This window comes from Sesamum indicum, linkage group LG3 (genome assembly GCF_000512975.1).
Source record: "Sesamum indicum cultivar Zhongzhi No. 13 linkage group LG3, S_indicum_v1.0, whole genome shotgun sequence".
Lineage (NCBI taxonomy): Eukaryota > Viridiplantae > Streptophyta > Magnoliopsida > Lamiales > Pedaliaceae > Sesamum > Sesamum indicum.
The window spans coordinates 18776312-18880381 of NC_026147.1; the positions used below are offsets into that span (position 1 = coordinate 18776312).

General features: G+C 34.3%; 13 protein-coding genes and 2 non-coding genes across 22 annotated transcripts in view; 5 read left to right on the forward strand and 10 right to left on the reverse strand.

Annotated features, from left to right (window-relative positions):
* LOC105158779 (pentatricopeptide repeat-containing protein At1g62350) overlaps nt 1-951 on the reverse strand; it is a 3893-nt gene extending 2942 nt beyond the window's left edge. For both annotated transcript variants that reach the window (XM_011075645.2, XM_011075644.2), the window contains exon 1: nt 434-951. In XM_011075645.2, the coding sequence (XP_011073947.1) occupies nt 434-745 (312 nt within the window). In that variant the 5' untranslated portion in view covers nt 746-951. The remainder of the gene's footprint in view (nt 1-433) is intronic.
* LOC105159004 (BURP domain-containing protein 16) lies at nt 1835-2839 on the reverse strand. The gene has a single exon (XM_011075936.1). The coding sequence runs from the start codon at nt 2837-2839 to the stop codon at nt 1835-1837; it is 1005 nt and encodes a 334-aa protein (XP_011074238.1).
* On the reverse strand, nt 6051-11469 carry LOC105158780 (G-type lectin S-receptor-like serine/threonine-protein kinase At4g27290). The gene is made up of 7 exons (XM_011075647.2): nt 9979-11469; nt 9751-9885; nt 9220-9347; nt 7962-8172; nt 7613-7850; nt 6698-6848; nt 6051-6613 (listed from the first exon to the last, which is right to left on the reverse strand). The coding sequence occupies exons 1-7, from the start codon at nt 11324-11326 to the stop codon at nt 6308-6310; spliced, it is 2517 nt and encodes an 838-aa protein (XP_011073949.2). The 5' UTR covers nt 11327-11469; the 3' UTR covers nt 6051-6307.
* Nucleotides 12344-13207, forward strand: LOC105158781. The gene has a single exon (XM_011075648.2). It carries the CDS (start codon nt 12646-12648, stop codon nt 13150-13152), a length of 507 nt encoding a protein of 168 aa, XP_011073950.1. The 5' UTR covers nt 12344-12645; the 3' UTR covers nt 13153-13207.
* Nucleotides 14949-20729, reverse strand: LOC105158783 (peptidyl-prolyl cis-trans isomerase FKBP16-3, chloroplastic). The gene is made up of 7 exons (XM_011075649.2): nt 20662-20729; nt 18893-19173; nt 17253-17336; nt 16896-16945; nt 16481-16529; nt 15918-15992; nt 14949-15232 (listed from the first exon to the last, which is right to left on the reverse strand). The coding sequence occupies exons 1-7, from the start codon at nt 20690-20692 to the stop codon at nt 15119-15121; spliced, it is 684 nt and encodes a 227-aa protein (XP_011073951.1). The 5' UTR covers nt 20693-20729; the 3' UTR covers nt 14949-15118.
* Nucleotides 28510-36088, reverse strand: LOC105158784 (probable leucine-rich repeat receptor-like protein kinase At1g35710). The gene is made up of 5 exons (XM_020692521.1): nt 34460-36088; nt 34183-34404; nt 33775-34064; nt 29133-31575; nt 28510-28957 (listed from the first exon to the last, which is right to left on the reverse strand). The coding sequence occupies exons 1-5, from the start codon at nt 36084-36086 to the stop codon at nt 28602-28604; spliced, it is 4938 nt and encodes a 1645-aa protein (XP_020548180.1). The 5' UTR covers nt 36087-36088; the 3' UTR covers nt 28510-28601.
* On the reverse strand, nt 32970-33042 carry TRNAA-AGC. The gene has a single exon. It is a non-coding gene; the product is annotated as a tRNA-Ala (tRNA).
* TRNAA-AGC lies at nt 38967-39039 on the reverse strand. The gene has a single exon. It is a non-coding gene; the product is annotated as a tRNA-Ala (tRNA).
* Nucleotides 42830-47650, reverse strand: LOC105158785 (putative UDP-glucuronate:xylan alpha-glucuronosyltransferase 3). Of its 3 annotated transcripts, none has more exons than XM_020692698.1 (5): nt 47502-47650; nt 47281-47400; nt 45187-45396; nt 44369-45006; nt 42830-44108 (listed from the first exon to the last, which is right to left on the reverse strand). In XM_020692698.1, the coding sequence occupies exons 2-5, from the start codon at nt 47334-47336 to the stop codon at nt 43078-43080; spliced, it is 1935 nt and encodes a 644-aa protein (XP_020548357.1). In that variant the 5' UTR covers nt 47337-47400; nt 47502-47650; the 3' UTR covers nt 42830-43077. The 3 variants fall into 3 exon arrangements, with proteins under 3 accessions (XP_020548357.1, XP_011073954.1, XP_011073953.1); XM_011075652.2 differs by having other exon boundaries at nt 47477-47644; XM_011075651.2 differs by having other exon boundaries at nt 47281-47644.
* Nucleotides 50411-51343, forward strand: LOC105158786 (40S ribosomal protein S27-2). Its single transcript, XM_011075655.2, has 4 exons — nt 50411-50560; nt 50655-50756; nt 50854-50882; nt 51006-51343. The coding sequence occupies exons 1-4, from the start codon at nt 50558-50560 to the stop codon at nt 51130-51132; spliced, it is 261 nt and encodes an 86-aa protein (XP_011073957.1). The 5' UTR covers nt 50411-50557; the 3' UTR covers nt 51133-51343.
* Nucleotides 53171-57903, reverse strand: LOC105158788 (trigger factor). 3 transcript variants are annotated; one of them, XM_011075657.2, is made up of 9 exons: nt 57848-57903; nt 57666-57727; nt 56786-56880; nt 56245-56318; nt 56072-56166; nt 54925-55033; nt 54717-54730; nt 54353-54454; nt 53171-53838 (listed from the first exon to the last, which is right to left on the reverse strand). In XM_011075657.2, exons 2-9 carry the CDS (start codon nt 57717-57719, stop codon nt 53716-53718), a joined length of 666 nt encoding a protein of 221 aa, XP_011073959.1. In that variant the 5' UTR covers nt 57720-57727; nt 57848-57903; the 3' UTR covers nt 53171-53715. The 3 variants fall into 3 exon arrangements, with proteins under 3 accessions (XP_011073959.1, XP_020548306.1, XP_020548305.1); XM_020692647.1 differs by lacking the exon at nt 57848-57903 and having other exon boundaries at nt 56072-56145; nt 57666-57808; XM_020692646.1 differs by lacking the exon at nt 57848-57903 and having other exon boundaries at nt 57666-57807.
* On the forward strand, nt 58034-67842 carry LOC105158787 (DNA-directed RNA polymerase II subunit 1-like). Its single transcript, XM_011075656.2, is given in 15 exon segments — nt 58034-58175; nt 58272-58343; nt 58392-58595; nt 59539-59838; nt 59961-60119; nt 60305-60466; nt 60555-60775; nt 60862-61003; nt 61088-61423; nt 61513-61799; nt 63083-63341; nt 63407-66468; nt 66885-66956; nt 67299-67349; nt 67445-67842. Coding segments are annotated over 15 exon segments (5532 nt in total). The 5' UTR covers nt 58034-58091; the 3' UTR covers nt 67566-67842.
* Nucleotides 68698-73627, forward strand: LOC105158789. Its single transcript, XM_011075659.2, has 8 exons — nt 68698-68895; nt 69469-69563; nt 70055-70128; nt 70211-70305; nt 70840-70948; nt 72086-72099; nt 73121-73222; nt 73300-73627. Exons 1-8 carry the CDS (start codon nt 68848-68850, stop codon nt 73435-73437), a joined length of 675 nt encoding a protein of 224 aa, XP_011073961.1. The 5' UTR covers nt 68698-68847; the 3' UTR covers nt 73438-73627.
* On the reverse strand, nt 76796-94911 carry LOC105158790 (5'-3' exonuclease). 2 transcript variants are annotated; one of them, XM_011075660.2, is made up of 16 exons: nt 94686-94910; nt 93826-94062; nt 93514-93745; nt 92922-93001; nt 92108-92146; nt 90452-90470; nt 88408-88461; nt 86394-86521; nt 86238-86306; nt 83824-83909; nt 82085-82194; nt 81145-81195; nt 79687-79745; nt 78536-78580; nt 78379-78453; nt 76796-77419 (listed from the first exon to the last, which is right to left on the reverse strand). In XM_011075660.2, exons 2-16 carry the CDS (start codon nt 93982-93984, stop codon nt 77300-77302), a joined length of 1326 nt encoding a protein of 441 aa, XP_011073962.1. In that variant the 5' UTR covers nt 93985-94062; nt 94686-94910; the 3' UTR covers nt 76796-77299. The 2 variants fall into 2 exon arrangements, with proteins under 2 accessions (XP_011073962.1, XP_011073963.1); XM_011075661.2 differs by lacking the exon at nt 88408-88461 and having other exon boundaries at nt 94686-94911.
* The window catches only part of LOC105158791 (something about silencing protein 10), an 11447-nt gene continuing 4852 nt past the window's right edge, over nt 97476-104070 (forward strand). Inside the window, exons 1-9 of one of the 2 annotated variants that reach the window (XM_020692986.1) lie at nt 97476-97736; nt 98677-98744; nt 98871-99003; nt 99127-99218; nt 99709-99793; nt 100463-100602; nt 102469-102615; nt 102710-102849; nt 103604-103691. In XM_020692986.1, coding sequence (XP_020548645.1) covers nt 98889-99003; nt 99127-99218; nt 99709-99793; nt 100463-100602; nt 102469-102615; nt 102710-102849; nt 103604-103691 — 807 coding nt within the window. In that variant the 5' untranslated portion in view covers nt 97476-97736; nt 98677-98744; nt 98871-98888. The remainder of the gene's footprint in view (nt 97737-98676; nt 98745-98870; nt 99004-99126; nt 99219-99708; nt 99794-100462; nt 100603-102468; nt 102616-102709; nt 102850-103603; nt 103692-104070) is intronic. The other variant, XM_011075662.2, reaches the window with a different exon arrangement.

The following is a 104070-nucleotide window of genomic DNA, read 5'->3' on the forward strand; positions in this document are numbered from 1 at the left end:
AACAAAGCCTCTTAACTAACAGATGCTATTAGGAAGGAAAAGCAATCTGAATCTATGGAGAAGCTATGGTTAAATCCAACAGGAAATTTACAAAAATCTCCTTAGCTACTCCCACTCATTCTATCATTGCTTTTTCATGCAGTCGCTCCTTGAAGAGATTCAATACCAAAACTTCTGATTGACTAACCTTACTCCCTTTCTTCATAGATATAAGAGGTGCTCTCAAGGAAAGGAAAAAAGGCAAGTAGCAAATTCTGGGAATGCATATGCGACTAGCGCTTGCGGCCCTTAACAAAAATTCTCTTCCTTCAGCCATTAAGACTACAGACAAAGAAATGATGCTCTAAATTTCTGCCGCAAGATGAATGGAGTCACCAAATTAAAAAATACTTAAAGGAAATGGGAGAAGAAGCCCGAAATTGTGAAACAATACCTTGAGAACTAAATCCAATTCGTTTTGCCTCTGTAACTCAGCCAATGTATCCAATAAATCAGCTTTCAAAAGCCTGCTGAGCTTATTGCTAAAAACTTGCTCCAACTTACAAGACGAGCTTTGGGCCAATTTCAAAGATTGGACTGCTTGAATGGCCTCTGTGGAGAGTACTCTGGTTCTCCACATAGGTTTCCTTGGCCCGTTTCTTAAACCGCAGGTGAATCTTAGTCTGTGTGGTGTGTAAAGAAAGGTGGAAATTTGAGGCTTCTGGTGCAGACGCATTTGCGAAAACTGAACTTCGAAGCTCGCCATTGGACCTGAAGAAAAAGATCGACCCCTGGGTTGGCAATCGCACAGAGTGAAGAGGCTGGCGAGGGAGGGGGCAGTGGGGGAAGAGAGGCGACGGGGGAGGCAGGAGAGGGGAGGGAGGGCAGTGAAGAGTGACGACGGAGCTGGTTGTCTGGAGGCGTCGGAGGGTGAGGGGGCTGTTTGGGGAAGGAAGGGAAAATATTAAAGATTTTTTCTTTTAAACTATAGATATTGTATTGTATAAAATGTATATAAATATATAGAAATTGAATGTTGACCGTAGATTTCAACAAAATAATTTTCCACCATTGATTTATGTGAGTAGATAAGGACGGTAGCTTTTAGTCATACCAAATTTTAATAGTAGATTTTAATAAGAAATATATGGACTACTGATCTCTATTGATCAACATCCAATTAGCTTATAAAAGAAGGGCATAAATGTTCTTTTTTTTAATGTAAAACACAATACATGTTGTATTATACCCAGTGAGCATATATAGAGGTCAATTGCATTCTTGTTAAAAGCTCAAGGTATTGTATTGACATTTCTTTTTTGTTAAGATCCCTTATTATTATCTATGTACCCAAGCAAGCGAGTCTTAAATTTGTTGATAAAGATAATTTTTTTCACATTCTCAACACAAAAAGGAAAAAAAAAAAAGGAGAACGACCATATGAAACAGCAAATTACTGTATATTTACCACTCTTGTTGCAGAACTTCACGACCATATGAGAGAGGTCATTAGTTATGTGAGACGTCCATGTATATTTTCGGCCAAAAAGGTGAATTCTGACGAAATAATTAAGGAGTTGAAATTATAAAAATTAAAAATAAATTAAATTAAAAAGATGAAAATGCCAAACCATCAAAAGATCAAATATACATTTAGCCAACATAAAAATATTAACCTTAGAAAGTTACTGAAACTAAATAAACATCCGTGATTTTATTTTATTGAGACAATAGGCAGATGCATCATGCCACACAACGAAAGCAAGGCCAAAATATCCAGAATGCCAAGTTGAAGATAATACTACTCTAGGCAAATATTCTGTTACGTAGAATTTCCTGTTCGATGAATCATTCATTACTCAGACTCGTTAGGAATCCATGCAAGATCAAGTTGCGTGAACCAGTGGCATGCCTCGCCTTCTCCAGGCCCAAACTTGAGTATCTCGAAAGCCACATGGTTCTTCGGCCATGCAGACGTATCCATATGACATATCGCCAGCAATGTATTAACCGCCGCTCCACCCTTCGGATCAACAACTTCCACTGCATACAAACCAGTCGAGGACAGGGAATGGCACACGTACGCCGCAAAGGGAAGAAACGCCTCGTGACAGGCCACGATTTTCGTTGCTCCATAGTGCTTCATTTTCCCTATAATCATCTCAGCGCCTGACCCTCTGCTGTTCTTGGAAGTCAAGGCCAGCAACTTCGTCCCGCCCAACGATGCCGTTGCGAACCCCACCATTTCCTCCAGGGATTTCGGGCAGCTCTTGGTTTCGCCCTCTATTGCTGCTGCATTGCAGTAAGCAAGCGTAGTTTGTATCGTCTCTTTTGTCGGGCCGACGCCCCATTCAGGGAATGCTTCAGTGATACCCTCATAAGTTAGAGGTATACTCGAAACGATTTGTGGGGGGAGAAACGTTCGATCGGGTAGGGTTTCTTGCAGGTTAGGGAGATGAACAAGGTTCCCGGTTTTGAGGGTTGAGACCCTGAAAAAGGAGAAGGGATCTTCACTCCTCTTGACCTGATCAACAGCAGCAGAATTAATCCCGTACGTGTTTTGTTGGGTGTATTTTGCAGTTGCAAAGGTGCACGACAGTTTAGCAAGTGAGCAGAAATGGGAATCGGCTGAGAACTTTCCGTTTTGGGGGAGCACGTTGCTGTAATACTCATAGTCATTTCTGCTCAATGGGGAGAGCTTTTTAAGGATGGGTTCGGGCATTTTGTTGTGCACATTTTGGGACCAGAATCTGAGTTGGTCTGAAGCAATAGCTGGTGATGAAGAAGCTGATGAGAAATGGAAGCCGGTGAGGTAGGAAAATAAGGTGAAGAGGAGTGTGAATGAATGTGAATTTGCCATATTCTTTCAAGCTTGCAAATTACAGTTTAGATTTCTTGTGCAGTTTGAAGGCTGATATTGGACCATATTTATACTTGAAAATGGAGGGGATGAAATTCATAAAATGTTTTTATCCAAGTTTAGCCCGCCCCAAATTTGAACTAATCGAATGACAATGAAATACAGCTGTGTGATTGGTGTAAAGTTTAGAAAAAGTGATGAATCACATAGCAAATGTATCATACTTGCACTGTGATTGATTAATCGAATCAAACTTGGTCCGAATAAAAATTTTAACACTTATAATGTGATTGGTTGGTTTTGTTTTTTTTCTATTTGTACATCAATCATGTTCAATTAAAAATTTTCTAATTCATTGGGAGTACGATCAAATCTTCATCGTGATATTATTTCATATTTTAAGTCGTTGGTGATACAAAAGAATACAATCAAGAAACAACTTGGATTTTATTATCTGCAGCTTAATTATAAACTTTGGATTGCGGGGAGATATTCATCAATTTTCTTTTTGTCTTTTTCTTCTTTTTTTTCTGATATTTAACTTTGTCACAATAATTAATGGATATAATAGTTTAAAAGGTAGGGAATCAAATATGCATTTTGGTTCGCTAATATAGGGTAGTTACGTACAATTTCGGTTTTATTTAATTTGAAAATTACAAATCAAATAGTGCATTTAGTCAAAATTTTACTGAAAAAAGCTAAATTGATAGGAAACTATTATATGTCGTGCATGTGACTTAGTTTATTTAAATTTTTTTAAAAAGAAATGTGTCAATCACTTATTGATATGGTATCATTATAAAAATGTGATAAAAGATCCACACCATACTTGGAACGCCTTTTATGAAAATTTTTTGCACTGACCATGTTTGGTCGAATCGCCCCAATTACATAATAAGTGCAGCTTACTTGCTATATGATTGATTATTTTTCTTGAACTGTACATCAATCACACGATAAATGTTGGGATAACAAATGAGCGGGTGGGTCAGCTGGATTGCGTCCAAAATGGGTTGGGTTCAGAATGGATCTAAGTGAACGGGTTCAAAATAGGTCGGGTTGTAAATGGGTTGGGTCTGGTTAGTATAAACCATTTTATTACTTTGAATCTAACGATTTCAAATTTTCACACAATGAAAAGAAAAAAGGTTAATATTTGAAACTTATAATGTAATACGACTAAACTTGTATCACATATCATTTCTGTCTAATGACCATGTATATTAAAATTCATTTGCTAAATCTTAAACTAAAAAATCTACTACCTAACAAAATACTACATTTTGTCAAAATAATTCATAATATTTTGAATGCTCATCTTGAATGAACACCAAACCGTGCAACAAAGTTTTTTATATTTGTTGAGCGACAATGTTCATGTGTGTGAGAGAGAAAGAGGGTAGTGTATGAGATAGAGATACGTGAGAGTCTGTGTATATGAAGAAGGAGGAGTTGTGAGAGTGATTTTTGTTGTGTGTGCGTATGTGTGTGTGTGAGAGAGAGAGAGAAAGAGATGTGAGAGTGGGTGTATATGAAGCAAGAGGGGTTGCAAGCATATTAGTGTGTGTGAGAGAGTGTTTATGTATATATAAGGTCGATGAAATAGTGGGTTCTTTTAGTTTCTTTTTTTATTTTAATTTATGGGTTAATTTTTTTATCAATCTATATCAAGCTCATACAAAATATAATTTTATTTAACTACAATTTATATCAATCCATTTTAAAATATAACTAACCCAACTCAACGCAAAACTATTTGAGTTGGGTTAAACCCATGGATTTTAACTCATTTTGCCATCTCTAAATAATATATTGCACTTGTCATACAAATTGTTTAAATTTGACCGAGTTAAATGTGCATTAAAATTTCCGCAACTTTTATTTATATTTTGAACTGCAACATCAGAATTAGTGTCAGTGTTCCTAAATAAGAATCAATTAGTAGTTCCTATATATATATATTATGAAGTTATTATAATCTTTTGTATAAATGGGTATATATAGTAATTTGCCTTATGCTCTAAAAGTTGTGAACAGGGAAAAACAAAACTTGGAAACTTATATGGTTACTTATACAACTAATCGAGTGTTAGTATACAGCAACAAATTAAATATAATTATTAATAATTATTAAAAATACATAGTAAAAGATTTTTATTAAAATATAATTCTGAAATCACTATTTTTAGAAGATCATTTATTATTTAATTAATTATAGAACGATGGGAATCAAAGATATATACTTGTGAAATGGGAAACCACCTCCACCTAATCCTTACAGGCTCAAAGGATAACCGCTGCAGGACTTTTAGATTATTGCACGGATGCTTCATAACAAGGACCAAAACAATAAAGTTTTAATAGAGAAGCATATTACACTCTCTGTTAGACAGTATAGTTTACTCGTCTATTTTGGTACTGTTTAATTATTTTAGTGATTATTTTTTCTCAGAATTACTAAATAAAATGCACATGTTTCAAGAACTACATAGAATCCATAGAAGAAAACCTTCAAAAGAAGAGAGAAGAGTGTTGCAATGTAAAGAAAGAGAAAGTGATAATATTTTTCAGCTTTTATATTTAGTGATAGGGATAATATGCTTCTTTATTTCAGGATGCAATAATTCAGTGGACCGAATGTACATGCCAGAAATTTTAATCCAAAACGGGTTTGATTGGACTTGAATCAATTATATAACAAGTAGAATACACTTGTTTTGTAATTGATGTACAGTTCAAGAAAAGAAACTGATATGACAAGTGTATCACACTTATTTTGTAATAGATTTGATTTGATCGAACCTTGTTTGAGTAAGAATTTTCCATAACATGTTCTACGTGCATGAAAATATATATAAATAGACAAAAGGCCCGGCCCTAAAAGAAAAAGACAGGATAACACAACCCCTAAACTTTTAAAAAAACGGCAATTGCAACCCCTTGATGGAGGAGAAAGTAAGTTCCTTCCAAAGTTCAGGAGAGTGTTGATTCTTTTTATTAGTTCTTTTCATGGAGGTTTTATGTTAATTAGTATTGTCAGAAGGGGTAAAATGCAATTAACCCCTAATTCAGCGGAAAATCAAGTAGTACAAAAGTAATGTAGAGAGCAAGACCATAACAGTAACAGTGAAAAACGGTTACTTCATTGTAATAGTGCATTCCTTAGAAAAGCATAGAAAAAATTAGTTCCATATTTTTTAAAATAGCCAACATTAGTTTCATACATTAGAAAGATGTTGGAAAGTTAGTTCCGCACTTTAAAAAAATATTGCAAAATTAGTCCTAAAAATTACAAAGTTAGTCCCAATACTTGCAATTTTTTTACGTTGGGACTAACTTTATAACGTTTTCCTAAAGTGTGGGATTAATATTGGTTATTTCAGATAATATAAGACTAATATAGCAAATCATTCTATACTTTGAGACCAAAACTGCAATTTTCTGGCTATATGTACGAATTGTTTCCTATCGAGGCTCTGGCATTGTAATGGTAACTTCATTCCGCGAATTTGCCGCGTCGGTGCTACTCGAATTCTGACTAGCAAGAACATCTCGTTCGGTGAAGAAACCAGGCTTCTTGGCTTGTGGAATTTCGCCCTCATTGCCTAACATGAGAACGACAGACGACATGGTTGGCCTGTCTTCTGGATTTTGCTGCACACACAACAGGCCGACTTGGATCGATCTCACCACCTCAGGCGAGTAAATTTTGTGATCTAGAGAAGCATCGACTAGTTCCAGTGACCTCCCTTCTTTGTAAAGTTTCCAGGCCTGGAAAAATGAGGTGCGAAAACATGTCATAAGTTTGTGACTAACTTGTATTTATCTCAATAGATCTAAAGTGATAATACTTACATGGCCAAGAAGGTTGAGACTGTGATCACTGTGAGAAAATCCTCTATTTCTCTTTCCACTCACAATTTCTAGCACTAGGACGCCGAAGCTAAACACGTCTGACTTTATTGAAAACAGACCTTCTACTGCATATTCGGGAGACATGTATCCGCTGCAATATAGTATTGACTGTTAGTGATATAAATATTAAATGATTCTCTATTTTCGCATTTTAAACTTCCATATTAGGTAGTCCTAGGCCACAACAGAGTGGTTTTCGGTTCAACTCTTGTCGACGCCAATTTATGGAAAAAAGAGTCTCAAGTATAAGTTTTGACACAAAACGTACAAATATTAAATATTAAATGATTCTCCCTCTCTAACAGATTAAAGAGCACGGCAAACAAGTGCCCCTAAGTTGGTATCTCATTTTACACCCATTTGTGAAGAAAGGAGTTTTAAGTGCAAGATTTTGATTAAAAAGAGTATATATATTGAATATTTAATGATTTTTTTATCTAACAATTTAAGTTTTAAATGAAGTGGTCATTCAACATTGACAATAACACAATAGCACAAGCAACAAAAGGCATGACGTCTTATATCACTAGGAAAAATAAAATGACTACTGACTATAATTTTAATAGCTAGGGACTAAATTAAATACCATAGTAAATAATTTTTATTGATCATGTTAAATAAAATCGATGCAAAAATATAAATTTTCCATTAAGAAAAAGTTATTTGTCATGTCTAAGAGCCATGGTAAAATGTTGGCTATGAGTGTTATGTTTTAGCCACCTCACAGATATCACGGCAAACAATCGTTGCATGGCCGTAGTAAATGACAATTTACTATGACTATTTTGTTGTCATGATTAAATGTTGCAGTTTTTGTAGTGTATGTACGAAGCTGCTTAGAGTTAAGAACCTTACTATGTTCCAACAACATGGAGTGTTTGAGCTTCCGTCTGGTTCCCTCCAAAACTCCTTGCCAGGCCGAAGTCTGATATCTTTGGATTCATTTCAGCATCGAGCAATATGTTGCCGGCTTTAAGGTCCCGATGGATAATTCTCAACCGGGAATCTTGGTGGAGATATAGGAGTCCCCTAGCGATCCCGTTGATGATATGGAAGCGTTTCGGCCAATCAAGTAACCTACTTTTTGTTTGATCTGTCCAATTTTTTGCTGTGTGAATCAGTACTTATAGGTATTTCCGGGGTGGAAAATCAGAAGCAAAATCCTGACAGGACCATATAATCAGATTCAAATATGCATGCTTACCAAATAAAATGACATCCAGGCTTTTGTTAGGCATATATTCATAGATCAACATACTTTCATCTCCCTGGATGCAGCAGCCTAGAATCTTAACAAGATTCCGATGCTGGAGTTTGGCGATGAAAATCAGTTCGGTCTTTAATTCGTCGAGGCCTTGCCTGGATTCCTTGGATAACCGTTTGACAGCAATTTCTTGTCCCTCCTCCAGCACTCCCTGGTGAGATAACAATATGGTTCACCTGATTTTGAAGTAATTCAAGATTTCACCATTCTTGAAGTTTTTTTTTTCACATTTTCATGTTCAAAGTATCGACCTATACGTATCCGGATGGGCCAATGCCGATCTCATAAAATGCGCGCTACCCTATATTATCAAAAATGATTTGGTATCGTCGATAATATCCGATATTATCAGTGTTATATAATAAATGAAATTATTGAAGTATGGTTGGGAGAGCAAGAAACTAAAGAAAAGAAGATAAGATAATTGCTTTTAGGCATTGTAGAGGGATATAACACTGTAGTTCTATCACTATCTTATTTTTCTCATTTCGGTGTAATCTCCATTGCTTAAAAGGAATTAAGCACAAGAAAAAGAGGGAAAGATGAAGTTTCATGGGTTTAAAGTTTGACCAATAAATGCAAGAGAAGAGAGCAAATGAGTGAGAAATTCTCTTTTCTTTGGCCTATGGTGAAAACTCATGTCCAGAGTGATGTTAACAAAGTGGCTTAAGATTTCTTTCCGTCTCTTCTTCACCATTTTCTTAATTAAATATTTCTTCTCAAACATTATATTCATTCAATATATTGTTAAATATAAAGAATTATTCATTAAAAACTCTATTAAAATTAATTTTTTAACTGAAATAAAAGAAAACATTATAGGAGGAATATTGATGACGATGATGGCGATCCACTTGTTTTTACTATGCATATATGTTTTAAGTATTTCTATAATTAATTTATCGCTATTTAATTTTATAGAACTTTTGGTTTGTAATATATTATAGTAATCTGTGATCTTTAATAAGTTTTATAATTTTACTATTTTGTTGAGAATTTTTTAAGTATTGTATAACACATTTGCTTCATAGCGTCAATTATATTCCGATACGCATCGACTGAAGTGAAACAATACTGGCCAATATTATCACCAATACCGCAACTTTGAACCATGATTTTCATGGTACGACACAAGTTTTTCAGTGGTGCGGACCAACAAAGTGTATGACAACTCAATATACTTGTGTAAAGATTTTACCTTGTAAACAGGACCAAATCCACCCTCCCCAAGCTTGTTGCTCTGAGAAAAGTGATTAGTAGCTTTCAGAATAACAGATAAGTTGAAGAACGGGAGATCCGGGTGTTTCTCATCACACTTGTATTTTCCTGCACCATGAAAAATGAAATGAGTTTGAGAGTTGGTAAGTTGAAGTCAAGACAACTCCTCGTCGCTGATTTTTTGCTTGAGCATTAAGGGGAAAAAAACTTCTTTCCCGGAACAAGTTTTTCAGATCAAACCAATCACCACGCAATGCCCTTACTATTTGATTTATTACTTTTTGTGAACAATACGCCTATCATATTATGGCAAATTTTAGTTTGGACTTGGTTCGGTCAAACTTGAACACTTACCTTGTGAGTGGTGTACAGTTCAGAAAAAATAACCAATCACATAGTAAGTGTATCATGTTACTATTACAAACGTATCATACTTTATCATGTGATTGGTTTAGATCTAGTTAAACCTGATTTTGGTTAGAATTTCCTGGAAGGGGCGCAGTTTTCTTACCTAGTTTACTCAGTTTTGAATCATTCTTCCTGATCTTCCAAAGACACAGAAACAAGCTAAGCCCTGAAAGAACAACTCCCATCACTGACACTAAACTGGCTATCAGTACTACTTCTCTTTTCTTTCCTCCTGAATCTGCAACAATTTCATTCCAAATTAGAGGCTAAGACTTCAATATGAAAACATTGCCAGAATACGGAACAATTTGTTGTTAGACATGACTCTCACCAGCCTCGGAAGCCGCCATTCTGATGTAAATGGCTTGTCCATCCTGAGTCATAGTTCTGATATCAATCAACTGATCTTCATACCAAATCAGGCATCCGTTTCCTTTGTTTATATCCAACTGCGTGTACGCCGTACAAGAGCAGTTCCTCAAACATTCTTGTCTACATTCATCGAGTGTCATTGTGGCTTTGTTCCAGGAACGTTGTGCATCTGGCAATTTAATCCCTGAATACTTCAAGAAAACATCCCCCTGGCAGCTCAAATTCGTCCTGCGGACGCACCCATTCGACCAATCTGCTCTAACCCATCCATCTGGATCTTTCGGGACGAACCTGTCGAGGCACTCGCACGACGGAGAGCTCCCAACATTGCAACTACCGAATGAACCACAGAGATTGTAAGTATCGCAAATATCAGCCGGCAAGCTGAAGTAGAGCACCCAACCACGAGTACGGTCAACCCACGTCCACCTTTGCGAAACGCCACTCTGATTGATCGTATACCTGGAAACGAAAGATCCATCTACAGAATCCGACCTGTAGTAAACCTTCTCGTCATCCATCATAAATGTTAGGCTGTAAGTAGGATCTTCCTTCGGGTTCGGTGGCCCTGGAAAGCGAATTCCATTCCAGGGCCCAATTCTACTCTGCACAGCTGAACCCTTTCGAATGAGCAGTTGCGGATATCCAGTGGGATCCAGGTGAAAACTAAACTCTCCTGTCCCTGGATCATCATTGCTCTTCCAGGATGACAGATAAGTCTCTTTACCAGTAACAAAGTTCCATCCTAAACTCATACCTGGTAAATACGTATCAGTCGGATGATCAAAGCTCTGCCAAAGCAAATTCTCCTGCCCGTCGTGATCATTTCCATCCCTCACTACGAGATTCCCAGATTCCAGCAACTGTGCAACAGGGTTCTCCACGGCCCTGGACGCATTGGAGGACCAAACGGTGCCATTTGTGACGTTGAGAAGGACAAGGATTCCAGGCTGAATGAGCTTCAACACGCCTAAATTATCTGTGAGAGGAAGGTCTCTGTTGGCCACCCAAACAACCGTCGTAACTGTTATATTCTTGAACCACATGCCCACGTACCGGTTCCTGGAATTTCCAGGGCTGAAGAATCCCAGCTCAAACTTCCCACCTGATGAAACGATTGTCTCACCATCTCTGATGCTTTTACCAGCTTCTATCGAATCGGTGGCGCCAGAAATCACCTGGAAAATCAGGGGAAAAATTAGAAGAAACCAGGAGAGGTCATTGGGGGCAGTTATCCGCATGCCTTTCTTGCTTTTAACCAAGTATACGAGCATCAGTACAACTTTTTTCAGCAAATATACTATCATATTCAAACTTGAATCATTCTTGAAAAGAGAGGCAGATTGATCTTTTAAGAACAAATTGTGATCTACCACTTGTTTGTACTGTTATTATTATTGTTGATTTTGGTTTCAGTGTTGAAGAATAGCAAGTGGGAGGAAAGTTACAAGAACAGTTGTGAAGTCGCAAACTGTGTTATATTTATATCATATGTATTATTCTACATATATTTTTATTATTAATTTTATAATAAAAAAATAATTAAACCAGGACCCGCTTATCCCCTGTGTTTGAATGTTAATTTGGAACAGCGCAGGAGTCAAAAGTTTCCAGCTGCCATTTAAATTAACAAATCTTCTTATTTAGGACTCTCTTCTCAGTTTTGCAATAATTGACAATTATTTTATTATGGAAAGCAGTGCTTTGTAAAAGAGGCATCACCCACAACAAGCTGAGTAAGGTTGTTTGAATTTCTACCTTACAAGTAGATTCACCAAATATGACTTTTAATTATAGTTAATTATTATAATTAAAATTAAAAAATTATGTTCATACTAATTAACTACATTTGTGTAATAATTATTAATCTTTGGTATTGCAAGCGAGGTCAAAACTTTGCTACGTTAAAGTTTATGAATAAATTTTTTGTCATAGGTACAACTATATCGACCGTTGATTAAACTATCATCAACACTTAAATTTTTACATCAATTTTATCAATTAACTAATAAATAGTATTGATTTAGTACGACTTTAAACCGTATTTATTTATCCTATAGGGAACAATTAAGTTTTTTTGCAGTGGTTCTTGTTGATCTCTTTTTAGTAGTAATTACATAATTATATCACTATGAATATTTTAATAAATTAAGCAATATTTGATTTAATTCATACATTATATACAATAATTATGAAATAAAACTCATTTAAAATAAGAAAAATATCCATGCGTCCTGTTGTTATGTCAACGATAAATATATCAAATTCAAACAAATCAAGATACGTGTTCACACAAAAATAATTACAAGATAAGAAAACTATGGACAAATGAATTCTATCAATCATTTTTCATTCCAAATATGGATCTATAAGCTTGAAACTTGTTGTTGAATGTGTAATGGTGGTTCCTCAAAAGATATTTTCAACTTTCCAAAATTCAAATCTATTTTTCTAAATCTTAGGAAACCTAAATAAAACAAACTCCAAAGAAAGCGTAAAAGTACAAAATTCACAATGCCGGAGAAAAGGCCAAAGAAAAATCACTTGGAAGGGTAAGATTGGAACGAAATTCTTCCTTTCTATACTTTTAAGGTATCATCACCTCAATTTGAGCACTGCGTTTTCAATGGGCCTCTCAGCGTCCAAGCGAGTTCAGAAGACCCTCCGCACCTCGCCGGAGTTCGACTCCGCCTGCGCCGCCGCCTACGCCCACTGCCTCTCCCTCACTCAACACGCCTTCCCCGGAGTCAAACCATACCAGCTCTTTTCCGCCGCGGAACACCTCCACCGCTCCTTATCCCACTCCCTCCGCCTCATCTCCAGGTGGGTCCCACTGCCTCCTGACCGGGCCCAAGTAGACCGCGCCCTGAAGACCGTACTCTCTCGCCGGGCGGCTCCCGAAGAGGAAATAACGCTGGGTGAGGCGGAGTTCAAGGAGTTCGCGGTGGAGGTGTTTACGTACGCCGTCCTTTCGAGCGCCGGGAGGGAGGTTCTGAAGCGGGTGCCGCTGGGTGCGGCGGGGATAGCGGGGTTTGGGGTGGTGGTGAAGCCTGGGAAGGAGGTTGTGGCGGCGGCGATTGGGGCGTACGCGCTTGGTGTGGCGACCTCCATTTTTCTCAGCCTGGATAGTTGATTAGTTGAGAACTCGAGGTAGCAATTGTATTATCAATGTAATTAAATTACTTATATTTAAAATATTGCATTTAAATTATAATTAATTATATACTTTACTTATAATAACTTAATGTAAATTACATTTTGACATTCAAATTATTATCATTATTACATTTTGCCATCAAAACTTTTTTTTTGTGTCAATTTACTATTTCAACTTTACGAAATTTTACGCTTCACCATATATAATCAATTTTTTGTTGATTTTTCAAGAAGAATATCTCTGTATATATAAAAAATATCACATTACATGACTTTTAAATATCACATGTGCACTATAGGTGATGTTTTTTTCACTAAAACACTTGGTTGAGAAATAGTTATAATTATTAATTTTCTACTTTCTCCACCTCCATGCATATAAGCTATATTATCCTACAGGACAAAAAATAAGACCGAATGTATTTGATTGTGATGAAAAGAAAAAAAAATAGTATGTGATTGGTTGTGAAATAAAAATATAATAATGATAGTTAGTGTTATATGTAAAAAAATATTAAATAAGAAAGAAAATATGATGATTATATTATTATATATAATATGATTTTTTTTTTGGAAATAATGAAATGTAATTAAGGTATTTTTTTGGGATGAGAAAATAATTTCTATAATCAAACACTTGTTGGAATGAATGCAGTGAGATGAAAATTCAATTGATAAGCACAATTAAGAAGTCAAAGTTTCTAATTTTTATAATTAATTTAATATTTTTTTTTCTCATACATTTATAAGTTTTGAAGGGTAGGTGGAATTCATTCATACAGCCAGTGTGTAAATTATTGAATGCAGCATATAATCCAGCATGTAATTTGGAGAAAATAGATTAAGAGGGTCCGTTGAGCTTATAACCTCTTTTATAAGATATTTGAGAGCATATAACATATTAAAAGATGCTTGGTAATTTTATTGAAAATATAAGGGTAAATTACAACGATTTTTCCTCAAGTTTGGCATAATTATGAATAGCCTTTCGTTGCTTGAAAAATACAGATATTTTCTGATATTTGATGAAATTATGTAATCTTTAGATGGATGTATAAAATTGTCAATTTTGCCCTACAGTATTTTTTTTATTCTTTTTAAAAAAATAAAATTTATAAAAAATCAGATGAAATGGATGGAAAATTTTCTTAAAAATGAATGAGAACCTAATGGATTGGGTTAATTGTTAGCCAATCGCTAAAATCAATGAGATATTGGTAATTTTTTAAACAATAAGAAGATATTCGTAATTATGTCAAAACTTGAGAGCTCGTTCTAATTTACCCACAAAATAATATATCAACTCTAAAAACAAGATGTTAGGCCTAAGATCTTAACAAATCCTTTAAATCAATTAAAAATTTATTATTACAAACACGTTATAAGCTTTATAATTTTATTTTATAAAACCACTTTATAAATGTATTTTAAAATAAAATCTAACATCTTATATTATAATATGTATGGACTTACGCAAATATGAAAAGAAAATAAATGCAAATTAGTGGTTTAACAGTTGCTCAAATTCAATTTTCATTAGGATAGTTTTCTGTAATTTTAATAAAAAGCCAACCCATCGACTATCAATAATAATAAGGTTATGGTAAAGTATTATAAAATTATAATTTGACCCTTGTCAATTTTTTTGTTTTTTCTTTCTATACGGCGTGAGAATGTAATGTTGGGGCATATTTCGCACATCAACATTGACACCTTTCTGTAACATATAAAGTTCTTTAAATAACATAATAATAACACACATTTTGGCCCTTGTTAGTTCAGTAAGTTGAGCAAAGTTGCTCCTTTTTGCTTTCAAAATTTTACAGCAACTCAACAGGGAGGCTCCAATATTTGCCAGTTTAACATGCAACATAATGTGATTTCAAAAGAATGAACCAATGGGGGTAGACAATGTCAAATGGCCGAGGATGAGAAATGAGTTACTACTCATCCTCCAGTCCTGGAATGTACTCCAAACTAACATCGAACACAACCGGACTATTGGCAGCCACTCGTGGCCTTCCTGGAGCTGATGTCAGACCTTTCGGAAACGCCAACTGATACCAAAGAAATGCAAATAGAAATGTTTCAGCATACAGCTACTAGCGAGATTGTTCATGCTAATATTTGGTTATTTCATATCGTTCTGCCTGGTTGCTTTTAGCTACTTTTAGGTTGTTCCTACAAAGTTTTGACAAGAACATCTACCTTCACTACTTCAGATAAATACACTGACATCTCTAAGATTTAAGCATATTGCAAAAGTATCTCAATTTAGAAAATTACACTGGACGCCTGTGGTCATGCTGTAACGTAAAGAATAACCACAAGAATATATCATTATAATTTTTCAAAATTGAGTAACTCTTTTTATCCTATATCTATACCTCAGATGCCGTATATCGAATCAGTTATTAACAAGAGCATAAGTTTTCGACAAGTTGAAAATGAAGGGCAACATGAAACAATATGGTAATTGTCGGTTTTTGATTTGATCTTGGGATGCAAAATAGTTTGGCTATTCATTGGCATCTGGCAGGTTTTGTCACAAGGATTCTTAAAAGCTCAAACATTGAAGTACACAGCATGTTATGACTCATGAGACAGCTTTATATTGAAGATCTCTGTTGATTATTGACTTTGAGCTTCTCATTATTTTTGTTTGTGTTCTAGACTTTAACCCTTTAACTTGCAAGTTCATCTAAATGCCAAAAGGAGAGAAAATACTCATATGAAACTTACTGGTCCTGGAATGTAGAGTCGGCGTTTCCCCCCAACTTTCATGGTCAAGATCCCTTCATCCAGTCCCTTTATGACCTATTCATAGCATTTGAACTTCTGACTGTCAGCGAGTAGAATATCATCCACGTTGATCAAAACTGAACATGATATATAGCACACAAAAGGAAATTAAAGCTGATTCTTATTATCAGAACAATTTGCTTCTCATCTGCTGGAAATTCCAATATGTAGAACGCAAACTGTGGACAACCTCCAGCGACAACTCTTTTCCAATTAGGACATGACCACTTTTGACATGAGTTTTTTGGTGGCAAGAACTGAAGGCTTAAAATTAGTAGTAGAATACCTCAGTTCAAATTTAAACAGATTCTCACCAAATTCAATCCTGGACACAGTTTTTATCAATTATCAATCATGATCCATAGATGGAATCCCATTGTTAATACAGTGAATGAATTTGTTTGTTTTTCCAACTTCTCGATACATGATTATAGAAAAGGTAAGTGGATGGTTGGATTGTCCCTAAGTTAGCTTAGAAGCAGAAACCCTTCTCAAGATCTCACCTGACCAGAGCCAACCCGGAAAATATAAGGCTGACCTTTCTCCAGTGAACTGTGAAATTGTAAAGAAACACAGATTTTAGTGGAATTTTATATAAGTGGATTTAGCCATATAAATTGCATGCATATCAGTTATAGACATGAAGGAGAATTATATCATGGTAATGGATGTGGTAGAGAGAACAAAAAGCTGATATAGTAGCAACATCCAAGCAGCCATAGTACAAATCTGCCAAGAGAGTTAGTCTCTCATCACAAGATCACTTCAACTTCATTTTTGTAAAGATGAAAGTCTTATTTAAAGATTTCATGTAACTTCTCTTCAAATAAAGAAAATGACACATATTTCCAGAATAGCTGTAGCACAATATATTAGTGAAAAGAAGAGATATGCTGTACCAGCATAACATTACTTTACCTGTCAAATATTTGGCCTGAAGGAACCATTGCAACATAATTTGCAGCTACCTGGTAAAATGGATATGTTATTGGAGAGGAAAGAACACTCTAATGCTTCAGTGATGCTGCATTTACTATGAAAAGGAAAACAAACAGAAACGGCTGTATTTGGTCTCCTGAGCTTTTGCCTTCTGGCTCATCAAAGTCAGAGCTGTTTCCCAATGTTATCCTTAACTCAATCCTTTAGCTTAATATTACCCTTAACACAATCATTTACAATGAAAATTTAGGTGAAAAAGAAGAGAATAAGAATGATTCGGCTCCATTGCAACTGCAGTATTGTTCTTAATTCGAGTTATCCTGACATAAAACATACCTGAAATCCAACAGGAGGACTAGGTCCGCCGCCAACTTTGATATCCTTGTATTGCAAGCCAGACTCGGTGGTTACCATAGGTACCTTCAGGAATAGAATTTTTTTACAGTTAATCCAACATATTTCTGTGAAGTCCATAAAGTACAACTTCTTTATAGACATCTCACTCTAAGGATATATATCTGATCAAGAACTCTTCAGTTATGGCACAACCAAAACCAGAGAATCATATGCAGTAGCAACAATTAAACATAAACATAGGGAACTTCAACTGCTAACTCATCCTCTAGTTTCATCACTGAATGCATTGGAGTGGTAAACAACTATTTGTGAGCCACTTTTAATAGTTGACATTAGCTCAATAAGTTAGGGCTTACTCTACTAATCAGTAAAATACGAATGATGATGAACCTGAATGTTGTGCTATGAAAAGAAGAGGAATCAATATCCATTAGGCAAACAGATGTACGTTATTTCTTCTATGCAGGTAAAAAGTGTCAGTATTCTGTTCTGTATGGTAGCTAGCAGGACAACATGTAAGTGACAATTTTGAATTACATTCGAGCTTTGTTTGGTTACACTTTCATTTCAGTTTTTGAAATTCATCCGAAGACGTGTTTATATGTATTCTCATTGGAAATGTTTTCCAATCATTCTCATCTCAATCATTACTTTATTATATGCATACATATATATGATACTTTTTCAATCATTAATCTTATAACATAATAATTTTTTTTTTCCTCATGAACAATTCTAAATCAAAAAAAAAGTTAACTATCAGTTTATTTGTATAAAAAATGTATTTGATTTGACACCACTAACAATAAAAAATTGAACTATCAACTTTATCAAATAAAAAATTTATTGATATGACACCACTAATCAATCTCATTAACTAATCCAACATATTTGCGTTTTCACACGAAAACCAATACAAAATTAAAAACACACATTTCTCACTGAAAACTGAAAACATGAACAAACTAGGGTATGGTGAAATTATGTTGATTTTCGAACATGTGCCTTGGATCCAACTGGTTCAAAAGCCAACAAATTGAAGTGTACCGATCACAAAGTTTCAACCATAGTTGTGTATAAATAATTATAAATCATGAAATATAAGGAAATGAAAAATAATGGTCACAATTCGGGAATGGAGAACTATACTGATTACAGAATGCACAAGATATCTGATACATAATAAAGAAGGTATAAGTAAATTCTATCATAAATTATAATGCGAAATTCTCCTCAATTTTCAGTTAATCAACTTATCTATTTCTGAAATTCAGTCCTATGTTATTCAGATTAAAATAAACAGAAATACTAACTTGCTTTTTTTTTTTAAACATAATACGACTTGTTAACATAATTTCTATCAACATTTTCATATATAAAAGCATTATATTCATAAATAACTAAGTAACTTATATTGTTATAACTTCGAATTTGTATAAGGAATTCTGTAAGTGAATAATATTTTGTCGATTATATTTACGAACTATGGCAAATAATACCTGAATTCAAACTTTAAGAGCAATCTGCATTGCAAATTTGTATTACACATGCAACTAACCACCATAGAACCAACATTGAAAGAATCTAAAAGTCCAGGGATATATGTAACCTCACCATACATTTTCAAGCTCTTTCTCACACGCATCATCACATAGCTTTGGTTTCTCCTCTGGTGGCAATCCAGCAGCTTCTGCAAAAGTAGAGCCACTCAGGAGGCCTAGAAGTCCAAATGCCAAGTTGATTAAATTTCTGCGCTTCATGAAAGCACACTCATCCTGATGCTCAATAGTCTTTATTGATTGTAATCTAGGTTCTGAAGCCAGGGATTGGATCCCAACACCGACATTGATTTTGTACTCTCTATGACGATTTGCACAATTATTTTTGCCAAATGTAGAACCTAAACACAAAAATAATTGTCAATTTGTTGGATGCAGATATGATATATCGGGTAGAAGAAAATAGCAGGTTCACCCTACTGACACGAAGGTACAAAATAATACTACTGCCATTAGGGAAATGATCTCAATTGAATAACTTAATGTGGTCAGTGATACGCCTATCCAAATAATTCTAATTATCATCAAATTTCCAACATATTGTCATGGCAGAAAATACGTAACTATATTTCATCATAACGTTTATTATCCAAACGAATATGCATACCCATATGCTTACAAAATTATTACAAGGAAATTTCCTGCAGAATGCATAAACTTGTTATACTATTGATAATTTCTTCAATGAATATATTCAAGCATACAAATAAAGAAACGGACAAACCATTGCATGTTTCTATTTTGAACTTTTAGGTAGAATATTAAGCCCTTTCCAGCACTTGAAACATAGAAAAAATAACCATATCCCTGTGGCTGCATTATTCTGTTTGCTCATCCTTGTGGCTCACATTTTACATTTCTTTGTCTGTACTTAAATTCATATTTGCATTTGACATGAAATGTCTGAAAACTGTGATGCTGTTTGTTTGTGTTTTCATTTCCAGTTTTAGTTTTTGAAAAAGATACAGTGAAAATATGTTTATTTTATTTGTATTCTAACTGAAAATATATTATTTGACACTGAAGTTCAATACAAAACACAAAGTAGTGATATCACATTTCATCAGCTATGCAGTCAAAACTAGTATTCTTCCGCTCGAAAGCTTTTAGACAGAGGACTTTGTAACTAGCTTCAGTTTCATAAATTGCCAAAAAAGATCAAGAAATTTCTAGTTACTTATTAATCTATAGTTAACCAAACACAAAAAGATCCAAATGCAGAAATATCAATCTGTAACATAACTACAACGCAACAAAACTTTTTATCTGATTTAAATTAATAATTAAATATAAGGGATAAGATAAACTTGGTCCAACTTAATGAAGCCTACATAAGTGAAGATAGTGAATGAGCGAATCCAAAGAGATTAATGATAATGAAATTCACCCCAACTCCCGCTACAAATACACTACAGTCAACACAAAATCATGCAAACTCCAAATCAGCGTTGAACCATTTTGGCTCCGAATAAAACACAACTCAACCATTAGCCATAAGCAGAATTTTTAGTAAACTTCACGTTCAGATAAATGATAATGTAATAAATTCTTCTTCTTCTCTAACTACATTGGAATTGCTTAAACTGTTGAGCCAATAATTATGTTTTCTATCATTTGATCACAGAGCAACCCACGAAACCCTCCATTGCTTCTTCATTTCAGTGTAATCAAGCATCAAATAAAGCAATTAATGGATGTAATTTCATTTGGCTAAGTGGAAAAAACATTGAACTAATCAAAAATCATATAGAAATAAATGATACTACAACGATCTGCCAAGAAGAAACAAGAAGAAAATTCAGAGAAGGATGTGTGGGGCGTGTTCTTACTGAGTGGAAGTAGCAAAGACGCTGATGCCATTTCGCTTTTTCCTGCCAAGGTGATGATGAGCAGTCCGTTATCCGTCGTTTGAATTTTTGTGGATAACGATATATAAATTTTTCATTGAAGGTCTTGCTCTCATTTACTAAACTACCCCCCACATTCCATTCAAATGCCATTTAGACCTCCAGGCCTTGCACAGTTTGGGAAAAATATGACTATTAACTAAAAATATTAAAGTTTTTTTAATTTTAATTAATAATTTAAAAAAATTGATAAATTCAGTAAAAATGGAATCAGGCTGAATTTTTTCGATTTTTGGTTCAGTAAAATCGAACGAACAACCCTACTATAACTTCCGATAAAATAGAATAGAGAAAAACAAAATCACTTTCAATTAAACGATTGTGAATTCAGTTTTCTATCTATACGTAGATTATGCTCATGAATAATCTGTAATAATTCTATATAAGCAACTTATGATTCTAAGAGTTGTGATGCTGACAGGAAACGGAACTATCCAAACTTTTGTAACCAACAAAAATAAAATCGATTAATAATAGTTTACAAGATACAATGAACTTTTGTTTTTAATAATGAAGGGTTCATTCAGGTTAATTACGTCTTTTTTATTTATTTATTTATTGAGGTTATGTGCCCATTAATATTTTCAGGGAGTAAAATGCAATTAACCCATAGATAACAGGTCAACTCATCCAACATAAGTAGGTCAAATTTCACAGCAAGAACCAAAAAAAAAAAAAAATAGGGTGGTCAAGTCAAAACTTCAAACCTTAGACTCATGAATTCTTCTCACCCCTTTCCCAAACTACCCTTTTCAAACACAAAGACCAAACATATATGACCTGCCTAGAGTCTAGACACATCTCTTGCAAAAGGTCAAATTTGAAATTTCACACACAGTTGACGCATTCAATTACATGTACCTGCATACGACCTCTTCCAACACACACTTGTTCCTATTCAACACCAAAAACGTATACTTGAATCAATTCAGACAGACTTTCACTATAAATACAAGGATTACATGCACATTTCTCCACACCAAACTCACTTGCACCGTAAACCCGATTTCCCTATTCTTTCACATGGCCATGAGTTACCGGAGATCGTGCGTTGTTCTCGTAGTTCTTGTAATTTACGTTGCATGTATGAACAATCTGCACGTCGAAGCAACTAGAGTATTATCGGAGGATTTCTCAACAAGGATATCACCCAAGGGTTTTTCTGACTCGAGCCATCTCGTTACGTTTCCAGCAGTGTATCAGAATGCAAGAGAGACGATGTCGTATTGGCTTCAACGGCTGGCGTCCGGACCTAGCCCTAGAGGGCCCGGCCATTGAGTCGGACGGACTCACGGTTCGGGGTTAAGCCATGAGTTGATCAAAGAGTAGAGCTACATGGCTGCCTTAGATAGTGATTAGTTCTCTGTGGAGGGACATTAAGCATGTTCATCTCTCGTTTTTATTTTTTATTTTTTATTTTTGATCTATTTCTTGATGATTTGATTAATTAATTGTTTCATTCTTTCTCCCATGACCAGAATGTAAGTACATATTATGGGAGTTGGTGAGATGTAAAGGGTGTTTGGTAAATTTTATTTAAAAGATATTGTAAGTTGGTATATTTTATGAAATATTTGTAACGTTTATAATATATTAATAACGATAATTTTATAATTAATATGATTTAAATTTTAAAAAATATAAGTGATCAAGAATTTATTTCATTCATTAATTAATTAAGATCCTAAAAATTTAACTTTTTCATTTTAGAAGCTTAATTTCCGAAAGACTTACAAATAATGTATCACGCATATATATATATATATACATACATCATTTTCCTGGATCGTGGCTTTGCTCAATTCTCTATGCGTCGCTAGAGCTCAACATAATTAAATCACAGCATCATAATTTTCAAGTTGATATAAAATGTTTACATTATAACAGTACTCTGTCAAAATATATTTACTGTATAAAACTAAATACTTTAGTCTGCCTAATTTTTCTTATCCATATGCTTCAACCTACCAACCCAAAATATACAAATTGAAAATGTCAAGCTTCTTCATCTCCTTCCTTGGCTTTCTTCTTACTTGTAACTATTCCATGACCAAAATAACCTACACCAAACCCTATAATTATACATATACTAACAATAACTACAAACCAAATGCTGCTGGTCTTTATATGCAGTCCAAATATATCTACCAAAAACATTTTCACGTCCAAGATTTGGAAATTGTAAGAAGGATAAATCTCTTGCTGATAATTCAAAGTTAATGTTATGAAAGCAAAAGGATGGCCTCCAACAATTTATATAGGAAAACAAGGGCAATCGCATGTCTTGATCAGTAATTAATGATTATTAATTATAATGATCCTATAATAACACATTGAATTGCTCGATATTTTCTTGTTTAAATTGATACCGTCTTTTTGTTATAAGTTTATTTGCCTTTTAATGCATATATTGTTGTAAATCTTCTTGCACTAATAAAGTGCTCACATGCCGTGTCTAAATGATTAATATTCTTGTAAACTTTTACACAATAAATATAATATGACCAACAACTCATATATACTTCTTAAAAGAAATTGACAAATATATATATATGCTTAACCAAAAGTTAAATATTTTTTAAAAATATTAATAAATATATTTTATCATATTTTTAAAGAATATATATTTAAATAAACCAATATTTAATTATTTATTTTTATCTAAAAGAACAAATAGTTAATAACTTAATTTTATCACTAAAAACAATAAAATTTTTCATGAAATTTTTTTGTGTATTTATTGTACTCATTTATTAGTTAACTTTCAGTTTGTAAAAGAATATTAAATTATCTAACTCACTAATTATATTTTAATTTATTATAAATATATGATATTTTTTCAATTAAGAAAATTTTAATTAAACTTAAAATAAAAAAATTGCTAAAAAAGATAAATTCTTTGAATTAATATATATATAATATAAGGACAATATTTTCTACAAATTTAATTGGTGGAGGTAAGTGTCACATTTGTTAGTTTAGAGGGTTTGTTACACGACGAATAGTTCAGAGAGCAAAGCGTATTTTACCCTTAAATATATGAACTAATAAGTAAATAATCTTTTCCCTTTTTGCATTATCTATAAAAATATGGTACAATTTGGTTTGGGTGAATAGTAATTTACCCTTTGTGATATTGTAAATAAACAAATTATGTTCTATAAGAAAAATAATTTATCTCTCTATACTTTTTAAAATGAAATAATTTAACGTAAATTGACTTTTGATGATAGTCATTATAAAGGAAGCTTTAGTGGTTATCGTCGTCTCTTATAGTAATATTTTTATTTCGTGGAGCGAATGTCTTTTTCCCAACATGGCTACCTGCTACTTCCAACAACGGTAGTTAACATTCTAGTAACATAAGCCTTGTGCGTTGCACAATGTTCTTCTTCGGGTGAAAATTCTCAATATTATAATACAAATATCTTGTTTTATGCTCACTCATGATAAGATATACATGAATATTTTTGTGTATATAAAAATTACCGAATATAAAAGGGATTGCCTATCAATTATCATCTTTTCACTTAGGCATATAATGTCATTTTAGGCGAGCATTGGCTAAAAAATATAAAATGAATGGATATATATAGACTAAAATTACTTTTGAAAAGCTGTGTAGGAATAAAATTATTCGAAATTGGGTCAAAGGGCTAAAATTAAGCAATTCTAAAGTTACCGAACTAAAACTAAAATAGATAAACTACAAACTTAAAGGATTAAACAAATATTTAAGAGCATAATTGAAAGTTTAAATTTGGTATTGCAGTGTCATAAATCATCCGTTGTGCCTTCTTTTAAATATTAGTGTAGATATAGTTAATATATATATATATATATATTGTTCAGGTGGTTGAAACTTAAGTCTTGAGATAATTTCATATACACTATAAGAAAATGACTCAACCCACTACTCCATGCATATTTTCTGCCCTCACAAACTTTTATAATTCTAATAAATCCTATTGCAATTAATTTTTTCTCTCTCACATTAATTCTCCATATTTATTTGTTCTTACAAGCTTTCATATTTTTAATAAACCCAAAATTATAATTTTTGTTTCTTTCTTACTTTACCCCAAATTTCGTTTTTTTCATATACTTCTTTCTTTTTCATCACCTCACTACGTTTTGTGTCCTTTTTATAATTTTTTTTTCTTCATCTCACACTATAATTTTTTATATACTCGCAGAAATCGCGTGCAACAACACCTGATTTCTTAAAAAATGAAGATTTTTGTGTGTGTGTATATATATATATATATATATATATATATCTTTTAGTTTTATTATATAATCACTGTGGGAAGCATCAAAATATCGAACTACGTACTTAATTCAAAATTTTAAATATATATATAGTTTTGAATGCACGGACAAAACTAATGAACATAATTTCAGGCTCCATTTTTGCACATATCATACACCTCTACATTTACTTGAACTCATTAATATTTCTTAACAACAAGAACTTCAATATATAATTAATTGATTCACTAATTATAGAAAAAAATTTAATTTGCATAAAATCAAATAATATAATTTCAGACTCTATTTTTGCACGTATCATTTATACATGCATTGCACAAAATTCCTGAATATATAGCTCTTAACATCGTCGCGTTCTTAATTTACATGATTTTTTCTTTGTTTATGAATGAAATTATAAATTTCAATAATCTACAAAGTCAATTTATTAATTTACCGTATGTCGCAAACGCCCAAATACAAAATTAATTAATTCACAAAAGAAAAAAAAAAGTTTCGAATACACGCACAAATTAAAGATTTCTTGCAATATAATGTACTTGAAGTTTTATAGTATTTTAACAATCACAAATTATATACAATGATTTTTCCTTTCTAAAATGAACTTAATTTGAATATATAATATATTTATACAAAATTAAATAAATAATCCATTACATGTTATGCTAAGTTGTGTGCGTAATTTTTTAAGGAAACTCACAGCATGATTAGGCTACGTTGAAGAAGAAGGTTTGGACTGAATGGACTGAGGAACTTCATCACAAGTTTATGAACGCAGTCATGCAACTTGGAGAAGGAAGTACAGTATGTCTCTCTTATATAGTGCTTTTACAATTTAATTATTATGAGGTTTTTTAGAGTAAATTACAAAGGGCTCTTCGAAGGCTTGTTATAATTATAAATACCTTCTCATTATTTAAAAAATTACAAATACTATTATGAAATTATAAATATCATCCTGAAATTACAAATACCTAGTAAATACTCCCTTTGTGACAGCTCGTGTAAGAAGGTAGTTGTTAGGATATTTGTAATTTTAAGAAGGGTATTTATAATTTTTTAAAAAATAAATACATCAGGGGAGCTCCTTGTAATTTACCCCTTTTTTCTATTACAAAATAGAAAAGTCAATTTATGGAAAAATCGCATTTCTAGTCCTATATGTTAGGATTTTTTTTTTTATTTTGTCCCATTTTTTACGATTTTTTTATATGCAATAAGTTAGTAATAAGTCAATTGAAGTAAAATATCAATTTCATTCAATTTTTTTTAATATCAAAATACTAACAAATTATATAGTGTATATATATAATATATATACATTATAGTGTATATATAATTATATATATAAATAAAATAAAATTCAAATTATTTAAGATCTGGACCATTTATTTTTGACAATTGAGATCAACCCTTGTCTAAGGAGGTAATTAAATTGCTTTATTTTAAAAAATAAATTGTTGCATTTTTTAAAAACAACAATTGCTATATTTTTTTTTTCACAGAAAGTTAATTTACTTATTTGTAATATAACACGAGGTTGCTTGCATTTTCCTACATATATTGTATGAAGTTCACTTTGAGTAATCTATTAATATTTGAATAAGATATATGAAGGTAATTTATATAACCACAGCCTGAAGCATCCAAATATCATGCCATGCACTTCATCAAAAATATATTTTTGGAAACAGTTAGTTAATATCATTGAGGCTCTATTTACTTGAATTTATTAGTACTTGGGAATAGAGATATTTTTATATTTATGATTGGTATATTTTAAGTTTAGGAATACTTATTCTTTTAAATAAGGGATTAACCATTTCCTTCCCCAACCCATCCCAACATATCGGGAATGGAATTTTTTTTTTTTTTTGGTCTGCATAGTAATCGGAAAGTGGCATTAATTTGATATTTAATTATTTTTATTATTTAAAATATTTCTTTCACTGAGTATTGAAGAAATAATGGTAGATGTATTATATTTAGAGTATGTTTTGTTGGGATGAATAGTGGGAGTATAAGCAAAGTGGAAGTAAAAATGAATGTGTAAGAGATAATTTGGTGTTTGGTTAGGGAAAAGAGGTGGAGTTGAAGTAAACTCGATGTGTATGAAATTCCCCCAGAGTCTAATTCTGTTTTCATCCAAAATTGGGCGGAAAAGTGAAAGTATAAGGCAAAAAAGATAAGAAAGTATAATTTTTTTTTATTTATTCTATTACCCGTATATATCTATATATATAATTTCCCTCCAAAATTATTTTGGTATCAATAAAGGAATTGATGTTTTAACTCGAATTTGTTAGTTGAAAATATTGTTATTAATTTTTATTCTATTTATACTAAACAATTTAAAATAAATGAACAATACACATTTTGATGTAAAATATTTTTATTAATGAGGTTTTTAAATTTTTTATATACTAAAAGTATATGAGCATAATATTAATTAATTTATTTATTTTTAATATAAAATAAGAGAAGGGTTATTCAGTAAATCACGAAAATTGGTCTTTCTTCTCAATCTATTTTCGTTGTATCAAATAAAGAAAAATATTTGAAATTTACTCCCCTTTCAATCATACCAAACAATTTAGAAAAAAAATTATTATTCCCCCCTCTTTCCAATTCTTTTTCCTCTCACTTGAACCAAACAAATCTTTAAATAGATTAGTCCATTTGGTTGTTCGGTTCATTTTTTTTTTTTCGGAAGAAAAATATTATCTCTATGTTTATTCAGTCAATAAATTATTTTTTATGTAAATAAATACATATTTAAGATATATATTTTCAATGACATATGAGATCGATGATTTTCTCATCCGCGCACAAAGATTTCTCGCACATCTAATCTACTTGAAGTTTTCTAGAATTTTACAACAACAAATTCTATATATAAAGATTCATTTTTTAAAAAAAAATGAATAAATATATTTATATAAAACTAAATAAATAATCAATCTTGTCATGGTTGGTCTGAAATCTCACTGTATATGCATATATTAACATAATTAGTATTTACAAAAATGAGTATAATATTTGAATTTATAATTTTATAATTATAAATTATATAAGTACATACTTTAATTAAATTTCAAAATCAACCTCATACTTAATGTAGATGAAGTTAAAAACTATACGCATGATGAATTAGGAAAGAATAATTACAATGGGAGTAAAAGCTACGAATTGTGACTTATATAAAAAATGACTATTAAAATTTAATTATTGAAAAATGAATCAAACATCACCAAAAAAAAAAAAAAAACCTCAAAATGTAGATTTGCACGTAAGGGAAAAATGCAAGCAACTTTCTTGTGATATTGCAACTGAACAAATTATTTTGCAATTTACCCTTCTATATTTTTTTTTAAAATGAATCAATTTCCTATTAATTTTTTATAGGAAGGTAATTTGCTCGTTTACAATATCACGAATAGGTAAATTCTTATTAATTTTTCATAGGAAGGTAATTTACCCATTTATAATATCACATTGAGGTAAATTGCTTTATTCTTGAAAAAAAAAAGAGATACAAATTGCTATTACAGTATTTTTTTTATTGAAAGATAATTTGTTCATTTATAATATCAATTCATTAACTCCAACATGGATATGGTATTGAGAGGGCGGGCGAATATTGGTGGCCTGCCAACGAGAAGCTCTTGAGACACTTGTTTCATCGACGGCCGAGACTTTGGGTTACGGTTCACGCAAGCGAGCGCGATGCGCACTATCCGAACCACATCGGAGGCAAGTATTTGTTCTGCTGGTGGAGGCAACCTCTTGTCTAGGAAATCTTGGAGACTTATGTCATTTTCACGAAGTTGTTGTGCCATGGAGTTGATGAATCCCCCCGGATGATTGCCGGAAATTGTCTCCAGAGCTACAACTCCGAAGCTATAAACATCACATTTTTCGTTGACAACCATGGTGTACGCTAACTCTGCAAATGAGAAATCGGCAGATCAAGAATGAGAAAAGCAATGGCATTAGGCATATATATATATATATATATATATATATATATCTTTGGGGAGGGACGAAAGGGTGTTTGCAATGACTTTGGTGGAAATAAGCTGTCGAAGAATGTTCGAAACTAAAATGATGTTAATATTTACCTGGTGCAATATAACCTTGTGTTCCTGCAATTTGTGTTAGATTGGATGAACTAGGATCCAACAGTCTAGCAATGCCAAAATCAGATAGACGAGCTTCGAGCTTTGAGTCCAGGAGTATATTGTTACTGGAAACGTCCCGGTGCAGGATCGTTGGATCGCAGTCGTGGTGCATGTACGACAACGCATGAGCGACGCCCTTCACCACATTCACTCTCTTCATCCAATCTAACTCCACAGCTTCCTGTTCGTCCCTCAGGACGCAAAACAGGCTCCCCCTCTCCATGTAATCGTAGATGAGAAACATGCAGCGCTTGTGCAGACAATAGCCGAATAGCCTGACAATGTTTTGGTGCCTTATTCCTTGTAGAATCTCAGCCTCGTTCCTGAAACACTTGTCGAACATCGGATTCTCGCCTTCCAAGCTGTGAAGCTTCTTCAGAGCGACAACTCTTCCATTAGGCAGTTTTGCTCTGTAGACACTGCCGTAGCCTCCAGTCCCAATACAGTAGCTTATGTCAAAGTCTTGTGTTGCCTCAATAATGTCCTCGTAAGCAATCTTCCCGTTGAAATTCCATATCTTGAATATGTCCCCTTCTTCAGTAACAAGAGGCTCCGGCTTTGATTTCTTGGCTTTGGTTTTGAACAAGTAGAAACCTCCACCAAGAACCAACAAGGCAAGGAATAGTGCAAGTGGAAGAAAAATGGCGAGGTAGTTTCTATGCCTTTCTTCAGTGTATTTCTCGTTGCAAGAGGGAAAGTTGTCGGAGTCGTTAAGTAACTTCTCGTTCGGGAACAAGACCTTCTTAGGGAATTTACACCAAATTTCAACTGGAATTGGACCCTCCAAAGCATTGTAAGACAAGTCGATAGTAAATAAATGGAACAGAGACTGAGGGATTAGGCCGGAGAGGTTATTATGTGAAAGATTGAGGCCAAGAAAGCCTGCACTCTCACCAACTCCAAACTCATAAGGTATCTGTCCTTGAATTGAATTTCCACTTAAATCAATCAGGCCAATGAAGGGGAGCTTTGTGATTTGGAGAGGAATGGTGCCACTCAAGTTGTTGTGTTGCAGTTGTAAAATGTACATATGGGACCATGTTGACTCGTTAGATGGGAAAGGGATGCCGCCTGACAACTTATTGTAGGAGAGGTTCAGAAAGGAGAGGCTTGATAGTTCTCCTATCTCAAGTGGTACTCGGCCTGCAAGTTGATTTGAAGAAAGATCGAGACGTCTAAGTTGAGGCAACTGCACAAGTGTATTTGGGATGACACCGTCTATCCGGTTGTCTGAAAGGTATAGATCCATTAGACTTTTCATTTGGCTAATTCCGTTCTCTATGTGGCCACTGATTTGGTTTGAAGATAGAGATAAGAAGCTCACACTGGTTAGTCGATATAAGGAGGAAGGGATCGTACCCGTGATTTCGTTAGAACTAAGGTCTAGATCAACTAATCTTGTAAGATTCCCTATGTTTGTTGGAATGGAACCATTGATTTTATTACCAGCCAAGGACAGAGTCTCCAAATTAGTTAAATGGAATAACGTGGAAGGAATCGGGCCAACGACATTGCTACCCATAAGGTTTAGCACCACCAGGTTGGACAACTTTCCTACCTCACCAAGAATTGAACCGCCATTAGTTTCGAAAAAACTACCCAAGGACAAAGATCTCAACGTGGTCAGCCGGCCCACAACCGGAACAAGAGAACCAATGAGGTTGTTTACACTCAAGTCCAAAACCGCCAACCTGGTGAAGTTTTCAATCCCAGGGAAAACAGGACCAGAAAGACGGTTATATGACAAGTCAAGTGTCTCTAACTTTGTAAGGTTTCCTATTGAAGGAGGCAACTCACCACTAATATCATTATTCGACAAGTCCACATAACTCAAACTCGACAATTCACCTAGCGAACGAGGGATCCCATTGAAGTAGTTAGCACTCAAATCCAAAACAACAAGACTCTTAAGATTTCCAACTTGAGGCGGAATAGGACCAGAGAGACCGTTCTCAGATAAGACTAGACTTTCTAGTTTAGTAAGTTTGGCGAGCGCGACAGGAAACTCACCCGTGAGATTATTGGTGGACAAATCGAGATGAGTCAGCTCCGTCAGTGCACCTATCTGAACAGGGATCGCACCATGCAGCCAAACACCGGATAGCTGAATTTTAACAAGGCGCGGAAGCGCAAGCCAATTTAGCACGTCCAATGACCCTAAGCCTCGATCGTATTTTTTCCAAGTTATCCCGACAACGTGGCCTGCATCGTCGCAAGTTATGAAATCCCACCTGCAGTGATCGGAGGTGTTGGCGGTGTGATCAGCAGTCCACCAGGAAGTGGACTTGAGGGCCGCAGCTTCTAAGTCATCAGCAGTTGTGGGGTGCGCAGGCATGAGGAGTATGGTGGTGATTGTGATGCAAAGAACAAATAATGAAGCCATCTAAGTCTTACCGACTACTGCATATGTTATCAAAGGATTTTGATTGGTCTTATTTGCTGTAGAATGGAAGCATAAGATGAATGGTTGACAAAGTATGTAAGTGAAGACATTATTGTACATTGAATAATTGGTAGCAAGTATTTGACTAAATTGGGTGGTGAGGGACCAACCATGATATCAACACTTTTGTTTTCAACTCTTCCTCTTTGTTACAACTGTTGGTTTTGTGAATTAAATGTAATGTATTCCTGTGAAACAAAAAAAGTGGTATTGAAAATGGGCGAATTATTATTTTATGAAGAAAAGTGTATTATTTTATTATTTTATCAACATTTGTGTCTGAAATATCCACATTCAGGATCACGTCCACCTTCTGGCAACACAGTAATAATTGACTTCCTCTGCCCCACAAAGCTGATTCAATTTCTATGATTTTTTTTAATAATATTATAATTTTGATATTTAATATATTAATTAAGTTTGATAAAAACAAATGAATTCTCATTAGGTTCCTCAATTTAAAACATTATCCTCCTACATAGGAAAACTAAACAAATTGAAAATACTAAATTTAGATAACAATACAACATAATATAATCTTCATTAGCCTTTCTTTTTCTTTTTCTTTTTTCTTTTTTTGGTTTTCATATTGATCCTTGGTAATTAACGTCTTCTTCTTATTTTTTTGTAATGATTTTGTTTTCCTAGTACTTTCTTTTTAAATTGATAAAAAATTTCTTCCTCATCGCTCGAAATTTATATCTCAAAGTGTGTACTTGTAATATTTTTGCATATTATAATGTTTTGTTCTTTATTCTATAGGCCTAGAATGTCATACTCCTGTATTCTGTCAGCACGAATTTTCAGGCATGATTGTATATGTAATATTTCTTTATTTTTGCTTAAACCTTCATGTGTTTAAAAAATTCACTAAGACTCCCCTTCTATTTTAAAAATAGGCAAAAAAACCTTCTCTATTTTCTTAAAAATGTAGCTCAATCGCTCATCTCCGTTAAATATAAGTAACAATATTAATTTTTTTTAATAAAATAACCGTTATACCCTTATTTATTAAAATTTATTTTTTCTTTTTAGCAACCATTAGATTATGTAAAAGTCGTCAAATCTAACCAATTGATCTTAATTTTTAAATTTTATAGCTTGAGTGAAGAATTAAGGAGGAAGCTAATTAATAAGAAACGAGACGAAGACGTATGAGTAAGACCAATGACTTAAGAAAAGCGGAGTTAGTGGGTTTCGGTTTCAAAGCATTGACAGAGACTTGATGACATTCCCACTCAACATATTTGGCGTATTTTTCTTGTAGTCAATGTAGGAGTGCTGGTTTTTTCAGCATTATCATTTTCTATTATTTGGAAATTTAATTTTCGGAATGGAGATGCGGGGTATCGATCCCCGTACCTCTCGCATGCTAAGCGAGCGCTCTACCATCTGAGCTACATCCCCTTATGCTTTTAAAAACATAATATTTATCTTGAATTATTCAATTTTGCTTCCTTACCCTGTTTTCATTTTTAAAATTTTTAAATAACAAATTTCCGTTTCCATTCTGCAAAGGTACGTAGGGGGCAATATTTTTTAGTTAAATTAAAAATAGTATTCAAAGAAAGCAGAGTATGTGCAAAGGAAAACGATTTCATTTCATTTGATCATTATTTAAAAAATATTAATAGAAATTAATGATAGAAGTTAAAATAATTGGTGATACGTATATGTTGACGAGAGAGTGGTGATAAATATTGTTTTATCATTATATATAGATATGTTTAATTATCTCTAGCTAGTGATAATTTTATCATTAATAATATTAAGTGAAAAAATAAAATGGAGTCACTTAATATATATTTTTAGTGATGATTATATTTTTTTTTATTTGATGTTTTGTTACTCGTTGTTTTATACTAAAAAGATTAGTGATAAAAAAAAATTAAATAAAATTTTTAATAAATTTAGTGATAAAAAAACTACTAATATAATTGAAATAGAGAATTCGGAATTGATCCACAAACAAAACAAGGGAAAAATAAAAAAAGGAATCCGCGAAACTATTTGGACACATAAATCACAACTTGGAGACCTCCTTAACTATTTTTTTTCTTTTTTCTTCTCCCCTCAATTCATTAACTCAAGCATGGATATGGAATTGAGAGGGCGGGTGAATTTCGGTGGCTTACGAACAAGAAGTTCTTGAGACACCTCTTTCATGGAGGGTCGAGATTTAGGGTTAGGATGCAAGCATGCTAGTGCAATGCTGACTGTCCGAATCACATCTGAGGCCACCATTATGTTTGCGGGTGGAGGCAGTCTCTTGTCTATGAAATCTTGGAGAATTATGTCGTTTTCACCAGACCGTTGCCCCATGGAGTTAATGAATTCACCTGGATGACTACCACACATTGTCTCCAAAGCCACCACACCGAAGCTATAAACATCACATTTTTCGTTAACAACCATGGTGTATGCTAACTCTGCATAATCAAAATTCATGCCGACAACAATAAGAAAACGAGGATGCATAAAACAAGATTTCTATATTAACCGAGCTAATTGTTTAAAATATGGTAAGTTATACCTGGGGCAATGTACCCCGAGTTCCCGCAAGTTGTGTCTGATTGGAGGAATGAGGATCCAACAATCTAGCAATGCCAAAATCAGCGAGGCGTGCTTGGAGCTTTGAATCCAAGAGTATATTGTTGGAGGAAACGTCCCTGTGTAGAATCGGTGGATTGCAGTCGTGGTGCATGTACGACAGCGCATGAGCGACTCCCTTCACCACATTCACTCTCTTCGCCCAATCCAACTCCACGGCTTCATTCTCGTATCTCAATATGCAAAACAGGCTGCCCCTCTCCACGTACTCATAGATGAGGAACATGCAGCGTTTGTGCAAACAGTAGCCGAATAGCCTGGACAATGTTTTGGTGCCTTATTCCTTGTAGAATCTCAGCCTCATTCCTGAAACACTTGTCGTATGCCGGATTCTGTCCTTCCAATCTATGAAGCATCTTCAAAGCAACTACTCTTCCATTAGGCAATTCGGCTCTATAGACGCTACCGTAGCCGCCCGTCCCAATACAGTAGCTTATCTCAAAGTCTTCTGTTGCCTTCACAATATCCTCATACGCAATCTTTCCGTTGAAATTCCATATCTTGAATATATCTCCTTCCTCCGTAACACGTTGTTCTACGTTGGATTTCTTCGCTTTGGTTTTGAACAAGTGCAAACCTCCAACAACAACTAACAAGGCAAAGAACACTGCAAGCGGGACAAACATTGAGGTGTAGTTTCTATGGCTTTCCTCTTTATTGAACAACTTTCCATTTGGAAATAAATCACATTTGGGCAATTCACAGCGAATGTCACTTGGAATAGGACCCTCCAAAGCATTGTAAGACAAGTTGATATATATTAGTTGTGATAGTGCATTTACTTGAGTAGGAACAGCACCCATGAGACTATTGGATGACAAATCGAGATATGTTAGTTGTAATAGTGCACCTATTTGAGTAGGAATAGTACCCATAAGACTATTGGATGACAAAAAGAGATATACTAGTTTTGATAGTGCACCTATTTGAGTAGGGATAGCACCCGTGAGAGTATTGAATGACAAACTGAGATATTTTAGTTTTGATAGTGCACCTATTTGAGTAGGGATAGCACCCGTGAGAGTATTGAATGACAAACTGAGATATTCTAGTTTTGATAGTGCACCTATTTGAGTAGGGATAGCACCCGTGAGAGTATTGAATGACAAACTGAGATATTTTAGTTTTGATAGTGCACCTATTTGAATAGGGATAATACCCGTAAGACTATTGTATGACAAATCGAGATATATTAGTTGCGATAGTGCACCTATTTGAGTAGGGATAACACCTGTAAGACTATTAAATGACAAATCGAGATATATTAATTGCGATAGTGCACATATTTGAATGGGGATAGCACCCGTGAGCCTATTATATGATAAATGGAGACGTACTAGTTTTGATAGTGCACCTATTTGAGTAGGGATAACTCCTGTGAGATTATTGGATAACAAAGCAAGATATGTTAATTTTGTTAGTGCACATATTTGAATAGGAATAGCACCCGTGAGATTATTAATTGATAAATCAAGATATACTAATTTTAATAGTGCGTTAATCTGAGTAGCAATAATTCCGGTGAGCCCGAGGGAGTGTAAATCAAGTGTATGCAGGTGTGGAAGTGCAAGAAAATTTAAATTGTTCAACGGACCCCCGAGCCAAACACCAAATGGAACTGTCGACGGCGGCGCTATTTTCACCACATGGCCTGCGCCGTCACAAGCTACGCCTGCCCACTGGCAATGATGGGAGATGTTTTCGGTGTAATGGGAACTCCACCACCCACTTGATTTGAGGGCCTCAGCTTCTGAATATGCAGTTGTGGTTTGAGAAGATGCAATAATTAGGAATACTACGGCTGTGCGTCCAGGAAAGCAAATAGCAAACAAAGAAGCCATCCTGTATCAGATTCTAAGTGACAAGTGTGCATATATATATATATATAGGGCTAAATGAAATTTATTTTCTATAATATGTGAAATTTATTTTTACGAAAGCATAAAGTCAAGAGGGGAAGGGGAGTTAGTTTTCAAATTTAAATTTTCTTCTTCGGAGAGTAATAGAATGACTTGTATTTGTGTTTACCTGGGTTTAAATACATTTTGACTCTGATATCATAAAAATGTCCTTCTTATTTATTCCCTATATGTTTTATTTTATTTCATAAAATATATTTTTTTTAAAAATTTCTTATAGTAATTTAAAATTTTACATAAATTTTATTTTAAAAATAATATTTAATAAAATAATTATTATTGTCCTTACTTTTTAGTAATCGTTGGATCTGTATCGATTATTGTCAAATCTAACTAATTAATTTTAATTTTTGGATTTTATATTTTGAGTGAAGAATTAAGGAGGAAGCTAATTAATAAGAAACGCGCGATGGAGGACGAAGACGTATGAGTAAGACCAATGACTTTAGAAACGCGTAGTTAGTAGGTTTCAGTTTCAAAGCATTGACTGAGGACGAAGACTGAGACTTAATCACATGCCCACTAATTAAGTTTGGCTTTCTAAATTACAATCAATATTACTAAACACACAATATTATTTTGCCATTTATAAAAAAAAAAATCTGTTTATTAATATTAATAAAAAATTGACAATAAGTATCTTAGGTGACTTACTCGAAGTAACGACACCAACTCATTTTTTAAAAAATTACTGTTATTATAATATATTTTTAATTAAAATTTTAATTTTAATTTAATATTATTATTAATATCGTATACAAAATATTACCTGGTGTAGTTATGTTGAGTAAAGTTACAATATGATTATTATCAATTTTTATGCACAATATATATAAATAAACACACATTTTGTTAATTTTTTTATACACAATATTGATACAAATATTAATTTATAATTTTTTTTATAAAAATACATTCTAATTAATTATTTAAAAAAGGGTAATTGGTGTGGTGCTGTAAATAAACTCACCCAATAAAGAGTTGAATCCTTAAAACGGGAATTTTTCATTTTGTATTTACTAATTATTATATTTGATTATCTTGTATTGGAATTCTATTTTAATAAACTTGATCGTGTTTTAGTTTTAGTTTTTTTTTTTTTTTTTTTGGACGATTTGCTATGTTTTTTAATGTTATTTATTTTTATTATATTATTTTTGTGTATCATCAGTTTTTTTCTTTTATCATCATATCTTGATGTCTTTTGTTTTTAAACTATTAATGTGAAATGTTTTATTTACTGATTAACCCCATAAGAAAAATAACAATTTTATCCCCTATAGTTTTTAATATGATGCAATTTACCTTCCTGAAAGGAAAGCACTACAAAAAAAATTGAATTTTCGCTACACTATAAATGACCAAGGCTAAAAAATTGTGGTTAACAATACTATTATTTAAATTTTTACCACGATTAATTAATATTCGCCATGATTTTTAGCCATAGCCAAAATATCTGCCATGGCTAATATTTTGGCTACACCTGCAGAAACAACTGCTAATGACCGTTGCGAAGACGTGGTTGATGCGCATTTGCCACGATTTGCTTCTTTTAGCTATACTAATTAATCGTAGCGAAAAATTATATTATTCCTAGTGGAGGTAAATTGCTTTATTTTGAAAATAAATTGCTGTATTTTAAAAAATACAAGATAAATTATTATTTCATTTTAGAAAAATAATTTACTCATTTGCAATATCACAAGTAGAGTGCTCGCGTGTTTTTCTTAATATAAAGTAGACAATCTGAGTTGATGAACAAGGAACAAAATAAGGGGATGAGTAAAAGAGAGTGAGAAAAACTATTTGGTACACATAAATGGCAATTTGGAGAACATCTTACTTAGCTTTTTTTGTTTCAACAAAGATACCCTCAAATCTCAATTCATTAACTCGGACATGGATACGGTACTCAGAGGCCCGGCAATTGAGACACCTTCCATGGATGGCCCAGATTTGGGGTTAGGGCTCAGACAGGGCAGTGCGATGCTGACTATTCGAACAACTCTTCCATTGGGCAATTCTGCCTGCTCTCTACACACTGCCGTAGCCTCCACTCCCAATACAGTAGCTTATATCAAACTCTTATGTTGCTTTCATAATGTCCTCATAACCAATCTTACCCTTTAAATACATTTTTAAATCATATAACACTATTTATTACAAAATATATAATTATAAATATAAAACTTGTTGTAAAATATATAATAATAAATTTAAGACACTGCCGTAGCCTCCACTGTCGTGTTGTGCAAGTTAGTATAAAATATAAATTTAAAACTTGTTTTTATGTAATTTGACATTTTATTTTTATATAAGTGCTTATGTAACAGAAAAAAAAATTCAGTCAGTATAAAACAGATAAAAAATCTTTCCCCCTTTTTCAAAAAAAAAACAGTCAGCAAAAACTAATAAAATTATATGGTGTTGCGAATGACATTGTTTATGCGGCAATGTCAACAATTGCTTCTGTGGCATTGCGAAAGCTAGTCCATGTAATATTCCGGAAAGTTTCGATAATGCAGTGGTCAATTTTGTTTTTCCTATAATTAGTATTTGTATTTTGCTACCATCTTTTATATACAGAGAAGTAAATGCAATTAAGCCTATTACTGCATGAAAATAGCTGAATAGCTACAATAAATTTAATGTTAAAATCAGCATCGAGATAATTAACAAATAAATATTTTTTTTCAATTACTATTGAATTATTTTTCTTGTAGTGTACTGGTTTTTTTCATCATTATCATTTTCTTTTATTTGGGAATTTAATTTTCGGAATGGAGAAAAAAAAGACATAAATGGAGATGCGGGGTATCGATCCCCGTACCTCTCGCATGCTAAGCGAGCGCTCTACCATCTGAGCTACATCCCCTTTGCTTCGAAAAGCTTAATTTTATCTTGCAGGTACTTTCTTCCTTACCCTATTTTCATTTTTAAAATTGTAAAGAACAAATTTCCGTTTCCATTCTGCAAAGGTAGGTGGAAGGCAATATTTTTTATTTAAACTAAAAATAGTATTCAAAGAAAAGCAGAGTATGTGCAAAGGAAAACAATTTCATTTCATTTTATTATTATTATAAAAATATTAATAGAAATTAATGATAAGAAGTTGCTTATAAAGTTAAAATAATTGGTGGACACGTATATATTGACGACAGAGTGATGATAAATATTGTATTATCATTATATATAGATATGTTAAATTATTTATAGCTAGTGATAATTTTATCATTAATAATTACAAGTGAAAAAATAAAATGGAGTCGCGTAATATATATTTTCAGTGGCGATTAAATTCGTTTTATTTGTTGTTTTGTTACTTGTTGCTCCACACTACAAAAAATAAAAGATTAGTGATAAATTAAATAAAAAAAATAAAAGATTAGTGATAAAAAAAATTAAATAAATTTTTTGATAAATTTAGTGATAAGAAATGTTTATTTGTAACAATAATGAATTTTATGATATTAAATTATTATTATTATTATTATTATTATTATTCAAAATTTGGTATTAGCAGTAAGTAGTGACAAAAGAACTGTTATTAATTATTTGGATAAATTACAACAACCTTAAAGGATCGCGTGGTACGGCCTGCGAACGTGCTAGCGAAAGCGGTAACGAAAAACGTATAATAATTAAAATTAAAGCGTAAAATGACTGTGACCACAGGTTCATAAAGCATGAACTCATCTCCAAGTGTACAGGAAATACCTCTGTCACATATTGATAGGGGACGGATCATCTTCTTGAAACTTACGGTCCTCGCTATATATTCCGACTGCACTGGACAAGGCTTATGAAGATCATGTCTGTGACACAATCACTTCTCATGCAGATCCAAAATACAATCATCGTATGCACGTAACTGTCCTGATTCCTCAAGTTTGAGGACTACTCTCACACTATCAGAACTGGGGATTCAAGTCCTACCAATCAAGCCTCCAACGCTTTCAAAATGACAATCCCCACGAGTCAGTTCAATTGATACGACACCTAGTCAATCAACCCACTAAGATTGCATAGACGTCTCGCGTCTATCACCGATGAAATACAGTACTCACTAATTGAATGCGACTCTTAGTGCAAGTCCCCATAGGACTCTCGATACCAAATATCGAGATCCTCAACTTGGAACATTTCAGGCTCAACCTTTTGGCAGTTGGTTTCATGACCGTCATCTAATGCGCGGCCCAACTCAAAGTGGTAGTTTTGATACCACTACACTAAATTTTTTTAATACCAAAAATATTCTTCAACTTCCCTATTCATGTTAAATTAACTACTCAAAAATTAAATTTACTCTCATTTTGCTTAATTAGTTTATTGTTGATTGAAATAACATATTAGTATTTATTTTGCATGTATATATAATTATTGTCATCAATATAACATTGTACAAAATGTTAATTTTGTTTTTAATTTTAGTAAAGTATGTATTAATAATTAATGAATTAAAAGAAGTTATCAGACATTTTTTGTATGGTAAGTTATAAGGCAATGACAAATTATAATATAAAAAAATAAATTATAAGCTTTAATAAAATAAAAATATTATTAAAAATTATGCTGCCAGATATTGCATATATATATATATATATGTTTTGATTCTAAGTGAAGCAAATTAATGGTATGAAACCAGCGCCTTATAATTATGTATTGTGTGGATTTGACTAATAAAGACTTTCATAATTACATTTAACTACTTTTATTACTTTTTTAATTGAATTGTAATTATTATAATTGACTGAGGACGAAGACAAAGACTTGATGACTTCCCCGCTCAAATAAATTAGACTGTCCAAAGCATAAATTAAAAATGGATTAAATGAAATTTTGGCCATATAATTTAAGTTATTTGGTATTTTTATTTTTTAATTTTTGGGAATAGCATTGTGGTTTTACATCTTTTTAATTCTTACGATTTCAGTTATCTTGTTCGCCGAAATTCAACTTCACTGTTACGGAATGGTGAACTCCAACGAAAAAATAACTGAAATCGTGAAAATTAAAAAGATGTAAGACTAAAACACTAGCCTATAAAATTAAAGGACAAAAATACTGTCAAAAATAGACCAATAGGAACAAAACCCTAATTTTAAAATGTCACGCAAGAGGCACATGAATTTTCTAGCAATATGGGTGAAATCGAATGAAAAAAAAAAAGTAAAATTATAAAATTAAAAAGATATAAAAATGATAAACAACTTAAGGTACGAGACCAAAATTAAATTAAAGTAACCAAAATAATCGCAGTAAAGACTTGTTTATTTTCGTGGCTTAAATTAAATCATTATTCCTATGAGAGGTCATCAGATTTAGCTCCTCTCACAATTAGTCCCAAAAAGTATGTTGATTTTATTCAGGGTTCATTACTAGAAATGTTTTACCTAAAGTTTGGTTTAAAGGGCATCTTCATTCCAAAAGTGGCAATTTTTCTCAATTTTTTTATGAAATGACTACCCTATTCTTCCCTAAGTGTAATTACTTTTGAATTTGCTTTTATTTAATAAATAAATCTTTCAATTATCAAAATTTGTTCTTATTAACAATTAGCAAAATTGAATAAATTTTATAATTATCTTTGATTAGTTAATTACTGACTTATTTTTTTAATTCTAATAACGGAAAGAAGGACAAGAAAAATGACGTGCCCCACATTTATGCAATTGTTTTCATACATTACTTTGTTGACGCCTAGGTTCGTGCTTTCATTTCTCGCATACACGATGGGTTAATTATTTAAATATTATTAAAAAAAGAAAAATTAAATAAATATAATTTGTATAAAAAGAGTAATAAATAGGTCCTTTATTAATTAAAATTCACTGATTTTTTAATATTAGTGAAAAAGACGAAATGAAAATTCATATTTATCCCCTGATTAATTTATGACTGATTTATCTGTAGATCAAACATCTTTCTCCTAACCAAACAACCCTGTACATCTTCACATGCGAATGCATGTGAGGAGTTATATCTTCACCCTCATAAGGTTAGTTTGACCGAAAAAGATTTGTTTCACCTACAATAATTCAATAATAAGTCATTCGGGATTAATGTTTTTACTAATATCGACAAATCTGGTAGATTTTGATTAATGAGATGATCTATTTGACATAAATTAATAAACATCAGGAATAATGTAATTTTCCAAATTATAAGAGGTTTACGTATAACTACACGAAACCTCAAAGGAAAACGATTTTATTAACCCATAACTATCTATACTAATATCACACTCACAAACGACGATTAATGACACCGCCGCACTAATTTTTTGTAAAGTCAAAAATATCATTCATGACAAATAATTAACTTATTTGACTTTTCAAAAATTAATAAATTATTTTCTTTTTTTCTTTTTATTAATGTAATGTACTGTTTTACTCTTATTTATAACATATTTTAAAGTGAAAAAAATTATTTATTATATGCACGTAGGAACGAAGTGCCACGACGACTAGCATTATTAATGAAACTTTTAGTGTTATCCATAGTTTCGTTCAACGATTTTTGGCGAACCAATATTCATCTGACGATATGTTGGTATTTTTTGGATTGAAACATAGCCTTAACAGTTAAGGGTTTCTACTGTCTTGAGGGAATACTCTTTTAACTGTTATCTGCCTCTGGGAGCAAGCAAAAAATACAATTTCATGGACTAAATGACTTATTTGGCATTATCATTGAGACAAACTTACCTATCTAAGAAGGTAATTCATCAACAGAAATGATCCAATAGATGTTCCAAGAACCAACAGATTTCTTTCTATATTGTATACATATATATTTTAGGAGACATCTACCACTAGAATATTAACCCAAAAAGTAATATTTGGTCTGAGGCTCCAGCTATCTATCTATCACACGGTAAATATCCGGATGTATGGAAAAAGGAAACGGAAGATTACAAAGAAGAGAGTGATACCGTTTCGATTGCAGGAGGTGGCTGCGTTGAAGTGCCGTTGTCTGTCCAGTTTGTTTCACCCCAGTGCCACAACATGCTTTCCCAGAAGCAAAACTCTTCAAAGCAAGTAGTTAGTCGCGTGTCTTGAATCTTGATTTTCCAGTGACCATCACTGTAGTTACTTTTCTCGGCTTGCCTACGATCCCACTCCAATGCCGCCTTCTGTTTGGACCTAAGCAAGCAATACTTTTGTAAGTTATCCGGCATTGCATCATGGACCTTCCACCAAGTTCTATGAGCAACATCACTGGCAAATTCCTGCAATATATCTACGTTCCAGTTGCAATCGTAGTCCCGGAAGCATAACCATGGCTTCAAGCCTAAATAGTGAAGCACGTAGAGGACCGGAGGATCAGCACCAAATAGACGAGTTTTCATTTCTTTCTTTTCTTCCTCGTCGCCAATCCAAAAATGTTTCAAAAAATTCATGTGCTTGGGGATTCGATGCCACCACGTGAAGATTTCGTTCAAATAACCTTGGTCTCCACCATTGTAGGACTCGATCTCATTGATGTGCTCCATCAACAACTGAAATGTGCAGTTTGATGGTTCGATGACCATGACACCCGAGTTAAAGAGGGTAGCATTGTTTCCTGTGGCAGAAATTTCTGGCATCTCAAACAGGAAATCAATATTTCTGAGGACTAACAAGTCTGCATCAATAAATATGATCTTGTCGTAATCTGTCAATTGCCAAAGACGGAATTTACTATAGTTCCACTCGTTGTAGGCATCTCGTTCAGCTTTTGGATTTCTGATTCTTTGAATTGTATGGATTTTCCATCCAGCTGCCTCAAGGCCTCCCCTGTGATAGTCACTGATAGTTTCATCTACAAGTATCACAAGATCCCGGGTCGAACCTGCCATGCGGATACTTTGTGCAGCTGCAATGGCTCCGCAGACATAGACGTGAGCTGAGTGCAGAATTGTTGCATATGCTTCTCGCCTTGCGTTACCTGAATGCCAGTTTTCTGCATAAAGAAATTGGTGTCAGCTATTACTTGTTAAAATGAAGTTGGAAGTCAGTATAAGAATTTTACGGGAAAATTTAGTGTCAGATTCCACCAAAGGCAACCAATTGCATGACACGTGCAGTATTTAGTAGTTAGTGTACGGTTGAAGGAAAATGACCGGTCACAATGCAAGTACAATAGAACTTGTCATATGATTTTGCTTATGAGCATCATATCAATTGAAATATATGTACATGAATCAAAAAATTAGCACCAACCTTTGGTCTTCAGAGGAACTGCAAGTTCACAGGACCCGACTGGAAGATGGAGCTTTTCTCTCAATTTATTTAAATCCGGATTATACAGCCATGCATTGCCTTCTCTTACAATAAGATCTTTGCAAGTAAACAGATTTGGGGTTGGGAAACACTCGGTAATGAGAAGAACATGGACAGGATGATACCCCTTGGCTGTTGCAGCAAGCCTTGCAGCTTCAAGTTGCAAGTGCAAACGAGCTACGTCCCTTGACCAGTTCCTCGATTTATCACAGGGAAGCTTCACCACTATAAGGTCCAGCCGTGGTTTACCTGGGAAGTGAATTTGGGGCAGAGTAGGACAAGTGGGAATTTCGAACTCTTCTTCCTCATCTAACCATTCAGGGTATAATGTTTCCCAAGTGACGTTGTGTGGGGCATAATCCATCATAAGGATAACATGCTCTGCATCTGGCAGTAACTCCTTCCACTGATCAAGTTCTTGCTCGTTGAAATTTACCAGCCCTATTCCCTTATACTCATCTCTGTCAGTTAATTTCTCAATAGCATCGGCAATTTCATCCCAGTTGATTTCTAAAGTTGATGCATAACTTTGATCTATGCCAAATCTATCCCTTATCCATTTATCTACCAAGCTTGACCTACAATCGAGTTTCACAAGTGAAAGAAAACAAGATATCATGCTTCTTTCTGTAAGATGAGCCACAAGTAATGGGATCAGAGTACAAATGACAAAGAAGTTTTTTCATGCCAAACCTCTATTTGAGGTGATAACACTACATGATATACAAATAAGTGAGAAACCAAAAGATAGAAGATACCTCGAATGAAAACCAGATATATGGTCTGTCTCATGAATTGATGGAGAGCGTAGGAGTGTGAAAAATGCTCCAATAACGATAATAACCATCACAAGCTTCAGTGCAGGGAATTTGCAGCTGAATATTCTGCCCAGACTGGAAAGATAAAGGGACCTATCCCCATCTTTCAGTGCTTTGTTTCTCAGAAACCTTCTTTTGTTTGTATCCTCACTGAACCACAAACATGCTAATAAGATCAAGTATTCAGCTAAAAATCGAATACCTAGGGTGAAGGGGTGAAAACAGTTAAACTAAAAAATCATTGATTTACTCCAATTTCAAAATTGCAAGCCATACTGGAAGCAAGAGATATTGTATAGCTCTCATAAAATTAGAGCAATGAGATTATCCATTCAATTCCATCCAACAACCAAAGAAAATCCTCTATGCTTCCAATACGATTTTGATGGACAACATGAACATTCTCAAGAATACCCAACACATTGGTTCTCTACTCGGTCCACTTGTTGCCTACAGATTTTAACTCATAATACTCAAATGAGAGGGAGCAGTTATGAAAGCCCTAACAGGGTAAAGGAGCTTAAAAAAAATCTGTTGAATTGGCAATGTCGAGCGAAGTGATGAATATAAATTGTAGCTGCTCATGTTCATTAATTTTTCTTTCTTCTTCTTTTTCTTATTAAGTATCAGCTTTGAATGGATTATTTCAATAAGGGTCAGAGTCCTTCTGTGTCTTTGAGTTGTAATCGACTTGAGAATGCTTCCTGCCCTTCAATATCTTCACACAAACTTAATGTGCCCTCTGCAAGTTATCATTAATAGTTCTTCATTTTCAGGCATCTTTTTTATGGTATACAGCATACAGAACTACCAATTTCTCTGGCCAAGTTGAATCAAATGCATCGGTTGGCCGAGTTTGATTGCTCCAACGCTCATTCAGTCATTTCTACTGATATAAAGTAAGTAGCTACATGGAGTAAAGAATCATGTTTTCTCCGGTATTCAGGGGCTGCCAATCAAACAAGTTAACACTTAACAATAAGTATAGGATGCAATTTCAAGAGGGCTATAGCAGACAGGCTAAAAGATGAAAACATTCACCTCCTCCAAAACATCGAGTGCTTGCATATACTAGCAAACACTATTCATTGATAGCAATCCAGAACATTTTATCCCCTTTACGTAACTAAGTTCGAACCGAAACATTACTATACTCCTCTATAATCATACAGGAATAAGAGGTTTAGCAGAACAACAAATGTTTCTATTACAGTCGAAATCTGCTCAAGTTGCTAAACAAAAAAGCCTACAAGATCACTTCTCTGCATCCCTGGCCTTCAAGAGAAAGCTGTTCGGGTCAAAATCAAAGGTTAACTTTATAGTAACATCTCATTCCTAATTACTTGAAAAATGAACCAAATAAGATAAGAGAAGCAACTTCCCGACCAACTATTGTTAATACCAACAAGCATGACAGTTTCTACGTGAAACTGAAAAATTCAACTCCTAACATCAATATTTAAAACAGGTCTGCGTTTTAAAATTTTGAACCTAAAGACTTAAAATTTCAAGAAAACAGGACACTTTTTCCATGCCTCCAACCACCAATTCGCCCACCCAATCGCTAACAAATCATTGCTAATCACATTTAAACTAATGATTAAAGAACTCTAAGAACGACGTGCTCCACACAACTTCCAAGAACGGCAACGAAGCTACAGAATGCGATAACAATCTAAAGCTCAAAAGCAGAAAAATCTATTAATCTAGCAGTACCACAACCCAAAAGGCTCCACATTCTACACCTACATAATGAAGAACAAACAACAAACTAGCCTACGAACCAGATTTTACAAACATCATGGCGGTCCATACTCTAATAAAGACCTAAAGAAAAACAAAAGGCATACACGCAAAACCCCAAAAACCCGCCGGAATTTTCTGCAGTAATGATGAATACCCACTTAGAAACGAGCTCATCAAGCCAACACCTACTGGCGCAGTTCAAGTGTCAAAAAAGACAATCAAACAAACAGATACTACCACAACAGAAAAATTGGAGAAAATAAAAAGCTTTTCATATATTATGCTTACTTGTTGAAGGAGAGCCTATGTCGGGGCTCCCCCGAAGTAGGCGATGAGCCTCTCATATTCGAACTTCAGTGCTAGCTTAGTGGCGGCAACATCCGATCTCAAAATACTCACAGTTTCAACCTTGAAACACAGCAAATCCAAGTAATACAATAATTAAAAACAAAAAACAGCAGCATTCCAGAGTTCAAGGCTGTACAGTTCGTCGAAAACAGCGCTCACACAGATTTAGAAGGGGGAAGTTTCTCTTGCGCGGCGTTCTTGGAGTAAGGATCTGAGGCGGAAGAAAATGCCAAAGAAGAAGAATCTGGTGTCAGCGAGTGAGATAAGAGGAGGTTGTGTGTTTTTATTGAATTGAACTCAGAATAAAGTAAGTAAAATTAAGGTGTTCTTTTTATACATTCTTTGGCTAAGTCTTTGAGCACTGCAATTGGCATGCTTCAAAGTTCAACATCATTATTTTAGAATTTTATATATAGAGAAGTAATTATTTATTTTTTGAAAAATTATGGGCTTATTTGAAGTATTTAAAGAAAATAATGAGGAAATAGAAAATAGTAAATAAGATATATGTAGAATTTAAATATTTTTTTGGGTCGATACGCATGATTGAAGATTGGATATACGTAAATAAATAAATTTGTGGGCTATTGTGAATGAGATTTTTTTTTGTATGAATTTATTTTTGTTTTTGTTTCGAAATATACTGCCACTTATCGCAGTATTTTTCTTACTGAAAGTAAAGTCCAGAACACAAAGTTTATTCGACTTTCACAAATTCTTTAATGTTGCGTTTGATAAAAAAGGGTTTGAATTCGAACGAAATAATTCCAATCGACTCTATATTAAAATTATTTAAATGTATTAAGCACTACAAAATACAATTCAAAATAGGAGGTGAAATATTTACACGTTCGTATTTTTCTTACTGGATTTCTTAGTACAAACTTTTTAGTTTTGACAAATTAAAAATATATATATATATATATAATATTTTTGGAGTATCTTAATTGAGAAATAAAGTATTTCTTTTAAATTTATATTTTTCTTAAACACTTGAAAAGAAAATACAAGGAATAACTTTTCATGTGGTACATTACATGTTGACACAAATTTTTAACATATAGAAGCAAGTAAATATTTTTAATTGGGATTTAATATTTAAATAATAGGAAATAAAAGAAAATAAATTTAGGCATGTGTATGTTGTCGGTGGGACGCACTATGTTCTAGGTGCCCTAATGAATACTTGTAGTAATTAAATAAGAAATAAAAAAGAAGTCTTGTAATAATGTTAGACCATGTTTGGCTCAAGTCCCAACTAGCATACCTGGCTCCTTCATGTCTTTTTCATTTTCATATTTATGGGAGATAAAAGGGTTTATTATATATGCTAGCATTGATGCCCCACTCTACCTATGGGAGATAAAAGGGTTTATATGAATGTGAAAAAAAAATGTTCCACAAGAATTATTGTTTTAAAAATTGTATTTGAGTAAACATTGAGATTCTTTTTTATTTTTTTATGATTATTAACATATTAGAATGTTAAAAGAAAAAAAAATAAAAATCTATAATGGTCTTTTTAGATTTAATCATATTTTGTAGTCTTTTCAACTGGATACAGATTATATTATCACATAAGATATCACACATCATAATATGTCAAACTAAATAACATATAATGGATAGTGGGATTAATTATCATTCTATTTTTCTTTCCACATCATAAATTCTATTACATAAACGAACGAGGCCTAGAGTTTGTGTAATTTCTTTGTCTCTAAAAGAGTGTTAATGTGAATTGCAATTACAATTTTAGGGGTGTACTAATTATAATATTACAAACGATATAAAGTATTTGTATAACTAAATCTAAATTCAGAGAGTGTTGATTTAATTTATCCTAAACCTCCAACCTTGTTGGCCGTTGTAGCACACTGTACCTAAATGCATATAATAAGTACTCTTTCACGTTTTAAAATATATTATAAATAAAAAATTAAATATATAAACCAATATATCACATATCAAAAATAAAAAAGCAACAACTTAAAAGTATTATCGATACAACGAAAGAATTAATGTTACGATGTTACATACCATTATTTGTGAATGAGAAAATTTTATTTTTTATATTAATATTTACAATTGAAATGGGCTTGCTATACAAATTGGAAATATGATTTGTAGTTGGTAATATAGGAAGGCCCCAAGTGAAGAACTCCTATAGCCCAAACCTTTTGTGGTGGCTTCAATTACAAAAAATTAAGTCTATGTTTTAGTTTCCTTTTTCATTATTAATTTTTAGTTTTGAATTGGAAGAATGTGTGTGTGTGTGTGTGTTTTTTTTTCAAATTTTGGGCAAAAATAAAAGTATATTAAGATTATATGATAAAAGTGTACTTTATATTATAAATCGTGCCAAATAAATATATTTTTTTTATCTAAATAAAATGATAGTTCTATATTTTATTATTAAAGGAATTAAATCATGTATTTCTCAACAAATATATTATTATTATTAAGTAAACAATTGAAAAAAATTATATATGTAGATATATATAAAAAAATATTGAGCGAAATGACGATAGCGATTAAAATATTTTCAATAAAAGTTTAAATAAATAGTCTTTTTATTATTTAAATATCAAAATTCTGTATATAGTGAGTTCTATGTATATAACTAATTGGATGATTGTTTCCATTTTGTTTTGCCATATAAGAAATCTTGTTTTTATTTAATTTAACTTATATAAGTATAGACGTATTTATCTTTATCTTCTTGATAAATTATCTTTATTTTATTTAAATTTAGATAAAAATATAATAATTTATCCTCTTTCGAAATACTTATTAATTTTGAGATAAATTAGTTAGTAAAATATTTTTTGATTTTATTTTTATATCTAATAATACTATTTATATAAATTATATTTATATTATAAAAATTGAACAATTTATAATTTTTCTTATTTTTTTAAAAAATATTATTATCTCATATTTTAATAGGAAATACTAATTAATTAAAAATAAAAAGAAACCCAAACATAGATTTCTCTGTAGAGTCCAAAGGCGAAAATTTACAAATGTTACGAGGCATTAAAATGGATGGTCGAGATTCAAACTCCTCATGCCATCCGACGGCGTACGTCTCTCAACTCGTAGTATATAATACTTGCAAAAACCTTTCTGTGCTAGGGTTCCATTCACTCGACGGCTTACACTTTCTCGCCTCTTTCTCTTCTCTGTTCTGAGCCTCTCCAGTTGTAAATCAAAGATGGTGAATTTATGATGCATTCTCAATTATTCTAGATTTTGCATTTGATTTTCAATCTTGTTTGGCGTTTGTTTGACAACTGATGCTTTGCTAATAGGTACTGTCTAACGATTATGATTTGCTCAACCCACCGGCGGAGCTCGAGAAGAGGAAGCACAAGCTCAAGCGGCTCGTGCAATCCCCGAATTCATTCTTCATGGTACTCTTTTTCGTTTCTTTTTTATATTGTATTAGTGATTTTTATTTCTTTTCGATTTTTTTGTTAGTTTGTATTTATTTGTTGTTTGTGATTGTAGGATGTGAAGTGCCAGGGGTGCTTTAACATGTAAGTTTTATTCTTTTCGTTTTTTTTCTGTAGTTGAATTTTCTGATTTGAAGAAAGTGAATGAAGTGATGTATGAGAAAACGATTTATGTGTTTGTTTATCTGTGGTTTTATGTTTGTGCAGAACCACTGTCTTTAGCCATTCGCAGACGGTGGTGGTGTGCGGCAACTGCCAGACGGTGTTGTGCCAACCCACTGGCGGCCGCGCCAGACTTACAGAAGGCTGCTCTTTCCGAAGAAAGGGTGACTAATGTACTTGATACTATATACCCCGTCTGCATCATTGAGAGGGTCGGTAGTCATGGCTGATTTGCTGCATGAGAATGTGAGGCGGTGGTTTTTTGGGTTGAATGTTGTCTCTTTTGGTTTCTAATCACTCTTAAGATATGTTGGACTAGCGAAACATGCTATTATGTTATTTTACCTAGTTTTATTTTGGAATATGAGAATGGATTTTCAGTACAATTTTTATTTTATTTTTTTGGTTAACTTGAAGCATTGCTTGTTAGGTAAAGTTTTGTACTATTCTTATGATTTGCTTTTGAATTGCATTGGATGCCTGTCCCTGGAATGTGCTTAAAATTGTGCTGCTGTTGCATCTTTCTCCTGTACCGAGTTCACATTACCAAGATGAACAACCTTGTATGATAATGTGGTATGAGGGTTTGCCCAAATTTTGAAATGCATGAGACATAGCCCTGTAGCTTGACTGGTGATTCTAGTGCCACAGAAAAACATTTTGTGTCACCATCTAAATTTGAGGTTTTGTAGTAGCATTTTCATGTAGTCTTTACATTTTCTTTCTTATTATTTAAAAAAAGGAAGTTTTTGGATAGGTTTGTCTATACCTTCACATTGGCGGCCTTGTACCGCAGGACTGATTTGCCTGATTTAGTTTTTCTGCCTTGGACTTCTTATAGAAGGATGCTACCCATGCTAAAATCAGGTGCTGGTGTATAGAAGGCCTGTAGCATGTCTTCACTGCCACTTTGTCTGAGTGATAATCATTAGGGGGGATGATAATATTTTAGTTTAACTACGGGTTCATAGATTTTTAGTTGAAAATGATTAAAGGGTGTCTTTTATACTGTCATAAATTATTGTTAATGGTTTGGTAACTTTTTATTTCTACAATTTACTTCTGCTGCTCCCTTCATTGTTATGATTTTGTTCCAACTCCTTGGAACTTTGTGCCGACATGTTTTTGCAACTAGGAATATGAAGGTGTTCTTGTGGTATTGTCTCAGTTCTTGCCTAATGCTGTCAAAGCCAGTCTGGCTATTTTTGTGTTAGTTGATTTGCAGTATAGAATTCAGGGTTGTGCATGAAGTGAGGTGGTCCTTTGTTTATCCCTGGGGAATGTTTTCTCATTGCAGGAAACTTCCTGGTCTTGTTCATAGCCAGTAACTTTAAATGTTAAGTTAAATATAAGTACTCTCTTATGATGGCTGCAAACAACCGGTGATTTCAAATTACCCATGTTGGTTATGTGTACTGTTAAAGTTCTAATACATTGATATTATAAGGTCAATTGCTAATGTTGGCATGTATCACTAGAGGGCGTGTTTGGTTTGTATGATTGTATTGTAGGCGATACAGAAGAAATGGACGTGTTGTCAAATATTATGGATCCATAATGTGTTGATCTATTGTTTGGTTGAAGTATTAGATGTTTGTTGTATTCTCTATCCTATTCCAATCGAATTGTTGGTTGGATTGTTTATAGAATCACAACGCTGAAGGATGGTTTTCACCGTTGTGTTTTATGAGAGAATATCATGATGTGTAAAATGGTTACCATTTCCATTATTCTGCTTTATGATGTTCTTTTGGTTTTTAACAGCAAAAATATTTAGTAAAATCTTTCTACAAGAATTCTCAAGAAAAGGCGAGAACCACCAAAATGCAATTATTCAAGCAAAATAAATATGGCCTAAAGACCAAAAACAAAAAAAGACGGAACAGTCTTTGAATTATTTATTTATATTTTGTTATTATGTGGGACCACTACTTTGGTATCTCACTATTTCTTGGTTTGCTATTTTGTGTATTTTTTTAATATTTAATTTAATTAATTAGTTTAAGATTCCACCCTTTTACAACTCGAACCACTCTTCTAAACTCCCAATAATCTACTCTTTTCAATTTTCACTAATTTTCTATAATTCTTTTGATTAAAATAAATTACTTTTTAAAGTTTTTATTTAATTACGAACACTAGTAACTAATTAATCTTTGAACCTCGTTGTATCAAATAGAACAAACCAAAGCTCAAAAATAAAAAAAGAATAGAACAGACCAGATCTGCTGTGCCATATATAATCAAATGAAAAATAGGATCGTATGCCCGTCCTCATCGATACTAAGAGGCGAGTAGTTCGTATAATCAAGAAAAGTAAACATGGCCTAAAAGTCTAAAAATGTGGCCACGCGGATAGCATTAAACATTCCATTATCCGTGCATAATCATTTGATGCCTTTTACAAGATTTTACCTTGGTATTTTTACGATGTTTGTGTAGACTTGCTCTCTTCAAGGTGTAACATGTCAGGCCTGGGCTCTGCGAAGCAAAGCGGTTGCACCTTGGCAGAATACAAGAACGATCACAGAACGGCCTCATATTGGCTACTTATCCTCAGCAAGGCCATAACCCATTCTTCCCAGGTGGTAGATAAGTCTATGTCCAAAGAAGAAATCAAAAGTGCATTTCACCAATCAACAGTATGGCTGAGAAAACATGATACCAACAAAGCCCCGGAAGTGGACACAGGCAGATCAGAGCATTATTCGGAAATTTCATTTTTCTGCCATGAGATAGAATAAGATAGTTGGTTTCAAGATCTGTTCAGGCATTGAACAGTTGCATCAAATTTGAAGTTTGAACCGGGTACAAAATTTGCTTCGAGATCTTCTAAGCTCTGCTCAATTTGTAAATCTTCACTAACTGTTAAGCCTTCCTGCAATTTTGTTAATCACATAAAAAAGTGGACGTTTTCGCTCAACTTGGTGTAGTCATAAAACACAAAGCCGACAAACAAATGAAGCTATTGAATATTTCGCAGTGAAAATAGTATTAAATCTGAAGAATGGCTTAAAAATAGTCTTAAATCTAAAGAATGAAATGACCGGAGATAAATATGTGATATGCAGTCTTTCAGAAAAGCCAACAGAACAAGATAGCCATTGATGATGGGCTAATTACAATGATAGTGAATTGTTTACATGTAAACCTATCAAAACATGAAAATTTGATCATCAGTCTTACATGATGCGAGTCAACATGCAGTATATATACAAATCTAGTTTGTTCAGCTTGAAGATATCTACTCGACCAAAATGTGTTTTGATTAAACTAAACGGATTGCAGGATGTTCCAAAGCCATGATACCAAGAATTCATGAGATGAGTAATAGATATCTAAACCTCCAGGCTCCAAGTAGTATAGGTTTTCAAACAAGCACAGAAGCATACCTTAGCTACATATTCAGCAATAGCACTATTGATTATTTTCCTAATAACCTGCTCGTACACTTTTGATGGTCCTAGAATTTCCAAAAGAATGTCTTTTGGTATCTGCAAGACATGATCAACTCAAATTAGCGTTAGAGTTCCTTTACAATGGCAGAAAAAGTCCCCTTACTAAATGATACAACAAAAAAACAAGCAGCATAATCATAAATTTACTGAATTCACTAGTTCATGTCTATGCCAAACTTGTAAGGCAATACACATTTTCACGTGCATCTATCATGTAATCTATGTCACTAAATTCATAACGTATATACAGGTGAAAAGATGATGCAAAAAGATTCAAGATGAAGCGTATATGACTTACATTAGGTGTCTTTCCTGAGAGTTTCCAGTTCGTAGCAAATGAGAGATACGCCAATGCAAACCATAGAATATGTTAAAATACGAACATGGAGCCAGTAAAAAACTAAAATTTGAAACAAAAACTCTGGCATAAAAAATAGCTGAATCCAGACACCAACATTTATGAGCATTGACTTTAGACAGCTTCGATAGCTTCAAGTGTGAATTACCTCCTTTTACTCTTCGAAATCCTGGAATTGGCTGGGCATCATCAACCATTTTGGAAAAAACTTCATCATATATCTCTTGAGTTTTGAATCCAGAAACCTCTACTGTGATCTGTATAGAAGAAATGAAATTGAGAAATCGAGAAGAAAGAAAGTAGTACTTTCTTCAGTAACATAGTCCACTCTGAACGATTTAAATATAAGCAAGGAATGCATTGCATCAACTAATTACATACATTATTCTTTCAGGATATGAGTATGAGGAAAATATATTTCGCACTGATCTTTCTGGTAATGCATAACTACCTTTACCAATTTGTATGTATAGATTTGGTAGATCCTTTCAGGCAAATTGGAGAGTCGTACAATGCTATGATCTTTGTAGTTCCTGAATTTTATTAGTTTAGGTGTCAAGATTGATGACCACAGCTTTATGCTTGTACATATAAAGAGAATACGATCTATTTGGGTACTTAATCAAGAATGATGAATAATTTTTCTTGACCAGGCATTGATTTAAACATGCCAAAAAAAAAAAACAAGGTATTTATTAAAGGGGATTGTCTCCAGTGTTGACAAAAGTGTTATAAAAGATTATTTAACTCTCATACATGCACACCAGTCACCGCATTATTTAAGGGGTTCATATCAAGGTAGGTTCACTTAATGGATTTGCAACCTGAATTTCTTGGATGAACATAGTAGAAGCCACTTTTCACAACCAATCAGACAAGCTACTTCACTGGTTCATCAAAGCTTAACATTCCGATCAATGAGCCAAGTTTCACCAGTTATCAAAGATTAGTAACCAAACCAAGTTTCAAGACAACAGGTTTGGGCCCTCCCCTTTGGAAGTCACAAAATCCTAGCTAGAGGATGCTAAAAAATAATCAAATAGTCGTGACTTCTTATTTCAAGAAAAAAGACTGAGAAGGTTGATTGCCTCACACTTACTGCTCCATATTTCAGAAAAGCTCAAAGAATGAAGTAGGACACAATAAAATCTTCTAAATTTATGCAATGCTAATATGGAAGTGACATGTATTCAGGAAAATATCTAAAACCTATTTCCTGAAAATAATAAGAGATACTACCACCAGACATGAAAAATTGAACTAAAGTGCTCAGAAGGTTGAACTGGGAAGCTCACTTGCATCTTATCGTCACCTTTAGACTCCACTACTATCTCAAAGTCTTTAATGCTAATAGCATTGTCTTTTTCATCTGTAATTGATGCCTCCAAACCTGCATACATGAGATTCTGTTCTTAAACCAGAAAAAAAGTGGAAGGTGCTTGTATTCCACATAAATTGTTGATATTACCAGAGCCAACAGCGGATATCGGCTTGAGTAAAAGTCTCGTGCCAGCCTTCAAGGAGCTACAGTAAATTAATGACCTGAAATTCTCTAGGTCAAGAATTGGTAAGCAACAAACGTACATGCACTTAGTGCAGAATACTCTACCAAAACAAAACAAATTAAGAGTGGGATTACAAAAAGGTGATACATTTCACAAGTTGTTTGAACGCTGGGATTCAAGTTCATTGCATTGGGTAGGTGAGGAAGACTTTGGGGTACGCTTTGGTCACACATAATAAAAAGAAATTACGTTTGAGACAAGAAACACATATCAACAGCATCAAACATAACAATCATACAACCATTCACAACCATTATATTCTTATAGCAACTGCCTATAACAAGCTAGTTTAATTGGAGGCTGACAAGCTAATAGGTCAACATACAACAATAGAGCAAATGAAAATCCAACTGGGAGACTTGTAACCTCATACCAAGCAACACTAATTCTTCAACAAATTTACAACAGTTCCATATCCTAAAAGCTGACATGGAGATTTACTACCTTGAGCATGTAAATTTTGTCCTGGAAGAATGGTTGATACATAATGCAGCAGTGTCCAATTTGACATCCTTTGGCAGGCTACAGAGGGCAACATCCTGTCCCATGGGAAAAGGCATGAATTGAACCAAACCAGCAAAAAGCACTAAAGTTAGCAATATAAGAAAAAGGAACACCAATCAGCCGGAACTAAGAATTAACACATGATTTGTTGCAAAGAACACCAAATCAATGTCTATTTCACAAAGTTAAGCCCCAAATAGCCAACACAGGGTATTGCCAGTCCAAAAGGAAATAAACGGCTTACAGTAGTACTGAACCACTTAACAGCCAAGCTGATGAAGGAGAAACAGTCAATAAAGATCTTATCTTAAATAAAACTTCAAAAGCAGAAAAGATGAAGATTTCCCAAAATCATGTCAGCAAGCCAGGAAAATCTTCATACCTTTTAAAAGCTTCTGCTTCCAAATTTGTTTACTTCAAAAAAATAAAAAAGAAAAAAAGAAGAAGAAGAATTAGTGCTTCTCCATTTGAGTTTTCGTAAATTCGGTCATTCCTTTAGCATAATTGAACGGATAATTGATGTTAATTCTTGAAGCTACTGCTTTTTCCATTCACCTGTTAACCTCGCCTTCGTATATGCTTGATAACCAAACTCCGAACAAAGAAGAAAACAAAACTAATTCAGAACCTTTTCAGCTCACTGCACATCAATTGCATCTGTAAACTCAGACATTGTACAACTACATTGAATTCAACTCCAGCATATTGTTACTCAACTGAAATTTAATATTTAGTAAGGATGCTGAATGAAAATTCTATATCTATTAGAATAGATTAAGCAAAAATGGCAAGTAAAGAAGGAGAAAACAAGGAATAGTACGTGAGAGTGTTGAAATAATCGACGAAATGGTGATGCCAGCGCCATCGTTGCCATAGTTTTCTCTGAGTGAAGAAGAAATGGAAGAGATGAGGGGATAACTCGTCTATAGTTGCACCTTTTTTTTTTTTTTTTAAATATTTTAATAAATAACTCGTCTATAAATATCCCTCCAAAGTCCAAACCTCAGTATTCCTCATTTTCTCCCCCAAGTCTGCTTTGGAAGGGGAATGAAACCTGAATATATTACAGATATCTGAAGAACCCTAGGGAATTAACCGTTAACAGAAACCGAAATCAATTCAGAAATGCAAAATATAAGGATAAATTGAAACCTAGGAGTATTAGTTTGGGCGATAAATCTTGCTGAAATCGAAGAACCCATAAATCCTATAAAAAAAGTCGCCGTACTTCATCTCCGGCGCCTCTATGGATTTGCGGTTTCCTTTTTCACCGGCAGAGGTTGCCAAAGTCCGGGTTGTACAGTTTGGGATTATCAGCCCGGATGAGATCGTAAGTGTTTACTGCTTGTTGTTCAGTTATGTATGAGTGAGTTTTGCCTGGATCCACTTGAGATCACTGGCTAATGCTGTGAGTTTGTTTTTGTAGAGGCAAATGTCGGTAGTGCATATAGAGCACGGCGAGACGATGGAGAGAGGTAAGCCGAAGATCGGAATGTAAGTAGTGCATATAGAGCACGACGAGACGATGGAGAAAGGTAAGTCGAAGATCTGCGGTCTGAGTGACCTGCGACTGGGAACGATTGGTAAGAAGATGAAATGCGAGACTTGTATGTCTAACATGGCTGAGTGTCCCGGTCACTTTGGTCATCTCGAGCTCGCTAAACCCATGTTTCACATTGGATTCATGAAGGTTGTGCTCAGTATTCTCCGCTCTGTTTGCTTCAATTGTTCGAAGATTTTGGCTGATGAGGTATATCTGATTCCCGAATTGTTAATTTTGGAGAGATCATGGATTCTCAAACGTTGCTCCTTTTAAGATTAATTGAACACCATTCATGCTTCACTTGTAGTGCTTGATTCACAGCATCTGATTATATTTACATATAACGGAAAGGGAAAAAACTACTACTATTAGATTAAACCCATGAGTTTTGTGAAACATAGATCAAAACCTTCTTAATTGCATAGTTCCTGAGCATCAATATTTCCACTTGGATGGTAACCTGTTGCCAAAATCACATGTGAAAAGTATGTAATTTTTATCTTATTCTAGTACTTCATGGAGAAGACATGGAAGTCATGTTAAGTCAAGTCAGTTTAGTAACTAGGGAGTAGATCCATTCAATTCAGCAGAGGAACCCATTTGAAAAGCAAGAAATAGACAAAAAACATTTTTGTTTTCTTTTCAAGAAAAGTACTGGTAGGCTATCCATCTAGTTTGAATTTTTATTACTGCTATAATCTAGTATCACAAGATCAATGTGAAGTAAGATTTCCTAGATCTTGAAAGGTTGTTCTCCTAATCATTGAGTAGTTTGATAACACATTTTGTAGAAGAGGTTTATATGATGCTTATTATAGATGACCATTCTGAGTGGAGCATACCTTATGAGGCTAATTGGAGTGTAGGACTTGTGAAGCTTATTTCAGTTATTATCCAATTTAGGAATCTTTAATGCTGTTTATATCTTTAAATTATGGATTCCTCATGATGGGAATAGTAATGTGACTCAGAAACCTTTGATCTGTTTTATGATCTGGATTCGTTTAGTGCTTATGTTAATAGTGATGTTTTAATAAAAGCCCTTAGTTTTCTCTAGTGCTTTATGGTTCTATTAAAGAAAACACATTATAGAATTTCACAGCCAATGATTCATGTTCTAAAACATTAACATGTGTGTAATCTTTCATAGGACGACCCAAAGTTCAAGCAAGCTATGAGAATACGAAACCCTAAAAATAGACTTAGAAAGATATTAGATGCCTGCAAAAACAAATCCAAATGTGATGGAGGTGATGAGATTGATGTGCGAGGTCAAGAACCTGATGAACCCGTGAAGAAGAGCAGGGGTGGATGTGGTGCTCAGCAACCGAAAATTTCTATTGATGGAATGAAGATGGTTGCTGAATACAAGATTCAAAAGAAAAAAAACGATGACCAGGACCAGATGCCTGAACCTGTTGAGCGAAAACAACTGCTCTCTGCAGAGAAGGTATCATATGCCACAAGTCAGAAGGGGAAAAAGGGGCATTTAGCTTCATATTCCAATCTGAATTATGTGTTGGGTTGATTCATGTTTTTAATTTTAGCAATTTCTAAAAGCTTTCCTTTCAGGTTCTTAGCATTCTGAAGAGAATAACAGATGAAGATTGTCAATTGTTGGGTTTGAACCCAAAATATGCTCGTCCTGACTGGATGATTCTTCAAGTTCTTCCAATTCCGCCTCCTCCTGTTAGACCTTCTGTAATGATGGATACTTCTTCAAGGAGTGAGGCATGCCTCTTCCTCTTGATCTTTACAATTTCCGTGTCCTGTGCCCAAAATTGTCGGATTACTTTTAGTATTCTGTAATGATCATGTTAGGTTTCTGTGCAATGAAAATTGATCAAGTTACTTCACCACGCTCTAGGTTGTTGCTTTTAAGTTGTGGGAAAATCTAATATTTGAATCTCATGCAGGATGATTTAACTCATCAACTGGCAATGATTATCCGGCACAATGAGAATTTGAAGTTGCAGGAGCGGAATGGGGCTCCTGCACACATCATCTCTGAGTTTGCGCAATTGTTGCAGTTCCATGTTGCCACATACTTTGACAATGAATTACCAGGACAACCAAGGGTATAGTTTTTCGTCCATTTATTAGAACTATGTGTGAATTTGTTAAGTACCACTTATTTTATCATTAAAGTATCCTGCTATGTTCTAGGCTACCCAAAGATCTGGGAGACCAATCAAATCAATATGCAGCAGGCTTAAGGCAAAAGAAGGTCGGATTAGAGGTAATTTGATGGGAAAGAGAGTAGATTTTTCAGCACGGACTGTGATTACACCTGATCCAACCATCAATATTGATCAACTGGGTGTTCCTTGGAGTATTGCCCTAAATCTCACATATCCAGAAACCGTAACTCCATATAATATCGAGAGGTTTGACCTTTATGTTATGTTCTTCAATTGTCACCCACTTTTACATTTTGTTTTTGCTATTTAGCAGAACATTACCTTCAAAACAGGTTGAAAGAACTTGTGGAACATGGACCTCATCCTCCTCCTGGCAAAACTGGTGCTAAATATATAATTAGGGATGACGGACAGAGGCTTGATCTTCGGTATTTGAAGAAAAGCAGTGACCAACATCTGGAACTAGGTTATAAGGTGAGAACTGATGCTTTATAAACGAGAGTTATTCAGTAATAGAGCGTTCCATTTTGTGGCTAATTTTTGTTATAAATCGTACAGGTGGAGCGTCACTTAAATGATGGAGACTTCGTCCTGTTTAACAGGCAACCAAGTCTCCATAAAATGTCTATAATGGGGCATAGGATCAAGATTATGCCTTACTCCACCTTCCGTTTGAATTTGTCTGTTACCTCGCCCTACAATGCTGACTTCGACGGGGATGAAATGAACATGCATGTTCCCCAGTCATTTGAAACTAGAGCTGAAGTTATGGAACTGATGTTGGTCCCGAAATGTATAGTGTCACCTCAATCAAATCGACCTGTAATGGGTATAGTGCAGGATACACTTTTAGGATGCCGCAAAATCACCAAAAGAGATACATTTATCGAAAAGGTAACATCTGGTGTTTTTCCTCTCCTTGAAGTATTTTTGTTGGTAAGTGTTTACTTCCATTTTGAAATTATTACCTCCCGTTTATGCAGGATGTTTTCATGAACATTCTGATGTGGTGGGAAGATTTTGATGGCAAAGTACCTGCTCCAACAATTCTGAAACCTAGGCCTCTTTGGACGGGAAAACAAGTTTTTAATTTAATTATACCGAAACAGATAAATCTGTTGAGGTATTCAGCTTGGCATCAAGAAACTGAAAAAGGATATATAACTCCTGGGGATACTCAAGTACGGATAGAAAAAGGGGATTTGCTTTCTGGCACTCTATGCAAGAAGGCACTTGGGACATCCACTGGAAGTCTCATACATGTTATATGGTTTGTTCATTCTGGATTTTTGCTTCTATGATTGCTGCATTTTATGGGTTTAACAAGAGTAACCAGAACTACATATTCTATTTTATAGGGTAAGAGTACTTCTATTTATCTTGTGTCCCAAAATTTATTGCTCTTAGTCTTAGTTCTAATGTGCAATGTCCCAAGATAAGGCTCAAAGTGCTAAGATGGAATTTTTCCCAGATAATGCAACAACAATAACTCCTAACCACTAATCTCAAAATCAAAAGTGTAATTTTCACCTTTTCAATTCGTCTAATACTCCATCTCCATTCCGAGTCAAGTTAGAACATATAAGTAGGATGGAGGGACTGGTACTCTTTGAGTGATGGAAAGAAAACATAAGTCGTTTTCTGATTTTTATCTTGCAATGTGCTGAGCTACAATAAAATTTTCTGTAAATATTTTTTGCATGTTTTCGTGTTATATAGAGGAATCCTTTTCTTTCTTTATTTCTTTTTCTTGATGGATAAGTATATTATGAATATGGCACCAAAAAGATGCTTCTTATTTACAGCGAAAAGGTCTATCATCATAGAAGTTTAGCAAAAGAAATTTCATTGTGAGGAGAATGTTCCCTTGTTCCAAAAGAAGAAGTAAGAAACTTCTTCTCCAAAAGTCTGGAGCTACATGAGGATCTTTTGTGGGAATTTTGCACCACTCATGTTCTCCTAATAACTTAGCATGCATAGAAGAGTACTTTCATGTTCCCCCATTCATGAAGTACCTTTGAATATGAATATCCTTGTATCCGTTGCAAAGTCAAACATACAATGTCCTTTACATAAGTATAATAATATGTCCATTGACCAAGTACACATGATGTGGATGTATATGACATGTTCTTGTTATAATGACCACGGTTCATGATTGTTATAACCAACACCAACTGTGCATGAGGCAATTTCTAGTTTGAGTTCGGGCTTCTAAAGGGTATCAGACGTGGTATGATTTTGATCCTTGGATCGCATGGGCATTTCTATGAAGTGTCTTTAGAAGTTGATTGTCAGCAATGATTAGCACAATGAAGATCCTTTTATGTATTTGAATTATTGAGAATGCAAACTTATATGCAGGTTCGTGTTCAATTTTGGTACATGTATTGTTGGGTGATATCTTAATCATATGACATCATAGAGCTGTATTAATCAATAAATCCAAACTTGAAACGAATAACCAAATATTATTGTTGAAACTTTTTGATGCTAACCCATGAAATATTCTTGATTGTTGTTTCTGTATTTAATTAAGGGTAATGATCTCAGGGAAGAGGTTGGTCCAGATGCAGCTCGCAAATTTTTGGGACATACACAATGGCTCGTAAATTATTGGCTTTTGCAGAATGCTTTTAGCATGGGAATTGGTGATACAATTGCTGATGCTGCAACAATGGAGAAGATTAATGAAACTATTTCAAATGCAAAGAATCAGGTGAAAGAACTTATTAGGGCTGCTCAAGAGAAACAATTGGAAGCTGAACCTGGTCGAACAATGATGGAATCGTTTGAGAACAGAGTGAATCAGGTATGTCAAATAGTTTACTTCTCTTCCAACAACTTGATGAAGCCTGATGTGTTTTGTCTCTATAGGTGTTGAATAAAGCGCGTGATGATGCTGGAAGCAGTGCACAGAAGAGTTTGTCAGAAAGCAACAACCTGAAGGCTATGGTTACTGCAGGATCTAAGGGAAGTTTTATCAATATCTCTCAGATGACTGCATGTGTGGGGCAACAGAATGTTGAAGGCAAACGAATTCCTTTTGGATTCGTAGATCGTACACTACCACACTTCACCAAGGATGATTTTGGTCCAGAGAGTCGTGGGTTTGTGGAGAACTCATATCTTCGGGGATTGACTCCTCAAGAGTTCTTCTTCCATGCCATGGGTGGGAGAGAAGGTCTTATAGATACTGCAGTGAAAACTTCTGAGACTGGATATATTCAGAGGCGACTAGTGAAGGCTATGGAGGATATCATGGTTAAATATGATGGAACTGTTAGGAATTCCTTAGGTGATGTAATTCAGTTTCTCTATGGGGAAGATGGAATGGATGCTGTTTGGATCGAATCACAACCTCTGGAATCACTGAAGCTAAAGAAATCGGATTTCAATGACATGTACAAGTACGAGATTGATAGTACAAACTGGAATCCTAGTTATATGTTGCCTGAAGCTGTAGAAGATCTAAAAACAATTCGCGAAATCCGCAGTGTGTTTGATGCAGAGGTTCAGAAACTTGAAGCTGACAGGTATCAACTTGGGACAGAGATTGCAACAACAGGTGACAACTCTTGGCCCCTTCCTGTTAATATTAAGAGGCTTGTATTGAACGCCCAAAAAACCTTTAAAGTTGATTTCCGAAGGCCTTCTGATATGCATCCAATGGAGATTGTGGAAGCTGTTGATAAGTTACAAGAACGGCTTAAGGTGGTCGTTGGTGATGATTATTTGAGTATGGAAGCCCAAAAAAATGCTACTCTTTTCTTCAATATATTGCTTCGCAGTGCCTTAGCAAGTAAGAGGGTTCTGAAGGAGTATAGACTTACTCGTGAAGCATTTGACTGGGTTATCGGAGAGATAGAATCCCGGTTTCTACAGTCACTTGTTGCAGCCGGGGAGATGATAGGATGCGTTGCTGCACAATCTATTGGTGAGCCTGCTACACAAATGACTCTTAATACATTCCACTACGCTGGTGTGAGTGCCAAGAATGTTACTTTAGGTGTACCAAGGTTAAGGGAGATTATTAATGTTGCTAAGAAAATTAAAACACCCTCTCTCTCTGTATATTTAAGGCCTGATGTGAGTAAAACCAAGGAGAGGGCTAAAAATGTTCAGTGCGCTTTAGAATATACAACTTTACGGAGTGTGACACAAGCCACAGAGGTATGGTATGATCCAGATCCCATGAGCACTATTATTGAAGAAGATGTTGAATTTGTGAAGTCATATTATGAGATGCCTGATGAAGAGATTGACCCCCACAAGATCTCTCCTTGGTTGCTTCGCGTAGAGTTAAATCGAGAAATGATGGTGGATAAGAAGCTTAGCATGGCAGATATTGCAGAGAAGATTAATCTTGAATTTGAGGATGATTTGACGTGCATATTTAATGATGATAATGCTGAGAAGTTGATCCTTCGTATACGTATCATGAACGATGAAGCCCCTAAAGGTGAATTGCAGGATGAATCGGCTGAGGATGATGTGTTCCTCAAAAAGGTTGAGAGTAACATGCTCACGGAAATGGCACTTCGAGGCATACCAGATATCAATAAGGTGTTCATAAAAAACGGTAAGGTGAATAAGTTTGATGAAAATGAGGGATTTAAGGCAGAGAATGAGTGGATGTTAGACACAGAAGGTGTTAATCTTTTAGCTGTCGCGTGCCATGAAGACGTGGATTCTAGGAGGACAACAAGCAATCACTTGATTGAAGTTATTGAAGTTCTGGGAATTGAGGCAGTTCGTAAAGCTTTGCTAGATGAGTTGCGTGTTGTTATATCTTTCGATGGGTCCTATGTGAACTATCGACATTTGGCAATATTGTGCGATACCATGACATATCGTGGTCACTTAATGGCCATCACTCGTCATGGCATTAATCGCAATGATACTGGCCCCATGATGAGATGCTCTTTTGAAGAAACAGTGGACATTCTGCTTGATGCTGCTGTCTTTGCAGAAATGGATTGCCTCAGGGGTGTCACCGAAAATATTATGTTAGGTCAACTTGCACCTATTGGCACAGGAGACTGTGGCTTGCTTTTGAATGAAGAGATGTTAAAGCAAGCTATTGAGATACCATTGCCTAGTTATATGGAAGGTGGACTTGAATTTGGCATGACTCCTGGCCGCTCACCTGTCACGGGAACTCCGTACCATGATGGCATGATGTCGCCAAGTTATTTGTTGAGCCCAAATCTTCGGTTATCTCCCGTTTCAGATGCTCAATTTTCTCCTTATGTTGGTGGAATGGCCTTTTCGCCTACATCATCTCCAGGGTACAGCCCATCGTCTCCTGGATACAGCCCGTCATCTCCAGGATATAGTCCTACCTCCCCAGGTTACAGCCCAACTTCCCCTGGTTATAGTCCAACATCCCCAACCTATAGTCCTAGTTCTCCTGGTTATAGCCCAACAAGCCCTGCATATTCTCCCACCAGTCCATCTTATTCGCCTACTTCCCCTACCTACAGCCCAACGTCTCCTAGCTATAGCCCAACATCTCCAAGTTACAGTCCTACATCCCCTAGCTATAGCCCTACCTCTCCTGCTTACAGCCCTACCTCTCCTGCTTATAGCCCAACATCTCCTGCTTACAGCCCAACTTCTCCCTCTTACAGCCCAACTTCACCCTCGTACAGTCCAACCTCTCCATCTTACAGCCCAACTTCACCATCCTATAGCCCTACCTCGCCATCTTACAGCCCAACTTCTCCTTCGTATAGCCCAACCTCTCCTGCCTATAGCCCCACTTCACCTGGTTATAGCCCCACCTCACCGAGTTACAGTCCTACCTCACCAAGTTACAGTCCTACATCTCCAAGTTACAACCCTTCAGCAAGGTACAGCCCTTCTCTAGCATATTCACCTACAAGTCCAAAGATCACACCGTCAAGTCCATACAGTCCCTCATCTCCAAGTTACAGGTAATTTTGGTAAAACACTTTCGTATTTTTTGCTCGTTGTGATTCCTGACTCTTTACTCATGATTATGTGAGAAAATAAAAATATGACCATGTGCAGTAGATATTTCTATGTCATGGGTGGCTCACCATAAGCAACCAGGCAACATTGATGCGGTTGGTTTGTGAATTGATTTGATCTTGGAATAGTATGTTTACTAAAAAGAGAATATCAAGCAAGAATAACTCATGGTCCTTCTAATGTTTGGTTGATCAAGTTGATCGTGCCTCTCTTGCTTCTATCATTTATTGTTCCATTTAGTTGACATATCAGGTTATCTTGAAAAGTGATGCACAATATTGCTCTGTATCAAAATACTACTTTTCTTTGTGCAATTTGACTTCAAACTGACATATTACTGTTGTACTGTGGTTTGTAGCCCAACTTCACCATCGTATTCTCCAACATCTCCGTCATATTCTCCGTCTAGTCCAAATTATAGCCCAACCAGGTATCTTCACTATGGTGCCCCATATTAAGCTTGTTATTATTCATTTTCTTTCAATTACTTTTTTTCATGAGAGGTTTCAATTTTGCTAAAGCTGCATTATGCTCACTGCCACTTTTTACTAGTACTCCGTTGATTCATTTTAAATGGATGGTTAATATGAACACGAGGAGAATCTGTTATTAGTATCAACTGTGACAGTTTTGTAGTTTAAAACTGAAATATTTATGCCACACCTGCCCTCGTTTTTCCTGACTTAAATTTCATATTTATTTGTATACATTGTCGAGTTTGTTTGCAGTAGTATTTGTCCTCCTGTCTAACTAGTAAAATACGAATTTTCAGTCCGTATAATTCTGGTGCTAGCCCAGATCCTCCTAGCTCTCCTCAGTACAGGTGAGTCTACACTACACTCCATTGCCACATGAATCTTGCAACGCAATTTAGTCAGAATTTTATGGTCTTGATTGTCTTATTTGTCTCATATGCAGCCCGAGTGTTGGATACTCTCCTAGTGCGCCAGGGTACTCCCCATCTTCGACTGGTCAATACAGTCCTGGAACGAACGAAAGAGATGATAAGAGTATTAAGGATGAGAAGAGCAACCGGTAATAATGGTCATCAAAAGCATTTTAGAAGAGAAACTGAATAAATGATACATGAAGAGCAAGATCAGTGCCATTCTGGTATTCATATTTAAGTTGGGATGAATGATCCACATTTGGTGTTGATGGATTTGAGGTTGTAGAGCACAAGGGCTAACTATTCTAAAATCTTGGATTGGATTATGATCCTATGTTAATGTATCTATAAATGATTGAAGTAACATATGTTCTGCTCGAAATTTAATGAATATCAATAGTATCTTTGAGTATGAAATGTTTGGGTATGCATATTATATTTTATATGTATATAATACTTTGGGCCGAAAATAATTCAATTTAGCAAATATTTGTAATATCCATTTACAATTACAACGACCTTTCATGCGTATGATTATGAATCCGTACATTCTTATTTTTTTGTATTGTTTGATTGGGCATTTTGAACAAAAGTTCATAATATATGAGACGAGATGCGTCGAGTAGATATTTAATAATATCATGCTTGATTATACATGGCCTTTTTCACATAGACACAGTGTGTTTTTGATTGCAAGTTGTACGTCCGTGAGTGGTACAAGTTGATCCGGTAGATGAAGGAAATAAGCTGGAAATTTGCATAAACAATGGAGGTAGCCAACTTGGCCCGTTGTTAGCAATTTGATGATTAAATTAGGGAAAAGGTTGAAAAGTTAAAATGTCGGAGCTAAATGATAATAACTGCTATCAGAAGAGAAACTTGTGGTCCCATAAAGGTTTCATACTTCTCCTCCAATGTGTGGACGCCATGTGTCGCCCATCCGATGACCTTGGTGGTGTTTACTTGTTTGTGGGCCAAGGCCAATTTGGGCCTGGCTTTGCTTGGCGCTGGGCCCAATTTTTTTAAAGATTAGGCCGAATATTCAAATCTTAATTTTATCAGATAAATTTTCAAGAATAGGCAAAGCCACACAACATTTTCAGGGGTAAAAATAGAAAAAAGAAAAGATGAAATTTCACATAATTAAGAAAAATAACGACTCCTTAGTTTTGCAACTCTAACCATTCTGAGTAGAGTTGCATTTTTATTTTTATAATATTTTGGGATAATTGGATTCTGACGTATATTTCCTCAATCTTGTTTGGTTTCACCTTTTTTAAGAAATAAGAAAAAGTGAAAGAAAATGTAATTGAAGTAACTCCACCACTATTCAATAGAAATGATATAGTTAGTGTTGAGTAGACGGAGGGGGTCGAGTAGTGTAGTTATCCCTTCATCTCTTCCATTTCTTCCTCACTCAGAAACTACGGCAATGATGGCGCTGGCATCACCATTTCCTCGATTATTTCAACACTCTCACGTACTATCTCCTTCTTTACTTGCCATTTTTGCTTAATTCATTCTCACATATATGGCATTGGAATACGGAAGCAGAAGCTTTTATAACGTATCAAGATTTTCCTGGCTTGCTGACATGATTTTGGAATTCTTCATCTTTTCTGCTTTTCAAGTTTTATTTAAGATAACATCTTTATTGACTTTGTCTACTTTACCAGCTCTGCTGTTAGGTGGTTCACTATTACTTTAAGCTGTTTATTTCCTTCCGGATTGGCAGTACCCTGTGTTGGTTGTTTGGGCTTAACTTTGTGAAATGGACATTTCGATTTGGTGTTCTTTGCAACGAATCATGTGTTAATTCTTAGTTCCGGCTGATTGGTGTTCCTTTTTCTTATATTGCTAACTTTAGTGCTTTTTGCTGGTTTGGTTCAATTCATGCCTTTTCCCATGGGACAGGATGTTGCCCTCTGTAGCCTGCCAAAGGATGTCAAATTGGACGCTGCTGCATTATGTTGGTGTTCTTTTCTCTCGTACTGCTATCCGTTTACTGTTTTTTGCTGGTTTGGTTCATTTCATGCCTTTTCTCATGGGACAGAATGTCGCCCTCTGTAGCCTGCCAAAGGATGTCAAATTGGACGCTGCTGCATTATGTATCAACCATTCTTCCAGGACGATATTTACATGCTCAAGGTAGTAAATCTCCATGTCAGCTTTTAGGATATGAAACTGCTGTAAACTTGTTGAAGATTAGTGTTGCTCAGTATCAGGTTACAAGTCTCCCAGTTGAATTTTCATATGCTTTATTGTTGTATGTTGACCTATTAGCTTGTCAGCCTCCAATTAAATTAGCCTGTTGAAGCCATCTACAGATAGTGGCGATTGCTGGAAGAATATCATGGTTGTGAATGGTTGTATGATTGATGCATTTGATGCTAGTGATATGTGCTTCTTGTTTCAAACGTAATTTCTTTTCATTATGTGTGAGTGTGTGACTAAATTGTACCCCAAAGCATTCCTTACCAACCCGATGCAAGTGATTTTGAATCCCAGCATTCAAACAACTTGTGAAATCTATCACCTTTTTGTAGTCCCACTCTTAAGTTGTTTTGTTTTGATTGGAATTTCTGCTCTAAGTGCATGTACTATTGTTGCTTACCAGTTCTTTACCTAGAGAATTTCAGGCCATTAATTTACTATAGCTCCTCAAAGGCTGTCACGAGACTTTTACTTAAGCCAATATCCGCTGTTGGTTCTGGTAATTTCAACAATTTACGTGGAATATAAGCACCTTCCACTTTTTCTCTGGTCTGAGAACAAAATCTCATGTATGAATACAGGTTTCGAGACATCAATTACAGATCCAAAGGACAATGCTATTAGCATTAAAAACGTTGAGATAGTAGTGGAGTCTAAAGGTGACGATAAGATGCAAGTGAGCTTCCCAGTTCAACCTTCTGACACTTCAGTTCAATTTTTCATGTCTGGTTGTGGTATCTCTATGTATTTTCAGGAAATAGGTTTTAGATATTTACTGAGTACATATCATTTATACATTAGCTTTGCATAAATTTAGAAGATTTCATTGTGACTGGAAAGTTGACAACTTAACCTCTATTGGCTGATAAACAACTAATTGATTCATGATATATAGATAACAAAGCCTAAGGCGTTGATAATGGGTAAGTTGTCAAAATATGTGCAATGAGGGAATGAGTAGTGGTCCTATACGTTTTTATTACTTAGCTATTTGTTTATGTAATTACTTGACAAACCCAGTTTACTCGGATATCTTGCATTTAGTTGAAATGAAGAGATGAACCTCAACCTGGATGGATTTGTATGTAGTTGAGGCCTCATTCACATAGGAATATGACCACAGATCTGAGCTTTTTTGGCTATGTGTAGCTCTATTCAAGATTCAAGGGTCAATCTTTGCCCTGATTCTTTGCAACTTGTTCCTGTTCAGGTAAGGGTGGATTTGACGGGGAAAGAAACAGAGATAGTGTTTGAGAAAATTCTGAGAAATTTAGCACGTACAGCTCCCCCAGTTCCTGGGTTTCGCAGAGAAAAAGGAGGTAATTACGTTTACATTGTTTTTCAATAACGAGACCTTTGTTTTTGTTAGCAAATAGAATTGCTCTTTATTTCATGTATAGAAACATATAATATCTTTTGATGCTATGTGAAGTTCATTTGAACTCGGCGCTGCCAGCTCATTTAGTTAGTCGTAGATGAATATTGTCAACAATCCCCTTATGGATGCACTCTCAAGCTTGCACCTCATATATCGATTGCGAAGTTATGATATTACCAAGACAATTACTCATAATTTGTCACTTTTTGGATGCTTATCTATGGCACTTGAGCAGGAGAGATTTCTATGGTGAAGAGAATGATTTATTTGATGTCACCTTTTAATGGGACCTGCTAGTTATGCATAAATATTTAGTCATTCGGCACGAGATTTGCTTTAAGATGATATATATTTATCAGGAAAGAACAAAATGAGAGGCTTTTTAGTTTTCTTGCCTCTACAATTTCTTAGTGATGAATCTGCTCTCTTTTTCTCTTGAAGCAGAGAATTTAAATGCCCATTATGAGATTTTTTGAGCTTGACCCTATCTTTTTTCTTTTGCACAATGGCATTTTCTGCATATGCATGAGTCTGGTCGGGAGGTGGAAGCGAAGTGGCTAAAATTATGAAAATGAAATCTGAGGGCTTCTGCGAATAATTTCTGGGCGATGTACTCTCAACTTTTGTTGGAAAACCAATTTTTCTTTTGTTTAACTAAAATTTAGGTACTTAAAGGGAAGGAATTGTAGGCAACTCCACACAATGTGATCTAGACCACAGGCAACATGTGCCGGAAAAAGTTGGGTGTATTGTTACTTCATATTCTTCATGTTCCATCAACTGCACAATTACAGGGGCTGATGTCTCTTTTGCTCGTGTTTTCTCATTTGAAAGTACTGAAAAGAATCCACTTGCAGTTCACTGTTGTTGTAAGTAAATGAATATTGCCATGGAGAGTTTCAGTGTACCAAAGCTAATTGATTGCATTTTTTTTTCTTTTTCCTGTATGTGATCTCAGTACCTTCGTTGTGCCTTACCATTCCTATCATGATAATACATCTGCTGTTTCTAGAAAACTAAGGAACCTGCCAATAACAATTTTCTGACTTCTCCCTTTGCATGTGCATGGCTTCTGCAGGGAAGACATCTAAGGTAAATTACTCTGTTTCTTTCAGTGACTTTTTTCTTTCATACTGGATATGTGTGCCTCTCGTGAGCTGTTGATGTTTCTAATATGCACTCAATTTCGTTAGAGATATTCAATAATCTTGATTTGTTTATGTAATACTAAGAGCTGTCTTTATAAATTTCATATTGTTTTAAAAGGGTGTTTGTAATATTCCTACTGATAGGGGTCTATTTTGGTACTTGGGCCTGGTCTTTCGACTCACTTCTCATTCTCTCTTAAATAAATAAAGCTCGCCCTCGAGCCCCGGGCCGGTCAGCCGGGTCTTTCCCTGTTGTTCTGTTCCCGCCATGATGTATATGTATATTTATAATTTTTTTAAAAATGTTTGTTTAAGATAACAATAACATATACTATTCTTCTCATATTTTTAATGATTGAGGCAATCAATAAATTAGTTCCTACTGTGATTATTATATAAGCACATCAATTTGAAAACAATCTTACAAGCATCAGCATGAAACTGATAATGTGTAGGCTTAGTATTAAAGTTAAGGTCCCATTAATAAGTTCGAAGCCATGGATCACCAAATGTATGGGCATTTCCTTATTATGTGAGTTTATTTTTAACTTATTTAAGTGCTCTTGTTATATTGATGCATCTATCGCATCAATGCATTGTTCAGTTTATGATGTATTGTTGAGTCTATTGAAATATTGATATAATTATATAATTACCATTTTAATAAAGAAAGCATTGGCTTGAAATTACTAATATTATTGTTGAAGGAATTTTGGATGGTAAAATATAAAGATCCTTAAATGGGAGATAGCAGTGAAGGTTTTTAATTTTTTTCCTGATGTTAGCATTTTACCTATAAAACCCTAGCAACAGTTGTGTGGTTATAAATGGAGCATTTTATGGAAATGTGTAGTTGTAATTTTTGAAGTATGAAGGAATAAAGTGTAATATGCTATTTCGGATGGAGTCCAGGTGTAATTAACCTATATTTCTTTGAAAAATCATGTATCACTTTCCAAATGCAGGTTCCAAGAGACTTCCTCCTACAAATTCTTGGTGAAGATCGTGTTACCAATTTCGTTATTCAAGAAATTGTCAGCTCAACATTGGCTGATTATGTGAAGAAGGCAAGTCCTCTTCATTACTTTTTGACAATTTCCTTGATGTAGCTTGTCTAACCGTTTTTAAGTAACTCACTCAACAGGAAAATCTGACTGTTAAGGACAACAAAATTAACACCATTCAGACTGCTGAAGAACTAAAGTTGGCATTTATCCCTGGAAATGATTTTGGATTTAATGCCACACTGGAGCTCGAGCAATCCACAGAAGAGTCCGCCTAACTGCAAATGAGTAGTCTGTTTGGGCTTGCTCAGACAGCAAAGTTGAGCACATAACAAGTACATATGAGGGTCAATTCTCTTTTATTCATTCAGCAGGTTAGCGGACAGAATCACTGTTTTTCGTTTTTGGTTTTTTTGTGTTGTGCACGGTATTTTCAATACTGGTTATTAATAACAGTTGAGTTTTGCATCTCTCAGTGCATATAATACATAGTAATTATCATTTTAGTATCTGAGTATTAATGATCAAGTTGATACATCTTAACCTCTGAATGTGCCATTCACCTCTCTCTTCTCGGTCATTACCTGCGTGATGATTATTGTTGAAATTAGCAGTCATTGACATGAGATCATGCCTCACAGTTCTTCCATTTATTTTTAGCTTTTTTGGAGCTCAGTCTCTATTGTTCCCTTAATACTTCCATGTCCTTGCTCGATTTAATAACTGTCATTCCTTCTGCCATTTAGGAGGTGTTTATTGTAACTTTTACTTTTGTGGTGGAAGTAATTTTCTATACCACAGAAGGTTTACATATAATTACACCAAACCTCAAGGGAGAGCGATGTAGTTATCCCAACAATATATTACTTTAATACATGAACTTGGAACAGAAAAAGTAGAAACGAAGGCAACAAAAAACCTTTGCCACTAGTTATAATATAATAAATGATAGAAACCGAAACAACTCTCATAAGAATTGGGTTAAAGAAAGACATATGCTACACATTTAAGCTAACTCTGTAGATTTTTGGAGGTGCTGATGCATAGATTCACCACCCCTTTGCATCAATGGGTGCAAACTCCTAGTTTCACCCCAAAAAATTCAAACCTTCTTCTTGAAAATGCTTTGGTAAAGATACTCAGATGTTTGTTTCTGTACAATTGTTGACGCTATCGGACAAGAAAAAGAAAAAGAACCTTCTTCTTGGAAATGCTTTGGTATGTCAAGATATTCTTTTAGGTTGATTTTCTTATTCGTTTTCACACAATTGTTGCTGCTATTGGCAAAAAAAATTCTTTATATCAATCACTTACCGTTGATAGCACAACATGATTATTAAGACCTACTTCAAATCTAACGTGTGTAGAATATATTTAAAGAAGAAATATATCAAATATAGTTAGTCATTAAAAAATATTAAGTTCATAATACTACTTCTGTTTTTATGATTGAAACATCAGTACGTGTAATTATATTTTCAAATAAATCGATGACAATGTTTTATTTGATAAGAAAACCATTTAATTCTAATATTTGTAATTCACTTTATGAATTGAATTGGTACTTTTAATTAAATAATAATAATGCTCCCCCAAAATTGAAATTTATACTTACTAATAAATATATTTCATGATCTCATATAAAACCAATTAATGCGAAACAAAAAATAATACTATTCAAATGTCAATATTATAAAACAAATTTAATTAGTCAAAAATCCTTGTTTTTGATTGTTTTTACAAGAAATTCCAACGTAATAAAATTGATCAATTTTTATTTGTAGGTTTTATTATGACTATTTGTTATTTTTTAAAATTTTGTTATATTATCTTTGTGTGTGTTATATTTTTTTCTTTTACTTTTAATTTATTGAAGGGTTTCAAATTAACTATTTATTTAATATTGTTAATAAAAAATAATCTAATTGATTATAGTATGAGTGTTTGTATTGCATGTCCTATAAAATAAGTTAATTAATATTTCAATATCAATTTTTAAGTATTCCAAATTATTGTTTACATGCTTTATTAACTTTAAAAAATATAAATATTATTCCATGAACTTTTATTTTTTGCCTTTATATTGCCATTTTTAATTTCGCATTTTTAGTTTGACTTCTTAATCTTATTGATATGCATCTCATTAATATAATCTATTTTTTATTCAATAATATATTATGTTGCAACATAATCTTCTATGTCATATTTATTATTGTAATACTTTTATGCTATTAATATAAAAAGTAACTAGATCTAAAATAATAATGCACATTTAAGATTTATCTAATGCAAAAATAATCAGAAAGAGACTCACTCAATAGTTGAATTTTCATAAGTATTTGCACATATCAATTTTATTCTTAGTACTCATTCCTTTTCTTTTTAAGCTTTTTTTATAAATTTATTCCTAAAAAAATATATGTATTATTTATTTATCATCATTTATTTCTAGTTTCAACATAATTATGTCATTCTATTTATTATTTTACTGTTACTAAGTTGATTCCCCGATTTTGTTAATTTACTTCATATGAACATATAATTATACAATTGGAATTTAGTTTATCACTAATGTGATAGTACATAATTATTCTAAAATTTTACTTTTAATTGTTAACGTTTTAATGTTTATTCACTATTTTAGGTGAATTTCTTTATTTTCATAATAAAAGCTACACATCATATAATTTTTTTCTTATGTTATTTTTTGTGAATATCTTTTTGTTTCTAAATATTTTTTAAATTGATTGATATACCAATTTGTTAGTTATATTTAAGAAAAGAAATAATTTAAATTGAATAAACCCTTTCTATAAAAACAATTATATTTTAAATCTGGAGGCCCAATTGTGATGTTAATATATTTCAGCAATTACTATATTTAGATTTTAATTTAACCTACCTTCAACCATTTCAATCATCTTTATTGTTATTTACTTCTATAATATTATTAAGAGACGAATAAAATTAATTTATACTTTTATCACAGAGAAACTACTTCAGGAACTTATGTTCTATCCTTTAGTTCTATTAGAAAAGGAAAGCTAAATCATATGTTGGATTTTATCTTGCTAATCAAGTTTATGGGTAAATTACAAGCAACATTATAAAATTTATCATAATTACGAATACCTCTTAATTATTACAAATACCTCCTGATGTTTGTGAAATTGTGTAAAAACAAATTTGAAGATACGACTTCAAATCCGAGTAGTTGCCATTTATTTATATTATCAATAGTCATATTCATATATTAATTGAATTCGAGTATTTTCAATATATTAAAATAAATTATTATAATTTATTTACCATTATTAGTAAAAAAAACAAAACAAAATACAAAACGTGTCAGTTTTCCCACTTAGACTCTGGATTTCAGGCCCCGTATTCAAAATTAAGAAATTATTTGACTCCAATCTAATTTAAATGTAATCGGAACTTTCATTTATCCATGCCCAAATTTGTAAAAATAAAGTATACTCATATTTGAGGAAATAAATTTAAAAGAGTATAGTAAGACTTCCACAATGTAATGGGAAAATTTGCTCAAAGTTGAAATCTTTTAGCTCCCAATTCCTTAATTCACACACAACCTAAGATTTATGCAGCAAGAATTGATCCATGATGAGGCTCTAGTTTTTTAACATATGCATCAGATATCCTATCGTTTATATTCTTGAGGCGCCAAAACCAGGGCAAGGGATATACACTGAAGAAACATTTGGTATCAAAAAACTACACAGCAGCTCACCAACGGTAGTAACGTACTAGGTGAGATTTAACACAGGAGAAGAAAGATATGAACACAAAAGCAGTAATTCTTGCGCTCTTTATCTGGACAAGACCACCTTTCAAATGAGCTGACGAATACCTGAATTGTTGGCTTTCAAGATTCTTCTACAACAGAGCATCCTCCGATGATAATAATGGTTGGAAAGATCAGTTTGCATGAGCACCGCAGTTGAATTGGCTGTGGATTCTGGTCCAAGTTCTGTCAGAACTCACATCATCGGAGGTAAAGCATTGGCTGTGTAACTCTGTATCTTCTGCTGTCAGAAGGGAATCTATGTATTCGATGGAGCTTTTCATCTGGTGGATAGCTTTTAGAAGGCTGAAGGTCAATGAAGATAGTTATTGGAGTCATTGGCTTCCAAGCTTCTTCCACAAATAAAAGGCCCTTCTAATTATAGAATCAGCAGAAAAACCTTCCGCATAAGCACTAATGGCGGTCAGGAGACTCGTGAATTTCTCCCCATTGTCCTGTATTAAACCATCCAGGAAGAAGACTTACAAAAGCGTGCATGGACATGGGCGGTTATATTAATGCTAGAAAAGTACACACTATTGTCATAAACTTGAATTGTCTCAAGAAATTCAGTGAAACAAAATAACTATACATTTTCACGAGTAACTTGTATCTATGTTTAGCATTGTGTTCTCTAGATACTTTATCTGACAGCAGATGGGTGCCAGGAAAGTGGGGCTTTTGTGGGAGCAATAAGAGCGTAATATTGGAAAAAACTAGTGATCAAATACTCATGCACAGTTCTAATTGTCATAAATTCATGAAATCATGGAGAAACCTTTCTAAGGGCGGAACAATGCACAGAATGGCCTAGTTGTCATGTGATAAAATTCTAGCAGCTCACATTAAATCACCACATTAACTCCCCATCTCCAAACCCATTGGCATTCCAAAATATAACTATCCATAACATAAATCAAGCACAAATCGTTATCATCTCACATTATTATTGTGAAACAGGTCAACTCCCAAATAAGCACTCTTCAGTATATCTATCACGCTAAGCAACCCCAAGTCCCCTCCTTTGGCACTACTTCTTTGTATGAATTTGAAGGACGTTGGCATCCAACCAGGAGATTTTCATTAGTGGTTCAAGTAGCTATCAACTGAGTTAAGGGTTCAGGTTTCATGATAGTCATTTTGTTGCTCTGTGTTATCAATCTTTCAGTAACAAAAGAAAATATGTGAACTGCATATCAGGAAAACTAATGCACATGTATTTCCTGAAGATAACAAAAGAACAGGGAGATTTCCTGTATTCTAGCAACCAGGCCAAGCCAGCACCTAGAGATCTGAAAGGAATTTTAGACACTCTCCAGTTTTTTGCGGATCATAATAATAGCTCCAGAAACAAGAGCATACAGGTCATGGTTCTTGGCTAAAATTGTTCTTTAGAGATGGAAGTATGACTAACCTCTGGTTTAGTAAAAGCCAGATCTTTGGTGGTAAAAGGAACCATGTAGAATGGAAGATCGGAACGTAACATAGCCTGCATTGAACGAAGCAAGGTGCTTAACTTATAAATATCACAGCTTTAAAAGTGATCGATCAACAAACATGCACAAGCTTACAAGATTCTTGCTTAGAATAGCCTGCTCAGCGTTTGAAATCAAAGCCTGCAAGTACAAAAACAGCATATAAATCCCAGAAGAAGAGAGATTGAAATATCCAAAAGAATATATATAGCAAACTCAAACTCAACAAGAACATAGCTAGGGCAGACTTCACCAGAAAAGAAGCACACAGTAGTTAATATTTCAATATGATTTGATGTTGTTCTGATGTTGGCAGTGAAAGAGTATTCACAGCAAAGCAGTTCCCTCAAAGAGAACCTTGAGTTAACTACAACTTGAACTACCTTTTCTCCCACAGGGTGACATGAGGAACGCATTTGCACTGCAGGGGACAAATTGATTTGCCAGATTTTTTTACATTCACCATCACAAGTTTCTCCAAATTGTTTCTACCTAAAGTTCACTCATCTACTTTGGCCTTTATATCACAAAATTCAGTATTTTGAAAATGTAAGATCAGACTTTACAAATGGCATAACTATAACAATTTTATCCAAAGCACACAAAACCAGAGAGCAAATTGCAGATTTTGTATCATTATTTACTTCATTTAGCACTTAATTTCCACAGTTAATAGGACTGAATAGATTCAGACACATCTTGCTGATTATGACACCATTCTCGCATTGATAAGACAACCAGAGCCTAATAACCCAGCTTCAGCAGAAAACAAATGGGGTGAGGAGCGGGAAGCAATAGGATCTACAAACCAGAAAAATACTGATAGGACCAAAAACTTTAGAGCTGCTAGGCAAAGAAAATAAATGTGGAACAAGGCCTAGTCAATCATCCATAGTGAAACAAAGATCAATAATGACATCAGATTTACTGCTTCTATTCTTGATCCTAAGATGGAACGTGTCATGGAACAAAAGGCAAGATCATGTTTTTGTGTGAAGTGATACAAGGCAATAAAAAATTAAGGTGCGAATTTAAGCATAAGGAACCTTCAAGTGAAACAGAGATCAAATTCAAGCCAAAAATTGATGCCATTGTATCAAATTTTAGTGGTTAATTCTTGATCCTACTATAGAAATATGCCAAGGAACACAAGGCAAGATCATGTTTTTGTGTCAAGTGATACAAGGTAATCAAACAAATTAAGGTGCAAATTAAAGCATAAGGAGCCGTCGCCATAACAATACAACCTTTTTTATTCGCTCCTCATCTACTTGCTCAACACACTGCAATAAGTTTTCCAACGTGCCTGTCGATATAGAAAACGACAAGTCAACTTGGTGAGTATGCAGTCAATTACATGAAAACTGAATTACAAAGCTTTAGAAAACAGAACTAAATCATATCATAACAACCAGAACAGAGAGGCAAAAGTCACATTCTCTAACAAAAGCATAGCAGACAATGAGGGAAAAGTTAAATGTTCAAATTAAAACTCAGTTGCATTGTTTGGTTGGCACTTTGACCAGAACCACGGTAGATAAAACCATCTCTTGTAGGGAACAGCTATCATCACCAGGTGACTTTGCTGCACTGGCATCACTAGCAACAAATCCTTACACTCTCGGCACAACTGAACGCTCAATTATAGAAGTTAACCAATAGCATAAGAAAGACCAACCTAGAGATCAATAGATTTTGGACACATCTGAACAAGGAATACTTAGTATTCCAAACTGTGACAGTTCTCCGAAGGTCAGCCGTTTAATTACTCCTTGGCCCATGACTGACTAACACAATTTCCCTTCTTCTATGAAAACGTGGTGAGCTTCTCGAAGCATACCCTTAATGCAGATCATGCGACTGAGTTATTAGTTACTGGATTTGAGGACGAAATAACATTTTTAACAAAAAATTATTAACTCTCACCTAAATCTCGCAGCAATTCAAATGGATCATCCTGTTCAAGAAAGTTTTCAGCTTAATAGCAAGAATTCAGTTTTTTATCAATGCATATTTTTAGGTCTCTCTTTCCAGATGACCAAATAATATCCTAATTTTGGTTAGTTATCAGCATTGAGCTAAAATATATATTAATATCTATCAACTATACCTAGGTTTCATGCCAGTTCAAGTCGAATCACAGTTGGGGATAGTTTTTAGCTTAACCATAAGAAAGAAGTTATTTGCTTCCATGCCTATGTTTCGGCATTCTCTCTACCTCCCTCCCTCTCCCCCTATCTCTCACTACGCCCACACGTCTTTGCATTCTCAACATGAAACGTTCACACTCCCTCCATTCTTAACATGAAAGGCCCAACCAGAGTAAGTGTAGGATAAGTAGTAGAAAGAACGAGCGGTACAGAATAATTTGTTCATGAGCTTCTAATTCCTACACAATAACAACTATACACTTATTTCAAGTCCAATTTTGTTTTTTGTTCACTTCAGATGGAACAGAGGTCCAGAGGACATGTTCAGTATCTTTACTTTTGTTCAGAGAAGACAGAGGAATATGCTCACAGATTATGACAAGTTTGTCATCAAATGTTCAAGAAAGTTGCTGCATAAGTAGCACTTCAATCCCATTCTTCAATCATCCTTTATCCAGGAATGCATGAATTAAGCAAAAGTTGGCAACAGATGAGATAATGACAAGTAGAATCTCAATTCAGGATTAAACTTGGCATGGCTGCATATTAACGTACCGAACTTTGTAATCAGTTGAACAGCATGGACATTTCCAATTCCTTCAACTCCTGCAGTAAAGGTTGTAAATCAGCTGACCAAGTTCTTGTAGTCTCTAGTTGCAAAGTACCAACTCAGAACAAAGTAGACGCACCAAGTGTTTAACAATTTACAAATCAAGAAAGCAACTGCATTCCCAGTTTTCACAACTGAAGATGACTGACAAAAGTGCAAGTCTTGCACATAAGTAGCCACATTTACTTGCCCTATTTCAATCTAAGAACTTAATCATTAGAAATATGCAACCCACATTGAGAATGTGTTAACTAATAGCATGGAAGAAATATTTTAACAGCATTAAGATTCCGGAGATTAAGGTAGGAAGGTATTATTGCTCTCTCAAGTTTGCAACTTCCTTTCACTAAAACCCAGTCAAATATATCTGAAATGTGTCGAACCTATATATACTCAATATGCATTATCCAAAGCCATGAACAACCCCGACACAAGTTTGCGAAAATTAATGTTTCTTCTCTAAGGTATCCGCAGTTTCCCATTCATGCCCTTTATACACTAAGTCAAGCTGAAACCCACTACACAGGAAGTTTTTGCTGCTCAAAAGAGAACACAGAACTATACTGAAAATTGAGGAAAATCGACATCAATTATTTTCAACTTAGCAATAAGAATTGTAAGATAACCATAAACTGATAAGTGATTGTACAAGTTATTCTTTAGTATATACCTCTTCAGCATGCAGAATATAAATAAGCATTGGATACCCTTTCACAAAAGACAAGTATGAGAGAAAACAGTTACGACTCTGTGCTCCAAGCAGGTGCAGTGCATGAAGCATGGGGAACATCAGATGCCATATAAGTACATTAACATGGCCATGTCAATGAGTGCTCGGTATATCTTTTCCGTGGTACTAAATTTAGTGATGGAAATACAACCAACCTGGTATGTTATCGGATTTGTCACCAACAAGTGAGATTACATCAACAAATTGAGATGGATTCAAGGTTCCATATTTCTTAGCAAAATCTTCCATCCCAAAAGAAGACATCCTAAAAAGAATATAGTGAAACGTAAAAAACAAAAAAAAGTCATGAAAGAGAGAGCAAGCACCATCAAAGTTACATCAGAAAACTGAAACAAATAACATAAGTTAAGATCAAATATCTCCTGCACCAAGAAATATTTACAAAATGTGCTAAAAACCTGTATTTTTAAATATTAAGTGCCCCAGAAAAACATGCTCAAGTTAGTAAAAAGGGGCTCAGTCACAAAATTAATAGGTTTTTAGTATTGGGGCGACAAATACACTCCTCGTGTGAGTTCAAGTTCAAATTCTAGAACATATACTGCAATAACGAGATAGCAATTTTGAAAGAATATGTACAGCAGACTCCCGCCATGGTTTTTAAATCCGGATCGGACCGGCCAGTTCAGCCTTGACAGGACCAGTCCTTTGTCCAGTCTAGGTTTCAGGGAAAAAACAGTATCCCAAGAACCGGGGCAAGCAGGTTAAAATCGGTCAAAACGGTGAGCAAGAACCCGTTAGAACTAAAGAAAAATCATAAATTAAGCAAAATTGAAAAAAGAAGAACGATGGTTTCACAAATTCAGGAACATAGGCAGCACCCACTGCCTCTGTTGCTTCCAAACAGAGGGCAACATAGTTTGGAAAATTACATTTAGTACCATTTACGTTTGTTCGGTCCAATTAAATGCAACCCCCTTAGTCAAAATTCACTTAATTTGTTTGGCAAAAAAAAATTTACCCACGATTTATTACTGACTTATTTAAAAAATCAAACTTAAGAAAATTCAAGTTGATTTCAAAAAGGTGATTTGATATAAAAAACTAACTAATTGTTTTCATATAATTATAGTAATGACATCATCAAACTCATTAGTTTAATTTTTCAAAAAAAGGATCAATTTAAAATCTTAATGATATACTCAATTGGATTTTTAAATTCAAAATAATTTTGATTGAAGTAATTTAGAATACACTTACTAATTTGATGAGATATGATTTCAAGATTTTTAGCACAAGTGAGAAACATTAAATATTTTAAGATAAGTATGAATCAAATAAATTTCAAATGAGTTTAAACATAGTCAAACTTTTAGAGAAACTTTTATACATTTAGACTAACAATTAATGTAAAACTTATCATTTTACTAAAATAATGATGCTCATAGTATTGTAAAATGTGAAGATTATTGGTAGGATAACAATAAATATTAGTAAACATATATGTAATTTTCAAAACTTTAGAGGGGTGTATGTGGATTTAGCTCAAACATTAAGGGGGCTTACGTAATCATCAAACATTGTTTAGCCAACTCAAGGGTAAAATTGGGTTTGTATTCAATTTATATGCTGATGCCAGCAAACTCCATTAATATCATTAGGAGTTGGGTCTGTTTGTTGGAAAATAACAAATGATAAGGTACTAGATGTAATTTCCTAAACGTGAAGGGAGCTATGTGTTATTAAACCAAATCTCAACGGAGGGTGTTGTAATTGTCCCTACTTCCAGCTAGTCTCTGTAGAGAACTTGAGACATGGCTTAACTTTCATGTAGTCTTTACAACTCAAACTGTGTGACAGCATTTAAAATTTTCAGTCATGCATTGGACAAAAAAAGAAGAGCAAAGATATTGGAGACAAGAGTGTTACTAACTCAACGCCACGAGGAGCAATCCGCAACAGACGTAGTGAAGGGGATAGAATCTGAAAAAAATCTTTGTCTGGGGAGACAACTCGTACCTGTACCAATGCAGCTTAAGAAGTCATGAGCCAACGAGAAGTAGAACAAAAGGGTACGAAAACAGCAAGAATCACTAACTCATTGAAAACATCCAAATAATGAGGAAGTGCAAAGGTTCTTGCAGCATGAAAACAAGATCTTCTCTGTAAATGTATCAGATGCCACACTTCATAACACTATGGAAAGGCACAATTCTTACTCCTTGCATCATTCATAATAACCAAGAAACCTAGCCTAGCTAATTCGAACTACAAAAAATTCAGAATTCACAATTCTCCATGTAGAATCAGTAAAGACTCGAGAATAAACCAAAAATAAACTTGAAAAAGGCTACAACAGAAGCTCAAGTAAACCAGGATCAAACATTTAAATCAGCTGCTATATCTTAAATGAAAAAGTTAACATTATCAGAGGTTTTGATTATTGGGGTCTACATACTGCTTATGATCAAAAAAGTCCTCATGAATACATGATTTTGGGGATCAGGGATTAAAAAAAAATTCTATAGCTTCATTTAAATATCTGTGAGAATTTCCTACATTCAATCCGATTAATGTTATAGACCTTCAGAAAGTACCTCTACTTATTCATAAAGCTTAATTCCTTCTAACATTCAATGGAAGGATTAAATATTTCCAAAGAACTTGAACTACAATAATCTACTAATAGCAATGGAACAACAACCAATTCCTATGTGGATTTTTGTGCCCTATCCCCGAGGCAAATATGCAATGTATTAGAATTATTCAAAAACATCACCAATCCAGTTAAGAGTCACAGATGAGTGACTGCAGTTACAACCAAGAGACAAGGGGCAAAACCTTGTAATGTACCTCTTTCATGTTGGATCTAAAATCAATTGTGCTTAAGATGTTCCATTTTCCTCAGGTCTTTGTTTGTCTCATTCTCCATTTCAAACTAAAAAACAGTAAATTAAGCAAAAAGTATATTCTGGGAATCTGGTGGACCCTTTAATTTCTAGTTTGGGTACAATAAAAGCCGGCTTATCTTTCAAGTTTTAGAATTATTTTAATGAGAAAATGTTTTCCGTTAGAACCCACATTAGTCTCATGTACATTTTCCCAAGGTAAATTTCACAAAAACCCACTTTCTTGACTCATATATGGTACAAGCGCAGCTGAGGCATTTGAACAATCATGACTACAGGACACTAACAAGTTGAGTAATATGACCTAAGATCAAAGAGTGACATTGCAGTTGAAAACTTGAAAGAAATGACCACTCTCAATGTTTTTACACAGTGAAATTCAACCCCTAACGACATAAATTGTGGGGTTTTACACAGAGGTCCAATTCTTGGTTCTACTCATGTTTTGCATATATTGGGCAGTAAATTTCACTTTTTGCCGGTGAATCAATAAAAATTGCCTTCAAAAACAAGCAGGATTCTTCAGTAACAGACTAATTTACTTTAGCACAATAATACCTCAATTTCCCTCAGCCTCAGGAATTTTACCAGCAGAATGTGTCCTTAATAAAATAAAAGGTTAATTACATTTTGTTATCCGAACTATGACCGTTTTTACACTTTGGCATCTAAACTTTTTTTGGTGTCAACTTACCATCTCACATTACGAAATTCTACACTTTGCCATTTATAACTATTTTTTCAATCAAGTTTTTTGTCGAAAAAAATCACATGTAGTGCACATGTGATATTTAAAAGTAATGTGATGTGGTATATTTCACATATGCACAACATGTGATGTTTTTCCACCAGAAAAATCAATAAAATAAGATCGTATATGGCAAAGTAGAAATTTCGTAAAGTTGAGATGGTAAGCTGACACAAAAAAAAAAAGTTTCTACGGCAAAGTGTAAAAACGGATATAGTTCGGATGGCAAAATGTAATCTACCCTAAAATAAATTTCATTCTTCCATCAAATTCAGCTAGGGGGATGTATTCACCTTTTCACATCCAATTCACGTAAAATCAGCAGACACTCAGAAAAAACTGTACTACATTCATAATAGATTTACTAAAGAATCAACATAGAAGTGTTCCCTCTCACATTGGTCAAGCATCTTCAAATACTTCTCTTGTTAACTCTGTAAGCAAGCTTTTGACACAAAAAATAAAAGAACCCAATGTTGAAAATTGTATGCAGGAAAAAATCACTAAAAGAAACTCCCCTTCAGAGATAAAAACAGTGCCATCCAGACATGCAAACTCAAAGTTCTGTCACCACTTAGAACAAGTTAACCAAATACCCCCCCAAAATATATTTTTCACGATAACAAAGCTCATGATCAAATGTTTGCTTTGGATGATCATTACATCATCCAACCAAAGTAGTGAAAATACCTTGTACCCCGCATTGACACTTCTAACAGCCAGGGTCCCAATAACATCATCCGCTTCAACACCAGGGACCTGCTCAAGAGTGAACCAGATAAATCATATCCTTCTCCTAGTGCTACCTTGGTTAACGACAATGAGACAATATGATATAGCTCATACCTCAATCACTTTGATGGACATTGCCTTGATGGATGCTTTCAAGTACTGAAGCCCCTGGACAATGGTATCTGGGGTCGGAGGCCGATTACTTTTGTAGGAGGGGTATAAGGTGTGCCTAAAATTCAAGCCTACAAGAAATTTGACCAATCATTTATTGATCAAATTTGTTAGCCCTTAGGGTCTCCATATATACAGGCGAAGGAGAAAAACAACTTCAGGACAATCAATTGCAAGATAGATTCATCCACCAATTCAATGATGGATAAAAAGGAATTGAATTAAGTGTGAAACTAAACAGAAGTGTCACCGTGCCATGAGAACTTCAGTCATTTAATTACTCATTTATTGGAGTTCTTATGAATGAAATTGTTCTCTTCCTCTGACTCTTGCCTTCATTACCATGTTCTTTCTGTCAGGCAGGGGTAGAACTGAGGCAAACATCAGCTATAATTGATCACTAAGTTTCTTAGTGTCTTGAGTCATGTTCCTATCAAGAGAAATCCACAAGCTCCAGATATACATTTGTAAACTTCCTATGCTTGCATTAATTTGCTTTATCCCAATTCCCCACGAGGAAAAAGCATTTTCTCTTCTTCTTCTTCAGCTATAATTGATCACTAGTTTCTTAGTGTCTGAGTCATGTTCCTATCAAGAGAAATCCACAAGTTCCAGATATATATTTGTAAACTTCTTATGCTTGCATTGATTTGCTTTATCCCAATTCCCCATGAGGGTAAAGCATTTTCTCTTCTTTTTCTTCCTTTTTCTACCTTTTAGCTGAATATCTTATGTTTCTCTAGTTACTAAATTCTTTACATCATAACCACTTCCCCCTTCCTAAAAGTGGATTTGAATCTAACCGACCACAATTTATTGGTCAAGTTGTGCAACTCTAATTCTATTATTCGCAGAAAACTGGACAAAAGCATCAAGTTCCCCCAATTTATATCCACTTTTTTTCTTCAGAAATGGAAATAATTGACAGTCAAGTCCTACATCAGGAACAGATCCCCTGTTCAAAACAACAAAATGATAGGGCCTCAAATTACTCCCTCTGCCAAGAATTGAAGGTTTGAATAGGTAAGGAGGTCTAGAGAGAATTGAAAAGGTATGCTATTTGTGTATCACTACTCTAAAACATTGCCTTCAAAAGTAGCCATCTGGAAACTAGCGCAATTACATCATTGCTTCAAAAGAAGGCTACTCAGGAACTAAAATGCCATTTTAGGATGGGAGATCATTAGTGGACATCCAAAAAGCAAATAAGAGCTTTAGGTAGCGGGTGAGTTAACATCAGACATCCCATGAAAAAGTTATGGAATGAAGTCATTGTTCAAGTCCACTACCATCCTCTGCACAGCCAGCATAGACATAAGATGCAAGACTCGAGAATAGAAAACATACTGCAGCTACTATATAAAAAATGGCACTTTTGCCTTACAAGAAAAACCTACGCTACATCACATCAACTCGGAGGAAGCTTCAGTACCACAATATATAGTTTTTATGTTTATCCTTCAAATGGAATAATTGTTTCAGGATGTTATTCATCACCTTACTAGAGGCATAAAGCTTAGTGAATGATCTTATTTATCACCTTTAATAGGGCATAAAGCTTAGTGAACATAAAAGGACAATGCAAATCTGACCCACTCCACCACACAGGTAAAAGCCTGCAACTTTTTAATCAGGAAGCACACAGTAGAATCGGCCATAAGATACTCAAGAAAGATTGACCCCCCCTTCACGATCCACGCGGTCTCACATTACGCGTATTCTGTATTTACACAAAGATAATATTTGGCAACAGTTGACCACACATAATACCCTGGTTTGACTGCATTATCCTCAAAATTTAGGGTTAAGTATGGAACTCTTTCAGACATTACTTAGCTATTAAATCATCAGGAGAGTTCAAGCATTAGTCATTGATCTAGAACATTGGATGTTGACCCTCCATTCGAAGCTAACAGTACATGCATCATGCGAAGAATTGAAACATCAAATGGCATACCTTTTGCAACAAAACTTTGTTTGGACGAAAGAGAAGCATGACCATACGGGACCCCTGTAAAGAAAAATTTGTTGTATCAAAATATTCTTTAAGCAATTGACTCATAGCCACACTCATCTACTGTAAAGAGCTTTCTGGAACACTCTAGGAGTATACTACACTTCATTGCAGTTTTAGGTAACCAGGCTTTAATGAGTACAGAAATTTCATACAGAATTTGTACCTCAAAGTTTTTATTCTAGACTTTTTAAGCCCTCCCTACTACAATTAGAATGAGTAAATTTTCGGATGTACATAATAGCAAAGTATATCTTGTGCTTTCCTGATTTTCCTTCACAACTCAATCATAAAAACCAACAAGTGCACCCATTTTAACCAGAGTCTGCAATAAACATTAAGCGAAATAATATGACAAACTAATTACTAGTTTGATGGATCTCCAACATCAGCCACAAAGCAACAGTACAAGGAAAAGGTCTATTGCTTTGTTTGCTTTCATTTTTTTATTATCTGAAAAATAGTCAACATTCTGATCATTTGCCTATATCTCTATAAAACATCAGCATGTTTTAATGTATCTTTATTTGCTTTATACTAAAACCAAACATATCAAAAACATTAAAAAGCACCCATATACCTCGACTTGTCTCTTTCTCTCCCCCAAAGATAAAGAAAAACTTTAAAATGGAACCAGAGAAGCCTATATATTTCAACTTCTCAGCCAAACTTACTTATACCATCTAAGTTCTAACTTTTTCGATCACATCTGAGGACAAATTCAGGATTGCTGCTCCTGAAAAGTCCACGCTGACGTGAAATATACCAACAATTAGAAAGCCAAATGCAGTACAATGATTAGACACGATGGGCAGCCCAGTCCAATCAAACCAAATCAAGCTAAATATACTGCATAAGATATCATCTATATAGTTAAATTAGTCATCCAAATTAAATCAAATAGGTGAAGGAGAAAGACTGCAGTGACAGCATCACGTAGCCAACTTGATCTCCCCAAGTGCCAGTATCAGCAAAAATACAAGTATCATAGTATTGCCAGTTTTGATTTACCAGTATGACAGTTGAATCTTTTTCAACGTACTGATTGTAATTCCGTTGGAATGTACTTATGATGTTTAAACCATTACATAGATGCATAGCAAGTCTATATATCATAAGTTTCAACCATCACCTTCAGCCCTTCTGCACAGCGGGTGATGGGAGATCAAGATGAGATCAACAATATATGAGTACTTATGCAACCAATGTCGAGGCAAATGACGCTGCCACTTCCTCTCGGAGGTCCTTAATTAAATAAATTCGACCTATAACCCGTTAAAAATGTAAAAGAACAGCACTCTAGACATTTAGTCAAGGTCCTGAACTAAAGCTAAAATAACATCAATACCTTGGTAACTGACAAAAGGCAGAGCGGATGACAATATTCACTGGGGGCTTGTTTACTTTTTGGGATGGGATAATTGGATGATAGGATTAAGTGGGATTAAAGGTGTGAAAGGATTATTTAATAAGATGTGTTTCTTATTCACCTCATGTATTAAAAATGGGATTAGAAAGTGTGATTATCTAATATGTTTGATATGAGCCAACACCTATAATGCTCTCTAGTGGTTGTTTCTTTCATTTTCTTTTTTAATTATCCCACTTGGTAGCCCTCTATTCCAAGCTTTCATATCAGGCATGGTTGAAGGTATGTATGTAATTTCCAATCTGGCCCAACACCACCTCAAGAGGTGGGACAGCGCAATCCAACCCCAACACTAGTCCATACAGTGTCGGGCTTGCCCAATTATACGGATCCTAGATCCAGAAAAATAAGCATTGGAGTAACTTGGATTTGTCATCAATGTTAACATGCTAGAAGTTTTCAAATTACATTTGCCCGTACACTAACTACTCATGTAGCACCATAAAATACTATCAAGCATGGAGTAATGATAAGCGTTAAGAAAGATAAAATAAAATAAGGAGAGAAATAAAGAAAGAAATGAAGTAGAGAGAACAAACACAATCAAAAGATACTTACCATCATGGTCAAAAACCACCTGTGTAGGAATGGGATAAAAAGCAAAACACATAGGAAAAAAGAAATAAATTAGAGTAGATAGAGAAATAGCAATACATTAGTGCATAAAGGCACACATGTGGCAGGGAAACAGCAGAGAAATCAGATGGCCCAAGGACCTTGAAATTTGAGATTTACAAGAGAGGAACAGAAAAAAAATAAGTATATTTCTCATCATAGTAAAAACAACATTCTTAATTGAATAATGATGGTTTGTAATGCGAATTTATAGTCCATAAAATCATTAAACAAAATCATAGAAACATCTGTTCTAGTAATTTAAGAAAGTTTCCTTTAACCATTATTTTCAGATACAGCACTTCTCAAGAGAGTGTTTAAGAGAGCTTCGGAAAAGTGCTTTTCAGTTTTTGGCTTCAAAAAAGCAATTTTGAGGTGTTTGGAATGTTAACAGAAACACTATCGAGCCAAAAGTTAGAAGCCTTGGGGGGTGATTTAGATGTTTTGGCTTTTGTTTAGCAAAATTTGCATATTTAAAGTTGATATTGGAGTTTGCAAATATTTTGGATGATTTAACACTATTAAAAATTGCACTTTCACATATTTAGTATTTTAAAATTTCTTTATTTTATTTTTACTACATTATCTAATATTAGTCCTATATAATAGAAAATTATAAACTCAGTTGCTATGATTAATTAATGAAAATATATATATATATATATAGTTGCAATGATTCAAGTTTACTTATTGTGTATCAATGAACAGTTATATTAGTTAATTAGAAAAATAATTACATTAGTAAATAGCAAGGCAAATATTAAGCAAAATAGCTTCTTTTCAACACACAGGAATAAAATAGTCTTTAGTCGTTGAACTTGTTTTAAAAGAATTTTTTGCCCAAACATTATGTAGTTTATAGTTTAGTTTTTATTTGCTTTCCATTTTTTTTACAAACACCACCCACCATTTTTTATTCTACTACAACTTTCAACTTTCTATACGGAAATCACTTTTTTAATAGCAGACATTTTTGCAAACACTCCCTCAATGTGCCTCACTTTCAAGAGAAGATAGAAAGGTTCCAACAAGGAAATATAGGAGCAGAACCTAGTCTATGAGGAAGATGAAATATTCTTCGCAAGGATTGGGAACAAACTTGGTAGCTCCTAAAGTTAGAAGTCGCTGTTGTAGTTTATCTCTGCCTACACTCTCTTGAATTTCATCCTATTACTTGTTTGCATTTGATGTTGGAGATTCTTGTTTAGTAGTTTTTCTTCTGTCACTTTGTCATTTTTTGCCTTTTTCTTTCATCTTGTTGTGGGTGTAAGTCATTTGCTCATCCAAAGGGCAAGCGAAATACAATATACAGTCTACAGAGTAAAACATGGGTCATATTTTGTGTTAATTAGGGGGAATGAAAGGTAGAAATATTTTATCATTTCAACAAAGTAGACCAGCCACCAGTCTTTTATGTACATCAAGAATCACAATGAATTAGACAAAATGCAAACAACTGGCCCAACTGAAAATATATAAATCTTAAAACTAAAACCATATCACTGAAAATTAACAATTAACAAAATAGTAAAATGGTGAAAAGTGATTGATCTATCTACAATAGGAACTGCACAATACAAGGGAAGAAACAAGGCATACCGCTACATGTGACGGGATGAATTCCAAGACATCAATTATCTGCAACAAGGAAGTGAACTAGCTTTCAGAACAGTACAATCTCCTAGATTGAAAAAATTACAGAAGGTGAATGAGCAATATGCCAAAGAAACAGATCTCTGATCTTTAAACATGGAAGAATATAAGAACTGGTTGTCTATGAAAACCATCTTAGATACAGAGTTTAGATTAGATTGCACCATCAAGCTAATCCATTTCAGCTTCTTTGGAACACAAAGCTTCAGACAGTGTTTAGCAGAACACAGAGATCCATGCTACCCATCCAAGATAAGTTTTTAGCTCAGTAACATGTCAGACATCAGAATTCCATTCCAAATAGGAAAAGTAGTATGAATGAACTACAAATAATACTCGGCATGCATTTTGTCAGTCAGAAGGAAGTGTTCACATGCAAATGATGCATTTCAATTGCCTTGCTAAGAATAATACAGTTGGAGAACTCATTCTCTACACCTTTAACATTCTTTGACGGGTTTTGACATTTTTCCTTTTCCTGCAACAATTTTCATCCGAAGAAAATATACCAGGAAAAAAAAATCAGGGAACAGTTTGAGTCCTTTCCACTCATGAATTTGGCATTGAGTTTTTCTTGTTGGAAGGCAAACTCATATAACATCAGACTTTAGAGGAGTGAGGCCCTTGAAATGACTCTAAAGATCATGTAATCAGTATACCTTAACACATTTCCTAATTCAATCACAATAAATTATTCAATGAAGAAAAGAGAGGCAAAACTTAAGACATATGACAATGTGGAGGAGAAAGAATGACTTACCAGAGATAATGCACTAAAAATGGTTAGGACCCAATCTCCATTGCCATCAGCATGTGAAAGATGACCATGGTGCAATTTTGCTATCAATAGACCAGGAAAATTGATCAGCTTTTGCAGAAGTATATGTTATCCAGGGGATGACGAACAGATAAGACCAACTAACAAAATCAGCTAAGCCTTAAATTGAACAAGTAGCACTCTGGCAGCCAGAGATACTACAATAATTTCGCCAGTAGAAGAAGGCATACGAGCCCACTTATAACAACCATGTCCACCAGCAAAAATATTCTGCTGGTATTTGCCCAGTTACTCACCAATACAACTTATATTGTACTGAGGTAAATAAGTTTGCTTGGTCGTAACAAATCAAATACAAGTTATCTTGAAGCTTATCACACTAGATTGGATTCCAACCTCTTCATCTGCTAATCTCATCTCTTTCACTTCACTTTCTCTCTCTTGCTAAACATTATATTCATACGGCAACCATTACCCAAGATCAGTAAAAAGTAAACATGATGTGAGCAGCATCACACGAAAACCATTTCATAAGAACACATGAATTAAAAGGATACAAACTGATGGTACACACCAAGAAGCTTGTAATATGCTCTATATATGATTGAAGTGCCATCAATAAGCATTACTCTGCCATTTGACGGACTGCTGGTGGCTGATCCCTCTTCATGTATGGCGGAATCAAAAAGTGTGCTTTGGCTAACTGTTTGTGCATTTTGAGAAGATGTGCTGATACCACTAGAAGAAATATGGCGGACAACCTTACACAATCCAGAATTCAAACTACAACATCCTCTGCGGAAATCCTGATGGGAAAAAGTTAAAAGAGAATAAATAAATGCTGCATGGATAGTTGTGCTATGGTCAATACTGATGAGACATCTACCTTTTTCAATGGGTAGGATGAAGAGTATGTCATACTTGAGTATCTGGGAGTCATCGACTTGGGACATACTCTATTATTTACTGAAAGATTCTCCCCACAAAAATAAAGCATCCCCCAAAAGCCGTGAATTTTTCGGCAGGGAATATGATAGCAAGCCATGAAAATATGACAAGTTTTTGTCCTGAAATTGAAGGTCTCGATCTTCCACCAAATGAGTAGTGGTTATTGAGCATCAAACTGCAGTCAAAATCGGATGAACCTCAAAATTGAGACTCATCAAGAGAAAGAAGATGGCATGGAAAAACATACAACTAAAACAAAACAGCACATGGAGGATGACAAGATTTAGAAAAAAAAAAAAATTAAGAAAACAGTTAAGATGCTGAAAGTGAATAAGTAAGGCGAGTGTTGGAACTCACTCCTGCTCATGTCACAAATTTACAGAAAAGGATTCCTTGTTTTCTTCCGGGCATTTATCCATAAATCTTTGAAGAATCGATTATTTTTTACACTAAACAGAAACCACAAATTAACATTCGAATTATTATTTTCATACACGTAAAACATCAAGGATAAACAACAAAAATCTCTTAAAAGACAGTTAATTCAGCCATTATGTGCCAGTTAAGCTAGTAAGGGGGCTGGAAGTAGCGAGCACCCCACCCCCAGAGAGTGTGTGTGTGTGTGTGTGTAGTAACACATTGCTCCTACAATCTCCAGCCATACGAATATGCCTAGTTTCTCATCGCAACATTGTACCATAAACTTAATTTCTATCTAGTTCTTCATGTCTTGTTCTTTCCAGTTAATTGCACTTGGTGAAGAAACCATAATTGCGGGTGAGCTAAAATAGCACATACCGACTGCCAAACCCTCGTAGGCTCAATCAGCTCGGTCGGAACACAGCGCCATATCTTCTTCTCTCATCCTATTCTTTCTTCTTCTTCCTATTTAGTTCGTCTTCTCAAAAGTTTTACACGGGCCTGTCGATTAAATACATGGGCTCCGGCATATCAGTTCAATTAGAGAGCAAACCAGTCTATCACAATTATTAACACTCAAAATGTCTTCTTTCGGTTTTCAACAATTTTTCCAAAACTATGTATTTGATATACTTATATTTTTTATTTAAATTTGTCCCTGCTGGAGATAAATTATTGGTTTTTACCTTAGTTTCTTATAGCTTAACTACTTATTCATCTTACAAGATTTTACATGAACTATTTCACCAACACACAAAGGGGTGTTGTGTAATTTACTCAAATGCTTTTATTAAAAAAAATTATAAAATCATATTGCATTTAATTTCTATCATAATTTAATTACTAATTTGAAAAGTTTATAAACATAACGTGTATGTACTAACTGGAATTTAAGATTGAGTTAAAAGATATCCACATATTTCATATAATATATACACCTTATATGAATATTTCTTTTTGAAAATAACAAATAAAATAGATTGCATGATCTTTGTCTCTTAGGAATGTGAGTTCAAGACACATTGAAGAGTAGGAGGAAGAAAGTCCATTGAGAGTTTGAAGAGCCGAAGATTGTTGAAGAGAGATTCCGAAGAGTGAGGCAAGAGAAGAGTCTGCAACTGCAACGTGGATTGAAGAGTTAGGAAGAAGAGAGAGTTGGAAAGCAATGGTTGAAAGAGAGTGGGTATTTTGGTCGAACAATATTTTGGTGTAAGTGGTATGAGAACTACCACTTTGTATTTATATGAGCTATTTTCTTCATAATAATATAAATTACCAATATTTTTTTATTATTCAAAAAATTATAAATTCTCCCCATATTTTAATATTCGTCTAACAACAAGCCCATTATATTAACATCTGTTAAATTTTCATTTAATTTTTATAGTGAATGTGGTAAATATTCTTTTAAATTATAAATTATACTTTTATACACTTTTGAGAAGTTTTGGACGATTGTAGCAGCTAGTTTTTGGACAGTCACTTTGCTCCTAGTGGTTTGGTATGGATTATTTTCAACTGTGCAACGTGTGACTTAACAGGAACCTTAGGAAAAAGTGAAAACCGGACAACAATTTAATGAAAAAATCATTGTGCACCGTGTGAAAGAACAGATAAATCAGGAACCATTGCAGACAATAATTTACTGAACGCCACTACTGTTGACCCGTACATACTTTTCAATATACTACATCCAAACCCAACTCTCAAATCTTCAGAAAATTCAAAAATAAAATTGTGAATAAAAGAAAGCGTGCCATTAAATTAAAAGAACAATAAAATTTCGATAAACTTTACAGACTCAAAACCGTCTTTTCGCTTGATTGACGCGATGTGTGGAATGGGGACTAGGAGGCACGTGAAATATAGATTCCAATAGCTGGCGGTACACCTTTGATGTGAATGGCGAGGGTGGCAGAGTCCAACAGAGTATGGGCAAGTTCATCCTAACACCGTCGTGGTGGGAGGACGCGGGTGATGGCGGCGCTGAGCTGTGCTGTCGGTGAAGTTCAAGTACGCTGTGGTGGGAGTCCGACGTGGGTGATGGCGCGATAAGGCTGTGATCAGTTCAGATCGACGGAGGAATGGGTGGGGAGAGAAGGTTCAAGTAGAGAGGAGCTGCAATTTTACGTTTTTTAAAAAATAGATTTATGTTTTATGGGCTATGGGCGTATAAAGTTAAAAAAAAAAATAGTTTAATAGGTCAATTTATGTTTTTCCACTCAATCAAGATATAAAAACCAAAACCAAACATTGCTATTATTTTAGCCCATCTCGAAAATGGGCCAAAATGTAAATCCCAACACATCGAATAATTTTAGCATCACTCCCCCCACTTGCATCTTCAGTAGTTTCTGCATTCGCCTTCTCATACGAGCAAGCACAAGTTCCTGTACACCAAAATTTGGACGGCTATTTATGACTAAGTTTTCATCGATACAATATGGGATGAAGCTATGCAAATTGCAAGGAAATACCCAACACACCAAGTTTATTAATGGGCACTCTCTCTTCATTGGTACAATGCATGGAATGTTAGAAGTGGTCATCGTCACACTAATTTTTTGAAAAGTAAAAATTGTCCTTCGACTAATAAAGTAACTAACTTATTTACATTTTAAATTACACATTAACTAATAAATTAGTTTTTTTTTTCTTCTTATTTTTTAATATTTATCTATGTCTATCTATACTAATATAAAAAGAAAAACTCCTACATAATCACAAACGGCAGTTAATGATATTGTCGTACTAATTTTTTGTATAATAAAAAATAATTAACTTATTTAATTTTTAAAATTTACATTGATAAATTATTTTTTTCTTTCTTTATTTTTATCAATGTAATATACTGATTTATATATTTTACCTCTTATTTATAATATACTTTAAAACGTAAAAAATTAGTCATTATATATACATATATGTATGACGTGCCACAATGATTGCGGCACCAATTTATTTTTGTGTTTATAATATCTTTAAATTAATTTTATTTATTTATTTATATATTTTAAATTATAAAAAATTATTTATTATATGCGCACAGAAACAATATTATTATAACCATTAGTTATATAAAAAATTGATTTATATTTATTTTTTTTAATTATTTTCCCTAGTTATTATCTCTATACCTTTTAATTTCTTTTCCTTCAGTCCTTGAGGTTTTAGAAGAGTCTTTTCTTTGTTTTGTAGTTCTCAAAAACCCCTAAACCCTCACCAGCCAGCTTCGTCTGCCGGCGTAGCAGCAGAGCCTCTCACTTACCCTTCTCTGCTCCCCCCCAATTTCCCGGCTGTTCGCCCACCGCCGGACGAGCACCTCGCAGCGGTCACCATCAGGGCTCCGTGTGCCTGGCCGTCCGCCACCCGACCAGAAATTTGTTGTTTTCAAAATCTCAAACTTGAAAACCCAGTCGCTGATTACTGGTAAGTTCTTCTAGTTTCTTTTTTTTGTAAAAGTATGATGTTTTAAGAGATAGAGGACTCCAATCTTAATTTATGGGAAAAAGATGAAATATTGTCGCTGTTTGGATTGGCTCCTTCTGAAAGCTGGTTTCTGTCTTTATCTCGGACCCGTTAACAGAAAGCATTGTTTATGGTGTGTGTGCCGGACGGAAAAACCAAAATGTATTGGGAAAAATTGATAACTTGAACTGATTAATTCAATTGTATAGGCTTATTTGAATTTCGGTTGATTTGATTTTGAGAAATGTACAGCTCTACTCATAGCTGAATGCAGATATGTTTTTTGCACATGCTGCAGAAATAATGGGATATGGTATACTTGATCGTTTTAAATGTGAGGATAACTCTATTATTATAACAAGACGAGTTGAGGTTTGGTTTCTAATGGCTATCGAGCAACATATTGAAAGCTGATGGTTATTTTCTAATCTGTCAACAGTAAATGCGGCAAGATTTTAACTTATCTTCTCCAAAGGCCATTTGAATAATCTACTAGTCTGAGAAACATCATGGCGATTGCCTATCAAATTATTGAATTTGATTAGTAATTAAAATGTAGCGTGAGTGCCTTTATTTGCTTTTCAAATAGAACTTCTGTTACAATTTTTCCTGGAGAACATAAAATTAACCACAAAGAACTGGAGTGTAAAGTTTTTGATATCCGTAAACCAAAAATAAAATCCTGAGGGTTTATGCTTATCGCGACCCATTTCTAGGTTAACTCAGTTAGTCTTCTGTAATTATCGCCAGCGTTGACATAATGCTGCTCTGCTTCTCCCTTTGGTATTGTATATAAATCAATAAACATTCCATCCGCGGAAGCTCATTACTCTTGGTTTTATGTTAATTAGATAGGTTTTGTTGAATATTACCTTAATGGGTTTGGAATTTCTGTCTTCAGGTGTGCTTTCTTGTTCTTTTACATAAGGTGTCTCTGGGGGAAATATTTTCATCTAGAACAGGAATAAAGTAAAGGATTATTTTTCTTTTCTTCCCTCTTGATTTTATCTTATTCTCTGTATTTTTGAATATTTTGTTTATTTTACTAAATTGTAAAACTTTAGTTACAGAATTTATGGTTGTATGTTTTTGTAGCTAGTGAAGCCAATAATCATGGGGAGAAAAGCAGGGAAGTACAAGAGGAAGGAAAATAATGGTCCTGTCAAGAAGAGTTCAGTTCGATTGGATTCTGATGATGAAGATATGATGCACGATGAAATTGATGTTTGTATGTTTGTAATTGTGCTCAATTTTATGATTTAGAAATTTACAGCTGGAAATGTTCTTTGCTGTTTGTGTCTCATTATGGTTCATTATTTGTTCCGTCTGTTCTTCGTTTCTATTGCTGTAGTTCACAAGAATAGAGATGTTGTACCACTGGACATGAATGAGGATATGGAAGAGTCTGATGAAGATGCTGAGCAGCCTGTGTTTGATTTTGAGGTTGTACTACTTTCCCCTGCTCCTTTTTCATTGGGGTAAAGACATAGATCGACTTGATATTTCCTTTTAGAAATTACATATAGTCCATTTGAGTTTTTGATTGTCAATATGAATTCCTGCCTGTGATTGTGGAGCCATTGCTTTGTGCGCTGAAAAATCTGGAGGAAATAGTCATGATTATTCTTTAAAAGTATAACCATTTTATCTTGTTGAAATGCTTCTCTTGCGGTAGGTTGGAGAAAAGATTTAGTAGTCTTTAATAGCGAACATTGAAAAAGATATATACGTTGTTATGTTTTCCATTCTTTGTGTTTAATGAGAAAGACTGACTTGTGTCTTGCCCCTTCTTTTCCCCCTTTCATTGTGGCCAATATATGTTTGTCCAAGTATGACGAAGATGTAGGAACTGGATTTAAATATTTATTACTTATGCTATTGCTTAGGAAGCTTTGTGCTCTAATTTGTCTTTTATGTTTTCTGCGGTGATTAGGATGGTAAGGATGAAGATGAGGATGATGAAGAGGAGGACATTGATGATGATGATGATAAGCCACCTAAGGGTCTAGCTGCCAAAAGTAAGAGAACTTGCTTTGCATTGTTATACTTTGTTTTTCCTCCCTTATCAGACTCTTCAAAGAAGTACTTGATGGTTCATGTCATGTAAATATGGTTATGAGTTGCTCTCACTTGGACTCTCTGACTCTGAGCATTGAGCAGGAATAGCTTTTGTTCTTTTTCCAATCTTAATGTGCAACATCAGAGAAATTGTTTTTTGATCTTGCTTTCTCTGATTAGTTCTAGTGAGAAAGGGGTTGGTTTTATGAGTGAAACAGATAACTTGTGGGTAAATTTTGCTACTGTGTTTTATGATTGGCTAGTAATATAGTCATTAGATAACTGCTCTAGTTCTCCCCCGTGAAAATAACTGTGAGATTAATTGGTTTATGTTTTAGAAAATCTGATTTTACGGGATCTGTGTGGTATCTATTGACAACATTATTTACTATGATACTGTTTTTCCTCAGTTTTTTGTAATCTGGTGATCAGCTAGTCCATTAGGATAATAGGTGCTATATGACTATCATGCTCAAAAGATATGCCTAAAATCTAAAGGAGTGGTTCTAATTGATTCTGTTTTATTAGATAGCTGAAGATCTTTTGTTTGGCAACCCAGTTTTCGTTTGTTTCTCCTCTTTAAGTTAAATGTTTTGAATTTTAATTAAATTCCGCGTTGATATTTATAGTTGTAAGGACACAAAAGTATTTACGGGCTAAGTTTGGTGGAGTTGATGATGAAATGCTGGATGATGCTGATGAAGAAGAACAAGAAAGGGTTGTTTGGGGCAAAAAAAAAGATATGTATGGTGCTGATGTTGACTATGAGGTAAGATTGCTGTCTTTTTAACACATTTTGTGTTTATCTTGAATATTAGACAGGTCATCATATCGTGATTCATTGAATGTTTTCTGATGCGTGACAGCTTGAGTAATGCTGTTAATATCTAGAAAGACTTAAAACGATACAGAAAATACACACAGTTGAAGATCTCTCAAGCACTCAACATGTTACGGAAGGTGACAACATAGCCTCATGAATTACAAGTAAACAATGTTAGAAAAACCCGAGCTGTCAAACCTTTTGCCCCTTTGCTTATTTTACTTTCTTCACCTTACTGAAAGTATTAACAAAGTTACTAATTGTGCACAATCACTGTGGTTGACTTAACACACATTGGCTTAACTAATTTAGTTAACAACATTATTATGATTTTAGAACATGGTTGAGATTTTTCTTGGAAAACAAGTTGGATAAGTTATGAAGTCATTTATGGACAATAGAAGTTCGATAAGTTATCAAGTTGTTTATGCACAAAGTAAACCCAGTTGCTTCCAAATGCATACCATCTGAATAAGAATAATCATGACATATAAGATATCAGCGTTGGTAGCGACATCATAGTTATTAATGGTGTGCTGCGGCTCAAATAGCTAATGGTGTGAGGCTAATACCATTTTTGAAAAATGGCACTAGTCAGTAGCCTTGCTTAGAGTGCATACTGTAGTGCGCCTCGTCACCTTTTTTGAGGTGCTGTGGCAAGCGATGGCGCCTCTTTTTGAAGGGAGATCAATCATTTTGATTTTTTGATAGAAAATGGTAGTAGAAGCTCTAAACTCTCCCAACAGCGACTCTAGTATTTCTCTCTCAGCAGATATACCTCCCACTTTCTTCCCCAGGCTCAGTTTTGTTCCTTCTATTTTTCTTTGTATCTTTTAAGTGTTGGAAAATTTAATATTATAGTTATTGAATTAGGCTTAAGGTTTTCATATCTTAACTTATTTACATTATTCTAAAATATTACTCATCTCGCTAGAAAAAATCTTTATCTCCTGAGACAAATGTTCACATGGGTTAAATAAGAGCTGAAATTGCTAAAATGTTAAGCAAAATAAGTGCTGAATTTGATTAACTAATAATTGAAATTTATGTTAGCCAAGTTCTCTTCTTTGTAACTTTTATGTTTGTTCATTTGTGTTTTACTTTTATCGAAAGCTACTAATAATATTAATGTATAATTTATTTACACAATTATGCACCTTGTTTTGATAAGGCGCACTTCGCTATGTGTGCCATGGTTCTATGGTACCTTGGTGTGTGGTTTGCTATGAGTCTTTAACAACATGAGCATGCTTATAAACTGGACTGGGCTCTACTATTTCCTTTTCTCTTATCGTATCCTTTTCTTGAGATAATATCCATTGCTTCTGATGCCACTGCAAGCAGTGAAAAACCATGTTATTAAGGTCAACACTTTCCTTTAAGAAGGATCATGCTTCTATCTTGAACATGGTGTAGTTATTTTTCTAGACCTGGTGATGTCTGAGGGTCGCAGATGTGGCGTATATGAACACGATATAGTTCCGCTGACATTCCTAGTATTTGCTCATGGTTGCTTTAATGGCACTCCCCCTTTCCCAATTGTGTCCTACCCTCTATCAGTTAATTTCTTGTCTACAACTTTAAATCTGGTGCTCTTGTTGCCTTTGCCATGTTCACCATTACCTTTAGAATTTGGTTCTCTCCTCCAAGGGTGATACAAAGTGAGATATAGGCTAATACAAAATATTGATGTTTGGACACAGCCAACTCTCTAATAATTGACATAAGCTCAAGCATTTTCGAATTTTCATTTTGTGTTGGAACTTAAAGTGAGTACCATGACTTTTCTTAACATTTATTTTCCATTCTTAGCCACAATCAAGTGATGATGAGGATGCTGCTGAGGAGGAGGCTGAGGTGTTGAAATTGCAAAGTGAAAAAGCAAAAGTTCTATCAATGGAGGATTTTGGTCTTGAAGATGCTAGTCAAGATGAGACTGACAGGGAGCCCACATTTGAGGTGAAAAAGTATAAATTAATAGTGCTGTTGTCAAGGAGGTGCTTGGACCTGGGAAGTAACTCTTCCTGATTCGTCATTTTCCCCCATATTTCAGGAAATTTTGGGCCATGGAAAAGCCACATCAAAATCTTCTCTGGACAAAGGAATCAAATATGAAGATGGATTGGCATATGAGGTTGTAGAGAAAGATTTAAATTCCTTAACAAAGGAAGAGCAGATGGATATTGTGTACAGGTCAGTTTGCTTTAACAGTACCTTGTCCCTTCCTCTTTTATTGTTCTTAACATGTGAACTTGAGGATCTGAGGAGGCGACAATTACTTGTTTAGTAGTTGATGAACTGGGGAAAAAGCATGGTTCCATATATCTTGGTAATACTTGGTAATGTGAGTTTCTCGGGAAAGAGGAAAAGATGAAGTTGGGAGAAAAATCTTCGTGACAGCTATATAAAAGTAGGACCTCCAAGCAAAGGGATGGTCCCTATATCTTCACTAGTTCTAGAGATATCACATATGTATGCTTTGTGTTGCATTGGTGATGAGCTTTTCCTTGTGGAAAAGGTTATCAATATTTACACCTTGCTTTTGCTATTACTATGCAGGCAGCATCTCATAATCTAATACTTTATCTTTATGTCTATACACGTGAAACTTCTACCATCAATCTCATTGTTTTTTGTTTCTACCTTCCAGTATTCAGTTGGGAAGGACTGTAACTTGGTATGGTTGGCATCTACTATTTGTTAGTGGCTGCTTATGTGATAGAATCTGCTTTGGTACCGAGTTTATACTTTAACAATCCATCAGCAATACTTCTTTGCTTCTGCTTCTTTGAGAGGCTAGCCTAGTAACTGGTTTTTGAGCTCTGCCCCAGAACTAGTTGGGGTTTTTTGTCAGTACTGGTCTTTTTTGCTAGGTTGAACTTTAACAATGCATTACTTTTTTCTACTCCTGATTCTTTAAGGGCTAGCCTAATAACTGGTTTTACAGCTCTGCTCCAGAACTAATTGGCCTTTTGTCAGAACTGAATGATGCCCTCGAGCAACTCGAGAACAAAGTTAACCCACTCGTAGAAAAGGTATGACGGAATTAGTTTTGATGTAATCGATCTTGTGCGCTACCATATGGTTAGACTTCCATTGCTTTTGGTCCTAGCAACTCTCCTTGCTATCACATTTCTTGTTGAATAAACACTTATTATTAACAGCATTATTTAACAGAATTTAGAATTTACTAGTGAATAATTTTCTTATTGTTATTTTTTCTCTTCGTTTTATCCATCTCCTGTGACAGAGAATGGTACATTTTGACCTTTCTTGTAGTTGATGTTCCATCTGACTAACCTTCTCTTATCAATTACTATGGTGCAAGTGGTTCTTATCAGAAAAAATTTCTGAGAAAGTTAAATGTGTTAGTGAGTATTTGTACGCTAAATATTATCTATTAGCCAATTAAAT

What these genes read in the sequence shown, in the direction of transcription:
- LOC105158786 (XM_011075655.2), top strand. An exon ending in CCCCGAATTCATTCTTCATG is followed by an intron (nt 50,757 to 50,853) that starts GTACTCTTTTTC and finishes TTGTGATTGTAG; the next exon opens with GATGTGAAGTGCCAGGGGTG. An exon ending in TGCCAGGGGTGCTTTAACAT is followed by an intron (nt 50,883 to 51,005) that starts GTAAGTTTTATT and finishes ATGTTTGTGCAG; the next exon opens with AACCACTGTCTTTAGCCATT.
- LOC105158788 (XM_011075657.2), bottom strand. Translation starts at nt 57,719, where the DNA reads ATGGCAACGATGGCGCTGGCATCACCATTTCGTCGATTATTTCAACAC. An exon ending in ACAAAATTTACATGCTCAAG is followed by an intron (nt 56,319 to 56,785) that starts GTAGTAAATCTC and finishes AGAGAATTTCAG; the next exon opens with GTCATTAATTTACTGTAGCT. An exon ending in GATATCCGCTGTTGGCTCTG is followed by an intron (nt 56,167 to 56,244) that starts GTAATATCAACA and finishes TCATGTATGCAG; the next exon opens with GTTTGGAGGCATCAATTACA.
- LOC105158783 (XM_011075649.2), bottom strand. Translation starts at nt 20,692, where the DNA reads ATGGCATCAGCGTCTTTGCTACTTCCACTCA. An exon ending in TCAGGCCAAATATTTGACAG is followed by an intron (nt 16,530 to 16,895) that starts GTAAAGTAATGT and finishes ACAATTTCACAG; the next exon opens with TTCACTGGAGAAAGGTCAGC. An exon ending in GACTCTACATTCCAGGACCA is followed by an intron (nt 15,233 to 15,917) that starts GTAAGTTTCATA and finishes CTTTGGTATCAG; the next exon opens with TTGGCGTTTCCGAAAGGTCT.
- LOC105158789 (XM_011075659.2), top strand. Translation starts at nt 68,848, where the DNA reads ATGATGGCGCTGGCATCACCATTTCCTCGATTATTTCAACACTCTCAC. An exon ending in GATTATTTCAACACTCTCAC is followed by an intron (nt 68,896 to 69,468) that starts GTACTATCTCCT and finishes CTCATGGGACAG; the next exon opens with AATGTCGCCCTCTGTAGCCT. An exon ending in TGGCTGATTATGTGAAGAAG is followed by an intron (nt 73,223 to 73,299) that starts GCAAGTCCTCTT and finishes CTCACTCAACAG; the next exon opens with GAAAATCTGACTGTTAAGGA.
- LOC105158790 (XM_011075660.2), bottom strand. Translation starts at nt 93,984, where the DNA reads ATGGCTTGCTATCATATTCCCTGCCGAAAAATTCACGGCTTTTGGGGG. An exon ending in TCAACTGATTACAAAGTTCG is followed by an intron (nt 79,746 to 81,144) that starts GTACGTTAATAT and finishes CTATATCGACAG; the next exon opens with GCACGTTGGAAAACTTATTG. An exon ending in ATGAGGAGCGAATAAAAAAG is followed by an intron (nt 78,581 to 79,686) that starts GTTGTATTGTTA and finishes TTGTACTTGCAG; the next exon opens with GCTTTGATTTCAAACGCTGA.
- LOC105158780 (XM_011075647.2), bottom strand. Translation starts at nt 11,326, where the DNA reads ATGATAGTATATTTGCTGAAAAAAGTTGTACTGATGCTCGTATACTTG. An exon ending in CCTGGATGTCATTTTATTTG is followed by an intron (nt 7,851 to 7,961) that starts GTAAGCATGCAT and finishes AAAATTGGACAG; the next exon opens with ATCAAACAAAAAGTAGGTTA. An exon ending in GTCTCAACCTTCTTGGCCAT is followed by an intron (nt 6,614 to 6,697) that starts GTAAGTATTATC and finishes TCATTTTTCCAG; the next exon opens with GCCTGGAAACTTTACAAAGA.
- LOC105158785 (XM_020692698.1), bottom strand. Translation starts at nt 47,336, where the DNA reads ATGAGAGGCTCATCGCCTACTTCGGGGGAGCCCCGACATAGGCTCTCC. An exon ending in CATAGGCTCTCCTTCAACAA is followed by an intron (nt 45,397 to 47,280) that starts GTAAGCATAATA and finishes TTTGTGGTTCAG; the next exon opens with TGAGGATACAAACAAAAGAA. An exon ending in AGTTCCTCTGAAGACCAAAG is followed by an intron (nt 44,109 to 44,368) that starts GTTGGTGCTAAT and finishes TTCTTTATGCAG; the next exon opens with AAAACTGGCATTCAGGTAAC.
- LOC105158784 (XM_020692521.1), bottom strand. Translation starts at nt 36,086, where the DNA reads ATGGCTTCTTTGTTTGCTATTTGCTTTCCTGGACGCACAGCCGTAGTA. An exon ending in AACGCTGCATGTTCCTCATC is followed by an intron (nt 34,405 to 34,459) that starts TATGAGTACGTG and finishes ACGAGAATGAAG; the next exon opens with CCGTGGAGTTGGATTGGGCG. An exon ending in AGGTGTCTCAAGAACTTCTT is followed by an intron (nt 31,576 to 33,774) that starts GTTCGTAAGCCA and finishes GGTAAGACTTAG; the next exon opens with ATGGCTTCATTATTTGTTCT.
- LOC105159004 (XM_011075936.1), bottom strand. Translation starts at nt 2,839, where the DNA reads ATGGCAAATTCACATTCATTCACACTCCTCTTCACCTTATTTTCCTAC.
- LOC105158781 (XM_011075648.2), top strand. Translation starts at nt 12,646, where the DNA reads ATGGGCCTCTCAGCGTCCAAGCGAGTTCAGAAGACCCTCCGCACCTCG.